This window comes from Rhinoderma darwinii, chromosome 11 (genome assembly GCF_050947455.1).
Source record: "Rhinoderma darwinii isolate aRhiDar2 chromosome 11, aRhiDar2.hap1, whole genome shotgun sequence".
Classification (NCBI taxonomy): domain Eukaryota; kingdom Metazoa; phylum Chordata; class Amphibia; order Anura; family Rhinodermatidae; genus Rhinoderma; species Rhinoderma darwinii.
The window spans coordinates 68,560,688-68,704,866 of record NC_134697.1 but is presented as its reverse complement, the minus strand read 5'-3'; the positions used below and the strand labels follow the sequence as shown (position 1 = coordinate 68,704,866).

Sequence of the window (144,179 nt, the reverse complement as noted above, 5' to 3'; positions counted from 1 at the left end):
GCCACTCCATTACAGATAGAATACCAGCTGCCTGCTTCTTCCCTAAATAGTTCTTGCATAATTTGGAGGTGTGCTTTGGGTCATTGTCCTGTTGTAGGATGAAATTGGCTCCAATCAAGCGCTGTCCACAGGGTATGGCATTGCGTTGCAAAATGGAGTGATAGCCTTCCTTATTCAAAATCCCATTTACCTTGTGCAAATCTCCCACTTTACCAGCACCAAAGCAACCCCAGACCATCACATTACCTCCACCATGCTTGACTGATGGCGTTATGCACTCTTCCAGCATCTTTTCAGTTGTTCTGCATCTCACAAATGTTCTTCTGTGTGATCCAAACACCTCAAACTTTGATTCGTCTGTCCATAACACTTTTTTCCAATCTTCCTCTGTCCAATGTCTGTGTGCTTTTGCCCATATTAATCTTTTCCTTTTATTAGCCAGTCTCAGATATGGCTTTTTCTTTGCCACTCTGCCCTGGAGGCCAGCATCCCGGAGTCGCCTCCTCACTGTAGACGTTGACACTGGCGTTTTGCGGGTACTATTTAATGAAGCTGCCTGTTGAGGACCTGTGAGGCGTGTATTTCTCAAACTAGAGACTCTAATGTACTTGTCTTGTTGCTCAGTTATGCAGTGGAGCCTCCCACTTTTCTTTCTACTCTGGTTAGAGCCTGTTTGTGCTGTCCTCTGAAGGGAGTAGTACACACCGTTGTAGGAAATCTTCACTTTCTTGGCAATTTCTCGCATGGAATAGCCTTCATTTCTAAGAACAAGAATAGACTGTCGAGTTTCACATGAAAGCTCTCTTTTTCTAGCCATTTTGAGAGTTTCATCGAACCCACAAATGTAATGCTCCAGATTCTCAACTAGCTCAAAGGAAGGTCAGTTTTATAGCTCCTCTAAACAGCAAAACAGCAAAAAAACTGCAAAACTGTTTACAGCTGTTTACAGCTGTGCTAACATAATTTCACAAGGGTTTTCAAGTGTTTTCTCATCATCCCTTAGCGTTCTAACACAGTTAGCAAACACAATGTAGCATTAGAACACTGGAGTGATGGTTGGTGGAAATGGGCCTCTATACACCTATGTAGATTTCCCATTAAAAACCAGACATTTGCAGCTAGAATAGTCATTTAGCACATTAACAATGTATAGAGTGTATTTCTGACTAATTTAATGTTATCTTCATTGAAACAAACTGTGCTTTTCTTTCAAAAATAAGGAAATTTCTAAGTGACCCTAAACTTTTGAACGGTAGTGTGTGTATATATATATATATATATATATATATATACACACACACCAACTGTGAAAAACACACAAAAAACACCTCCACATAGATCGTTTAGGGTAGGCAGCTTGTTATAGTTTAGGTAGTCTGTTAGGTAGATAGTTTAGATAGTACTCAGACTAGGAGAATTAATTAGTTAATTAATAATCAATTAGGGCTTATAATAAATGTGTGTGTGTATATATATATATATATATATATATATATATATATATATATATATATATATAGCAGATATAAAAAAATGGCGACAGCACCCTGCAACACTAATGCCACCTAAACCACTAAATATAAATAGATATGCACTAAAGCTAAATCTACCTACAAATAGGGAGGTTCTTAGTGCACATTTTGATCAAAAAGTGTTAGCCCACCTGCCACGACAAGGCGACCTCTGTAAGGTGGGAACCTACGCTGCACATACACCCAGAACTGGGACTAAGCCTACATATATACCTGGGGATGGTAGGATCCAGCATTGAACTGATTAAAATCACCCAGGGCAGAGTGGGAGGAGTGCAAGAACAACAAGTGGAGGCAGTCACTAACCCCACATATATGGATCCCATAAACACAACAAAAATTGAACAGCACATTCCAACTAAATGATACAAAATACGCAGGTGCAAGAACACCTATGACTGCAGATATACAGCAGATATAAAAAAATGGCGACAGCACCCTGCAACACTAATGCCACCTAAACCACTAAATATAAATAGATATGCACTAAAGCTAAATCTACCTACAAATAGGGAGGTTCTTAGTGCACATTTTGATCAAAAAGTGTTAGCCCACCTGCCACGATAAGGCGACCTCTGTAAGGTGGGAACCTACGCTGCACATACACCCAGAACTGGGACTAAGCCTACATATATACCTGGGGATGGTAGGATCCAGCATTGAACTGATTAAAATCACCCAGGGCAGAGTGGGAGGAGTGCAAGAACAACAAGTGGAGGCAGTCACTAACCCCACATATATGGATCACATAAACACAACAAAAATTGAACAGCACATTCCAACTAAATGATACAAAATACGCAGGTGCAAGAACACCTATGACTGCAGATATACAGCAGATATAAAAAAATGGCGACAGCACCCTGCAACACTAATGCCACCTAAACCACTAAATATAAATAGATATGCACTAAAGCTAAATCTACCTACAAATAGGGAGGTTCTTAGTGCACATTTTGATCAAAAAGTGTTAGCCCACCTGCCACGACAAGGCGACCTCTGTAAGGTGGGAACCTACGCTGCACATACACCCAGAACTGGGACTAAGCCTACATATATACCTATATATATAAAATCATATAGATATATACATTTATATACTGTGTATGTTTATATATATATATATATATATATATATATATATACATATACACATACACACACACGTCTATATATATATATATATATATATATATATATATATAGACACACACAAACAAACACACACACGTAATTTATATTATATATAGACATATATTTGAAATTTGTTAATACTAAAAATTTATAATTAGGGATGTTATATATCTATAACATCATATAGATATATAGGTGCATGTAATATATACGTATACACACATTTACTTATATAAATCTCTTCATAGATTTTAAACGTCTGTAAATTCTAAATACATTGATTCATTGTTAGGGTTGTTCATAAATTTATTATTTATTAGGGTTGCCATAATTTTGTCGTGATTTAATTAATTACATATATATCTATAATGTAGTATAGATATACACACACGCAATATATATATATATATATATATATATATATATATATATATATATATATATATATATACCAAAGACAAAGAACAAGTAAGAGCACCAGGACTTCAGCGTTGGGGAGATGTTGGTTTATTCCCCAACGCTGAAGTCCTGGTGCTGTTACTTGTTCTTTGTCTTTGGTATTCTAATCTAAGGAGTTGATTCGTCCTTTTACTGGTAACGTGCACATGGCCTGATGTTCAGTCTGCATTGAGTGCTGTGTTTTCCTCTACTCTACTCTATATATATATATATATATATATATATATATATATATATATATATATATATACATAGAAACATTAATATAAATTATTAATTCTACATATCAAATAATTGATTGTTAGGGTCGTTCATAAAGTTATTCATTATTAGTCGTTCAACAATTGATTAGTTGTAAAGATTCAATTGATTATATATGTATACGTAATATATACATATACACACACATTTAGATAAAATAATTTATTCCTATATTTTACAGTTCTATTAATTCTAGATACTAATTGATTAATTGTTAGGGTCATATATAAATTTATTAAAACTGTTAGAAAAAATAAGTAAAAAAAAAATACGTAAAAAAATGGCACGCAAGTTATATATTACTGAAGAGGCAAATGCGACATGGCACCGAAAACCATTATAGCAAAATTTGAGCTCCAAAAACCAAATGGCGCACCTTCCCTTCTGAGGGCTGTAATGTGTTCAAATATAAGTTTATGACCACATATGGGGTATTGCCGTAATCAGGATTAATTTATTTACAAATGTTGGGGTGCTTTTTCTCCTTTATTCCTTGCAAAAAATTAAAAATGTCTATGTTTCTTCAGATGAAATGTAGATTTTAATTTTCACAGACTAATTCCAATAAATTCAGCAAAAAACCTGTGGGTTTAAAATGCTCACTATATAACTAGATAAATTCCTTGAGGGGTGTAGTTTCCAAAATGCGGTCACTTTTTGGGGGTTTTCACTGTTTAGGCCTGACAAGACCTGTTCAAACCGGACATGGAGCCTAAAATATATTGTAATAAAAAGGAGGCTTCAAAATCCACTAGGTGCTCCTTTGCATCTGAGGCCTGTGTTTCAGTTCATTACCACACTTGGGCCATATGTGGGATATTTCTAAATACTTCAGAATCTGGGCAATAAGTATTGAGTTGCGTTTCTCCTGTAAAACCTTCTGTGTTACTGACATTTTTCTATTACAAATGAATTTCTGCAAAAAAATTACATTTGTAAATTTCCCCTCTACTTTGCTTTAATTCCTGTGAAATGCCTAAAGGATTAAGAAACTTTCTGAATGCTATTTTGAATACTTTGAGGGGAGAAGTTTTTAAAATGGGGTGATTTATGGGAACTTTATCATATATAAGGCCCTCAAAGCCACTTCAGAAATGAACGTGTCCATGAAAAAATAGGTTTTGGAAATATCTTGAAAATTTGAGAAATTGTTGCTAAGTTCTAAGCCTTGTAACGTCCTAGAAAAATAAAAGGACGTTCAAAAAACGATGCAAACATAAAGTAGACATTTGGGAAATGTTAACTAGTAACTATTGTGTGTGGTATTAATATCTGTTTTGCAAGCAGATACATTCAAATTTAGAAAAATGAAATTTTTTGCAAATTTTCTCTAAATTTTGGTGTTTTTCACAAACAAATATTGAATTTATCGACCAAATTTTTTCACAGACATAAAGTACAATATGTCACGAGAAAACATTCTCAGAATCGCTTGGATAGGTTAAAGCATTCCAAAGCTATTACCACATAAACTAACACGTCAGATTTGAAAAAATCGCCTGCGTCCACAAGGCCAAAACAGGCTGTGTCCTGAAGGGGTTAACAACTGCTTAACACAGGGAAAAGTAGGACATTCCAGAAAAAGGTTGGGCAATATTAGTGGCAGACATATCATGTGTGCAACCTGTCTAGTAGTTAAGGAATCAAATGTCACTTTAAAGCGACTTCCTACATCTATTAGACAGTATATAATGGACTGAATTTCATGGTTTAAAATTACAGGTGGATTGTTACAGATACATAAGGGGGGTTCTCTACACTGAGCATTTTAAGAGCAAGGGGCCCATTTAATGTTCTTGTACAGGGGCCCTCTGCTGTCTGTGTCCACCCTTTGGCATTACATTGGTTGAGAAAAGCCCTTGCAGACCAGCAATGAAACTTTGTTGGATATGGATGACTAGGAACTATGCGAGGTTCTAGCGTTTGGATTTGGTGCAGCTGTAAAGAGCATTCACTAAAGTACCTACAATATTCACTTAAATAGGCTCTGTCACCAGATTTTGCAACCCCTATCTGCTATTGCAGCAGATAGGCGCTGCAATGTAGATTACAGTAACGTTTTTATTTTTAAAAAACGAGCATTTTTGGCCAAGCTATGACCATTTTAGTATTTATGCAAATGAGGTTTGCAAAAGTACAACTGGGCGTGTTTAAAAGTAAAAGTACATCGGGGCGTTTTTACTTCTTTTACTAGCTGGGCGTTAGGAATGGGAGTGTATGATGCTGACGAATCAGCATCATCCACTTCTGTTCGTTAACACCCAGCTTCTGGCAGTGCAGACACACAGCGTGTTCTCGAGAGATCACGCTGTGACGTCACTCACATCCTGCCCCAGGTACTGCATCGTGTCGGCCACATCGGCACCAGAGGCTACAGTTGATTCTGCAGCAGCATCAGCGTTTGCAGGTAAGTAGCTACATCGACTTACCTGCAAACGCCGATGCTGCTGCAGAATCAACTGTAGCCTCTGGTGCCGATGTGGCCGACACGATGCAGGACCTGGGGCAGGAAGTGAGTGATGTCACAGCGTGATCTCTCGAGAACACGCTGTGTGTCTGCACTGCCAGAAGCTGGGCGTTCTGAAGAGAAGTGGATGATACTTCTCGTCAGAACGCCCAGCTAGTAAAAGAAGTAAACATGCCCAGATGTAACACACATAATACACGCCCAGTTGTACTTTTACTTTTCAACACACCCAGTTGGACTTTAGAAAGCCTTATTTACATAAATACAAAAATGGTCATAACTTGGCCAAAAATACTCGTTTTTTAAAAATAAAAACGTTACTGTAATCTACATTGCAGCGCTGATCTGCTGCAATAGCAGATAGGGGTTGCAAAATCTGGTGACAGAGCCTCTTTAACCTACAGACTTACTAGTTTATATTAATAGACTTTTTTTTTCTACCATTTTTTGGTTAAATGTCGAAATTCACCTTTTGTGTGCAGATCACAACTGCTAGAGTGGAGGGAGCAGGGCAGGTATCAGCACCAGAGAAGCCTGGACACACGCAGGAGCCCAGTACGATTTAGGTGGGCCTATTGTGATCTGGTAAGCCAAGCAGAGGTTGAGGAAGACAGGGCACCTAGTGCGACACAGGCCCTGGGAGGAGTGAAGCATACAGATTTTCATGCATGGTTATATCTAGGGGTGGTTATGCCTTATGTATATTACCTAAAATTCCATTCCTGCAGTAGTGAGTGTATTAAAAATGTAGAATATATGTAATGTTTCATTTAATTTAGCCATATTTGTCTATTCACATATAACTTTTGAATCATGAGGTATTATATTCTGGCAGAATTTAAAAAAATTCCTTCAGCTTGGCACTTAATGATCTGGTGTTTATAGAGAATATTTAATTTTATTCCAAATTTGTCCTCCTGTAAGTTGCTTCCATGTCGCATATACAGTAAATAAGAATGTTTCCATTTACCCACAGCAAACAGACCTTAGACGGGATTCACACGACCGGGTCCCGCCCGAGCCCGAGTATCGGCCGGTAAAATCGGCCATTTTTCCCGGCCGGTTTGCATTCGTTTTGCATCCGTGCCGGGCCGGGCAGATCTGGACAGTGACATCAGCGGCAACTCCTGAAGGGGAATCCCCATGTGTTCGGGGATTCCGCTTCAGGAGTTTCCCCTGATGTCACTGCCCAGATATGGACAGAGACATCAAGCGCTCTGTCCAGGAGCGGAATCCCCGAACACACGGGGATTCCGCTCTTTCAGGGAGCTAAAATGGAGCTAGCACATAGCAGAGCGGGGAGATACCTCCCTGCTCTGCTATAGTGGCGTCGCTACAGTAGTAGCAGCCGCAGCAGCAGCTGCTAGCGGCGCCATGGAAGGTGTCGCCGGGCCAGGGCGCTTTTAAAACAAGCAGGGGAAGGGAGCCAGCGCAGTGCTCCTTTCCACCTGCTGTACACCCCGGCCCTGCCACACAGTATCTCCAGCGTAGCCATTCATCCGAATGGCATCAACTCCTCCTCCTCACATGCACTCTGCGCTGTGAGGAGGAGGAGATAGAGCGCAAGCCACGGAAAACCCGGCCATCACTCGGGACACATTCCGGTGATGGCTGTGTATTACCCGGCCCCATAGACTTCTATGGGAGCCGGGCGGCCGGGTACCCGGCCGAAAATAGAGCATGTCTTATTTTTTGACGGCCGGTTTTCCCGGCCGTCAACAAATCGGTCGTGTGAATAGCCCCATTAGGGGTCTATTATTCCTAATGCAGCCGGGTGCCGGCCGATTTATGAACGGCCGGCACCCGGTCGGGAAACCCTGTAGTGTGAATGAGGCCTTAAAAGTGGTTACAAATTGAAACCCAAAGATTATTAGCGAACGTCTCATTATACAAGGATTAATCTTTCCTTACATTTAACCAGAAAACTCCCTTGTAATTTTGTCATGGGACCAGTCACTTACCTGTCCTTGTTGCAGTGCCCTCTGAGCTGTGGGGAAACGCCATAGCTCAAGTGCAGGCAAAGATTAGCAAGAAGTTGTATGAAACATTACCAGGGAAACTTTTAGTTCTAATGGTATTGTGTTCTTATTGTTTCTTCATTTTTCAGACAAAATTCCTTTACAATGTAAAAATAAGGAACATATATGAAAAAGGGTTTATGAGAGAAAAACAAAAGCAAGGCACTCGGTCAGAGAGTATTAAAATATAATGAATTAAAATGAACAGGGATATCATCTGGTGATCCTACACATGGAGAGAAAGAAAAAATACATAAAACACCCATAAAACTTAATGATATGGCCATATCAATGGTAATTAAATCCCATAGAACCATTTTGCCCGTCAGCCGGTAAAATGTCAATGACGGTTATGTAACTTCCTCAGTGCGGGTTTAATAGCAAGAACAGGGAGGTGTTGTTTAAATGGGCAGATGTCAACATATGGATGCCTAACAAACATAACAGTTGTCTGTCATATAACAATAGCCATATTTAGGCACAGCCCCTATACGCATATAAAGGAGGTAAAGAAAAACAAAACCAAGAAAACTTAGGGAGTTGGCTTAGCTAATGAACTGAGCCAGGCAGCCATCTTTTTTTATTACGTAACCAACACACACGGAATGGAAGAAAGCTTGCTGCCACTGGGGCCTAGGATGACGCTATAGCAGAAGCACGGAACTTGCAGGACAATTTTGACGGGGACTGAAATCCATTGATCCAAACATTTCTGAGTATAAAAGTGTTTGAGTACATTTTTATTTTATATTTGCTAAGTTTTGACCAGCTTTTTCTTTTGCCGAACAACCCCTTTAACTGAGGAAGAAAGGAAGCATAAAAGCTTGTCAGAATTGAAAGGGGTTGTCCAGGATTAGAAAACAGGGCCTTCTTTTTTCCCCAAAACAACACCACTCTTGCCCATTTAAGTGAGAGCAAGACTCATGGATTATAAATTACACTAACTATAACTTAACATTTTTAAATCAATATCTTAATAAATAAGAGATGCGCATACAGAAATAATGGAAGATCAATCCTACTAATGAAGAAGCAATATCAATACAGTAAAAATAATAAACAGTTCTCCCCAGTGACCAAGGGTTTGGGGAGGGGGGAACGTCACACTAGCAGTCCCTGAGGTTAGGAAAAGACAACTCCCAACCCCTGGGCCTTCCTTATAAAGATGGAACTCGAAGATCAGTGAATTTTGAATAATCCAATGATCCTCTTTTTATTGGGCAAAGAAGACTTTTCCCTCAGCAACACAGTCACATGGGCAAAGGTCCTGACCCATTCAGCTGTTGTTGCTATCCTAAAAGCAAAACTGCCCACCATTAGGCCCTTGTTCCCACTGAGTTTTGTGGCGCTGATTTTGATGTAGAAAACACGTCGGAATGAGCGCAAAAAAAAGTCTGAAATTGCCCCCCCCCCCCCATTAATGGAAGGCAGAGGCGTCTTTTTTCCTGGGCGGCTTTCAGCCGCTTGCGAGAAAAAAAAGCAGCATGTCCTTTCTTGCCGTAATTCCACCTCTTATCTCCTGTTGAAATCAATGGGAGGCAGAAAAAACCTGCGGCGCTCGTTTCCGAGCGTTTTTCATGGCGTATTTTGCAGCAACCTCGGCAAAAAAGCGCGGGCAGGATGAAAATCTGCCTCAAAACTCTTGAAGGAATTCTGAGACAAATTTTTTCTGCCTGCAAAAAACTCTGCGTGAACAGGGCCTTGAGCAGGAAAATAACCTAATCCCGGAGGGAAATCTCCCGCCGAAACTCAGTTTTCATAAGGAAGTGTCCATTTTGTAATGCCATGTTTAAATCTCTCTACTGTTATACAGTTAGTATAATATAGTATAATTTTCACAAAGTTATAGATTTAAGTTATAAATGTATTAAATATATTTTTATCAACATTTTTTTTCAAGAGGGTATATTGGGTACATATCTACGCTACATTTTTTTTAGAGGTTGGCTGTGGAGTACTTTGCCTTTTTATGATGGTCACTGGATGTCGCGATGCTGAATTATTAGGTATCTGCTGTTTTTGTAACTTGGTCATTGCTATGTAAGCAGTATCATAACCGCCTTATGAAAGATTAATTTTTAGGACTGTACTACATGCTATATATGGCTTTGTATAGTGCAAAATAAATCGATGTGGATCCACCATTGCAACTGAATAGCTACAGGAACTGTTGCTGTACACAGCTCAGTATTATTATGTTCGACATGTGGCTATCTATATTTAATGCACAAAGTCAATACATTGAATGTATAATGACTTTGTCGTCACCCATTGTAGCGTGAAAGTGAGTTGTATGGTTATTTTTTGCTATTTTTAGACTGAGTAAATCATCTCAAGTTAATTTTTTTTTAACATACTGTATTTAGGTTGAAACGATCACATGGAAAGTAGTCATGTAAGCAACTGTCAGAAATGAAATGCAAATTTGGTAACTGAGGTTCTTAGAGATGTTGCAAACAAAATGAGAGTTTAGTACAATCTATAACCTTACTTTATATAACTAGACAAGGTAACTAATGTACTTTCCATATCAGAGCAATTGAGATTTAATACTGTGTAATCCAAGCATGTGGATCACAAAGTCATAGCTCTTGATTTGTGTCATCACTCTTAGCTTAAATTATTGTACAATCATGTATTTAAAGAGGCTCTGTCACCAGATTTTGCAGCCCCTATCTGCTATTGCAGCAGATAGGCGCTGCAATGTAGATTACAGTAACGTTTTTATTTTTAAAAAACGAGCATTTTTGGCCAAGTTATGACCATTTTCGTATTTATGCAAATGAGGCTTGCAAAAGTACAACTGGGCGTGTTGAAAAGTAAAAGTACAACTGGGCGTGTATTATGTGCGTACATCGGGGCGTGTTTACTACTTTTACTAGCTGGGCTTTCTGACGAGAAGTATCATCCACTTCTCTTCAGAACGCCCAGCTTCTGCCAGATCACTGCTGTGACGTCACTCACAGGTCATCGTGTCGGCACCAGAGGCTACAGATGATTCTGCAGCAGCATCGGCGTTTGCAGGTAAGTCGATGTAGCTACTTACCTGCAAATGCTGATGCTGCTGCAGAATCAAGTGTAGCCTCTGGTGCCGACACGATGCAGGACCTGTGAGTGACGTCACAGTGCTGCACTGCCAGAAGCTGGGCGTTCTGAAGAGAAGTGGATGACACTTCTATACACAACGCCCAGCTAGTAAAAGTAGTAAACACGCCCCGATGTACGCACATAATACACGCCCAGTTGTACTTTTACTTTTCAACACGCCCAGTTGTACTTTTGCAAGCCTCATTTGCATAAATACGAAAATGGTCATAACTTGGCCATAAATGCTCGTTTTTTAAAAATAAAAACGTTACTGTAATCTACATTGCAGCGCCTATCTGCTGCAATAGCAGATAGGGGCTGCAAAATCTGGTGACAGAGCCTCTTTAAAGGGGTTGTTCTAGTGGGACAAACCCTGTCCCTATGCCTTATTAGGACATATGAATATTATAGAGGACGTTCCCCTGCTCAGGACCCCCCTCTATAAGCCATAGAAGACAGCTGCTGCACTCTGTGATATAGTCCTATGTGGGCTTGATTTTTGCAGGACGAGTTGTAGTTTTTCGTAGCACCATTTATTGTACCATATAATGTACTAAGAAACGGGAAAAAAAAATTTGTAAGGTAGAAAATGAAAAAAAAACAGAGATTCCTCCATTGTTTTTTCCGCTTCGTTTTAGGAGAATTCACTGTGCAATGAAAACAACATGTTAACTATATTCTGTGGGTGAATACGATTACGGCAATAACAAATATATGTAGTTTTTTTTCAATATTTTACTACTTTTACAAGTAAAAACCTAAGAGTAAAAAATGAAATGTATTTTGTGTCGCCAAATTATTTTGTATTTTGAGAGCCATAACTTTTTAATTTTTCCGTCGATTAAGTGGTATGAGGACTTATTTTAAGCTGTAGTCTTTAATGATACCATGTTGGGGTACATGCAACGTTTTGATCACTTTTTTGATTTAATTTTTTGTGGGAGATGAGGTGACCAAAAAATAAAGATTCTGGCGTTTACAATTTCTTTTTTTACGGCGTTCACCGTGCGGGTTAAATAATGATATATTGTAATAGTTCAGACTTTTACGGATGCGGCAATACCAATTATGTTTATTTATTTTTTTACTATGCTCTAGGGGGAAAATGGGAAAAGGGGGGTTTTTTGAACTTTTAATTTAAATTAATTTTTTTACATTAAAAAAAACCCACTTTATTTTACAAATTTTTTTTTTTTTTATTAGTCCCCCTAGGGGAATTCAACCAGTTAGATTACTTGCACTATATACTGCAATACTAATGTATTGCAATATATCGTGATTCTGGCAGGCTTAATAGGAGCACAAACATGGCGGACGTGGGGACCTTCATTAGGCCCCCAGGCAGTCATCACCACCCCGCAATTGCATTGCAGGGGGCGCGATGAGCTGTTAGAGGGGGTCGCCCCCCTCTTTCTACGATTTAAATGCTGCGGTCGCTATTGACCGCAGCATTTAACGAGTTAAACGAGCGGGATCGCACTCGAGCGCGATCCCGCTTGTTACTCTGAAGTGTCAGCTGTAACATACAGCCGACACCGGCATCGTATGGAGCGGGTTCACTCCATGAGCCCGTTCCATACTTCCCCTACCCGACTTTGGCATATGGATACGTCAAATTTTGGGAAGGGGTTAAAGGATGGTATACTGAAAATGTGTTTCCATTGAATTTTATTATAGAATTAGAAACTTATATCTTAAAACACACTGGATCATCCAAGTGCCTTGACTGAGAACAGAAATAAAAGAAACACATTACCAAGACTTTTGCTCTCGATAATTCCTGCTTTATTAAATTGATATTACATTTGGTTAATGAATGAGACAATCCTTCTTATTTAGCTTCTGTGTAATTCAAATAAAGACGTTCTTTATGAACAACAAGCAGCAGTGACCCATATCTGTGTACATGTGATGTCCAGGCTGTCACGAGACAGCTGTCAGAGAAGGGCACTAATTAATGTGAACAGCAATTGTTTCCATTCAACAAAAAGTCTACTTGGAAGCTTTCCAAAAAAAGTAAAAAATAAATAAGGGCTTATTATGTATTATTGTGCGTCATCATCTTTCAATGTAGAAAGAGCATATTGAGCAAGTGCGTGACTATAAATTTTACCCAAGGTGTTACCAGTTGGAATTCAACATTATGATGTTGCCAACAAGATGATATAATATGAATTAGTAATTTGTAATTACAGATTCTGAGAATGTAAGCTTCAATCATTTTTAAGGGATGTTGCTTATCCTTTAGGAATCCCAGGGAATGAAATCAATGGTGACCCGTACAAACATTTTACCAGTGAACACAATAATTGATAAAGCAGTTATTGCATATATATTGCAGTAGGGTAATCCCAACATCCCTATTAGCTTTATACTGTTAAAAGAGCCATATATCAGAGGGCCACTTTAAAGAGGATGGCAAGTCATGTAAAAAAGGCCAGTGGTGTATTAAAGAGGCTCTGTCACCAGATTTTGCAACCCCTATCTGCTATTGCAGCAGATAGGCACTGCAATTTAGATTACAGTAACGTTTTTATTTTTAAAAAACTAGCATTTTTGGCCAAGTTATGACCATTTTTTAATTTATGCAAATGATGCTTGCAAAAGTCCAAGTGGGCGTGTTTAAAGTAAAAGTCCAACTGGGCGTGTATTATGTGTGTTACATCGGGGCGTTTTTACTACTTTTACTAGCTGGGCGTTCTGACGAGAAGTATCATCCACTTCTCTTCAGAACGCCCAGCTTCTGGCAGTGCAGACACACAGCGTGTTCTCGAGAGATCACGCTGTGACGTCACTCACTTCCTGCCCCAGGTCCTGCATCGTGTCGGACGAGCGAGGACACATCGGCACCAGAGGCTACAGTTGATTCTGCAGCAGCATCAACGTTTGCAGGTAAGTCGATGTAGCTACTTACCTGCAAACGCTGATGCTGCTGCAGAATCAACTGTAGCCTCTGGTGCCGATGTGGCCGACACGATGCAGGACCTGGGGCAGGAAGTGAGTGACGACACAGCGTGATCTCTCGAGAACACACTGTGTCTGTGCACTGCCAGAAGCTGGGCGTTCTGAAGAGAAGTGGATGATACTTCTCGTCAGAACGCCCAGCCAGTAAAAGTAGTAAAAACGCCCCGATGTAACACACATAATACACGCCCAGTTGGACTTTTACTTTAAACACGCCCACTTGGACTTTTGCAAGACTCATTTGCATAAATACAAAAATGGTCATAACTTGGCCAAAAATGCTCATTTAAAAAAAATAAAAACGTTAATGTAATCTACATTGCAGCGCCTATCTGCTGCAATAGCAGATAGGGGTTGCAAAATCTGGTGACAGAGCCTCTTTTGATAGACCATGGGGCTGTTCCCCAGACTTGGGCCCCCATTCTCCACCGCCGATCTGATGTGCCGTGTCTATAGTGAAAACCACTTTTCTGTGCAAGCATTGACAAATGGGTGTTATAGTTCCCCTTGTCAAAGGGCTGTGTCCCTACATACTGACAGTCTTTAACCATAGCTGACAGTATAACACTGTGTAGGAGGACACATCCTCCTGACAAGTGGAATGGTAACACCAAGTTGTGTATTAGTCCTGGGCTACACTGAGACTTTTTGTGGAATACAAGTATTTCCTATAACAGACTTGTCAGGAGAGGCAACAAATCCTCTATAAATTCAGTGACTCACAGGTGATGTCTTCTCTGATAGGAGTCATTCTCTTTTCTTTTCTTCTCCATCTGACACAAACCGTTATGGTGACTTCTGACCACTGCAGTTTCCTGCTGAGACCTCTTTTGCCCACTCGCTTCTGCAGCCATTTTCAGCCTTTATAGCAACACAAAAATTCAGACACCAAACCCCCTAAATTCCAGACCACAGACAAGACCCCTAAGCAAATTTGGACCCCAGACCCATACATTAGCTCAGACTAATAAATTCAGACCTTGCATACAGACCCCAGTCCTTCTAAACTATTGCAGTTCCTAGAACAATACAGACTCCGGAAAAAGGACTCTATATAAATACAGACCCTAGACCTGACCCCCTAAATACAGATCTCAGACCAGACTTCTAAATATAGACCCCCAGGCATGAACCTCTAAACTAATAAAGACCCCAGACCTAACCCCCTAAACTACTCAGGACAGACCCCTAAATACAGACAACCTAAACTAATACAGACCCCCTAAATACAGACCCCTATACTAGTACAGAGCCCAAACCAGAGTCCCTAAATGCAGACCCCAGAACAGACTATCTAAATACAGACCCCCCCAACCACCTAAAACTAATACAGACCCCATATACTTACATAGCAGCTCACAGTATTCTCTATGGAGTCTTGCTGCTGTACTCTCTTATTTAAGGACCTGCCTACATGGTCATGTGAACTGCAGGTCTTTCAACAGTAACAAGAACTGCAAACATAAGGCCACTTTTGACCTTTCTGACAGAGCAATTTTTTTCAAATCTGACATGACACCTCAGCAACAGGCTGATCGCCTCCATGCCACGCCGCATTGATGCAGTAATTCATGCCGAGTCGGAGACCCAACCAAGTGTTGAGTGCATATACTGTACATACTTTTCAGTAGGTCAACATTTCGGTATTAAAAATAATTTTTGAAATTGGGCTTATATAATATTCTAATTTTCTGAGACACTAAATTTTGGGTTTAAATTAACTGTTAGCCGTAATCATCAACATTAACCCGTTAGTGACCACCCATAGTGTTTTTACGGCGGCCACTAACGGGCTTTATTCTGCTCCTAATTCTGAGAGAGTGACACGATCTTCTACCAGTCAGGCTGGGAGGCTGAGGAGTGGGAGAGCCTATCACAGCCTGGCCAGACGGAGCTAGCTGTGCTAGCTAAATGTTAAAGTTGCTTGACTCTGAGGCTAGATTCTCACATTGCGGACTTTGCAAAAAATTCATGCAGTTTTCAAATTGATTGTTAATGGCTGCAAGTAAAATATGAGTATTCCTACGTTTTACTAGCAAAACCACGCATCCTTTAACAATCAAATTGAAAATTGCACCGATTTGGAGCAAAACCTGTGACTGTAACATGTGAACACATTCTCAGTATTGCTTTTTTTTTTTTAAATCACTTAAATTGGGCACTCAGTATGCTTAAATGAAGTCTTTTAATTCCAGGTTGTAAAGCTGTCTGCAAGCATGTAAATTATAAGCAGCAGCTGAAATGACTAATACTCCATCTCAGTGGCGTTTTCTGTTACTAAGCTTTTGCCCAAGGACTCCGTGCCCTTCAACTTTAGAATTCAGATGGGTGCATGTTATTGAATTATGTTATGATGTACTTGATATATCAGTTAGCGTTCTGGAGCTCAGGATTTAATTCCTGTATTGTTTGCTCCTTCTTCTAAAGATGACCATACACACTAGATAGCTGTCGGTTGAATGTTCTTCACATCGACCACAATAATAGGAATTATTGTCATTAGAATTTCACAACAATCTATGAGGATTTGTGAGTTATTTACATATACAGCTTCATCCACCAATCTTGGATCCTTTTTCCAACTTTGATTTTTTTATTACACAGTCATAGGTTTTGCTAAAATGAATAAAACCATATAGACTTTTTCGAATATTGTTTTCCACTTTTCCTTAATTTATACTTTGTAGTATGTTATTGTGAAAGTGAGTAAAGTGTGTTTATGTGACTCCATTTTGTATGAAGAATCCATGTTATAGTTTGAAGTATCTGTTCTCTTTAAACCCTTCCTGTTGCAGTCACTTTTGACCTTCCTGACAGAGCCTCATTTTTAAAAATCTGGCAATACACAGTGATAATAGAATTTGAATAAATGCGGGACTCACCCAGATGATATGAAGAAATCCCTTATTTCGGCATAAAACCAAAGGCTTTGAAGGGAAGACAAAGAGACAGCAACAGTAACAGACTGTTTCGCGCTAGAATGCGCTTCTTCTGAGCCCCCTAGGGCACAAACAGCTGTCCATGATAGCAGCATGTATGGTACACCTCCCCAACACCCTGTTAGATGAATTTCCAGAGGAACTAGAGGTTGCCATGAAAAATGATGGGCAAGGAAAAAACGAGATGTATGTAGGCTTCAGTTCTCACCCGTCCAGGTAAAACTTAAAGAGGCTCTGTCACCAGATTTTGCAACCCATATCTGCTATTGCAGCAGATAGGCGCTGCAATGTAGATTACAGTAACGTTTTTATTTTGAAAAAACGAGCATTTTTGGCCAAGTTATGACCATTTTTTTATTTATGCAAATGAGGCTTGCAAAAGTACAACTGGGCGTGTTTACAGTAAAAGTACAACTGGGCGTGTATTATCTGTGTACATCGGGGCGTTTTTACCTCTTTTACTAGCTGGGCGTTAGGAATGGGAGTGTATGATGCTGACGAATCAGCATCATCCACTTCTGTTCGTTAACACCCAGCTTCTGGCAGTGCAGACACACAGCGTGTTCTCGAGAGATCACGCTGTGACGTCACTCACTTCCTGCCCCAGGTCCTGCATCGTGTCGGCCACATCGGCACCAGAGGCTACAGTTGATTCTGCAGCAGCATCAGCGTTTGCAGGTAAGTAGCTACATCGACTTACCTGCAAACGCCGTTGCAGCTGCAGAATCAACTGTAGCCTCTGGTGCCGAAGTGTCCTCGCTCGTCCGACACGATGCAGGACCTGGGGCAGGAAGTGAGTGACGACACAGCGTGATCTCTCGAGAACACGCTGTGTCTGCACTGCCAGAAGCTGGGCGTTGTGTAGAGAAGTGGATGATACTTCTCGTCAGAACGCCAAGCTAGTAAATGAAGTAAACACGCCCAGATGTAACACACACAATACACGCCCAGTTGGACTTTTACTTTAAACATGCCGAGTTGTACTTTAGAAAGCCTCATTTGCATAAATACAAAAATGGTCATAACTTGGCCAAAAATGCTCGTTTTTTAAAAATAAAACCGTTACTGTAATCTAAATTGCAGCGCCTATCTGCTGCAATAGCAGATAGGGGTTGCAAAATCTGGTGACAGAGCCTCTTTAAACCAGGGTGTGTACCCCCCCATGTATAAAGCAGTACCCTCTTAGCCAGGCCCAAGAAAAATACATTAGCTACAGATATCCAAGAGTTTGTAAAAGTGGGGGCCATAAAGAAATGTACCTCAACCTCCAATACACCCCAGTACCCAGTAAAGAAAGAAACTGAAAAGGGGAAACCAGTGACATACCGTATAGTGCATGACTTGTGGGCTTTGAATGCTGTAACTGTGAAAGATGCCGCCATAGTGCCAAACTCACACACCCTGTTGGCACAAATACTGCCCATAGCGCAAAGTTTTACTGTCACAGATCTTGCAAATGCATTCTTTTCCATTCTATTAGCCGAGGACTCTCAGTTATAGTTTGCATTCACACATAAGGAACAACAGTATTGCTGGGTTGTGCTGCCCCAGGGAGCCTCCACCTCACCCACCCAGTTCTCCCAGGCCATGAAGGCAGTTTTAGACATCTGGGCTCCCTCAGATCCAGGTACTGTCCTCATCCAATATGTGGATGACCTCCTACTGTGCTGCAGTGACAATCAAATTTGTCAGACAGAAACTATATCTCTCCTCATATTCCTTTCAGAGAGTGCATGTAAGGTATCCAAAAGTACCGCAAACATTACACCTGGTATGCTGTAGTCACTCAACATGAGGTATTGTGTAGCAGACCACTCCCCTCTAGCAAATCTGCACAGGAGGCTGGGCTGATGGCCCTCTGGGAAGCATGTAGGCTGGTAGAAGGTAAAACTGTTAATATTTCCAGGATAGCCCACGATTATGGCTCCATATGGAAAAGTCACCACTTCTTGAATTCTCAGGGCAAACCCATAGCAAATGCAGAATCAGTAGCAGCTGTAATGTCAGATTCACAACTGCCTTAACAAGTAGCGGTGGTAAAAGTACAAGCTCACACCAAAAGCACGACTCCAGAAGCATTAGGTAATAAACTTGCGGATCAAGCAGCTAAGGCTGCAGTTCTACGAAAGCTTGGTTTGATTATGGTATGCCAACCAACGGTGAGCACGGTCAGCCCCGAAATGCTGACAACCCTCCAGACCCAGGCCTCTCTCACAGAGAAAAAGGTATAGATGGAGAAGGGAGCCACACAAGGAGAAGGAGGTATTTGGTCAGTGGGGAACAAATTGTGCTTACCCAGAAGTCTATATCCTATGATGGTCCAATTGGCCCATGACTCACGCATTCAAGGATGCCATGTGCGCTTTAGTAAACACTGGCATGGGTGGCACCCAAATTCAATAGCATGGCAAAAATAGGAGGGTTCCTCCAGCTCACCTTTACCAGATATGCAGAGTCACTCACGCACGGATCCCCGTGTCGGCACACGTATAGGTATAGGAAAAGACAAAAAATTGGATCCAGCGAAGAGTCTGTGTGATTCTGTTAAAATAAAGGAATCTTCTTCCAAGTTTTATTGAAGCAAAAGATAAAACAAGTGCGGTGAATAAGAATGAAGTTCTCAAATATGGCTGCGCAGCCATGACTAAGGACGCAGCCAGCGTCAGAAACGCGTAGGCACCGCTCCAATAGCTGTTCTATCCCTCCATTGCATATTTGAGAACTTCATTCTTATTCACCGCACTTGTTTTATCTTTTGCTTCAATAAAACTTGGAAGAAGATTCCTTTATTTTAACAGAATCACACAGACTCTTCGCTGGATCCAATTTTTTGTCTTTTTCAATAGCATGGCCTCATGGTTTGTTCAGGGTTGCATGGTATGTGCCCGCCAGATAAGGCAACAAAGGTACCAGGTAAATGCTCCCCGAAGCCAGATTACCTGTTTCAGTGACTGCAGATTGACTACATTCACCTACCAAAGGTAGGCATATATGAATACGTACTTGTGTGTATTGACGTGTTTTCTGGTTGTCCGGAAGCCTGGCCAGTAAAGACAGCTAATACCAAAAATACTAACAAGAAACTGATGAATGAGGTAGTCTGCAGGTATGGGGCACCTGAGGTGATAGAGTCAGACATGGGTACACAGTTCACAGGGGAATTGATGCAGGAAGTAATGGCTAACCTAGGAATGGAACAGGCATTCCACACACCGTATCATCCACAGAGTAGTGGGTGGGTGGAAAGCCTGAATAGCACACTTAAGTTGAAAATCCAAAAAGCTATGGAAGAGACAGGCAAGCCGTGAACAGAATGTCTTCCCAAAGCTGTCTACTGTGTGAGAGTTACCCCTAATAGGAAGAAAGACTCATCCTCTTATCAAATCCTGTTTGGTAGCCACCCCAAGACAGGCTGTTATTTTCCACAACATTTGCAAGCCCAACATAGCAGTTTAACCGCCTATCTCACCCAGCTCTATAAGTGTTTAACCGAGACTCATAAACATGTGTTCTCTTCCATTCCAGATCCTAATTCCAAGGATAGAACTCACCCTCTGCTCCCAGGAGATAGGGTGGTCCTAAAAAGGCATCTGAGGAAAGGCTTTGACGGTCCCTACCCAGGTTTGGCGGTCCCTAACAAATCCAGTTTATAACTTCAACTTCTGTAAAACTAGAGGAGAAACCCACCTGGATACACTCCAGCCACTACAAGAAAGTTCTGAATCATGTTGTGCCTTCTGCTGAGCTGCCTACTAGTGATGTTGCCCCTGTCGGGGACACTAAATGACATTCTGAAGGAACATTGGGTCAATAAGTTCATTAAGCATCACCAAAACATAGTGGAACTTAAATTAAATGAATGACTGACATTTCTAATACAGTGAAAAAAAGTTGTAAAAAATATAATAAAAGTTTCAAGTAATAAAATAAAACACAATCACCCTTTTTCTCTTATCAAGTCATTTATGATTGAAAAAAATAAGTAAACCATACATATTTGGTATCGCTGCATTCGTAACGGCCTGAACTATAAAAAATATTATATTATTTATCCTGTGCGGAGGACGCCGTAAAAAAAAGCCTCTAAAAAAACAATGCCAGAATTGCTGTTTTTTGGTCTCTTTGCCTTCCAAAAATTGGAATAAAAAGTGATCAAAAAGTCGCATGTGTCCAAAAATGGTACCTATAAAATCTTTAGCTCGTCTCGCAAAAAACACGATCCATACAGCTCTGTCAACAAAATAATTAAAAAGTTATGGTTCTCACAACATGGCGACAGAAAAAAATACATTATTTTTACAAAAGTAATTTTATTGTGCAAAAAGTTGTTATGCATAAAAAAGTGTTATAAATTTGGTATCGCCGGAATCGTACTGACCCGCAGAATAAAGTTAATATGTAATTTATAATGCATGGTGAACGCTGTATAAAAGACAAACAACTAAAAAACTATGCCAGAATTGCTGCTTTTTGGTCACTTTGCCTCCCAATAGGATAAAAAGTGATCAAAAACTGGCATGTACCCAAAAATTGTACCAATAATAACTACAGCTCAGCCCGCAAAAAAACAGCCCTCAAACCACTACGTCTAAGAAAAATAAATGAAGTTGAGGCTCCCATAGGTCAAGAAAGAAATAATATGCAGTTATGCGGGCCCGAGGGGAACATTTCTTGTTTCACGAGGCGATTTATCAAGGCCCTAAAATTAGGGAACTAGGAAGGGGAAGGCACAAACATATCTCCTGGAAGTGACGGTACCGTATTATACCAGGACAACACCTTCCAAAGCAAAATTCCCCAAACTGCAAAGGTGCGGAGTGTGGACTAAAAGGGAGATAAGGAAGGACCATTTATCAGTGCGGTACCGGCCTGTGCAGAAAGGATTGCTTCACAGCGTAACACATATTTATGGATTATTTTTATTATTATTATTATTTTACCCCACTATTATACCCTCTCATTAAGCCCAGATGTACTCCGCACAGTTTACATATGCCCCCACATTATAAACTGAAATACCAGTAATACCCCTAACAAGCAAATTCCATGCTCCAAAAGCCAAATGGCCTCCCTTCTGAGCCCTACAGCGTACCGAAACAGCTGTTTACTTCCACATATACGGCATCTCTATACATGGGATAACCCTTTTAAAAAATTTTGGTGCGTGTGTCTCCAGTGGCACAGGCTGTGCACGACATATTTGCCACTAAAATGGTATATCTAGGGGAAAATTGCAATTTTTACTTTGCACCATCCACAGCGCATTCATTTATAGAAAACACTTGTGGGGTGAAAATGCTCACTACATCTCTTAATAAATGCCTTGAGGGGTATAAGTTTCCAAAATAGGGTCAATTCTCAGGGGTTCCTTTTAGGCTCACATCTCGTTTTTACTGTATGTCTGATGTGCATGTATTGACATGAAAAAACAGTATCAAAACGTGTACCACAGCGTGTATATTGATTTCTATGGTCAGGACAGATGCCCTAATGGTGTAGTTTGTGCATACGTTTTGTGTGCTTACGTTGTATCCTTTTTCCTTTCATGTCCTGATCAGCGTAGTCTACTACGCTTTTCAGTACTTCTCCAAAACTTATACAACAAGTATACGTTTTTATTTGCATTGAAGTCAATGGTGACATATGGACGACGTATGCAGTGTTAAACCCTACGTTTGCATACATAAAAAGTATACGTTTTTTTCACCATATATGGTAAATCTTGACTTTACAAAGTTTGATTTAGCTCAAGAACAAAAAAAACCTATACATTTTCAGAAGAACGGACACAAACGTATAAAAACATATACGACGTATACTACAAAAAACATAAGCATATGTTAAAATGCATACGTTTATGTCACTTTAAAAACGTATGCGTCATCGTATACCACAAACGTGTGTGCAAAACGAGATGTGAACTTAGCCATGTTATTTCACATCAGAGCACTGCAATTGTGAAACAATACTTTGTAGGTCACCAAATTAGGCCTCAATTTGACATGGTACTCTTTCACTCCTAAGCCTGGTCGAATGTCCAGGCAAAAGATAAGGAAACACAGTATAGTAATTAGGGAGCTGTCTTTTCATGGTGGCACAAGTTGGGCACCACATATTGGCATATCTATGGAAAAATTGCCATTTTCACTGGAAAACACCTGCGGGTTAACATGCTCACTACACCCCTAGGTGAATACATTGAAGTGTAGTTTCTGAAATTAGGTCAATTCTGGGGGTTTCCACTGTTTTGGTCCCTCAGGGGCTTTGCAAATGCGACATAGCGACCAGAAACCAATCCAGCAAAATCTGAGCTACAAAAGCCAAATGGCGCTCCTTCCCTTCTGAGCCCTACTGTGTGCCCAAACAGCAGTTTATGACCACATATGGGGTATTGCCGTACTTTGGAGAAATTGCTTTAAAAATGTTGGCGTGCTTTTTCTCGTTTTTATTTGTTAGGAAAAATTTTGAGCTAAAGCTACGACTTATTGGGAAAAATGACATTTTTTTTTCACTGTCCAATTCTAATAAAAATGATTAAATACCTGTGGGGTCAAAATGCTCACTACACACCTAGATTAATACCTCAAGGGGTGTAGTTTCCTAAATGCAGTCACTTTTGGGGTGTTTCCACTGTACTAGTACCTTAGGGGCTTTGTAAACGTGACATGGTGCCAAGAAACCAATCAAGCAAAATCTGTGCTCAAAAAGCCAAATGGCGCCCCTTCCTTTCTATGCCCTGCCATGTGCTCAGACATGTTTATAACCACATATGGGTATTTACGTACTCCGTAGTAGTAGCTTTACAAATGTTGGGGAGCTTTTTCTTCTTTATTCCCTGTGGAAATAGTTTTTTTTTTTTTTTAGCTAAAACATCTTATTGGAAAAAAAATTAACATTTCTCATTTCCACGTCCAAATTCTAATAAAATCTATGAAACATCTGTGTGGTCAAAATGCTCACTGCACCCCTACGTGAATTCCTTGTGGGTGTAGTTTCCAAAATGAGGTCTTTTTTGGGGTGTTTCCTTTGTTTTGGCATCACAATACCTCTTCAAACCTGACATGGTGCCTAAAATATATTCTAATAAAATGAAGGCCCCAAAATCCACTAGGTGCTCCATTGCTTCTGATGCCTATGTTTCAGTCCCTTAGCGCACTAGGGCCAACTGCAGAATCTAGGCAACTGCATAATCTAAAACTGCAGAATCTAGCCAATAAATATTGAGTTGCGTTTCTCTGGTAAAACCTTCCTTTATAAATTTCACCTTTACATTGACTTAATTCTTGTGAAACGCCTAAAGGGTTAACAAACTTTCTAAATGCTGTTTTGAATACTTTGAGGGGTGCAGTTTTTAAAATGGGGTGATATATGGGGGTTTGAATTGTGTGGGCCTCTCAAACCTACTTCACAACTGAACTGGCCCCTGTAAAAATAACCTTTTGAAATTTTCTTGAAAATGTGAGAATTCTACTAAAGTTCTAAGCCTTGTAACATCCTACAAAAAAAATCCCTCTAACTGGTTTAAGGGTATTGGGGATTGATAATGGGTTGCTCCAGAGTGTCCTGCAGATTGTGTTATTATGTATTGCACCATATTTGCTTCTGCGTCTCATATTATGAGGCCTGCCAAAACTTTTTAAATGCTTCACAGCAATGCTGAAATAATTACCCACCATCCTAGGTCCTTTGATCGGGCATACCCCATGAATGAAATGGGTATGGGGAGGAATTTTGTAGACATGACTAGGGAATGGGGTAAAAAGGTTAGGTAAGTGCTCAAGGGAGGATAAGCCTCTCTTAAGTACCTGGCTAAGATACAAAATGTCCTCAAAATAGACAAAAGGTGGGAAATGTGAAAGTTAGTAAAGTGTATTTACAGTTAGGTTATTTGGAATTATTTGGACAGTGACACAAGTTTTGGCATTTTAGCTGTTTACCAAAACATATTGAATATACAGTTATATAATCAATATGGGCTTAAAGAGCAGACTCTCAGCTTTAATTTGAGGGTATTCCCATCATAATTTGAGGAAGGGTTTAGGAATTACAGCTCTTTAATATGTAGCTGCCTTTTTTTCAAGGGACCAAAGGTAATTGGACAATTATCTCAAAAGATATTTAATTGGCTGCATGGGCTATTCCATCATTAATCCATCATCAATTAAGCAGGTAAAAGGTCTGGAGTTGTTTCCAGGTGTGGCATTTGCATTTGGAAGCTGTTGCTATGAACCCACAACATGAGTTCAAAGGAGCTCTCAATGCAAGTGAAAGAGACCATCGTTAGGCTGAAAAAAAATTAAGAAATCCATCAAAGAGATAACACAAATGTTAGGAGTGGCCAAATCAACAGTTTGGTACATTCTTGAAAAAAAAAGAGCGCACTGGTGATCTCGTGAACTCCAAAAGGCCTGGACATCCATGGAAGACAACAGTCGTGGATGATCGCAGAATCCTTTCCATGGTGAAGAAAAACCCCTTCACAATATTTACCCAAGTGAAGAACACTCTCCTGGAAGTAGGTGTATCAATATCTAAGTCTACCATAAAGAGAAGACTTCATGAGAGCAAATACAGAGGGTTCACCAAAATGTGCAAACCATTAATCAGCCTCAAAAATAGAAAGGCCAGATTAGACTTTGCCAAACAACATGTAAAGAAGACGCCCAGTTCTGGAACAGCATTCTTTGGATAGATGAAACTAAGATCAACTTGTACCAGAATGATCCGAGGAAGAAAGTATGGAGAAGGCTTGGAATGGCTCATAATCCAAAGCACAGCACATCCTCTGTAAAACATGGTGGAGGCAGTATGATGGCATGGGCATGCATGGCTGCCAAAGGCACTGGGTCACTAGTGTTTATTGATGATGTGATTGAAGACAGAAGCAGCCGGATGAATTGTGAAGTGTTCAGGGATTTACTTTCTGCTCAGATTCAACCAAATGCAGCAAGGTTGATTGGATGTCGCTTCACTGTACAGATGGACAATTACACAAAACATACTGCAAAAGCAACCCAGGAGTTTTTTTTAAGGCAAAGTAGTGGAATGTTCTGCAATGGCCAAGTTATCAGATCTCAACCCGATCGAACTGCATTTCACTTGCTTATGACAAAACTTAAGGCAGAAAGACCCACAAACAAGCAACAACTGAAGACGCTGCAGTAAAGGCCGGACAAAGTCTCACAAAGGAGGAAACCCAGCGTTTGGTGATGACCATGGTTTCCAGACTTCAGGCCGTCATTGCCTGCAAAGGATTCGCTACAAGGTATTAAAAAAAAAAATCTTATTTATGGTAATGTTAATTTGTCCAATTACTTTTGAGCCCCTGAAATGTGGCGGCTCTGTAGAAAAATGGTTGCAATTCCTAAACGTTTCACAGGATATTTTTGTTCAACCCCTTGAATTAAACCTGAAAGTCTACACTTCAATTGAATCTCAGTTGTTTCATTTCAAATCCAATGTGGTGGCAGCGGTGCCCAAATCATGAAGACTGTGTCACTGTCCAAATAATTCTGAACCTAAGTGTATGTGACTCCATTTTGTTTGAAGTATCTGTTGTCTTTAAAGTCAAACTCATGCTGGGACTGTCTGAGAACTCATATGTTTACCTTTGCATATCTAAGTTCCCTATGAGAATGTCGACGTGTTATCATGTGTTTACCTTCTCATGTAGTTTGTTGACTTTGCAGCTGTAGGATTCTTGTGGAAAGCTTTGGTCTTACTTGTGATTTCCCATAAGAGATCTTTCTTGCTTGTGATTGGCTCAGCTCAAGCCTACTCCCTACTTTTGGGTTACAATTGTAACTGAGTACTAACAATAAACCAGATAAGGATTTTTTGGTATACAACGCATGTCTCTGTGTGTTTTACTTCTCTCTGATACATCAATATAACTAATGGATCTGGATCTGTGCAAGTGACTGAAGGGTGTCCATTGACACACCCATCTAAACCTTCAGTCTAATATATTTTGCACAGGATTGTGTCAACAGTTATAAATATAAAGATCTAGTTGATGGAGGAAAATAAATTAAATGTCACCTGATATTCGGGTCTGTGGTATGATAGTCTGCATCGGGCAGGCACGCTGCATTAGACCCAGCATTTTAGCAAATAATACAACAATATGACTAGTCTTCTGCCAACATAAACATGAACAACTAAACCTGCTTAGGTTACAACAAATATACATGTACAACAAATATACAAAGATATGAAATTACCCCCAAAAAAGGGGACAATTTAACAGGTATCTTTATGTGTACTGGGTTATATACAACACCATTAACTGTTTCACTTCAAGTAGATTTACACGAGCCAGCAGAATAATCAAGAAAATGTTATTTACTTTGCATTCAACAAAATTGAAATATAGCATCACATAGAAATGTAAAATCCTACTAAGGGCTCATGCACACTGACACACAGTACAGAGAGCCTGTATATCTCTCCTTAGTATGGACTTCAAACTTCCTTCAGGAGGGAGTACCTCCGTACGTATGGATGGATTATGGCACATTTTTTTTTATATATAGTATGTATACAGTGTATGTGTATATATATATATATATATATATACACATATATATAATATATGTGTGTATGTATATTACATATAATGTATCATGAGCCAGGGCTGTAACAACAACAGCCCTGGTCATGAATACGGTTGGAAGCAGAGCAGGACAATTAGCATGTCCCTGCTTTGTTAGGAAACCATGGAGACAAGGGATAGTTATCCCCTGTCTCCATTTCAAGTCTCCCGCGCGCACGGACTGTCTCGTGCGGGCTCTCATGAGTCGGCTGGTGATACATTATCACCATGCCGACCCATGCAAGCCTGGGGCAAGCGCCACACTCCCCGCTGCGAGCGTACCGACAGGGTTAAATAGCCCTGCATCGGTACGCTCAGGAGCCGAGCTCAGGAGCCGAAGCTGAAGAAGATCAGCTGAGAGCTGCCTTCACACACCACCGACGACGGCTCACCTCTCTCTCTCCTCCAAAGACCTGGGTTCCTGCTGCTGCCTCTGCTGCTCCACAAAGTCACAAGTGTAGCAGCAGCTACACTTAACCCTGTCTCTCCCTGTCTCCTCCTGCTGTAACCCGTGCTTCCCTGAGTTACTGTCCCTACTGTCCCTGAGTTAACCCTTGCTTCCCTGAGTTAACCCCTTGATACTGTCCCTACTGTCCCTGAGTTAACCCTTGCTTCCCTGAGTTAACCCTTGCTTCCCTGAGTTAACCCCTTTCTCTCCCTGAGTAAGTTAACCCCTTGCTCTCCCTAAGTTAACCCTTGCGTCCCTGAGTTAACCCCTTGATACTGTCCTGAGTTAACCCTTGCTTCCCTGAGTTAACCCTTGCTTCCCGGAGTTAACCCCTTGCTCTCCCTGAGTAAGTTAACCCCTTGCTCTCCCTAAGTTAACCCTTGCTTCCCTGAGTCCCTGAGTTAACCCCTTGTTGTCCCAGAGTCCCTGAGTTAACCCTAACGCCTTGCTCTCCCTGAGTCCCTACTGTCCCAGAGTTAACCCTTGCTTCCCTGAGTTAACCTCTTGCTCTCCCTGAGTAAGTTAACCCCTTGCTCTCCCTAAGTTAACCCTTGCTTCCCTGAGTCCCTGAGTTAACCCCTTGCTGTCCCAGAGTCCCTGAGTTAACCCTTGTTGTCCCAGAGTCCCTGAGTTAACCCTTGCTGTCCCAGAGTCCCTGAGTTAACCCTCGCTGTCCTACTGTCCCTGAGTTAACCCTTGCTGTCCCAGAGTCCCTGAGTTAACCCTGGCTGTCTGTTTTACACAGTAACCCATTCCCCTTGTTCCTCCTTATCCCGTATTAACCCTTAGTGTATAGGGAAAGTTATATTAGGAGGGAGTGGGATAAAGATAGAGAGTGTGTGAGAATCATAAGTAACTTATGTTTATTGTGTTGTAACGTAACTGTATTCTGTGTATGTTTATGTAAGTGGGTGGCGGTATAATATCTTGATACCATGTTTATACTGTACGGTGATTAGTTACTGTAATATATATATGAGAGTGATTACTGTATGTTAATAAATATTACCTTTATTTACTATACAGTCTTATTCCCTTGAGTAGCCGCTAAAGCAATTAGATCGACGTTCGTATAAGGAAAAGGTAGAGGAACTAGGCATAACCCTAGTGACCCTGTTTATAAAGGCGGTAGTAATAGTGGGTGTCACTAACCAGTGAATCCTGCTATTACCCCACCCCCTTTAACAGTTACATTTTACCTATACTGTAAAAAAACAAACAGAGGCTGGGAGGGCAAAAACACTTAATTTTAAGAAGGCCAATTTCCCCAGGATGAGGGCTGCAATTCAGGATATAGACTGCGAAGAACTAATGTCAAATAATGGTACAAATGATAAATTGGAGATTTTAAAATCTACTTTGGGTAATTATAGTGCAAAATTTATTCTTACAAGTAACAAATACAAAACACTAAAATCAAACCCCACATGGCTTACACGTTCTGTAAAAAGGGCAATACATGACAAAAAAAGGGCATTTGAAAAATACAAATCTGAGGCTACAGCTGTAGCCTTTGTAAATTATAAAGAGCATAAAAAAAATCTGTAAAAAGGTAATAAAATCAGCAAAAATACAAAATGAAAGGCCGGTGGCCAATGAGAGTGAAACAAATCCCCAAAAATTCTTCAAGTATGGAAATGCAAAAAAGCCAAGGTATAAACATGTAGGACTCCTAAATAGTGGTAGTGGGAAGTCGGTCACAGGGGATCAAGAGAAGGCAGAGTTACTAAATGGATTCTTTAGCTCTTTATATACAACAAAAGAAAGAGCAGCTGATGTAGCCAGTGCCAGTGCTGTTAATATATCAGTTGATATACTGAATTGGATGAATGTAGAGATGGTTCAAGCTAAGTTAAATAAAATAAACGTACACAAGGCCCCGGGACCAGATGGGTTACACCCTAGAGTTCTTAAAGAGCTTAGTTCAGTTATTTCTGTCCCCCTCTTTATAATATTTAGAGATTCTCTAGTGACTGGTATAGTGCCAAATGTGGTGCCTATTTTCAAAAAAGAGTTTAGGTTTTCCCTGGGTAATTATAGACCAGTAAGCTTAACATCCATTGTGGGGAGAATGTTTGAGGGGCTATTGAGGGGCTATATACAGGATTATGTGACAAAAAAAGTATCATAAGTGACGGTCAGCACGGTTTTACTAAGGACAGAAGTTGTCAAACCAACCTGATTTGTTTTTATGAAGAGGTAAGCAGAAGCCTAGACAGAGGGGCTGCTGTGGATATAGTGTTTTTGGACTTTTGCAAAGGCATTTGACACTGTCCCTCAAAGACGTCTAATGGATAAATTAAGGACTATAGGTATAGAAAGTATAGTTTGTAATTGGATTGAAAATTGGCACAAGGACTGCATCCAGAGAGTTGTGGTCAATGATTCCTACTCTAAATGGTCCCCGGTTATAAGTGGTGTACCCCAGGATTAATAGCACTATTTCTATTTTTGCAGATGACACCAAGCTATGTAGTATTGTTCAGTCTATGGAAGAGGTTCGTAAATTGCAAGATGATTTGAACACACTAAGTGTTGGGGCATCCACTTGGCAAATTAAGTTTAATGTAGATAAAAGTAAAGTTAAGCATCTGGGTACCAACCATCTGCATGCATTATATGTCCCAGGGGGAGTTATACTCTGGGAGCCACTTGTTGAGAAGGATCTGGATGTACTTGTAGATCTTAAACTAAATAACAGCTTGCAATGTCAATCAGCTGCTTCAAAGGCCAGCAAGATATTGTCGTGTACTAAAAGAGACATGGACAAACAGGGCTATAATATTACCACTTTATAAAGCATTAGTGAGGCCTCATCTAGAATTTGCAGTTCAGTTCTGGGCTACAGTTCATAGAAAGGATGCCCTGGAGTTGGAAAAAATACAAAGTAGAGCAACAAAGCTAATAAGGGGCATGGAGAATCTAAGTTATGAGGAAAGATTAAAAGAATTAAACCTATTTAGTCTTGAAAAAAGACAACTAAGGGGGATATGATTAACTTATATAAATATATTAATTCCACATACAAAAAATATGGTGAAATGCTGTTCCATGTAAAACCCCCTCAAAAAACAAGGGGGCACTCCCTCCTTCTGGAGAAACAAAGGTTCAACCTGCAGAGATAACAAGTCTTCTTTACTGTGAGAACTGTGAATCTATGGAATAGTCTACCGCAGGAGCTGGTCACAGTAGCTTCAATAGATAGCTTTAAAAAAGGGTTAGATAATTTCCTAGAACAAAAAAATATTAGCTCCTATGTGCAGAAAGTTTTCCCTTCCCTTTTCCCATCCCTTGGTTGAACTTGATGGACATGTGTCTTTTTTTAAACCGTACTAACTATGTCTTCTCATGTAGCAGAGGTCCATTGGGGGAACCTCAGCCACCAGGTCCTGGGTGCGATTTATACCTCTGCACCCATAATTGCTATGCCCAGGGACATTGTTTTTTTTACCCCCCCCCCCAAAAAAATATAAATATATAAAAGCATAGCTATAAAACAACTTTTAGAACACATGCTAGGCTTAGATTAACCACCTTATCAGTACACTGTCTCTGGATATTACTTTATACTAAAAATTTGTGCTGTTGGGCCTGGAACCTGTATTCATAGATAAATCAGCCCTGCCTCTAATAATTTCTTCCATCATTAACACTAATGTACATATAATATTATATCTCTAAATAATACAGTAATGCACTAACCAAATAATACCAAAATACAAGGACCAAATAATACCTTTACATCATGACCATATATTTATTCAATAATATCTACATAATGTCCCTGAATAACACCACTATATCATGAAAAAATAATTATCACTACATAGTGACTGAAAAATAGTCATACAATTATTAAATAATACCACTATACAAGGATCAAATAATACCTTCACACCATAACCACATATATCTACAATAAAGACCAATACAACCAATAATATCCCCATACAGTGCCTACAGCAGGGATCAGTAACCTTCGGCATGACTGCTTTTATGAAACTACAATTACTAGCATGCCTTGACAGTCTTTGGCTGGAATAATAAAGCCTTGGACTGTCGCATGCTGGGAGTAGTAGTTTCACAACAGCTGGAGAGCCAAAGGTTGATGACCCCTGGCCTATACAGTTGTCACATACCAGTTCTACGCTGGCGCTCTATGGAGTATTATCACGCTGCAGACTATATAAGTAATTACAGTACAGTTAGTTCTAGTGACTTACAGGTGACGTCTTCTCTGGTTGGAGTCTTTAACTTTCCATTTTCTTCCTCATCCAGCCCAGACTGCCAAGACAATTTCACCTGGTCTCTACTCTTTACATCTTTCGGTCTTCACTTTTTCAGCGCATCCCCACCCACTGATAGTGCTCCCTTAGTACCCCAAGCAGTAATAGTACCCCCTTAGTATACCCCACAAAGCAATGGTGCCCCCTGTGTGCCCTCCAGACAGTAGAATTGCCTGCCCTCTTTAGTCCTGCGAGAGTAGTAGTGAACCCAAACACACTATGCCCCAATACCCCTGAGGATGCCACCTCTGGCAAAACATAGCGGGGGGGGGCTGTTCAAAAATATAATTTAAATTCAATGTGGGACCTCATAACTGCTGTCCTACCATAAGAGGTCTGCAGCCGCTGTTTCTGTTAGCAAATAGTTGATGTATCCTACAGACTTTGCAACAAAAGATGACACATTGACAGCTGATACAAATGTAATGATTACTTGGACCACCAGACCACATTGGCATTTTAATCATGTGTGGTTGCTTATAATTTACAATTAATACAAGTAAAATTTTATTTCTACACAAATTATCTAGTCGGTATCTGGGAAATAAACGCTACATTTGTTGACTTTTTCAATTTGGTGTTTGTACAAACACAGTAACAGTGCTCTCCCTACAGTATTGGTGCCAACTTCGTTCCCTCCACACAGTAACTGTGCCCCTTAGTGTTGCTTACTCAGTAATTGTGCCCCCTGAATGGCCCCCTATTCAGTTATAGTGCCCCCTACTTATTAATTATGCCCATCCTTAATTGCCCCTACTCAGTTATATTGCCCCTTAGTGACACCCATTCAGTAATAGTGCTCCTGAGTGCATCTCACTCAGTAATTGTGCCCCCTGAACCTATTTTGTTATAGTGCCCCCTACTTATTAATGGTCCACCCTTAATAGCCTTATTACTTAGTAATAGCGCCCCTTAGTGGCCTCATTCAGAAATAGTGCTCCCTAACAAATAATAAAACTTATACCTACCTAGCTCCATTCCCACATTGAATAATGCAGCACAGGCTCAGGCTGCAGGTCTTTTCAGACACATTAGGCCTGCAGACTTTGAGATGCTGAGATGGCAACATTGGAGGGTATTGTATGCATTAATGCTGCACTAAATAGAATGATTGCATCCAGACTGCCATTGGGGTGTTAAGGTTAGCAATGAGTGGTAATATGGAGGGAGAATTCTGTCTCGGGTCTAAGAATGAGGGGAGCCATGCTAGTGTACAGTACTGTATAAGAAATATAGCGGGAGCCATGCTGGGGATTAGGAATAGGAGGGGAGACAGGCTTGGGACTAGGAATAAGATGGAGGCCTATGCTGGGGACCAGGATTGAGAGGGGAGCAATGCTGGGATCAAAGAGAGGAGCTGTGCTGGGGGCTAAGAATGAGAGAGGTTAGTAAACTGACCCGATGAAGGGACCAGTCCGGTCCAGAAATGCGTTGTCCTCTGAATTAAAGATCTCCTTGATCATACTTACCTGACTCCATTCCTTATCCTCCTGAGCATGGCGCCGATGCCCGTTACTAGACTGCAATTTTCTTTTGCCTTCCTATACATATCTTGTCCCAGGTAATAAGAATTTAGTACCGAGGGACCGCATTGGGTGGCAGCCGGCAACCTACACCATTCCACCTCACATATAGTCTCGGAGGAGCGCCGCCATTACCTCACCTTTTTTGCAGCACAACTCAAAAATGGGAGAGGGACCCATACTGAGGACTAAGAATAAGAGTGGAAGCATGCGGGGAACTAGGAATGAGAGGGAGCTATGCTGGGAACAATGAATGAGAGGAGAGCCATGATGGGGACAAGGAATGAGAGGAGGAGCCATGCTGGGGACAAGGAATGAGAGGAGGAGCCATGCTGGGGACCAGGAACAAGAAGGGAGCCATGCTGAGGACTAGTAATGAAATGCAAGCCATGTTGGGGACTAAGAATAACAGGAGAGCCATGATGGGGAATAAGAATGAGAGGGGGAGTTATGCTGGGGACTACGAATGAGAGGGGAGCCATGCTGGGGACTAGGGATGAAAGGGACACCATGCTGGGGATTGGGAATGAGAGGGGGACATGCTGGGGACCGGGAATGTGATGGGGCCATGCCTGGGACCAGGAATGAGAGGTAAGCCATGCTGGGGACCAGGAATGAGATATGAACCATGCTAGGGACTAATAATGAGAGGGAAACCATGCTGAAGACTAGAAATGAAAGGGGGCCATGTTGGGGACCAGGCACGAGAGGGGAGCCATGCTGGGCATAAGAAATGGGAGTGAAGCCATGCTAGGGGCTTACAATGAAAGGGACTAGGACTGGATGTTTATTTGTGTGCTGTACATGTTTGCTGACTGCATTACACACTTTTACCTGCATTCTGTGTATTTTTTTCTTTGAGAGGACCACCCCATAAAATACCACTTTTCTGTGCAATTTTGGGTGGTCGGCTCGAAGAGATTTAATTGTATATTATTTATTATTGGCTCTACAGGTACAGCTAGGGTACATTTCTACTATATATGCGCTTGGCAACAACATGCTCAAATGAATCATCATAAATTACGTCCCTTAGCAGTATAAGAAAAAGGCACAGAGGCAATTATTAAAATACCTTTAAGTGTCTGAGCTGCTTTGGTGCCCTTTATTATTTACTGAACATTGGTGCTAAATACAAATTGGCAGAACAAACTGTGATCACTGGGATTTATCATCAAAACTAATTAAGCACAGTACAAGTTCTAGCAAAACCAGCTCCTAGTGTGATACACCATATGAGACAAGAATTGTAGATTCTGGATACTGGTGAATAGAAAGGAATACACTTGTAAGGCCCTATTCACATCGCGTTTATGCTATCCGCCGAGCGTCCGTTTTTTAAAATAAAAACGTGGACCATTGAAAACGTATACAAACGTATACCATATTCTGTTTGCGTCTGTTTTTTATAGAGTGTACATTTAGCGTATATACTCATACGTCGGTATACGTTTCGGTCTGTTTTTTACCTAAAAAACTTATACGTTTTTTTTTTAAAGTAAACACTTATAGTAAAAACCCAAAACGGATAGATTTACTGTATGCAAACAGATACAAACTTGTAATATTACCTTTGGATACGTCGTCCATTGAGATCAAAGCTAAAAAAGACGTTACGTCGTGTATACTTTTTTTTTAAGTACAGAATAGCGTAGCAGACTATGCTTTTCAGTATATTAAAAAAAACAACGTATCCTAACGTAAACCACAGCAAACCTAGACCAAACGGATGCTATTTTAGTCTACGTTTGATCTATGATAGTCTATGTTTTACGCCGAGCTATACGTTTCAATACTTTTTTAGTGTTTAAAAACATATACGCTCGGCGGACATTACAAACGCGATGTGAATGGGCCTAATCAGGGCTAAATCATGGATGGAGGAGGCCCCATGGAAAAAAGTTTGATAGAGTCCCCCACTACATTAATAGTGGTGTATAATGTGTGGATAACTTAACTGGACATAAACATTAGATAATTGTTGGCAGATCCCTTTGATGTCAACTGGTTACGACCACAAGCTAATGTGTTGTTTAATATGTCTGATCCTTTGTTAAACCAGGAGAATATCGTTTTCAGTGGTATATTTAGTTGCTTATCCCCTATGACAAGAACCATGCATGCCCGATCACTGAATTTCCTCTAGTAAGCAGTGCATTCTATAGAATATGCAGAATGGAACTCTGATAATTAGTAATCAAATATTATTGAAAGCTTCTATAATGGCCATGCCGCTGTCCATCACCTCCCGTCAGCCGCAGACCTCTGGCTTTTTGCCAGCGTCTCCCTCCTTGGCGACGCCAGCACACGTGACCGTTCTTCTCTGAAGTGCCCTCTAGGGTGCGTGCGCACGCTCGTCCCCGCGTGCACACGCAAAGAGTTACCTAATTATCCCCTGATAACCCTGGACTATAAAAAGGGCTCTGCCCTTCCACTGCTTGCCTTAGCATTGTTGTTTTTGTCTACCCATGTTTGTATTGCAAATGGTGCCTTAGTTGTATCCTGCTCCCAGTGTTCTTGTATCCTGCTTCCCTTATCCTGTATCCTGTTGCTGTGTTTGTTCCTGAGCCTAGCCTATTGTTGGAGTCGTGTGTGTGTATCATCTGCCACGTCTGGTGTCATCTGCCATGTCTGGTGTTATCTGCCACGTCAAGCATCATCTGTGCTATGAACCATCTGTGCCAAAGCCTCTGTTACCCCACGTGTCTCAATGAATGAAGAAGGAAATAGGGCCGCACTCAACGTATTCGACGTATTCAGAATGCTTTATTGCTCAAAAAGTGAAGTGGGGGGAGAGACGGAGTACACAGATTACAGGCAACAGCTGTTTCGCGTAGACACGCTTTCTCAAGCCTTCTGGCAGAAACGCGAAACAGCTGTTGCCTGTAATCTGTGTACTCCGTCTCTCCCCCCACTTCACTTTTTGAGCAATAAAGCATTTTGAATACGTCGAATACGGTGAGTGCGGCTCTATTTCCTTCTTCATTCATTGTGTCACAAATGAACTTTTCTTGCTGAGCCAGCACCTCCCTTGACACACAACGGAACAGTGTGTATGCTACCTTGGCAGTGACCTGCCAAACGTCCGGAGGACTATTTATTGCAGCAGTGCCGACTTATTTTCCCTTTTCTTTTTACTACTACACCACGTGTCTGACAGGTACGCTTGTGCTAAAATACTTTTGCATAGACTGTTGGTTGGCCAGCTGCCGCTCCACTTCGGCGGAGCGGCCCAATGGGTCTACATCAGTGGCGTAACTACCGCTATAGCAGCCGTAGCGGCTGCTACGGGGCCCGAGGCATGAGGGGCCCGTGCCACCCGCCGGCACGGCCCCCTCCCATGGACGGAGGCTCCGCTAGCAGCCGCTATGGCTGCATCAGCGCGACGCCACTGAAGGGGTTGTTCCTACAAAAGACATGCATCCCCTATCCACAGGATAGGGGATGCATGTGTGATCGCTGGGACGCTCAGCGATAAGGAGAACGGGGGACCGAAAGTCCCCCGAAGTTCTCCATGACAGACCTCGGACTTCCGGGGTGTGTCTGCAGCTCCATAGAAATTAATTGTGCACTGGTCGCGCTTTTGCGCATGCGTGACCAGCGCACCTTTCATATTTGTTGAACTGTGCAGACTCCGGAAGTCCGAGGTTTGTCATGGAGAACTTGGGGGGACTTTCGGTCCCCCGTTCTCCTTATCGCTGCCAGCGATCATACATGTATCCCCTATCCTGTGGATAGGGCATACATCTCTTTTGTAGGACAAACTATAGGCCGTTTTTTTTTGGGGGTGCTATATGGCGTTATCTACAGGGGGGTCTGTAGGGTGTTATCTACGGGGGGTTCTGTATGGTGTTATCTACAGGGGGGTCTGAATGGTGTTATCTACAGGGGGGGTCTGTATAGCGTTATCTACAGGGGGGCTTCTGTATGGTGTTATCTACAGGGGGGTCTGTATGGCGTTATCTACAGGGGGGGTCTGTGTGGCGTTATCTACAGAGGGCTGTATAGCGTTATCTACAGGGGAGCTGTATGGCGTTATCTACCGGGGGGTTTGGGGCTGTAAGACGTTATCTACAGGGGGCTGTGTATGGTGCTATCTATAGGGGGTGCTGTGTGGTGGAATCTATAGGGAGGCACTATCTACAAGGGTTGTGTTATAGCCAGCGGAGGGGGGGCCCCAGTCAAAAGTTTGCTATGGGGCCCAGTCTTTCAGAGTTACGCCCCTGGTCTACATACACCAGGATCGTGACAGCTTCATTATCATCTCTGTCACATTATGAATACTTAGTGGTGGAAGCCCCTAGTCAATTGTTCCTTTTGTCCTCATCATGCTCCCGCCCTTCTTGTGATTAACACTATTCTGAGGATATCTTGAAAAGCCAAGCCAATACATTTATATTATGTTGATATTAAGTTATTAAATGCACAATGATCAGATCAATACTTCATTTTTATAGGGTACATAGTGCTTCTGAAACAGTGTGATGTCATCCTATGCTGCAACATAAGACATAAATAGCAATTAGGCAGTAAATTTGTTGGAACACGTCTAAGAAACAGTTGACAATGTATGCGTGTATATTGTATACTTGCTTGCATATATGTCAGAATATGGTTTCCTTATGCACTGTACCATTTAAGTGCTGTGATTGTTTTGCTTTTTATCTCCTCTAGGTGGCTTACCTCGAGAAGAGTGGCCCATCCGACCTGTCATGTGTATGTTGTGCTGTTGATTTTTGCACTGTAATGTTATCTTTGTTTATGGCTGGTGTATTAAATTCCTTGGTTCAGGATAAACGGCCCGGACACCATATTGATTGATGCTATGCCATGCCATAACAGCACCAGAACCTTGCAGCGTGGCTTTGCTGTGTCCTGACGCTATTGGAGTGTCACGGCGCGGGGTGTGGACCCACTGGGCCGTACCACGGAATGGGTTAGCAGCTGGCCAACTAGGTACAAAACAATGTCTATAGTCCAGAACGGGTACCTGAGCCAATGTAGACAGTAGCGGAGGCACAACTTGACTTTCACTGTAGAAGGCTAGTAGATGCAGCAGAAGACATGACTTGACTCTCACTGTAGCTGGCACGGCAGATGCAGCAGAAGACACAACTTGACTCTCTCTGTAGATGTGATAGCACGGGATACAGGGTACAGGCAGCAGGAACGGGTAACACTGGGAACTGGAAAACACTGGGAGACCATTTGCAAGACAAACTTAAGGTAGACAACAACGCTCAGGCAAAGATCAAGTGGGCAGAGCCCTTTTTATAGTCCAGCAGCACTCTGGGCTAATTATTGAGTGATGGCAGCTGGACGCGTACTGGCCCTTTTAGACTGTGCACGCGCGGGCGCGCGCTCCCTGCGGGAAACAGTCCCAATACCCGGAAGTTAGTGCCGGCGTATCCCTGGATGGAGATGTCGCCGAAAAGACAGATGTCCATGGCCGGGGCCATCAGAGGGTAAGTCTGAGCGACGGCCCTCGGCCATAGACGTTACATGGAGCAGCGACTCTTGTATAAAACGGCTGCAGTACCTGCCAAGTGTGTTTAGTGATCAGGTCGAAGAGGATTAATCTGGCTGGAGAGAGAACTGCTGTGAGAGTGAGCTGTCAGGCTGCTGAAACTGCATGTGGTGCGACAACACAAGCTGATGGACCAAAAGTTTCCAGGAAACTACACCTGCCAAATCTAGGTTTCAGCTTGTGAGAAGCTCCGTGCAACTCCACAAACCTAATAAATGGACCCTCTCTAGCTTCAGGGCCCCTCCATGATCGCCAGTACTACAACAGCTTCCTGCTGATCCCACGACAGTAGCTCTCCTATCTCTGTCAGTCCCATAGACTTTGAATGGAGCAGCAGCACACATGCTCGATTGCTGCTCCATTGAAATGGGGGAAATGGGACCTCCGTTCTGGTGATCGGTGGGGGTCCAAGTGGTCGGACCACCAGCAATCTAGCAAATATCACCCATACAGTGAATAGGTGAAAACTGATTCAATTTCTTTACAACCAGATTATCCCTTTAAACATTTTCACCTGTCACAAGTCATTTCAATTAAAAAATGTATTTAAGAACTCTATGTGCTTAACAAGATTGTATATTTGTCAAACAAATAATCACAAAATTAAAATTTTACTGAATTGTATTGTGTTCTAAATTTTCCAGATGGCTTAAACTTGCCCAAGGAATCTGTGTCCTTCTGTTCGAGAATTGTTATTCTTAACAAGCACTTGTTTTTCTGGACTAAGTCCAGTTCTTTTAATTAGTCCTTGCCAGTTCTGAGGGATTTCTCATGCTGGTGTTTTTAACTGGGAGCAATTTTCATATTACACTAAATGTTTGGTGTGCTGATCGGGAACACATTTTAATGCAAGAGGTTAAAGACTATGAGAGAAGACTTATTTATCTTACTTAACCCTTGCTAGATCTAAGAGCTTAAAAATATACACTGTACTAATGTGCTTTTAAACGTGTAAAACACCATTTGTTAACCCCTTGCCACTGTAACCATTTTTAATTTAAAAATTTCCTTCTTGCCTTCCAAAACCCATTTGTATTTATTTTTCTGTCAACACAGACATATGAGATCTTTTTTTTGTGGAACGTGTTGTAGTTTTTAATGGCACCATTTAATGTACAGGGTGGGCCATTTATATGGATACACCTAAATAAAATGGGAATGGTTGGTGATATTAACTTCCTGTTTGTGGCACATTAGTATATGGGAGGGGGGAAACTTTTCAAGCTGGGGGTTGACCATGGTGGCCATTTTGAAGTCGGCCATTTTGTATCCAACTTTAGTTTTTTCAATGGGAAGAGGGTCATGTGACACATCAAACTTATCGAGAACTTCACAAGAAAAACAATGGTGTGCTTGGTTTTAACGTTACTTTATTCTTTCATGAGTTATTTATGTCATTATGGGCGTCAGGTCCGAGCATTCCTAGATGAACAGTTTCCTGGAAAGTGGATTGGTCGTCGTGGGCCAGTTGAATGGCCCCCTAGGTCTCCCGATCTGACCCCCTTAGACTTTTATCTTTGGGGTCATCTGAAGGCAATTGTCTATGCTGTGAAGATACGAGATGTGCAGCAACTGAAACTACGGATACTGGAAGCCTGTGCTAGCATTTCTTCTGCGGTGTTGCTATCAGTGTGTGAAGAGTGGGAGAAGAGGGTTGCATTGACAATCCAACACAATGGGCAGCACTTTGAACACATTTTATAAGTGGTCAGAAACTTGTAAATAACTCATGAAAGAATAATGTAACGTTAAAACCAAGCACACCATTGTTTTTCTTGTGAAATTCTCGATAAGTTTGATGTGTCACATGACCCTCTTCCCATTAAAAAAACTAAAGTTGGATACAAAATGGCCGACCTCAAAATGGCCGCCATGGTCAACACCCAGCTTGAAAAGTTTCCCCCCTCCCATATACTAATGTGCCACAAACAGGAAGTTAATATCACCAACCATTCTTATTTTATTTAGGTGTATCCATATAAATGGCCCACCCTTGTATTATAATGTACTGTATAGCTGAAAAAAACATTAATTGTGGGGCGGAGTGGGAAAAAAAAAACTGATTCCTCCATTGTTTTTTTGGTTTGGTTTTTACTGAATGGCGAACGCCACATGTCAACTTCATTCTGCGGGTCAATAGAATGATGCCAATACCAAATTTATTCTTTTTTTTAATGATTTATTATTTAGAAAAAAAAGTTGGTTAAGAAAAAAAATGTGTTTTGTGTCACTATATTTTGAGACCCATAACTTTTCTTTTTTTCTGTCGGAGCGGTGTGAGGGCTTTTTTTTGCGGGATGAGCTGTAGTTTACTTATACCATTTTTGGTTACATACCGTATATGTCGGCGTATAAGACGACTGGGCGTATAAGACGACCCCCAACTTTTACCCTTAAAATATAGAATTTAAGATATACTCACCATTTCGTGCAGGAGCGCTTCACTATGGCCATCGGCGGCAGGACCCAGGACTCTCTGTCTCTTTGAACTTGCGCATGCGCAGATAGGCTGCTTCATTGCGCGAGATCTGAGAGGCAGGGAATGAGAGGAAAGGGCGGGCCCTTTTTACAGCGTACACATCATAAATGATGCAAAAACATTGTTGTGCGCGCCATTACTGAATGTGTGTATTTTATGTATTGAGACTTATTTTAATGTTTATTGTAAAAAAGGTGAAGGTGTATTTTTTTTTACAATTTAACAATACTTTGTTTTTACTTTATTTTTAAACTTTAATGTACTGACATATATCAGATATGTGCCAGTAGATTAGCCTGTGGACGGATAGCACACAGGCAGTTGTTAGGACATACTTGGGTATGTCCTAACAACATGAAATATGGTAAGACAGCCCTGGGGTCCGTCAATAGACCCTGGGCTGTCTGCCCATATATGGTATGGCCCTCGGTCACGTCACAGGAATTCCCTGTGACGCGATCCAGGGGCATCCCCCCTTCTCACTTTCCCCTGAATGCTGCAGTCAGCTGTGATCGCAGCATTCAGGGGAAGAACGGCGGAGATGAGAGGTTTCTCTGATCTCCGCCGTTATAGAGCGGGGCTGCGGCTGTGTAATACAGCCATTGCCCCGCTCCTGACAGGAAGTGCGCGCGCGGTCAGCATGAGGTGATGCGGCCGGCGCTGCACTAATGAGCGGCAGTTCAGGCACTGAAGACAGAACATGGGGGTGTTTTGTAGCGCGCCCGCCATGTTCTGTCTCCAGTGCCGCCGCTCATTAGTGCAGCGCTGGCCGCATTGCATCATCCTGACCCCGCGAACTTATGACTCAGGAGCGGGGCTGTGGCTGAATTACACAGCCGCAGCCGCGCTCCCATACATTCATGTGTATTATACTGAGCTGTGCGGCTGCAATGTGCATCCCTAATTTAGACAATATCCGGCATATAAGACGACCCCACACTTTTGAAATTTTTTTAAGGGTGTAAAAAGTCGTCTTGTACGCCGATATATACTGTACACCTTTTTGATCACTTTAAAATTTTGAGGGCACTTTATTGGGGAGACTCCAATGACAAAAAAATAAAATAGTTATGGCTCTCAGAATATGGTGACACTAAAATATTATTTTATCTAGAAAAAGTGTTTTTATTGTGTAAAAGTAGAAAAACATTTAAAAACTATATAAATTTAATATTATTGTAATCGCATCGAACCGCAGAATAAAGTAAACATGTTGTTTATACTGCACGGCAAATTCTGCAAAAAAAAATAAATAAATAGAAAAAACAATGATGGAATTACTGTTTTTTGGTTCCCTCATCTACCCAAAAATTGAATAAAAACTGCTAAAAAAAAATTGCATGTACCCCAAAATGATACTAATAAAAACTACAGCTCATCTGAAAATAAGCCGTGTGAACATACCCTCACTGTTCTGGTGACCTAGCTAGAATTTATAATGGAAGTGTTCAGATTCAGTCTCTACAAAAAGGACATTTTGATTGATTGTGCTACAAAACTACTGTTGTGGTTCTGTTTTAATTTCCAGGGGCCATTTAAAATATTGTATGTGTAGGTTTAAATAAAAGAAACATGTGTTGTTGGTCCCTCTTGCTATCAGGGCCATTGTGCATCTAAATAGGTTGAACAGGGAGCATGTGGTACCAAGCATTGTTTCAGTTGACTGGCCTAATCTGTTAGCATTATACAGACGAACGTTGTGCTGTCCGTTAAAACAACGGTCAGCACACGGGCCTATGCAATTCAATGGGGCTATTCAGACATGCGTTATTTTTCACTCACTGCATGTCCTATTCTAGTCCGTTTTTGCAGACCACGCGCCCATTGAGGTCTATGGGTGTGTGAAAATTACAGACAGCACATGGGCGTCATCCGTGTAGTGTCCGTGTTTCACGCAACAGTTGTTAAAGAAAGGCTGAGTAAAAAATAAAAAAAAATTAAAAAAGTGTGCACCAACACTGACATGAAAAACTGATGCCACACAGAACTGCAACACATGAAAAACAGTGCGTTTTTTTGCGGACGCAAAACGGACACGTTCATGGGAATAAGGCTTTATACTCTACTTGCATGTGTGACGTTCTGCCACAAGATGTCACTGCAGACCAGTTAATGCTCGATCCCGCTGGTTACCTCTGGTCACTATTTTGTATATACTTATGACTTCACTAAACCTCACAGGAGACAAACTGCATTATTATATCCAATCTCTGTCATGTGAAGTGATGAATAGTTATACAGAGTATTTACTCTCGCAAATAGTAATTATTTCATGGATCAAAAGTTCTGATAAAAATATGCACCAGATTGAGGCAATTCTCGCACAGCAAAATAATAAAACCAGTTTGTTTTTTATTCAATTACATTTTTATTAATCAAAGTGAAATATTCAACTGCAAAAACAAATGTCAGCCACATCATAGAAAAATCAAAGTGGAGCCACATAACACTCCAAAGCAAGATCTTGGATATAAAGTATGTTCACACGGAGTATTTTGCAGGAGGAATATCTGCCTCAAAATTCCGTTTGGAAGTTTGAGGCAGATTTTCCTCTCCCTGCACGCCGATTTTCGCTGAGTTTTTCACCCGCGGCCATTGAGCGCCGCGGGCATAAAACACTGTTAAATACGCTTTCTCTGCCTCCCATTGAAGTCAATGGGAGGTCAGAGGCAGAAACGCCCGAAGATAGGGCATGTCGCTTCTTTTTACCGCGAGGCAGTTTTACTGCTTGCGGGAAAAAGACGCCGACACCTTCCATTGAAATCAATGGGAGGCATTTTCGGGCCGTTTTTGATGCGTTTTGTGACGTGGTTTCCGCGTCAAAAAACTCGTCAAAATACTCTGTGTGAACATAGCCTATAACAATGCTCCAAATACAGTTCCAGACGTCTTACAGAAACCAGTCCCTGAGAGAAAGTCCATATCTAAAGAAAGGAAACAGATTACAACACTGTCAAGTAATTAATATTCTCGTGGGGGAAGAGCTGGTGAGCATTGTAGCCATGATTGCCAATTCAATTGGAGTCTATCTAAATGTGGTCCATGGTAAGCTAATGCGAAACCGAAGGGGAGGGGGGTTAACGTGGCTAGAAAATTGTTTATGTCTGTAGTGGAGGGTTGATAAGTATGTGGGTCTGATTGCAGTTTATACAATTGTACATAATAGTAAGCAAATGAATTCGGATTTTCAATGGGATTAGATTTTCAAAAGATATTCAATTTTAGATTTTTCAGTTTGTTTTTTTACCCTATTCACTATAAGAGCACCCGCACGATCTCCCACGGCACAGTATTTAGTTCTACATTTTCTCATATTACGTTACTATGTATATAGTAATACTGAACGTAGTTTAGTACGTAATTGCATGAGAGGACTGCTTACAGTCTGGGAAGGACATCTTTTATTTTTGAGTTCTTTCTGAGCAATTTGCTGCATTTAGAGTCTAATCTCCTTCTCCCTGTCATGTTTCTGACATGCCGTTATTTTAAGGCACATCCCCGTGTATATACCTTGTGAGTAGCCCACAAGGTTGCATTAGATACCTCCCCATTGTCATTAATCTGTGAGTGGGTAATTTGAGGAAAGAGGGGTTTGGACGCCAGAAATAAGGTGGTTAAAGGAAAACTGCTCTTCTACTGTAAGTATTATCGGAGCGCGGTCAGCCCAAGTTATATCTCCTATAGTACATTCGGATACGCAAGAAGAGTTTACTATGAAAGAGTCTATCCTAGCGTAAGATGTATGTCTAGGAGAAATATATGTAAAATCTCTTTCATTAGGGTGACGATAGCGCCACACATTGTGTAACTGTTCTTCTAAGAAAAGGCGACCTAGCTCTCCCCTCCAGGTAGGCATAGAGGAAGGGTCAAGCTCCCGGTTGACAGGAGCGTTGCAATCCCCACACATAATCAAATGACCCACCTTATGTTCTTTAACATGTTTAAAGAACATTCTGACAAACTTAGTCTGAGCCCTATTAGGAGCATATAATGAGACAATGGTAAACTGGTACAGACTAAAATTATAAGTCTGCCCTGACGGTCAATAAATGTATAATCAACCACCAAAGCTAAGGAATTTTTCCCCATAATACCCACCCCAGCTTTTTTGGTATCAGTTGTCAAGTGCACACTATAAGGAAATTGGCTATAAGCTATTCTGAAACAATCTGTGGACAACAAATGCATTTCCGGAATACATGAACTATTACATTTAGACTGCACAATTTCTTTCCACATTAGACTCCTTTTGAATGGCGACGTCAATCCCCTCACATTGAGGGACAAGATCTTAATCACCACTGTCCTGACACAAGACTACTAAAAGGAAAGGGAGTGTTAGCTCTAAAGACATAACTTTTGATAGTATAAGTAGCTGGCAAGGAACATAGAAACATAACATGATTAATGGCAAACATAATAGCCATAGAAATCAGCAAACTCTAATGATCATCAGTGTAATGGGGAACGCAGCGCGCATGAATGCGAGTACTGAGGAATCCAAATGAAAATCCTGCGACATATCCTCAGAGAAATGTATGTTCTTTCAGGTCGTAGCCGATTCTGCATCCACCTGGTTAAGAATTAGGGACTTAACAGGAGATGACTTGCGTTGTGGCAGTAGTAGTTCCCATGTATGTATGAAATCCTCAGCTTGATCTGGAGTATTGCATGTGAACATGGATCCTTCTGTACGGATAATTAGCTCTACAGGGAATCCCCACTTATAAGGGATAAGGTTTCCCTCAGGATCTTAGTCGAGGAGGAAAATTCCCTTCTACGTGCCAAAATAGCAGCCGACAGGTCTGAATAAACTGAGATGTCTCCATATTCTTCCGGCATAACAGGGTTTCTTCTCAGTTGCTGCAAAAGTGTATCTTTGGTCTTTTAGAAATGAATCCTTGCCAGGGTATCTCTAGGCACTGAGGACCCAGATGTTTAGGTTTGGGAGTCCTGTGAATCCTGTCCACAGTGAGGTCTAACATACTGAGATCAGGTAGAATAGCCTGAATCAATTTCTGGAAGTATGAGCCCAGCTCTGCATCAGGAACAGATTCAGGAATCCCTGTAATACGGACATTGTTCCTTCTAGATCTGTCCTTCAAGTCACATAGCTTATTTCTAAGTTGGTTCACCTCCTCTTCTAGCACAGTATGCACATCAACCAGTTTGGTATGTAAAGTGGCGTAATTCACCATCTTAGTTTCAATATTAGACGTTCTGTCCCCTAACTCTGAAACTTCTCTCTGCATGTCTGCTATCTTAACTCTAAAGTATGAAAGCAATGAATTGTGCAGCGAATTGATCATAGATTGCATGGCGGTTTTAGACAAAGGAGAGTCAGAGAGCTCACCCCTTTCCCCAGGTCCCGACATTTGGGATAGCTGACCTCCAGAGGATGCAGGGGAAACCGCCAATTGAGATGGTGCCACACGGGAGGAGGAAGTCCCAGAATTAGGCCCCTTGGTGAAAAACTCTGTCAGCTTCGCTGGAGAGTTAACACTTCTCCTTTTACCACGAGGCATTATGTAGCCGGGATGTAAGTGGAGGCAGTAGAGCCAAATAGAACTAATAAAGCTGGTTTGTGCCGCTAGCTGAGGATGAAAAGTGGGAGCTCATGCTTCAAGTGACCAGTGCCATCGGCAGTCAGGCCACACCCCCCCCCCCCCCCCAATAAAACCAGCTTGAAAATGATGCATTCTTTATTATTTCTAATATACGACACAACATTAGCTGTCAAGGTCATCAATCTCCCTAATAAAACAGGAACTAATAGCAGCCAATACAGTGCCCTCAGTGGTTGCCCCTAGATAAGAATGGTATATACATCTACATGGTTATGTAAAATTACCCGTTTCCTGTTTGTTTTGTCTGCATGTCAGTCTACACAGTAGTTTAGTCATTCTTTACGTGCAACAGGAAGATCAGGGTGAACTGAGCTAAAGGCCGCTTCCAGAAAGGAGTGTTTGAAATGGTTTTAGTGCATGGAGACAGATAAAAGGGTTTCTGTTATAAAAGCTAAGTACAAGAGGTCCTGTGTTGGCAGGGGATATAAGTTAGTATATAATAACAATGAAAACGTATTCAAATACACTTAATAACGCAGGTGAATATGATCCTTTTATAGCATATCAATAGGGATCCTACTATTGAGACCCCTACCGTGAAGAAATGTATTTCTTTTGTTAGAATACGCCTGTAAAGGATCTGCCAGGCACAGCTTCTGTATCCACGCCCATAGGTAATCAGTCTGCACCTGCTTCTATGTCTGTGAGACTGACTCCATCTTCCACCACTCAGGATGGCAGGCTTAGGAGTGGGAGAGCCTATCACAGCCTGGCCAGACGGAGCTAGCTCCCGCCCTCTGTCTATTTATACCTGCCTTTCCTGTTCCTCCTTGCTTGTGATTCTTCCCGTTTGGTTTCCTGGCCCTGCTGCAGCTTCTTGATCTATTTGACCCTGCTTCATATTGACCCTGGCTTACTGACTACTCTCCTGCTCTGCGTTTGGTACCTCGTACACTCCTGGTTTGACTCGACTTGTTCACTACTCTCCTGCTCTGCGTTTGGTACCTCGTACACTCCTGGTTTGACTCGGCTCGTTCACTACTCTTGTTGATCACGGTGTTGCCGTGGGCAACTGCTCCTTTTCCCTTGCTTCTGTGTACCCTTGTCTGTTTGTCTGTCGTGCACTTATTGAGCGTAGGGACCCTTGCCCAGTTGTACCCCGTCGCGTAGGGCGGATCGTTGCAAGTAGGCAGGGACTGAGTGGCGGGTAGATTAGGGCTCACTTGTCTGTTTCCTTACCCCCATCATTACAACGCCTGTAAGTAAAGAAAATTTACCTTAGCTAAGTATTCAAAATGTAGTACTAAATAGAGACTTATAAAAAAGAGAACAGGTCTGTTAACATTAGCTTGCTGATAGTTTCCAGATAATAGCAGGACATTCTGTTTACACTACAAAGAGTAAAAACTTTAACCGACTAAAAAATAAATGGAAATAGCAGAAATACAGCAATATTGTGAAGATACTACATATTACATTTGTTGACTATATAGTTAATGTTAATCAAAGGTGAAGCTTACATGGCTTGTCTATTTAGGCCAAATCCTGTCCATATGTCCTATAAGGGTATGTTAAGACATAGTGGGTTTGCTGCGGCTGGCCACAGTGGAAATCTGAAGCAGACTTTTTCTTTCTTTGGTTTCTATAGCTTTTTAGTTAACTTAGTGCAGATATTGCGGAAAATAACGGTGCAGAAACTAGTTTATATTCCACGCATGAACATTCTGTGGCGGAGAAGCAGCAGATTTTCATGGCAGACTTCAGCCTCTGCAATGCAAAGACTTAAATCTGCGGCAAGTGCACACCATCTGGACGAACCCTCAAATATGCAGACTTGTTGAATAATAGTTGCCTATTTGCGTGAATGCCATGTGAACGTGTCCTTAAGGTACATAGCACCCTTCTATTGGTCGCCCATTGACTTCATGGAGTGCTGTATAATATTTGTAACATGCACAGAAGATCGCTGAGAGTCCACAATAAGTCAGCCGTTAGCAGAGTTGCCTCAGGAAAGGCAGTATTAGACAACCCCTTCTATTTTAACCCTTTTCCGACATTTGACGTATCCATACATCATAGCCGGGTAGGGGAAGTATGGAACAGGCCCGCGGAGTGAAGGCGCTCCATACGATGCGGGTATCGGCTGTGTGTCACTTCAATAGCGACTGCGGCATTTAAATCGTTAGAAAGAGGGGGCGACCCCCTCTAGCAGCTCATCACGCCCCCCACAATGCAATCGTGGGGTGGCGATGGTTGCTATGGCTGCCAGTTGGCCTAATAAAGGCCCCCAGGTCCGCCATCTTCATGCTCCTACTCTGGCGCCTCTGGCAGGGCCTAATAGAAGCCTGTCAGAAAGACGATATACTGCAATACTTTGGTATTGCAGTATATTGTGCAAGCGATCCAGCGATCGCTGGTTGAAGTCCCCCTAGGAGGACTAATAAAAAAAGTAAAAATTAGTAAAACAAAGTTTGTTTGTTTTTTATGTAAAAAAAAAACAAATAAAAGTTTAAAAAAAAAACATTTTCCCATTTTCCCCCTAGAGCATAGTAAACAAATAAATAAACATAATTGGTGTCGACGCATCCGCAAAACTCGGAACTATTACAATATATCATTATTTAACCCGCACGGTGAACGCCGTAAAAAAAATTACAACTTGTCCCGCAAAAATCAAGCCCTCATAGGACTATATTGACGGAAAAATAAAAAAATGTTGGCTTTTGGAAGGTGGGGAGGAAAAAACAAAAATGTAAATCTGAAAGTGGTTTACTACAGGAAGGAGTTAAAGGAAAAGTGAAGCTGTTGTGAATGAGAGAATATTGACTGTATGGGTATGTGCACACGACCTCTTTTCAGACGTAATGGAGGCGTTTTACGCCTTGAATTACGCCTGAAAAAACGCCCCTAATACGCCTACAAACATCTGCCCATTGCTTTCAATGAGAATTACTATGTTCTGTTCCCACGAGCCTTTATTTTACGCTCCGCTGTCAAAAAACAGAGCGTAAAAAGACGCTCCGTAAAAAGAAGTAGCATGTCACTTCTTGAGGCGTTTTTTGGAGCTGATTTTCCATTGAACACTATGAAAAACGCCTCAAAAAACATCTGAAAAGAAGCCTCAAAAGAAGCTCCAAATTTCATTCTCAGCTTCAAAAACGGCTGAAAATCAAAGGCGGTTTTCTCTGAAATCAGTTCCGTATTTTTCAGTCGTTTTTTGTTAAGTGTGTGAACATACCCTAAGGGTATGTGCACACGATGAGTGGCTTTTACGTCTGAAAAGACAGACTGTTTTCAGGAGAAAACAGCTGTTTCGTTTCAGCCGTAAAAGCTCCTCCTCGCATTATGCGAGGCGTCTTTGACGCTCGTAAATCTGGAGCTGCTCTTCATTGACTTCAATGAAGAACGGCTCAAATTACGTTGCAAAGAAGTGTCCTGCACTTCTTTGCCGAGGCAGTCAATTTACGCGTCGTCGTTTGACAGCTGTCAATCGACGATGCGTAAATGACAGGTCGTCTGCACATTACGTCGGCAAACCCATTCAAATGAATGGGCAGATGTTTGCCGATGTATTGTAGCTCTATTTTCAGACGTAAAACGAGGCATAATACGCCTCGTTTACGTCTGAAAATAGGTTGTGTGAACCCAGCCTAAAGATCACAGAGAACTGGAGTGTGAACAACATGCCTTTCCATTGTTATTTTCCTCAAGCTGGAACTCTGCATTAAATTTCAGAAGAGTAGAACTTGAAATGCTAATAATAGTTATATGGGTATGTTACGATTTGAATAGAGCATGTCACCACATTTACATTTACATTTACCCTTTGGCCCTTTTATTTTCCTCCGGCATTCACTCAGCGTCTAAATACAGAGGTATTTTAAAAGTTTGGACTTTTACGGACGCAGCGATGCCAATTATGCTTATTTATTTATTTATTTTTTACATTACTTTAGGGAAAAAATTTGAAAAGTTTTTCATTTTTACTTTTAATATATTTTATTTTTTTGTATATTATTAAAAATTGTATTTAACTATTTTTCACTTTTTTCTTTAGTCCCCCTAGGAGACTTTGACAAGTGATTATTTTTTATGTTATGTACAATACACTGCAATACCTATGTATTCCAGTGTGTTGTGCTATTTACCAGCTCCTATTAAGTCCTGCCTCTGGCGGGGCTTAATTGGAGCAGCAAGATGGCAGACCTTGGAGCCTTCATTAGTCCCCCAGGTTGCCATAACAACCTTTGGCATCCCGAAATGGCACGGGTGGGATGGGCTGACAGAGTGGGGCCGCCTATCTTTTTACAACGGCTTAGATGCCACGGTCGCTATTGTTGCGAAATTTTAGGGCAAAAGAGGGAAATACACAGATGTATTTTGCTTATAAAGGTCTGCCTAGACTGGATACAATTATAGCTTCAGCTGTGAGAATTAGGGTGCAGTTACACACAGATTTGGCGCAGAAATTTCTGCGACAAAAAATCATTTACATTCAATGTAACTTGCAGAAATCCATGCGCCGACTGCAGAAACAACCCCATTCAGATAAATGGAACTGAATTTCAGTTGCCAAAATTTCTGCAACGGAATCTGCCGCATGTGACTGCACCCTTAGTAGGCTGTACAGTCAACCTCAGAATGTAACCCAGAATGTTTTCATTACAGATTATTCCAACAAACCCTTCGAAGAAACAAGCCACCCCATAGATCAGCTAACAGTTTAGCCTTTCTAACCCCCAGCGATCAGCTGTTAATGCAGGGGAAAGCTTCGTATGAATGCACCAGAGTGGGATAGCCCAATGACCTTCGGGAGTTTCTAGACCGTAGGAGAGCATATACTGTTTGTACAAGAAAGTTTGCTTCAAGTCAGTCAAGTGAACCCTCTTAGACATTTAGAAGAAAGGGATGTTCTGTTTTACAGATCCCATGATCACATACACTCCTCAATAGCACCCACCAACTCTCAAAAATGTTTGTTTTACGTCCAATACAATTTCAGCACTTCCTGCTGCTCATAATGCTTCTGTATTCAAAATCTGAAGATTCCAGACTCTCAAGCAAATTCCAAATTAAAGTGTCCCTCCAATTCCAATTTCCCATGCAGGGGCGTAACTAGGAGAGACTGGGCCCCATAGCAAACTTTTGACTGCCCCCTCCCCAGGTGCCACACACAGCCCCCTTGTAGATAGTGCCCCCTGTAGATTGTGCCATACAGCCCCCTGTAGCCAGTACTATACAGCCCCCCCTGTAGACAGTGTCACACCCCACTTGTAGATAGTGCCACCCTTCTCCCCCTATAGATGCCCCGCTCCCCCTTGTAGACAGTGACATACAGCCCCCTTGTAGATAGTGCCCCCACGTGCCCCTTGTAGATAGTGTCATACAGCCCCCTGTAGATAGTGCCCTCTACCTCGATCTTGTAGATAGTGCACCCACCACCCCTTGTAAATAGTGCCATACAGCCCTCATGTAGATAGCGCCATACAGCCCCCCCTGTAGATAGCGCCATACAGCCCCCTGTAGATATCTCCATACAGCCCACCCTGTAGATAGCGCCATACAGCCCGCCCTGTAGATAGTGTCATGCAGCCCCCCTGTAGATAGCATGATGCCGCCCCTGTAGATAGCGTCATGCAGCCCCCTGTAGATAGCGTCATGCAGCCCCCTGTAGTTAGCGCCATACTGCCACACCCCCCCCCATAGACTGTGTCCTCCAAACAAATAAAACAAAAAAAACGTTATACTCACCTAGGCCCCATTCCCTAATCAACACTGACGGGATCCCTGTGAGGGCCGGCGTCATCCTGTCCCTGCGCATGATAGTAGCCTGTAGCCTAGTAAATGGCAGAGCAGGAAATACCTTCCTGCTTTGCCAAAGTGTTCAACAGTATCTGCGTCCTAAGGACAGATTGTCACGGAGCGGGTTAGTGGACCCACTAGGCCGTACCGCCGTAGCGGGAAGGCAGCTGGCCAAACCACAGGAAACCCCAGAAATACAATGTCCCGCACAAGGGTACCTGAATAGTCCGGATGGTGTCCGCAGCTCTAGCACAGATGAGATGGGTGCAGCGGATGGCGCCAAACGTGGCGGATGACACAGGAGCCGCAAGTTGCGCCAGACGTGGCGGATTCCTCCGGACATGGCAGATGACACAGGACGTGGCGCATTCCTCCGGATGTGGCCGATGACACAGGACGTGGTGCATTCCTCTGGACGTGGCAGATGACACAGGATGTGGTGGATTCCTCCGGACGTGGCAGATGACACAGGACGTGGCAGATTCCTCTGGACGTGGCAGATGACACAGGACGTGGCAGATGACACAGGACGTGGCACGACTTGATACTAAGGCAAAGCACGGGAAACAGGAACGGGGAACAAGGCACGGGTAACAACAGGAACGGGAAACACTAAGGGACCATTTGCAAGACAGACTGGGAAAACTAACAACGCTCAGGCAAGGATTAGAAGGCCAGGGGCCTTTTTATAGACCAGGAAATCGTGGCAGTTGATGATGATGACGATTTCCTTATTGCGCGCACTGGCCCTTTAAGGCCGGGCGCGAGTGTGCGCGCGCACCCTACGGGACACAGGCGAACGGAGCGGAAGTGAGCGCTGGCGTCTCCTAGGAGGGAGACGGGGACCAGCGCTCACAGATCCATGGCTGCGGGCGTCGGGAGGTGAGTGAACCCGACGGCCCGTGGCCATGGACGCTACACAGATACTGTTGAATGTGGCGTTGCTACCGCTGTAGCTGCCATAGTGGCTGCTAGCGGCGCCACAGGGCCACGTAGCAGCTGCTATGGCTGCTACAGTGGTAGTTACGCCACTGCTCCCATGTCACATCGGGCATGGAGAGACGCTAGTGCATGCTGGATAAGACTGTAGTTGACGCAACTGTACGACCAGGGAGTACCATGCACAGGTGCTATTAGGATCCATGCCTGATACTCTAGCACTGTATACTGATGGCTATGAAATGGGTTGGTGATGAAAAAATTGCAGGTGCATAATACAAGTCCAGTGTTCATCACTCCCCTCTCTGCCCATTCTGGGCATCAATGTATTTACCCAAGCGGACATGAAACAAATATGGATAGATATCCTATGAACAGCAGGATACTATATAAAGAGATTTTATGAGTCACTGAATACAATGTGGTGCAAATAGTAAGGCACAAAATGCAGGTACATTAACATTTATTTATTAGATGTTTGTGCATTTCCAGTTCATCATACTGGGACATCTACAGCTATGTTCACAAGTGCATAAATCAAGAACATGGATCTACCGCAGCCCAGGGTAATTGTGATGTAAGGGAAAAGTGAATGCAACCTGTCACCAGCATTTCACATATTTAACTCTATTCACCCATCACTGACCGCTGCTGTCAAAAGTTGACTGCCATTATCCCCTCTCCCAAACTCCTCCTCTGACCGTATGTAACGGTCTGCAAACATTTTGCGCCTTTTATGTTAATAATCCGGCAGTCTCGTTCGTTACATAGTTACATAGTTAGTACGGCTGAAAAAAGACACATGTCCATCAAGTTCAACCAAGGGAAGGGAAAAGGGAAGGAAAAATTTCTACACATAGGAGCTAATATTTTTTTGTTCTAGGAAATTATCTAACCCTTTTTTAAAGCCATCTACTGTCCCTGCTGTGACCAGCTCCTGCGGTAGGCTATTCCATAAATTCACAGTTCTCACTGTAAAGAAGCCTTGTCGCCTCTGCAGCTTGAACCTTTTTTTCTCCAGACGGAGGGAGTGCCCCCTTGTTTTTTGAGGGGGTTTTACAAGGAACAGGATTTCACCATATTTTTTGTATGTGCCATTAATATATTTATATAAGTTAATCATGTCCCCCCTTAGTCTTCTTTTTTCAAGGCTAAATAGGTTTAATTCTTTCAATCTTTCCTCATAACTTAAATTCTCCATGCCCCTTATTAGCTTCGTTGCTCTTCTTTGTATTTTTTCCAACTCCAGGGCATCCTTTCTATGAACTGGAGCCCAGAACTGAACTGCATATTCTAGATGAGGCCTCACTAATGCTTTGTAAAGTGGCATTATTACATCCCTGTCCCGCGAGTCCATGCCTCTTTTAATACACGACAATATCCTGCTGGCCTTTGAAGCAGCTGATTGACACTGCATGCTGTTATTGAGTTTATGATTTACAAGAACACCCAGATCCTTCTCAACAAGTGAATCCGCCAGTGTAGCTCCCCCTAGGACATATGATGCATGCAGGTTGTTGGTACCCAGATGCATAACTTTACATTTATCTACATTAAACTTCATTTGCCAAGTGGACGCCCAAACACTTAGTTTGTTTAAATCTGCCTGTAATTCATGAACATCTTCCATAGTCTGAACTATATTACATAGCTTGGTGTCATCTGCAAAAATAGAAATAGTGCTATTAATCCCTTCCTCTATATCATTAATAAATAAGTTGAATAATAGTGGTCCCAGCACTGAACCCTGGGGTACACCACTTATAACCGGGGACCATTCAGAGAAGGAATCATTGACCACAACCCTCTGGATACGGTCCTTGAGCCAATTCTCAATCCAATTACAAACTATATTTTCTAAACCTATAGTCCTTAATTTACCCATTAGGCGTCTATGGGGGACAGTGTCAAATGCCTTTGCAAAGTCCAAAAACACTAAATCCACAGCGGCCCCTCTGTCTAGACTTCTGCTCACCTCTTCATAAAAACAGATTAGGTTAGTTTGACAACTTCTGTCCTTAGTAAAACCGTGCTGGCTGTCACTTATAATGCTATTTATTGTCACATAATCCTGTATATAGTCCCTCAATAGCCCCTCAAACATTTTCCCCACGATGGATGTTAAGCTTACTGGTCTATAATTACCCGGGGAAGACCTAGAGCCCTTTTTGAAAATAGGCACCACATTTGCCCTGCGCCAGTCCCTTGGCACTATACCAGTCACTAGAGATTCTCTGAATATTATGAAAAGGGGGACAGAAATAACTGAACTAAGCTCTTTAAGAATTCTAGGGTGTAACCCATCTGGTCCCGGAGCCTTGTGCACATTTATTTTATTTAATTTAGCTTGGACCATCTCTACATTCATCCAATTCAGTATATCAACTGATATATTAACAGCACTGGCACCGGCTACATCAGCTGCTCTTTCTTCTGTTGTATATACAGAGCTAAAGAACCCATTTAGTAACTCTGCCTTCTCTTGATCCCCTGTGATCAACTCCCCATTACCATTATCTAGGGGTCCTACATGTTCAGACCTTGGCTTTTTTGCATTTATATGCTTGAAGAATTTTTTAGGATTTGTTTTACTATCCTTGGCCACCTGCCTTTCATTTTGTATTTTTGCTAATTTTATTACATTTTTACAGATTTTATTAAGCTCTTTATATTTTACAAAGGCTACAGCTGTACCCTCAGATTTGTATTTTTTAAATGCCCTTTTTTTGTCATGTATTGCCCCTTTCACAGAAGGTGTAAGCCATGTGGGGTTTAATTTGAGTCGTTTATACTTATTACCTGTAGGAATAAATTTTGCACTATAATAACTCAAAGTAGATTTGAAAATCTCCCATTTATCATTTGTTCCATTATTTGACATTAGTTCTTCCCAGTCTATATCCTGAATTGCAGCCCTCATCCTGGGGAAATTGGCTTTCTTAAAATTAAATGTTTTTGCCCTCCCAGCCTGCGTTTGTTTTTTACAGTATAGGTAAAATGTAACTATATTGTGATCACTGTTACCGAGGTTTTCACGAACATTGACATTCCCAACAAGATCTGCATTATTAGAAATGACCAGATCCAACAGAGCTTCACCTCTAGTCGGGTCTTCCACAAACTGGCCCATAAAATTTTCCTGCAACAGGTTGAGGAAATGTCTCCCCTTTGCAGTTGAAGCCGAACCATGACACCAATTAATATCCCGGAAATTAAAATCTCCCATTATCACTACAGTACCCGCCTGTGCAGCCCGCTCCATCTGTTTATATATCTGACCTTCCATCTCCTCAGTTATATTGGGGGGTCTATAGATTACACCAAAAGTAATTTTTTCAGTGTTTACCTCCCTTTCTAGTTCCACCCACAAGGTTTCAACCTCCTCACAGTCTTCACCCACTATTGTCTCTTTCACACTCGCCTTCATATCACTTCTCACATACAGACATACACCACCACCTTTCCTATTTGTCCTGTCTTTACGAAAAAGTGTAAAACCCTGTAGATTTACAGCCCAGTCATGTGAAGAGTCCAGCCATGTTTCAGCAACACCAACTATATCTATATTTTCTTCCAGTATCAAGGCCTCCAGCTCCCCCATTTTGCTTGCTAGACTTCTGGCATTTGTGAACATACACTTTAACTTGCCTGTCAGTTTTTCACTTTTATTATCAGAAATGTGATTTGACATTAATCGGTCCTTTTTATTTACACTGATGTTTTGTAACGAAAGGATCTCCTTATCTTGTTGTCTAGTCCTCTCCCCACATTCTGTTTCTCCCCCCACCAATATAGTCTGACCCCTCTCTAACCTGGCTACCCCTTTTTTTTCTACATTGACCTCCCTCCTCAGCCCTAGTTTAAATACTCCGCCACCCCAGCTAGAATTCTCTCCCCCAGCACAGCGGACCCCCTTCCATTTAGGTGCAAATCATCTGCAGAATACAGTTTGTACCCCAATGAAAAGTCAGCCCAGTGCTCTAGGAACCCAAATCCTTCTCCTCTACACCAAGACTTCAGCCATGCATTTAACTCCCTAAGCTCCCGCAGTCTTTCCTGTGATGCGCATGGCACAGGCAGTATTCCTGAGAATACAACCTTGGAGGTCCTTCCCTTCAGCTTGTAGCCTAGTTCTTTAAAATTATTCTTAAGGCTCCTCCACCTACCATTTATTCTGTCGTTGGTACCGACATGGACCACGACAGCTGGATCATCACCAGCCCCTCCCAGCAATTTGTCCACCCGTTCCACCACATGCCGAACCCTGGCACCAGGGAGACAGCAAACCATTCGGTTGAGGCGGTCATGGCGACAAATTATTCTATCCGTCTTCCTGATTATAGAATCCCCAACAACTATCAATTGTCTTGGCTTGCCTGCATTACCATCCCACCGACTACTAGCTGGGCTGTTCTCCCGGCTGTTAGGGAGATCAGTATCCACTAGGGCTGCCTTTTCTGAGACTGACACCCTCGCATCATCACCCAACCTGGCAATTTTGCTTGGAATGCCAGAAACCGGATCGGCCTTCCTTGTCTTTGACCCCTTTCTACTGCCCCTAACTACATTAACCCAGCTACTTACCTGATCCTGCTCACCCATGTCTTCACCCTCCAGTTCTAACCCACTAACTGCATGCTCCGTGAGCAGCAAGCTCAGCTCAAGATTGTCTATCCTCCTCAGTGTTGCATTCTGCTCCTCCAGATCTCTAATACGAGCTTCCAGGTGAACAACATGCTCACATCTGCCACAGAGATATTCACCCTGGAACTCCGGCTCCAGTCGTGTATACATATGACAAACTGTGCACTGAAGAAAACCTCCAATCTTGCTATCCATTATCCAAGTTACACCAAAACAGCGAACAATTGTCAAAGAAAAAGAAGAGTACTTACTGGGGCTTCAACTCCTCTTTTCCACTCCGGTTTTAGAACTCCACTTAGTTCACAAGCCACTTAAACCACCAAGCTCAGAAAGAGCAAGCTCAAAATGAGGTCTGCTGACTAATTTATACCACCTGTGTCCAGTTAACCCCTTCCCCCTCGTCAGCTGTTCAGCTGGAACGAATCTGCAAGGGAAAAAAAAAAAAATAAATTTACAAATTTTTTTTTTTTAAATTGTGTGAGTTTCTGCTATCTTCTATTTGCTAGCAATCAAAACAGATTCACAAACACAGAAATACAGCAACACAATACAGAAGTACAGCAACACAATCCGGTTTTAGAACTCCACTTAGTTCACAAGCCACTTAAACCACCAAGCTCAGAAAGAGCAAGCCCTCTGCCAAAAACTCACCTGCCTTGAATGCCAAAGCACGCATGCGCCCATCATGTATGGTGAGACACCCTTCCCTGCTTTGTCTGGGCCTCCAATCTAGTTAATGTGCAAGCGCCGCTCTGGATTCCCATTGTGCGCACGCACCAGAACAGGACATCGATGCATGTGATTTTGTGTGTGCTAGGCGGAGGCGAGGAGTTGTCAATCAAAAGTAAGGAGGTGGGGTAAACTCGTAAGAGCTTGAGGAATGAAGATATGACTCTTTCAGAGTACAGGATACAGAGTTTACTTAGAAGATAATTATAGGTTACATAAAAATTATATTTCACCCACTTCCACCAGGTATTGCTGGTTTAATATGTGAAATGCTAGTGACAGGTTCCCTTTAAAGAGCAAGTTGCACAAACTGAATCATTGCTATGGGTTACCGGTCTACCTTATGCCTCTGTAGTACCACGGTCTCTCTAAACGAGAAATCTGAAGTGTTACAGACACTCTTATTTCTCCGAAAAATAAAAACACATTTAGAATAGAAACACAGTAACAACAATGTCCGACTTTATGAGCATGGTAAATATATCTGCGGAGAAATAAGAGTGTCTGTGTAACGTCTATGGCCGCGGCCAGTCGTTCTGACTTACCCCTCGACGGCCGCGGCCATGGACATGTGAGTTCCCTGCAGCGTCGTCCCCCTGTGAGGCGCCGGCACTCATTTCCTGGTACCGAGACTGTCTCCCGGAGGGCCCGCACTGTCTTAAAAGGCCAGTGCGTGTATAATTGCAGGAAGTCAGCAATCAAGCCCAGAATGCTACTGGACTATAAAAAGGGCTCTGCCCTGTTGTTCTTTGCCTGAGCATTGTTTGTTACCCAAAGTTTGTCTTGCAAATGGTCTCCTAGTGCTTTCCAGTTCCCAAGTGTTCCTTGTTCCTGTATCCTGTATCCCGTGCTATCCTGGTCAAGTGCCGTGCTGAGCTGTTGTCATGTTGTGCTGTATTCCATGCCTGTTCTGCTACTCCACGCCTGACGTGTACCTGCTGCCTGGTCCCAGACGAGCCTGCCTTGCTACTGTCCGAGCTGCCACAGGTACCCTTTCAGGACTATAGACTCTGTACTATAGCTGTTTGGCCAGTGGGTCCACACCCCGCATCGTGGCAGTCTGTAATACCTCGCCATAGGAGGCCGGCATTTCCATTTCTTATTTAGGGTATGTGCACACGGTAGCAGGCTTTTACGGCTGAAATGACAGACTGTTTTCAGGAGAAAACAGCTGCCTCGTTTCAGCCGTAATTCCTCCTCCTCGCATTTTGCGAGGCTTCTCTGACAGCCGTAAATTTTGAGCTGTGCTTCATTGAGTTCAATGAAGTACGGCTCAAATTACGCCTGAAAGAAGTGTCCTGCATATAATGTATATAAGTGTCCTGCATATAATGTATATAAGTGTCCTGCATATAATGTATATAAGTGTCCCGCATATAATGTATATGTGTCCTGCATATAATGTATATAAGTGTCCTGCATATAATGTATATAAGTGTCCCGCATATAATGTATATAAGTGTCCTGCATATAATGTATATAAGTGTCCTGCATATAATGTATATAAGTGTCCTGCATATAATGTATATAAGTGTCCTGCATATAATGTATATAAGTGTCCTGCATATAATGTATATAAGTGTCCTGCATATAATGTATATAAGTGTCCTGCACTTCTTTGACGAGGCTGTATTTTTACGCGTCGTCGTTTGACAGCTGTCAAACGACGACGCGTAAATGACAGGTTGTCTGCACAGTACATCGGAAAACCCATTCAAATGAATGGGCAGATGTTTGCCGACGTATTGTAGCCCTATTTTCAGACGTAAAACGAGGCATAATACGCCTCGTTTACGCCTGAAAATAGGTTGTGTGAACCCAGCCTTAGAGATCGTGATACTACAGAGCCATGAAGAAGAGCGATAACCCATAGTAGCCGTACTTCATGTTGTGCAACTTGTTCCTTATGGCGAAATTAAAAGTGATATCGGAGGAGTTGAATATTGAAGTTGAATCAGCTAGAGTGAGTCCCAATGGAGATATCTACTTGTGTGTGTGTGTCACTATCTATAGGGGGTGTGTTTGTCGCTCTCTAAAGAGCTTATAAAAAATAAATAGAAAAAGACCCTAGTAGTTGGCGGGTAAAAAACTTAGAATATATAGAAATATGGCCAGAGGCAATAGAAACACATTTTTCCCCAACTACTTGCTACCTAGTAGAATAGTTGAATTGTAAGAAATACCTTTATTTAAAGAGGCTCTGTCACCAGATTTTGCAGCCCCTATCTGCTATTGCAGCAGATAGGCGCTGCAATGTAGATTACAGTAACGTTTTTATTTTTAAAAAACGAGCATTTTTGGCCAAGTTATGACCATTTTCGTATTTATGCAAATGAGGCTTGCAAAAGTACAACTGGGCGTGTTGAAAAGTAAAAGTACAACTGGGCGTGTATTATGTGTGTGCATCGGGGCGTGTTTACTACTTTTACTAGCTGGGCGTTCTGATGAGAAGTATCATCCACTTCTCTTCAGAACGCCCAGCTTCTGGCAGTGCAGATCTGTGACGTCACTCACAGGTCCTGCATCGTGTCGGCACCAGAGGCTACAGTTGATTCTGCAGCAGCATCAGCATTTGCAGGTAAGTAGCTACATCGACTTACCTGCAAACGCCGATGCTGCTGCAGAATCATCTGTAGCCTCTGGTGCCGACATGATGCAGGACCTGTGAGTGACGTCACAGTGCTGCACTGCCAGAAGCTGGGCGTTGTGAAGAGAAGTGGATGACACTTCTATACACAACGCCCAGCTAGTAAAAGTAGTAAACACGCCCCGATGTACGCACATAATACACGCCCAGTTGTACTTTTACTTTTCAATACGCCCAGTTGTACTTTTGCAAGCCTCATTTGCATAAATACGAAAATGGTTATAACTTGTCCAAAAATGCTCGTTTTTTAAAAATAAAAACGTTACTGTAATCTACATTGCAGCGCCGATCTGCTGCAATAGCAGATAGGGGCTGCAAAATCTGGTGACAGAGCCTCTTTAAATCAAGTCGGGACAAACCACATAGAATTTAAAACTACAATGTGTGCCGACCAGCAATAGTATCAAAGTTCCTATGCCATACAAGAGATAAGAATAACCCAAGGCAAATCATAAGCACGGAGTAAAGGTGCTTGCTGTAGTCAATAGTAAAGGTCAGCTATTAACATTGCTCTAAAATTGGATTAATATAGCCCCCCCGACATGTTTCGCTGAAACGTCACGGAAAACGGCTGAAAAATCAGAAGCAGAACGCCTCCAAACATCTGCCCATTGATTTCAATGGGAAAAACGGCGTTGTGTTCCGACAGGGCCGCGAAAAAGTGGTGCATGTCCATTCTTCAGCCGTTTTTCATTGACTCTATAGAAAAACAGCTCCAAAAACAGTCGTTAAAAACGCTGCGAAAAACGCGACTTTGAATAACAAAACGTCTGAAAATCAGGAGCTGTTTTCCCTTGAAAACAGCTGTGTATTTTTAGAAGGTTTTTTTATTTTGTGTGCAAACGCGCCAAAAATGCTAGCGTTTTTGAAAAGCGCTTTTTAAATTTCAGGTGTTTTTGACGCATTTTCGGTGCGTAATTAAGACTCCTATTGACTATTGGAATTAGGCGCGTTTTTGGCGTGTTTTATTCTTCAAGAATTGACCGGACGCTTCTTTTTTCACACGACGCGTTTTTTAACGCAAGTCTAAAAAACAGCGGCAAAACGCGGCAAAAACGCTTCAAATACACTGTTTGAACAAGGCTTTACTTTACAGATGTCGGAAGCCTGTGGATATTAATCTATAATTGAAAAGCAAATCTCTCCATAAACATTGACCAGTCTCAGTATAATACATAGAAAAACAGAAAACAAACCACAAAATGAGTGAATAAGTAAATATAGCATAACTGCTAAGCTGGACAGAAAACTACCAGTCCCAGAATGCTCTGCAACTTCCGCATTTGTGAACAGCCTATTAATTTCGTGTACAGTTTAGCGTCACTAGCTGCTCCCCGCCCTTTGAGGCGCATGCTCAGAACTTCGTGCTGGCTAATGGCTGAGTAAGGCGCTCGCTGATTGGCCGGCTGGGCGCTGTGTGAGCGTAGTGACGGAAGGGGGGCAAATGGCGGAGGGATGTTCCCGGGCCCTGTTTAAATAATAACAGCCGGATATTTCCTCTCGGTTTTATTTTTATTATTCTTGTCGTGCTGTGCCGCGCCTATCTGTCGGGAAGAGGAGGAGGAGTTGGAGACGGCGCTGCGGACACCGGCCGCCGGTGGAGTGTGAGACACCGAGCTCTGCCAGGAGCCCAGGGGATTAAAGCGTGTGAGTTCTCCCCTGGAGGGTTAGAGGTGGGAGAGACCGCATGCCTGACGCCCGGGGGACACGGCTTTCCTGCTGCCCTGTCACTCTCACCCGAGCCGTGCGGCCTAGCGCTCCTGGCCTGTGTATGGCCGAGTTTTGGGGAAGTTTCCTATGGCCGAGTGTGGCCTGCGGGAGGGAGTAGGAAACTTTCCAGCCGCCTTGGGATCAACTTCAGGGTCCTCGTAGATTGTAGAGCTCCCGTCGCTGTGTGTGGGGCAGTAGCTAGGGGTGGACGGAGACGGCTCCCGGCACGGCCGTGTATCTAGTGCTCTCGGCTGACTTGACAGGTCTGTTTGGATTGCGCTGTGTTTGCGGTTGTTTACAGGCCGTAGATGTCGTATTCTTATTGACACTGGTATATCGGGCGATGATGGAAGTTGGATATAATATTTGTTTACATCTGTGTGATATAATATTTGTTTACATCTGTGTGATATATTATTTGTTTACATCTGTGTGATACTCCTTGCCTGGTGTCAATAACCCCGTGTTTTTCTAAATATTATCATTCCCACAGCTGATCTGCAGTGACAGTTCTCCCGGGTGGCTGACATATTGGAAATGGTCACGATGGCGAATAATTGTTGTTGCCAGAGACATTTTACAGGGCTATTCCCATTTAAGACAGCAAATGCTATAAGAACATTCATAGGTGGAGCCTCATCTACTGGTAAAATGGGGGCCCCTTATGGGAGATGATACGCTGGTGTACGTGTGCTCGCTCTCATCATTGAAGACTGCGTTATGGAACCGTACAAATAAGTGGCTCAACATTGTGCCTTTTTTGTTCGTCTTAAAGGGCTTATGTGGGGGACCAAAAATTATTGTCCTTGTAGTCCCTGCCGTATGTGAGTACTTTCTCTAATATACATTCCAGTCCCCCGTCGTGCTGATTCTGAGATTTTTATCAGCGTGATGGGGTCCGGATTGTATATTGGCGAGGGTATTCACATTCTGCAGTGATTACACGGCTAATAATTTTTTGTCCACACATAAGGCTTCGTTCACGTCTGCGTCAGGGTTCCGTCAGAGGAACAGATGAACGGAAATCATAATTTTCCGTTACGATTGATTTCAATGTTAACGCTTCCATTGCTAATGGTTTCCGTTTCATAAGGTAGACTACGCTATTGATTCCGCCGAAAAAAACGAAACCTTACAGAACGGAGACAAACGGAAACCGTTCGCAACGGAAGTGTTACCATTGAAATCAATAGTAATCCAAACCGAAATCTATGGTTTCCGTTCATGGGGCCCCTGACGGAAAGGCCTGATGGAACCCATCAACGGGACCCTGACGCAGATGTGAACGAAGCCTAACCCCCTATAATTCTCCAGTAGGCTGGTACCACAATGGAGTGGCATCCAACTTTTCGTATGGGTTCACCCAGTCAGATTTTTAGTGGCTTTCAGACTAAGTTTTTCTTTGAGTGGAGGACTGCTTTGAAATAATAGAAGATTCAACATTAATTCTAGACTTAAAAAAAAACAAACAAGATTACATTCTGAAAGATCCTGCATTGTGGTGCCAGCATCTTCTCTCTGGGAGCTGGACTTGTAGTCAGTGGTGAATGACAACACTGGATCTAGAGCGTAACAAGCAGCCCACCTAAGGCTGGGTTCATACGAGAATGTTACGTTCGTAAAGGACTCAACTTATTTCGGCCGCAAGTACCGGACCGAACACAGTGCAGGGAGCCGGGCTCCTAGCATCATAGTGATGTACGACATTAGGAGTCCCTGCCTCTCCGTGGAACTACTGTCCCGTACTGAAAACATGATTACAGTACGGGACAGTTGTCCTGCAGCGAGGCAGGGACTCCTAGCGTCATACATAACTATGATGTTAGGAGCCCGGCTCCCTGCAGTGTGTTCGGCTCCGGGACTTGCGGCCGAAATACGTTCCGTCCTTCACGGACGTAACATGCTCGTGTGAACCCAGCTTCAGAGAAACCAGAGTAGTGTCTGAAATGACACTGCATCCAGTGCAGGTTTTTTTATGTGCATGCAGCTGGCCGTACGTGTAAGATGCTGACCTGCTAGAAATACATGCTATTTTCAGCAATGCAAGCATCTTTATTGTCAGGGGGCATGGGTGACCATCCTTTCTGACAATGTTCCCATATTGGATCATCTTTCTGGGAAACGTGTTAATAAACAGGGCTCATGGACACGACCGTTGTTCTTCGTTGTCCTACTAATTTTTCTTTTTTTTTCGCATAGCATACTGAACTATTCATTTCTATGGGCTCATGCACATTCTGTGTGTTTTTGTTTTTTTCTTTATTTGCGAGTCCATGTATCCGTTCTGCAAAATTAAAGAACAGGTCCTGTTCTTGTCCGTGTTTTCGGTCTGTCTCACCCATTCTAGTATATGGGTCTGCAAAAAAAACAGACCGCGCACAGAAGTCACTAGGATCCGTGTTTTGCAGTCGCAGAACGAAAACGGTCGTGTGCATGATGCCGTAATATGAAGCAAGATGACAACGTTAAAGAGAACATGTCCGCTCCTATTTGCTTACTTAACTGGTCCCAGTGTTTTGTAGGTCTTGAATGCGCCCACATACGTTTTGATTGCTTTTTATTACCTTCTTTTTCAAAGTAAGCGACTTTATTGCAATATGTGATGACTGCCACTAGGGCGGTCTGTTTTCTTGCAGCTGCTCCTGTTCTCGCCATATTCGCCCGCTTATCTCTGCCCCCTTGCACAGGATTGATGTTGGCCATAGCTGGGCATGAGTAGTATACACACTTATCTCAAAGGATCGGGCATGTCGTTCATGAAATTCCTAGTTGTCTTGGCCAAGTTCCTTTTGCACAATAATAGTTTCTGTCCCGTTTCTCTTGGTTATGACCACCGCCGGTGCAGTGTCTGTGCTCGCTCATTCAGTCACTCATCATCATACTGTAGTCTGTGGCATTGTGAAGGCGCTCCCTGCCCGGGCACATGATTTCCATAGAGCAGAACCAGCTGGCTCCTGGGCATGCCCAGTACCCAATGAGCTGTCCTATTTAGATGTTCTTGGAGCAGAGGTGCAGGTCCACGTGAAGCAGGTCCACGTGAAGTTGAGCCTTTCTTGAAGCGCACGCATGTATATTGAAATCTTAAAAGTACGTGGCCAATGACAGGACAGACAAATACTTGGTGGGACATTTTGTCATGAAAAGGGATATTTAGGGAGTATTTATTACAGTTCTTATATGTTTACCATATCCTGGATCGATACTAGTCAGGGGTGTGCATTAAGGGCCAGTGCTTCTGGGATACAATATCACAGTGCCATTGCTAGCAGTCACAGCAGGACTCTACTGCCCTCATAGCGGAACGACCGCTACATAGATTTATCGACATTTACTATGCTTTAGCATAATAATTCCTAATTCTGGGAACATGTGAGATGGAAATACCCCCAAGTAACGCTTTCTCAATGTGTGATTTTTTTTTTTTTAGTCTGGGTTCTTTCTTTTTTTAATGATTGACTGTCCCAATACAAGGCTTTTGGTCGGCATTCAATATTTGCTGGCATGATCATTCATTACACTGTGCCCTGAATGTCCTATTGAAAAATATCTCTCGATGTACATGAGTCATTTCCATTACGGCCCATTCACACGAACGTGAATAACGTCCGTGTGCTGCGCATGGAAATCACGCTGGCTGGGCACACATGCGTGAATTTTCACGTGGTGAGAGTCCGCTGCATCAAACTAACTGCATGTCCTCTATTGGTGCGTTTTCATGCACCTACGTGCCCTTTGAAGTCAATGGGTGCGTGAAAACCACGCTCCGCGTGATTTTCCCATCAACTCGATTGAAAATAAAAGTGAACAAAAAGGTGCTTTGCCCTCGCAAATCACACTGATGCTTAACGCAATACACGCGGACCAGATTCACGCGCGGTTTTCACGCGTGTGAATCTGATCCGCTCGTGTGAATGTAGCCTTAGAACAATCGGGGTTGAGTTTCTTCTAGGTCTAGCAGGAAGCATCGTCATGGTCTTGTTTTAGGCAGGCATAGAATGTCGCTACAAATAAAATTGACAAATTATGCTGATGAATTTTATGAATGCACGATCAATGTTGATAAGCGTTAAGCAATTATCTTTTTAGCGTTTTATCTATTTGTGCTTGGATTTCTAAATAAATCGGAGCCATAATTGCTTAGTGTGAATTTACTTTAACGTCTGTCGTTCCACTTGACCGCACTTGTCTCTAAAACGGGGTCCTCCCATCCAAGTCCTACCTTGTCCCACTGCTCTCCGGCCACTGACTAACTAGGTGGTCGGGAGTTACAGAAACAGCATAGCTCGCTGTGCCGCACTATTTCTGGAACTCCCATTTACTTTGATGGGAGTTACCAAAACAGTCTAACTCAACAAGCTCGGCTGTTTCTGTGCTTCTGACCACTTCGTCAGACAATGGCCGGGGAGCAGCTGTAGTAGGCTGGGGGGGGTGGTGTTCTACAGATGTGTGGGTCTCAGAGGTGGGATCTGCAATTATTGGACATTTATGACAGATCCTGTCACCTTAAATCGCCTTTTTATGGAGGCACTACATAAACTATTACTAAGAGCAGTTGCCGTTTATGCATGGGGAGGTGAGCATGTGTGAAGATGCAGGAACTGTGCCCCTGTTACTGTGGAAGAATGTGACCAGCTCTTCTGTTTGTACAGTCCTCCTTTGTGCAAAGGTCTCTATCGCTTACCGGGCTCCTGTTCTTCTCTGGTGTGAGGCGAGTCTAGCAGAAGTGCCCAGGCTATACCCTGCGTATGGAATTTATTTAAGTGGTGGCAGGGCTAGTCTCAAATGGCAACAACACTAACAATTCTTGTCGCCATTTGCACGTTTTAGGGCGCATTTGCGACTACTTATGTTACCGGCTGGAGCCCTGCTAATCCTGGCAAGGATGTATCCTATCTGCTGTCTAAGCAATCCTATGGCACTCATATGATCATCAGTCCCAGTATAGAGCTGGAAACCACGTTTTTCAATTAATGCAAAATAGAGGGCTCTCGTCCCACCAAACCCATAACATCAAATAATTGCTCGGTAGACTTTCTTTATTTCCATATTTTTTTCTTTATATATTCTGTTAAATAGACCAAAAGACGTAATAAAAAATACTAATCTCGTTGTCCCCCTTCTTTAAGAATGTCTTAGTGTAATAAAACATTGATCCGCGGTTCCATATAAATAATTTTCCTGCGGAGATGCTGCTAGGATATAATTAGGTGTAGCATCAGACCTGTGCAACTATTCGGGTCACCTCCCCTTTCTCAAGCATGTGTACTTCTAAATCTAGGCGGCTAAAATACCCGCCACGATGTAATAGTTACAACCTATCACGTATAGGTAAAAACAAACAAAGAAGTTTTGCTTTAGAGAAGAGGTTACAATAGTAGCAATCTGCTCGCAAGACATATATCAATATTTTCAGTATTCATATATAGTTTTTATTTTGTTCACATTCTGCATATCGATTAGGCTATGTTCACATCCGCGTTACTATTTAAGTTGTTCTGTTCCGTCATAGGAGCAGAACAAAGAAAATAACGGCAGTGAATGATCCGTTGCTTGACTAACACCGAAGGAAACCAATTGACTTCAATGAGATCCGCCGGGTTTCTGTCATTCTACAAAATAAATAAATAAATAGCACAGCCCCTCCAAAAAAGTTAGAAAAATTCTATATACCCCAAAACGGTGCCATTGAAAAATACAACTCACCCCGCTAAAAAACAAGTCCTCATACAGCCGTGCCCAAGTGAAAATAAAAGTTATAGCTCTTTAAATGCGACGATGGAAAAAAACAAAAAAAAATTGCTTGGTCATTTGGGCCCCGAATGTATGCAGGGGCAAGGGGTTAATGAATTTGGGCTCATTTTTGTGTTGTGTGTTTTTAAATGGCCACTGACACTTTTCTACCATTTTATTTCTTGTATTTTACTTGTTGCTAGCAGAAATGCGAACACCATTTGAATGTACTCGCTGTAGTAACTCTGCTGCCTGTGTGTATGGGTAGGTGGCGGCCCCATCATGACGTCAGATGTGCACGCCCCCATACTGACGTCGGGAATGTCTCCCTGCCTCTATGTACTATACAGTTCTCTGTAGAGCAGCAGTCAGCAGCAGAGCGCAGGGAAGAGCATGTGATGAGCTCCCCATGCTGTCCGGTTTATAGTGTGTGACCGGCACTTCACTAGAAGAAGCGCAGGTCTGGTGGCGGCGGCTCCCTGTACCCCCATTCCCCCCTCTATACAATGGTGAAACCGGCAGCAGCAGGGATAGCAGTATATGAAAGGCACTTCACTAGGAGAAGCGCAGGTCTAGCGAGGGTGCAGCGAGCCGCCGCCAGACCTGCACTTCTAGTGAAGCGCCTTTCACACACTATAGATCGGACAGCAGCAGAGCTCCTCGCATTCTCTTCCCTGCGCTCTGCTGCTGACTGCTTCTCTATAGAGAACTGTATAGTAGATACAGGCAGAGAGACCTTTCTATGGGCAGACGGAATATTGCATACAGTACTGGCAAACATCACAAGCGGTAAGACACGCAACTGGCAAAAATAAGCAAGTGTGAGAAAATAGATGTGGACTGTTTCACAAGAAAACATCTGCAAATAAGGCACTTTGAAGTGAAAAAAAATTGCTAGGAGTAATGCATTCACATATAGTGACATAATAACCGTTCTTGTTTTTTTTGTAAGAGTTTAGTTACACTTTAAAGTGGTATTCCCATCTTAGGCCTCATGCACACGAACGTAGCCATGTGCACAACCATGATTTTCAGGTCGTACGGCCGCGCAGTATCACCCGCGGGTCACCCGCAAATTGCAGGCCATGCACATGGCCGTGTGCATTAATTTCTATGAGCCTGGGCCATGCACGGACCGTGGAAACCATGGTCGTGTGCATGGGCCCATTGAAATGAATGGGGCCGCAATTCACCTGCAGATTTGCAGGTGAATTGTGGCCACAAAAATACGTTCTTGTGCATGGCGCCTTAGACGTTGTTAAAATATTTAAATGTCTGCCAAAATTGGCGTGGGGCCAGTTAATGCTCGGCTATTTCTGTAACCGTCCATATAATTTTAGCAGGTCAAGTTGACCATTCTAGAACACTTCAAACCCTCTAAAATTCTCTTCAGATCCACACCATAACACGAGTATATTATCCACGTGTTATTCCACAATTTATTTTTTATTTTTTTCCATATCTGACGTGTCACTTTATGTGGTAATGACTTGGGAATGCTTTCACCTATCCAAGCGATTCTAAGATTTTCTCGTGGCACATTGTACTTTATGTTAGTGGAAAACTTTGATCAATAAATTCAGTATTTGTTTGTGAAAGACACCAAACGTTAGAGAAAATTTGCAAAAATTAGCATTTTTCTAGTTTAAGTTAAGTTTAAATGTATCTGCTTGTAAAACAGATAGCAATACTACACAAAATAGTTACTAGTTAACATTTCCCCCATGTCGTCTTTATGTTTGCATGGTTTTTTTGAACAGCCTTTTTTTTTTTTTCTCTAGGACGTTACAAGGCTTAGAACTTTAGCAGCAATTTCTCACTTTTTAAAGAAAACTTCCAAGACCTATTTGTATAGGTACCAGTTCACTTCTGAAGTGGCTTTGAGGGCCTTGTATATTAGAAACCCCCATAAGTCACCCAATTTTAAAAACTGCACCCCTCAAAGTTTTCGAACAGCTTTTAGAAAGTTTCTTAACCCTTTAGACGTTTCACAGGAATTAAAGAAAAGTAGAGGTGAAATGTACAAATTTCTTTTTTTTTTTTGTCTGAAAATCCATTTGAATCCATTTTTTTTTTTTTCTGTAACACAAAAGGTTTTACCAGAGAAACACAACTCCATTTTTATTGCCCAGATTCTGCAGTTTTTACAAATGTGCTACTGGACTGAAACACAGGCCTCAGAAGCAAAGGAGCACCTGGAGGATTTTGGGGCCTCCTTTTTATTAGAATATATTTTAGGCACCATGTCAGGTTTGAAGAGGTCTTGTCAGGCCTAAACAGTGGAAACCCCCCAAAAAGACACCATTTGGCAAACTACACCCTCAAGGATTTTATCAAGGGGAATAGTGAGCATTTTAACCCCACAAGTTTTTTGCTGAATTTACTGGAATTTGTCCGTAAAAATGAAAGTTTACAGTTTTACAAGGAATAAAGAAGAAAAAGCACCCCAAGATTTTTAAAGCAATTTCTCCTGATTACGGCAATTCCGGTTTTCGGGTGTCATGTCGCATTTGCAAAGCACCTGAGGGACCAAAACAGCGGTCACCCCCCAGAAGTAACCCCATTTGGGAAACTACAGCCCTAAAAATAATTTATATAGGGGTATAGTGAGCATTTTGATCCCATTGGTTTTTTGCTGAATTTTGTGTAATTAGGCCATGAAAATGTTTTTTTTTTACGGTGTTCACCGTGTGCTATAAATGACATGTTTAATTATGTGGGTCATGCGATTACGGTGATACCATTTGTATATAGGTTTTTATGTTTTACGGTGTTTGCACGATAAAATCATGGTTTAAAAAAATTTTGTTTTTGTCGCCATTTTCTAAGAGCCACAACTTTTTTTTTTTCTATTTTACCATCAAGAGTTGTGTGAGTGCTTATTTTTTTGCGGAAGAAACTGTCGTTTTTATTGGTATCAATTTTGAGTTCATGCGACTTTTTGATCCCTATTTATTTTTTTGGGAGCTGAAGTGTCCAAAAATAGCGATTCTGGTATCGTTTTTTTTATGGCGTCACCGGGCGGGTTAGATTACATTATATTTTTATAGTTCAGGCCGTTATGGACGTGGAGATACCAATTATGCATTTTTTTTTTTTATTTTTTTTTTCTAATAATAAAGGACTTTATTATAGAACATGGGTGTGTTTTGCAGTGTCCGCCATGTTCAGTCTTCAGTGCCGCCGCTCATTAGTGCAGCGCTGGCCGCATCGCATCATCCTGACGGCGTGCACTTGTCCGGGCTCAGGAGCGGGGCAATGGCTGTATTACACAGCCGCAGCCCCGCTCTCATACATTCATGTGTTACTATACTGAGCTGTGTGGCCACACAGATAAGTATCGAAATACATGAAATAACGGTATCGAACCGTTTTGGGATGCACAGTATCGAAACAGTATTGAAGTTTCGAAGCATCGTGCATCCCTATTTCATTTGCGTCAAGGCAATTATACATTAATAAATTAGTGTGACCTCTATCTTGGACTCTAAGATGGCTTAAACGTGCGTCACATCAACACACGTCGCACAGGTGCACACAGTGCCTTCCTGACTCATATTTAAGCCAAAAATGACTATGGTAGAGTCGAAACTTTGCCTGTCCACTTTGGGTGAATAAACGTAATATTTGGATTAAGCCAACATCCGGAGTGCCACTGTTATTATATAGCGGGTAGATCAGCGCTTGTCAGCTCCATTCACAAGGACCGATCGTCAATGTTGTTGTATGGGGATTATCTTTCCTCCTTTACACAGGGATATGTGCTGCTGACTTGTGATAATTTTTTGGGTTCACAGAAAATGTTTTCAGCCGACGAATGAGCGTTTGCTCGTTTATAGGCTTATCGCTGCCCTATATGCACAGGGCAATGATCCGGAGCGAGCGCGTGTTTTTTTTTTTTTTTGATAAGTGCCTAAAGGGGTGGGGAGAGCAGGAGGAGAACAGAGTGAGACAGACACACACAGATGTCCTGCAGCTTCTGCTAAGAGTTGTCACCCTAGCGCTTGATTCTCGACTACACTGATCATTACTGCAGTATGATGTCCATGTTGTGGCAGCTACTATATATGTCTGATAGAGATAAGTGAACATCCTGCTCTCCTGTATTGCGTATGGCAGACCTCCATAGCAGTTATGCTCTACCCACTAGCTTCGGGAAAACCAATAATTTGGCCTCTTAAATGCGGCAGTATTTGGGATCATTATTTGGATGCCAAAACCAAGAGTGGAACCTACACAGAGAAAGTATAATGGAAAGATTCGCACCTCCTCTGTTTTGGACCCACTCCTGGTTTTGGCTTACAAATACTGAAGAAAATACAGAACTAAAAATACTGCTGTGTGGAAGAGACCTTAGAAAAACTGAACCTGCAGAGGGGAAACTGCCATAATAACATCCCCCACACTCCTTCCACCGTAATTCCCTTCATATCTATCATACTGTAGTGTCTCTGTGATTTACATCATAGCAGGCGTAGTCTCGTGAGATTACGCTGTAAACTGTCATTCACAGCAAGATCTCGCTGTGCTGTAAATCAGAGATGTTACAGAAGTGTCAGGATTCTGAATAGACGTCACGTTCTGGCTGGAGGTAATGTATATTCATTGTCAGGACACTTGAGTAATGTTAATGTGTTTATGTAGCTGCACATAGTGATATAGCTATATCGCTATCTGCAGAGTAAATGAATGGAGAGAAGTGTATGACGCTGATAGGTCAGCGTCATACACTCCTCTGTACAACGCCCACTTGGTCATATAGTAAAACACGCCCAGTTGTCCATTAAGAAACTCATTAGCATAAAGCGAAAATAGGTCACAAATTCGTCAAAAATGATAGTTTTTCTAAATAAAAAAAACTGCTGTTCTCTACATTTCAGCGCCGATCACATCATGTAGGAGATAGGCCACTTATAATGTGGTGACAGAGCCCCTTTAAGCCGTACAGTCTGATTAAGAGTTGATAATCTTTCAGATCTAATATTAGTATTGTTAGTCAATGGGGCAATTCAAAAATCCTTATTTGTCAAGGATCCTATAAAACATTATTGTTTCGGCTCTGTTCAGTCGTCAAAGCTAAAGAGCATTCTGACTTTCCCGTACACAATAGTCGACCAAAGCCCACTTACGCCTTATTCACACGAGCGTATTTCACATCGGTGTTACGCACGTGAAAGCAACGCACGTCACACGGACCTATGCAAGTGAATGGGGCCATTCAGAAATTCAGTGTTTTCCACGCAGCGTGTGTCCGTTGTGTAAAACTGACTGCATGTCCTATACTTGTGCGTTTTTTGCGCATCACGCACCCATTGAAGTCAATGGGTGCGTGAAAATCACGGACAGCACACGAACGCACATCCGTGTGACATGCGTTTTTCACGCACCAGTTGCTAAAGAAATGATAAGGAAAACCCCCTCCTTCAGTTTATTCTGCTGATGTAATAAACGCATGAGATACGGATGACGTACACGCGTAAAAAAACGCAGACGCGCACCATACACTGATGTCACACGGAACTGCAACGCAAGAAAAACGCTGCGTTTTTTACACTCGCAAAACAGACATGTATGTGTGAATAAAGACTAAGGGTATGTGCACACGTAGTGACCAAGGGAAAACAGCCCCTGAGTTTCAGAAGTTTTTTGAGCAACTCGCGTTTTTTACGTCCGTTTTTGGAGCGGTTTTCATTGGAGTCTGAAAAAACGGCTCCAAAAACGTCCAAAGAAGTGTCCTGCGCTTCTTTGACGAGGCAGTCATTTTACGCGTCATTTGACAGCTGTCAAACGACGACGCGTAAATGACAGGTTGTCTGCACAGTACGTCGGCAAACCCATTCAAATGAATGGGCAGATGTTTGCCGACGTATTGGAGCCCTATTTTCAGGCATAAATCGAGGCATAATACGCCTCGTTTACGCCTGAAAATAGGTCGTGTGAACCCAGCCTAAAACTGTTTGGGTAGATTACAGCAACTATGTTTTTAAGCAGGGCTGTGGCATAGGTAAGCTAAGCTTTCGACTAGATTTTTCTATTGTAAGATCCTGATTCCTTCATAAATGGCTCATGTATAATAAGTAATAATACATTTGCTGTAGTGAATAGTAACTTCAGGATTTTCATCATGTAAATTATCAGACTACTTAAACAAAATATATTAATACAACTTCTGAACGAAAAACTTTACTAAATTCCTGTTAAATACGCAACACACCATGCAATTAATACAAAATTAATATTTTACGTTTTTAAGTATGCGTTGGTATATTTCTACTGACTCCACCCTAAACTGACTTACTCCACAGCCCTTTTTTAAGGTTGCCATAGATATTGCACATCGGTTCCTGGATTTGATTGTTGGTTTGACATTTCATGCACATATGCTTTTAAAGTTTCTAGAGATTCTATCCAGGGACAATAGGCTGTAGTTTGATGTGATCTGTAAATCTGATGCTGTGCTTACTGTCCACTGTCATCTGAAGGCTTCCCATGGAGTATTTAAAGTTCCTTGGCAACACTCCCGAACTTCTGGATAATTTCGGCCACTTCTGTAGTAACAATACATTAGAGAATTGCAATTTCTCACACTCCTTGTTAGGGCTTGTCCACATGTAACGGAATTGCTGCAGAAAACTAGCAGAAATTCCGCTGCAGAAAAAAACCACACCATATCCTGTGCCTTTGACTGCAGAAAATGGCGCAGATTTTGCTGCATTTTTCACAATGTTGGGAGATGGCGATATCTCCTCAGAAAAAAACGCAGCAATTTAGTCCACTTTCCGCAGCAGAAATCGGCACGGTACGAGAAATACGCACCACAGGTGAATTTCTGCTTGGAAATTTTACGCACCGTGCGGATGAGATTTGTTAAGTCTCACCCACTTTGCTGCTACTGTATTCTGCTGCGTGTTTTCCGTCCGCAATTCGGGACGGAAAATACCCAGCAATTCCGTTACGTATGGACGAGCTCCTTAAGCTTTTCGCAAAAATATAGGCTTAAAGTTTCAAGCAATTATCTGCTTGAGCCATTTTTTGGCATTATTCTTTAGATTTCTTCCCTTCAAGGTGTAAGCAGCCTGGAGACCTCCTCTGTCACTTAGACAGCTGTACATAAACGTCATATTTGGGGCCCGTTTACTTATATAACATTAGCTGGGCTGTATTCAAAGTTTTAATGTCAGCATTTGTGTTTTTGTCACAGAGAATATGAAACAGGCTTCAACATGACATCCAGATTTGGGAAAACGTACAGCCGCAAGAGTGGAAATGGAAGCTCAAAATTTGATGAAGTGTTCTCTAATAAACGAACCACTCTTAGTACAAAGTGGGGAGAGACCACATTTGTGGCCAAAGTAGGGCAGAAGAGACAGAATTACAAACCAGATGTGGCAGACCTCCCAAAGCGAACCAAAGTTGATGATGATGAGGACACGGCAGAGGATCCATTTGGATTTGATAGTGATGAAGAGTCAAAGCCAGTGTCATCGAAAAATATCTCTCAACCGAAGAGTGTCACCCCACAATCCTCAGAGCGTCTAGGTGCAGCAGGATCAGAGAATGTCACCCCAATGTTAGATGCAAATAGCAGAATGGATCACTTGGTCTCTTCAGAATCCACAGTGTCGTACAAGTGTGTTTCTTTTGACAGCACATTATATGGATTGAAAGAAAAAAATGCAAACAAGATCACCGAAGATAATAAAAAACATCAAAGCTCCCCTAAGAAAACCATCACAGGTATTAAACCGTATATTCTTATGTTCATAGTCTTCAGTTATAGAATATTTGTCATCAGATTTCACAATACAAACTGCTTACATTATTAAATGTATCTCTTAGGTGTACTTACTTTCAAAATCTGTAATAATGGCTGTATAATTTCTCAAAGTTTTCCTGTTTAATATTAAAATTAGCTTTTTAAGATGTGTATTCATGAATCCAAGTATAATCATGATGTATTCTCAATAGCCACCCACCTAGAGCTGACACGCCTATTGGTGTTTCTCCTTTTCGGCACCATGGCCACATCTCTCACCTGCTCAGTACAATCTGCAGTGTTCCTGGCTCTGCAGTAATAAAGCGGCAGATTAAGTTAGAAGCCCTAATTCTACACTTAAACTTCTTCTTTAAGACCTATTCTTTCATGTCAGAGCCAGGGAGAAGAGACCTGGTCATAGCAGCTCCTGCTTCTACAGTAATCCCAGTAAGCCCCCTGTCCTTTTTAGTGACCGTAGCCGGGCCACCTCTCCCTTTTCTGGAGCATCAAGTCTGCAACCCAGAATTGGCACCCCTCCCACCACCAGTAGTCATGGAAAGGTCTTTCCCAGCCTCTCTCTTTATATTCATATCCCATGATGTACCCTTTGCTCACATACAAGCAATCTATTGCATACTACCTGCAGCCATACTGTTAACCATAACAAATGCAGTCGGAACAGCCGCTACTCTCCTATAACGTTCACTGCCCATCTTTTTTTCCAGAAAATAATGGAGTCTAAAAGGAAACTTTTCACTAGGTTGGAACCACTAAACCACCAGCATGCGGTTATGCAGCTTGGCTTAGTATTTCAAACATGGCCCTGTCGAAAAAAGGCGTTTCAGCAATAGTTGGAAAAAGTTAGTGCGATGAGTCCAGCGGCACCCGCGCATGCGCATTGTGTACATGGTCTAGGACGGTACACCTGGCTAAACTTCACATGTGCAGTATACTTTCCTCAGCTTCATATGTGCAATACACACGCGCCCCATGCTGCTCTCCCATTTATCTCTCTAGTTACTTTACTAACTATTGTTAAAAAGGCTGTTTTTGATGCGGGAAGGTTTGGAATATGAAACCCCGGCTGCATAACGACATGCCGGTGGTTTAGTGGCTCCAGACAAAGTGACAGATTCCCTTTTAATGCTGTCCGTAACAGCATTCCTCTCCGTGCATTTGTCGCCAGGTGGTTTTATAATCCTGGTGCTTTCCTGTTAACATATTTTTTTTTAAAAAGCATCGCAAACTTCGAGTATTCTGCTTCCATTAAGAACCGAGTTTGGTGATTTGATTGAAACGCTTACTCCTATACTGAGTAGTCTTAAAACCCCATGCAAAATAAGACCACAATTTATTTGAAGAGATTTATTGGGCAACGACCGCACAATCCTCCAACAAACGGCAAGGGTCTCCGACAGAGATGGGTAGGAAAAAAAAATCCCTGAATCCTTTCAAGACAAAATATACAATTTTCATTGTTTGGCTGTTAGTCAAAGAATGGATAGTGTGTAGACATAGGGAGGTGGTCTTCCGTGTACAGCGGAGGGGGGCTCAAGAGCAGGCTTTTTGTTAAGTGTGGGACTGGACAGAATAACCATCCATTATCCTCTTCACAGCAATAAGCTTATTATATGCCAACATGTTCTTATCATTGCCAAGATGGATAGCAGGTTTTAGGGTTCCCTACAACTAGTGACTCCTTATATCTCTGCATACATTTTTTATAATTGGCTGTGAAGGTGCAATCCATCTGATGTTGTCCAGTTTAGGTGGAGTATTAATTTCCATGTAATCGTACATAAATGTTGTTAATCTTCGGTGTATGAAGACCTTTGCATTGAGTCCTATATGTGTTTCTTAATGTCCCCCTTCTGTTCCATTAGGTAATGCACAGAGTTTCATAGAAGACAAAAATAGCTGCACTGCTTTAAAGAAGAGTAACTACGACAGCAAGAAAGCTTTTGATGCATTACATTTAGGGGTTTCCACAAAATCTTGTAACAGTAGCAAAAAACCTTTGGAAGCCATCTTCTCCAGTTTCACCACTGACACAGAAGACTGGGATATGGAACCTGTAACGATATCCGATTCTCCTGAACAGACTACAGACCCACAGAAATTTGGACTGTTTGACTGGGAGGATCTTACTCAAGACAATTCAGAAACTCTGGACTTTGAGTTAGATTTGGATGCAAATAGTCCTATGGTTGAAGAGGACTACATCCAGACTAAAGAACAACCAACTGATGCGAATGAGCAACTGAGTGAGGATGTTCAAGGTGGCGTTAAACTTGGTAACTGTAGGACATACTGTAGGTCTAACAAAGCAAAATCTACACCGGGTTCATCAAACTTCGATAAACTGTTAGATGGTTCAAGTTATAACACAGGCAGACCTAACAATGCGACAGACAAGACTAATGCTGTGAGTAAGAACAGTGGTACTAGACCCACTGGACGGACTAGAGATTACACCGTTCTCCACCCATCATGTTTATCTGTATGTAATGTTACCATACAGGATAGCATGGACCGAAGTATGGAGGAGTTTACTACAAGCCCTTCTACAGATTTAGGGGAGGCAGGGCGTCTTAGAAAAAAAGCTGATCTGGCAACCGCTAAAACCACCACAAGATTTCGCCCCGGTAATACTAAATCTAAGAAGGATGCCAAATTAGAATTTTTTGGGTTTGATGACCAAGACGATGGAGCTGGTGGTGGTTTTGGGTCTAAACCTTCTGGGCAATCAAGCTATAGAATTAAATATTTTGGATTTGATGATTTGAGTGAAAGTGATGATGAGGATGAAGATGAATGGCAGCAGAAAGAAAGAAAAGCAAAAAAGAAGGCAAAAAGTACAATGATGGCATCAGAGTCCAGTTCATCTAGCTTAGGAATCAGTGCGAATATGCAGTGTTTACAGTCTACAAATAATATCGGTAAGTATTATGGGATCGTGGTGTTTTTTAAATATATGATGTAAAATTGCACTATTTTTTTGATGTGTAGATTTAATAAGCAGAAAATGCACGTTTTGCACCACATTTTACAGAGCAGCCAATCACCACTCAAACCTGCAGCAGTAGTAGCCCACTCCCCAGCAAATACCAAGGTAAGTGACTTATAAGTAGCTATACACACCCATATATAGGTGTTGGACTCCAGTAATTGGTATTGTCTACTGAAGTTTCCTTCTAATCTCCTTATGTAGGTCACATAATCTGCCATGACTTTTATTTTTGGCTTCATGTTGATGGGTAGATGTGAATTCTGGGGTAACATAAAATGGGAAGAATAATTATAACATCTGCTTTGTGTGCGATTGCTCTAGATATTCAGAGACCTTTTGTATGCTCTTGATAAATGGTCTGGTTTTTGATGTTACCTGTTTATTACAAAATCTACAGTTACATGGCCATATGAGTAGAAATTAGTGATTTTACTTATCGGCATCCTTGGGTCCACCTTGAATACGCATTTGCCTTTACATTAAACAGTGGTTTAATAGTAGATAATAGTCGGGTTGTACAAGTGTGCATATTTAGACTGGATAGATAAGTTTTCACCATCAGTAAAGCTGGCCGTACATAATCATTTGGCTGTCTCTGTCACCAGATTATAAGTGTCCTATCTCCTACATAATCTGATCGGCGCTGTAATGTAGAGAACAGTGGTTTTTATTTTGAAAAACGATCATTTTTGACCAAGTTATGAGCAATTTTAGATTTATGCTAATTTGTTAATAGACAACTGGGCGTTTTTTTAACTTTTTGACCAACTGGGCGTTATACAGAGGAGTGTATGACGTTGACCATTCAGTGACCAATCAGTGTACTACACTACTCATTGTTCCAGCCCATCTTCTTTCACTGCACTATCAAGCTAGAACAATGAGAAGTGTATGTCGCTGATTGGTCACTGATTGGTCAGCGTCATACACTCCTGTACAACGTCCAGTTGGTCAAAAAGTAAACACGCCCAGTTGTCTATTAAGAAACAAATTGGCATAAATCTAAAATGGTTTATAACTTGGGCAAAAATGATCGTTTTTCTAAATAAAAACAACTTCTCTACATTACAGCGCCGATCACAATATATAGGAGATATGGCACTTATAATGTGGTGACAGAGACTCTTCAAACATTCACACTCTAATCAACTTGATCATGAACATTTACTGCCTCTGGCCGTGCTCATGTCCATGCGGGACAAAGAATCAGGCATGTTGAATCAAAACCTGTTCTTGTTTCTCTGCTGTCAGAAGACCGGCTTCACAAGTACATTAGATTGTCCGGATGTTGCTGATTTCTGTCGCCATTTATCTTTTAAATGTATCGCCAGCTTAAAACATAAGGCAGACCCTTTAAATTGAGGGCAGCATAATGTTTGAATAGACAAGCAATTTTCATTGGCCTGTCACCTATTTGCTTAAAGAAGATCTGTCACTAGTTTATTAATCCCCTATCTCCTAACTAATCTACTAGGCACTATGATGCTGATAACTACAGTGTGATTTGTTTTTAAAAACTTATTTGCGAAGTTATGACCATTTTTCTAAATATGCCAATTTGGCTATACTTTCCAAATAGGAGGTGACTTTCTCCACTCTGGACACAGTCATACAGTAAACATTACACCGCCCAATCAGCATACAGCTCCTCCCCCTTCCCTGCCCAGTAACACAGCCTGATCTTATAGTATACAGCTTCCATTCCCGATTGTATTCAACTGGTGATATCTCTGGTTGTGTCACATCTAGAACTGCGATCCTGGTGTCATGTGAAAGATTAGAATCTCCTCTTTCATAAGCCAGAACCGCTTTTCTAGGTGGTCCGTAGCCCGAGATATGGCTGTTCGAAGTGATCCCCCCTTCCCTCCAGCCTCAGTCTCTCACACTGTGTGAAGCAGCTTCATTCTGATAGGACAAGAGTCAGAGGCTGTGAGGTAGCGCCAGCTCAGGAAGATCGCTGGTGTTGACGCCCATTTGTCAAGTATAGGCTAACTTGCATATTTAGAAAAAAAAGCTCTAACTTTTAAAATAGTTTTGGGTCACGATTTTCACTAGCATTCATTGTGACAGTCTATTAGATTAGCTAGGAGATAGGACATTACTAAACTAGTTACAGATATTTTTTAAGTGAAGCCGTTTTGGAGAACTTACATGCATAGCACAGTCAGTGCCGCCAGAGGTGAGTCCGGTGTATTCGTGAGCTGCCCCTTTTCTCTGCTGATTTACTGTGCATAAGGGTATGTGCACACGATGAGAGGCTTTTACGTCTGAAAAGACACTGTTTTCAGGAGAAAACAGCTGCCTCGTTTCAGACGTAAATGCTGCTCCTCGCATTATGCGCCTCGTCTTTGACGCTCGTAAATCTTGAGCTGGTCTTCGTTGACTTCAATGAAGAACGGCTCAAATTACGTGGCAAAGAAGTGTCCTGCACTTCTTTGCCGAGGCAGTCAATTTACGCGTCGTCGTTTGACAGCTGTCAAACGACGGCGCGTAAATTACAGGTCGTCTGCACAATACGTCGGCAAACCCATTCAAATGAATGGGCAGATGTTTGCCGTCGTATTGTAGCCCTATTTTCAAACTTAAAACGAGGCATAATACGCCTCGTTTACGTCTGAAAATAGGTAGTGTGAACCCAGCCTAAGAAGACATCTGTCAATCGGGAGAGAGTGGGCGGTGCTAACAGAAGCTCATGGTAATTCCGCTCTCCTCTTTGGCGGAGCTGCCTGGGTTCTAAATGTAAGTTAACAGAAGAGGATTAACGTCAGCACATAAGTGACAGTCCGCTGAAATCAGCGAGGGCACAATAATATGGATGGCAGGTTTCCTTTAATCGGCATGGTGCCCTAATATACTAGTGAGTGTAATTTAGAATGGCAAAATAGCCCATTGAAATCTATGTACACCTTAGAAAGGCAATCCTTTTTTTTTTTTTCAATAAATGATTTTTGAAAACTACAGCTTGTCCCGCAAAATATAAGCCCTCATACCACTTAATCGATGGAAAAATAAGTTCTGGCTCCCAGAAATTGGCGACACAAAATAAATAAAAAACATGTACACTTAGTTTTTTACTTGTAAAATATAGAAAAAAATATATATTTGGTATCGCTGTAATTGTATTGACCCGCAGAATAAAGGTAACCTGTTTTAATTGCACAGTGAATTCTGTAAAAACTGAGCGCAAAAAACAATGGAGGAAAAGCAGGGGTTTTTGTTTTTTTCCATTTTCTACCCCACAAATAGTTTTTTCCCAGGAAAAAATGAAAAAGTTATGACTTTTGGAATGTGGGGAGGAAAAATGAAAATCTGAAAGCTGTTTTGATGGAAGGGGTTAAAGGGTATCGTTGTACCCCCTAGTATAAATCTATTACTGGATCATACTATGCTAGGTTCTCTTTAATACATCTGCCCAGGAGGAGTAACTATATATACTTTTGTAACAGTTATCAAATCTAGGGCAGTGAACATGCAGTGAAGGTCCTGAGTTTTTATATATAACTATTGACGACGTATGAGAGAGAAAATATTACAAGAAGGACCAGGAGGAAATGTCCAAGGTTGAAAAAAATAAAGTAGCTGGTAATCTGCTAGTTTTATTCTCTGCCAGTTCTAGAAGTTAAAGTAAAGAATAAACCGAGCAGAGGCAAAAATGTGACGTAATTGTTCCAAATTATTTTATGCCAAACCATTAAGTTCAAAGGCTTAAGTGCGATATTTCCAACAAAAGCGAAGCCACAACTATTCTATTAATACATTGATTTTGCTTTTCCTTCCATTGTGATTTTTTGATTAGTGTTTTGTTTTTTTTGTTGAATAAATTAGACTTTGTAGGAGATCCGTATGCTGTACCTGAAGTATTTAAAAAACCTGCTAGCAGGCAAGGGGACAAAAATAAGGATGGCACCCGGAAAATATTTAGTGGACCAAAACGGGTAAATATTTTGGATTTTTTTGTGTTTGGTATTTATAATAAAAAAAATTACAAAAAAGTTAGCAAATATGTAAAGTAAGGCTTCCTTCACATCTGCGTCTACTAAGTTATTCATCCCGTCAAAACGACGGAACCCTTGCACAACGGAGACAAACTGAAACCATTGGCACCGGATCCGTCGCCATTTAAATCAATGGTAATGGAAACGGAAACCTTTTTGTTTTCAGTTGGTCAGTCAGGGCTCCGTTCCGACGGATGTGAACGAAGCCTAAACTATTTATGTAGAAAGAAAAACACAGGTTTGTCTGAAGTTAGAAAAATAGTGATAAGTACAGTTTCCGGGGGAAAAACAAAGCAGTACTTAAGTTCACATCTCGTTTTTACTGTACGTCTGATGTGCTAATTTTGACGTGAGAAAACCGTGTCAAAACGAGTTACACAGCGTGCACATGGGTTTCTATGGCCCGGACGAATTCCCTAACGGTGTAGTTTGTGCATACGTTTTGTTTGCCTACGTTATATTTTTTATTTTTTCCATGTCCTGAAAAGCGTAGTCTCCTACATTTTTCACTACTTTTCCTAAACGAATACATTCTTATTTGTATTGGTCAGTCACGACGTATGCAATCTTAAACTCTACGTTTGCATATGTAAAACGCATACGTTTTGTAACCATATATGAAAAATCTTGAGTTTACAAAGTTTAGTTTAGCTAAAGAACAAAACAAAAAAATATACGTTTTTATAAGTAAGAACGGACCCGAACGTGTACGACGTATACCACAAAAAAAGCTAAGCCCATGTTACAAATGTATGGTTTTTGTAGCTTTAATAACTTCTACGTCGTCGTATACCACAAACGTGTGCACAAAACGAGATGTGAACTTGGCCTAACAATGTCGTAAACGCAGCCACGCCTCATATGCATTACGTAGACTATTCCTATATAATTGTAGAAGCCATGAAACATACAAAAATAAAGACAACTAGAGAACTGTAACAACCTAGTGGAAGCTTTTATGTAGCATTGTACAGAGCCAGCAACTATTACAACAAGGGCATATTTGCTTGAGATTTTATTTTAAGCTTGTCAAAATTTGGTCTTGAACTGATCTTGAGATTTATTTTTTTTGCACGTTTTAAAGTATAAGGGTCTATTCACATTGTGCAGTTTATTTTGGCAATTACTGCGAAATGCTGCAGTATTGTCGTGATTTTGTAAACCAATTTAAAAGCATTTTTGGATCCATGCCTGTGAATAGTGCCCATCAGTCAGCCATCATTTATAGCCCCCATGAACAGAAATGATCTTTGTTGTGGTCATGTGATCAGCTATTTCATACCTTGGGTGGCCACTCAGCAGGTGACACATTTATTTTATAGGTGTTGTGTGTAAATAAAGGTCCATTTTTGCTTTCCTGAGCAGCACTCTACTCCATGCAGGGAGCTGATGTTGAGCCATATACTGTGTATAGCCAGTTTTTAGCTCTTGGCAAGTGCTGCTGAGAAATGCAATGCCTCTGCTTTTATTAGAAGATCCAGATCAGCTTTGCCAGTGACGGTCATCACGGGTCTGTTTTTAACTGGAGCTCTTATTGATTCTACAGTTAGGCTATGTTCACACGGGGTATTTTGCAGAGTTTTTTGACGCGGAAACCGCGTCGCAAAACTCGGCAGAAACGGCCCGAGAACGCCTCCCATTGATTTCAATGGGAGGCGTCGGCGTCTTTTTCCCGCGAGCAGTAAAACTGCCTCGCAGGAAAAAGAAGCGACATGCCCTATCTTCGGGCGCTTCCGTCTCCGACCTCCCATTGACTTCAATGGGAGGCAGGAGAAAGCGTATATCTCGCTGTTTTATGCCCGCGGCGCTCAATGGCCGCGGGCGAAAAACGGCGCGATAATTGCCGCGAAAATCGGCGTGCAGGGAGAGGAATATCTGCCTCAAAGTTCCAAACTGAATTTTGAGGCAGATATTCCTCCCCCAAAATACTCCGTGTGAACATAGCCTTACAGTAGATACTACATAATAAAAACATGAATATATAAAGTATGAATGTTCCACAGAGGTCTTGAAAGAACAAAAAATCCCCTGCACAGGCTGCAGACTCATTCAGACACATGGAACCTGCACCCTTTAGGCCCCATTCACCTGACGGTAGAATTTATCCGTAATTGCGGACCGTAATTAAAACACCCGCAGTTATGGACCAATTCACTTTTGGGTGGCTTTCCGTGGCCGTGCCCGTAACCGCAGACCATGATTATGGGCGTGGCTGTGTGCATGGGGCCCTAGTAAGCCTGTCTCTTAAAGGTTAGAATGATGAGATGAAGTATAAATGGTATTTGAGAAATGTATCCATAATTCATTACTTTAATATTGTCTTGTTCTAGTCTCCAACAAAAGCCGTCTATAATGCACGACACTGGAACCAGCCTGAGGTGGAGGAGCTTCCTTCCTTACCTGCACTCAAAGCTCAGTCAGCACCTGTAAGTAAAAGTAGATTTGGGAAAGCATGTGCAATATATTGGGATGACTGGTCACTATTTTTCCTTTTTTTAGAAGATGATTTTGGTAGCCTGCAGCAAGTCAAAATGAAAGTGTGTTTTTTGCGTTTTTCGTTAGTTAACTGTGCTATTATCCAATTCTGTAAGCTTTCCATATCTGCATGCATTAAACCCTGCTACCGTTCTGATCTGATGCGGCATGTTTAGTAAGACAGCTTTTCTGGGGGGTTTTCAGCACTCCTCAGTGAAAGGTTTGCAAGTCTAAAACCACTTGGCAGCTTTTGTTTATCAAAACTTAGACAATTCGCTTCTCTGCCTGACCATTGAAGCAGTTCTGTCATTCCCCTTATGCAGAGTTCCAAAAACTGCAGATCAGTTGATAGACTTCAGTCTGATTAATATTCTCTCTTATATAACTGGTCCCCCACTGCCCGTGTACTACTTTTCTGCTTCTCCTCGTGCCCTTACTTTTTGTGCTGAACTGTCATTCATAGTAATCACATATCAGTTAATGTGTTGACTGTAGTGACATCACGGCTGCTGCCAATATGGGTAAGTTGTTAGCATGCAAGGAAGCCGTATACTAGCAGCGGTGCAGTCTGCTGCTACACAATAGTGTGAGAACAGACTACATTTGTTTAGTTTCGCACTTTTGTCACCTATATTTTGTTTACTTTCAGTGGTTTTCCAGGTTGGGGGCTGTTTTTTTAGGCTTCGTTCACATTTGCGTCAGGGCTCTGTTCATGGGTTCCGTCTGAGCTTTCCGTCAGGGGAACCTATGAACGGAACCCCGACTGAAACAAATGGAAACCACAGGTTTCTATTTGCATCACCATTGAAGTAGTAGTCGACTATGTTATTCATTCCGTCAAACGACTGAGCCCTTGCACAACTGAGACAAATGGAAACTATTTGCACCGGATCCATTACGTTGAAATCAATGGTCATGCAAATGTGGAAACCTATAGTATGTCAGGGTTCCTTCCTGACGGAGAGCTCAGACGGAACGCCAGTACAGAGGCCTGACGCAGATGTGAATGAAGCCTTGTACTGCTAAACTAATGGGATAGGTTATCAGTATATGTTCTGTGAGGGTCCGACCCTCACTGATCAGCTGTTCTGGCTGATTCTCTGTGCCGACAACTATGCAGGGGTTAATGCCGGAAGCAGATGGCTCTGACCACTGTATAGCAGTCGTGCTGCAGCTCTGCTCCTATTCACTTGAATAAGAGCAGAGCTGCAGCACGACTGCTATACAGTGGTCTGAGCCATTTGCTTCCAGCACCGACCCCTGCATAGCTTCCGGTAGCTGCAACAGCTGATTGGTGCGTGGCTTGAGCGTTGGACCCCCACGGATCATATACTGCTGACCTATCCTGTGGAAAGATCATCATAAAAAAAAGACCTCAACCTGGACAACCACTTTAATTACTTATGTAATTATTCTTTGACTATAGGCAAAGCCATCGGAGACTTCAACTCCAAAAGATGACGGTGTTTTCAAGGCACCAGCTCCTCCACCTAAAGTTATCAAAACCGTGACTATCCCAACACAGCCGTATCAAGACATAGTAACCGCACTGAAATGCAGGAAGGAGCACAAAGAAGTGAGTGTTTTTTTTTTTTTCCTGTCTACAATGTTTCTCTGCATTCTGTACCCAAAGTAGTTTGTTTTCATATTGAAGTACTTAAAGAGGCTCTGTCACCAGATTTTGCAACCCCTATCTCCTATTGCAGCAGATAGGCGCTGCAATGTAGATTACAGTAACGTTTTTATTTTTAAAAAACGAGCATTTTTGGCCAAGTTATGACCATTTTCGTATTTATGCAAATGAGGCTTGCAAAAGTACAACTGGGCGTGTTGAAAAGTAAAAGTACAACTGGGCGTGTATTATGTGCGTACATCGGGGCGTGTTTACAACTTTTACTAGCTGGGCGTTCTGATGAGAAGTATCATCCACTTCTCTTCACAACGCCCAGCTTCTGGCAGTGCAGATCTGTGACGTCACTCACAGGTCCTGCATCGTGTCGGCACCAGAGGCTACAGATGATTCTGCAGCAGCATCGGCGTTTGCAGGTAAGTCGATGTAGCTACTTACCTGCAAATGCTGATGCTGCTGCAGAATCAACTGTAGCCTCTGGTGCCGACACGATGTAGGACCTGTGAGTGACGTCACAGATCTGCACTGCCAGAAGCTGGGCGTTGTGAAGAGAAGTGGATGATACTTCTCATCAGAAAGCCCAGCTAGTAAAAGTAGTAAACACGCCCCGATGTACGCACATAATACACGCCCAGTTGTACTTTTACTTTAAACACTCCCAGTTGTACTTTTGCAAGCCTAATTTGCATAAATACGAAAATGGTCATAACTTGGCCAAAAATGCTCGTTTTTAAAAAATAAAAACGTTACTGTAATCTACATTGCAGCGCCGATCTGCTGCAATAGCAGATAGGGGTTGCAAAATCTGGTGACAGAGCCTCTTTAAGATAGAAACTGATCCAGTGTAGCAAGTAAACCTATTTATGACATTTCCAGTATCTTAAATAGGCAGCACTGTATAAGTCATGCACACATTTTGTGACCTAAGTGGCAGTAGTGAGCAGTTAACATTAGTTTTCTCTTAAATATGTAATCTATGGTGTGCCAAGTTTTCATTCAAAGCATTCAAAACTAGTAATAACTAATAAAAATAAACAGGAGCCGGAGCATATTCCAGTTTTATGTTGTGGTTTGTCAGCAGACAAGGTTTTATGCCAGTCTATTTGCTCTATTACAGAAACACAGGGCACTGGCATGAAGTGAGTTTTGTCAAAGGAATAATATTCAAATATACTGTTTACTGCTGTTTTTATTGCAAAGTAGCAGATGCCTCAGCACTGGGATGTAGTACATGTAATACTTGTGTTTTGCCTTTTAGCTGTACACCGTTGTTCAACATGTGAAGCACTTCAATGATGTGGTCGAGTTTGGTGAAAATCAGGAGTTTACGGATGATATTGAGTACTTGCTGAGTGGATTAAAGAGTAATCAGCCCATAAACACAAGATGCCTTAGGTGAGCTTAAACCAACAAACAACGTACAGTGGGTATTATTTTATCTGGTTATTTATAAAAATGTTACCATTAAGAAGTCTCTCATAAATGTATATAGCAGCTGGTCAGAAAATGGCTTCAGTGTATGTCAGGGTCATTGTTCTATATTACCAGAACGTAGTATACAAAATATGGAAGTGCAGTTATTTGATTTCAAGCTTATGGTGTTATAGCAGCTCAATTTACTGATGTATTAGTTCAAACTAATAGATGTACGCTGATCAGCCATAAAATTAAAACTACCTGCCTACTATTGTGTAGGTCCCCATCATGCCACTAAGTTTTTTTGTTTTTTTTGTTTTGTTTTTTCGAAATTCTTTATTTCACAAAGCTTTTCAAATTTTAAAACAAACAAGACTAGGTAAATAAACATGCATATGTGCACCGCAAAGCATAGAAGAATATTGCATTTTGAAAATACACAGAAGTGCAAGGTTAATGAAGTGTACAATAGATCAGACCGCAGTGGTCAATAGCCATACAGATTACAGAAAAAAAACTTCATAAGATCCTTGTGCTCGTCTAGAAGGATTAAAAAAAATATACGCCAACAGTCTACTACAATATCACACCTAGCTTCTCTCGAAGGGCCAAAAATTCTGCTAATTCTGGAATGATTCCTATCCTCCAAACCGACGCACTCCTCCATCCTACATAGGTTGACCATTTTATCTACCCACATCCGAATCGAAGGTGGTTCAGTGAACTTCCATTTTACTGGAATGGGCAGTTTTGCAGCCGTTATCATAAGGTTGCGAGATTGTTTTTGGAAGGCTTATAGTCCAAGGTCGGTCTCCATAAGAGAACCAGAGAAACAGCATCAAGGTCTATGGTAACTTTGTTTGCAAATGGACGAGGTGGAGATCGCCAGCCAGAAGGGCCGAACACTCGGGCAATATCACCAGATATTAGATAATGAGCCAGTATGCCCATTGCAGCGCCAACATAAGTCATTAGGGGTGAGGCCTATTTTGCAGAGGAATCCTGGAGTTCTATACCACCGGGTACACTAAAACCGTTTTGACCAGTCGAGGCATGGACTCCACAAGACCTCTGAAGGTGTCCTGTGGTATCTGGCACAGAGAAGTTAGCTGCAAATATTTTAAGTCCTAGAAGTTTCATATTGGATCTTTTACTTGGATCAAACTTTTTTTTCCTGCACATCCCACAGATGAAAATGGGATTCCTCAGACCAGGCCACCCTCTATTGCTCCATGGTCCAGTTCTGATGGTCATGTTCCCATTGTAGGTGCTTCTGGCAGTGGATGGGTGTCAGCATGGGCATGGCGACCAGTCTGCAGCTACACAGTCCCAAACACTGCAATCTGCGAGTCATTGTTTCTTCTGACACCTTTTCTATCATAGCCATCAATTATGTTTTCAGCAATTTACACTAAAGTAGTTATGGGATCGGACCAGATGGGTTAGACTTTGCTCTCCACATGCATCAATAAGCCTTGCGCAGCCATGACCCTGTTGCGAGTTAACCTGTTGTCCCTCCTTGGGTCACTTTTGGTAGTTCCTAACCATTGCATACCACGAACACCCCACAAGACCTGCCGTTTCTGGAATGCTCTGACTCTGTAATCTAGCCATCACAATTTAGCCCTTGTCAGGGTTGCCCAGATCCTTACGCTTGCCCTTTTTTCTTTGCTTACAACACAAACTTCATAAACTGTTTTTTTTTTTTTTTTTTTTTTTTTGTCACCAGATTTTGCAACCCCTATCTGCTATTGCAGCAGATAGGCGCTGCAATGTAGATAAGAGTAACGTTTTTATTTTTAAAAAACGAGCATTTTTGGCCAAGTTATGACCATTTTCGTATTTATGCAAATGAGGCTTGCAAAAGTACAACTGGGCGTGTTTAAAGTAAAAGTCCAACTGGGCGTGTATTATGTGCGTACATCGGGGCGTGTTTACTACTTTTACTAGCTGGGCGTTGTGTATAGAAGTATCATCCACTTCTCTTCAGAACGCCCAGCTTCTGGCAGTGCAGACACAGAGCGTGTTCTCAAGAGATCACGTTGTGTCGTCACTCACAGGTCCTGCATCGTGTCAGACGAGCGAGGACACATCGGCACCAGAGGCTACAGATGATTCTGCAGCAGCATCGGCGTTTGCAGGTAAGTTGATGTAGCTACTTACCTACAAATGCTGATGCTGCTGCAGAATCAACTGTAGCCTCTGGTGCCGACACGATGCAGGACCTGTGAGTGACGTCACAGATCTGCACTGCCAGAAGCTGGGCGTTCTGAAGAGAAGTGGATGATACTTCTAATCAAGCCCGCCCAGCTAGTAAAAAGTAAACACGCCCAGATGTAACACACATAATACACGCCCAGTTGGACTTTTACTTTTCAACACGCCCAGTTGTACTTTTGCAAGCCTCATTTGCATAAATACGAAAATGGTCATAACTTGGCCAAAAATGCTCGTTTTTTAAAAATAAAAACGTTACTGTAATCTACATTGCAGCGCCTATCTGCTGCAATAGCAGATAGGGGTTGCAAAATCTGGTGACAGAGCCTCTTTAAGTGCCGATGGCTGACCCACACCAGCAGGGCCTTCCTATTTTAGCCCCTCGCCAAGGCTGCAACCCTTTCCCCGCCCTCCTCTTTAGTGGTTGCTCTACCACTTTTACACTCTGATTGGGGTAAACACCTTCTACTCTTAATGACTTGGTCTTTTAAGGGAGCAGACCAATTCCCTAGCCTGGGATTTCCAGGGGGTGGGCCTGCCATCTCACGGGAATGCTCAGACCGTCGCTGTATCCACCAGCTCCAGTCTGTCTTCTCAGACAGCATTCCAGGGTCTGTCAGCTTGGTCTCCTCAGTCTGCACGCTAGAGCCTTCTGACTGACCGCTCAGCAGGAAACAGCACCAAGTGGACGGGTAGGCTAGTTCTGAGGGCAGTTTTGTTTTTAGGTGGCTATTTTTTTTCTACTGAACTTTGACCAGTCCCCCTCCCCACTTCCTTTCCCACATCATGTCTTCTACCCGAGAAGATTCCTATAGACATCCGGTTCTATTTCGATGACTACATAATATGCTTGCGGTCACTGCAATAAAAAGATTTATCCTGCAGCTTGTCTAACTTTGCTCTCGGTGCCTAATCCCTTGAGCCTCCCAGGATTCATCTGAGACACCCTATCAGTATATTACCCCCTACGAGGCCAGATCCTTAAAAGGGTTGTTTAGGATTAGAAAAAGAGTGCGTTTTTTCCCAACTACAATGACACACCTGTCCACAGGTTGCGTGTGGTATTGCAGCTCGGCCCAATTTGCTTCAATGGAGCTGAATTACAGTAAGACACAAGCCATGGACCAGTATGGCTCGATTCCTCGAGGAACGTAGCTATGTTTTTCTATTCCTGGATAACCTCTTTAATCCAGCCAAGGGGAACCTTTCCAGACTCTCTCCGACGATGGTTGAGACCCTGGAGTGCCTGCCATCACAAATAGCAGCCTGGACGAGCTCTCCCTTTAGCAAAAATGCAGCCCTTTCCTCGTGGTAGGGCACACAAGAGGCCCAGAAGCACTAGGAACAGATCCTGCTCATCGGTTTTTCACAACATTTCCCTAAAGAACTAGCGCTTGAGGCTGCTTACCTGTTGGATCAGTCTGTCTCCTTTTGAATCATCTGACTTTGATTCAGAGTCTAAAAAAAAATTAGCAGCAATGCAAGTTTTTTTTTATAAGTGCTGTAATGGACGCGTTACACATTAAGGATGACTCCGGCACTCCCTTTGGTGATGAATTGTTGTTCCGATGTTAAACACTTTTTTTTTTTTTTTTTCTGAACCATGACAAATTCCAGAAGACCTTCTCTAATGAATCAAAGCTCCCTGACAGGCTCTCTAATGGGAGGCTATGCTTTTCCTATTTCCAGAGGATTTGGTTAATAAATGGGCAGTCTCTTCACCTGTGGATCCACCTGTGTCATGACTTTCCAAGAGTACCACCCACCAAGAGATTGGGTTCACTTTTTAAGGTTTTGCCTCTCCCTCAACCAACCTTTGCTTCTTTTTTGGTTCTGAAATTCTGCTCTATTTGGGCCAAATGACTTCACCTAGGAAATCTCAGGAGTATCACAGGAAGACTTAACTGATCTAGCCTCTCAACTTCTTCATGCCTCAGTTTTTATGTCAGGCCTGTTTTGCTTGGTTGAGAAAATCTTTGAAACCACTGGTGGTTAAAGTTCTCGTCTCCTTCAGTCGTCCTCAACAGCGAACGCTCAGAGAATTTGTTCATTTAGCAAATTTTCCTCACAGAGGACTTAAAGCTTTTCTGCTGATTTCTGGCATCCATCCTTTAAGCCCTCCTGGCCTATTCGCACTAGGCCCCAGAGGCCATCCACCTCCAAAACATTCTCCACCTGAAGGTGTCTCATGGCGCGTTTGCTCTTCTTGGTGCACAACTTCTTTTCTTTTAGGCGATTGTCTTGCACACATGGACAAAGGTTGGCTTTGAGATGTGGTATCGATAGAATACACAATAGACTTTAGGATCCCTTTTCCCTCCAGATTGGTTCTTACTGTTGGCCCTTGCCTTGGTTAAATGTCTTTTGTACACACTCAAAGGGTCTGGGTAAATTTTCTGCAGTCAGTCAGTACCCTTCCACCATAGACTTGCGCAGTGCCTACCTCCACGTCCCTAATCCATGGCTTACCAGCTTTTCCTTTGATTCGCTGTTGGTTCTCAACGTTTCCAATTTGTCTCCCTCCCCTTTGGGCTTGCTACCACCACCTAGGGTCTTCACTAGTGGGCTCATAACATTCTCTTTTTTTTAATCAAATAGTTTTTGACGCAGTTTTCACAATATACAATCAATACATGAGACACGAACAACCCCTCCCCCAACATATCCCACCCTCTTGCAAAGAGTGCAATGGGCTCATAACACTAAACAGTGTCAGTGGTGTCAGTGTCACCCCTTACCTGGACAACCTTTTTGTGAAGGCTTCTTACAGAGAGGACAGTCTTTCCAGGTCATACCTTGCAGAGACTTTGTTGGATAATCAACTTGTAGAAGTCATCCCTTGTTCCAGCTCAGCTGGGTGCCTCTGCGCGTGAATACTCCTTATACCATCGGCTTTTGCATGTGGGTGCTGGGCAAGATGGTGTCAGCCTTCGAGACCACCCCCCTAAGACCAATTTCACATGTGACCTCTCCAGCGGGCAATTCTCACGTGCTGGGACAAATCTCAGGTTTGCTTGGACAAGTAGATTCTCTGACCCCCACGAATTTGCAGAGCATTGTTTTGGTGATCTCCCCAGCAGTCTCTCAGGGCCTGTCCTTTTTGCCTCTACATTGGCTTTTCGTCTCGACTAATGTCAGCCATAAGGGTTGTGTTCGGCCTTCACACGGTCCAGCAATAGTGGTTGAAGAAGAAAGCTTTACTACAGATCAATATTCTGGAGCGGAGGTCTACCTTTCTGCCCTTCACGGTGGTCCCCTATCTGATCCATCAGGGAGGTTGCATTTTCGTATTATGCATTTGTGCGAACAAAGACGTCTGCTATCATTGGCCCAGGGGGTAGGCAACTGGACTGAAGAGTAGCTAGATCCAGGGAGTGGTTTTTCCACCTCTGTCTTCCACATCTACAGTGCCTAATCCTGGCAGATCTGGAGGAAGTCTTTGCATACCATCTGAACCCCAAAGTTTCAAACTGTGGCCAGGGCTATGGAAGGGTTGCCTCTTCTTAATCTCCCCCCTCCTCTTACGCTCATGTCCCGGGTTCTCAAGAGAGTAATGGCGCTGGGCATCCCTGCAGTTCTAGTAGCTTTATACTAGCCTTGCAGGGCTTGGTATGCCGAACTAGTCAATCTGCTTGCGGATTCGCTGTGGCCTCTAATTCTCTGACTTGACCTAATTTCCCAATGTCTGCTTTTTTTAAAGCAGAGTTTGAGTGCTTGCGGTCTTGCCAAGTCTTTTAATCCAGACAATTTCTCAAAGCCTGAAAACCCTCATTGGGTGTGTCCCACCCCTAGGATCCTATCCTTCCTCAAATCTGGTTTGGACCAAGGAATTGGCCTTTTCTCTAAAGGGTCAAGTCTTCTCTCCCTAAATCTTTCAGCGCACTCCCAGGTGAAAGCTTTTTTGACTGGTTTTGGCCCATTATGCTCCTTTCCACCATCAGACTTTGAACTTTAACCTTGTCCTGGAAGAGCCCTTCAGGTTTCCTCCGAGCCATTGTGTGACATCTCGCTTAGATTCCTTTCCTGTAAGATGTCATGCCTTTTTATCCATCAACTCCATTCGACAGGAACTTTTCTCCCGAAGGTAGTTAATGCTCTCAACATTGCCCTCCCCTCACTTTGATCCCTCTACCTCCCATCTGTGAGCAGGCCCCCTGCACTGTTTTGACGTAGGTTGGGCTATGCGCATCTACCTGTCGGTAAGTCATCCAGACACTTTGATTCTTTGTTTGTGATCCCTGAAGAGCCGCGTCGGCCTCCCTTGCTACTTTTTGCTCGCTGGTATTGGTCTGTGATAATGGAATCCTAAGGGTCCAAGGGTAAAGCTCCTCCCTTTTGGGGTACTCTCCATTCGACACAGGCTGCTGGGGCATCCTGAGACGACAGTACCACATGACTTTTTATTAACTCTGCAAGGCTGCTACTTGGGCTGTTGTCCATATGTTAATGTTCCACCTGATTCATACTATTGCATCCTCTGATGCCAGCCTGGGATGCACAACAATATAGTCTGCCGTGCATTAGGTGGGTGGCAATGCAGGTATTGTTCTCTTTGCTCTGGGACTTCTTTGGGTTGTCACATGGTATTTTGACAATGACCTAAGGCAAGAAAAATGGAAATCCTTCTCATTAAAATTCATACCCGCCCTATTTTTTATTTTTTTTTCTGCTCCTGGAACACTGTTGTTTTTTTATTTATTTTTTATTCTCCCAGGACCAAATATGTTGCTGCTCTTCTGTTCTCCTAATTTCTGCACAAAACTTACTAGCCTAGTGTCTGTGGGAAGGGTATAGCTTTCTTTTCTTACCTAGTGGCAGGGGCCTATTCTTGTGGTGCTCTGTCCCACAATGAACTCAAGGAAAATATAGATATGCACGTACATACAATTATTGGAACACTTACACATTGCACCTACAGGTCACATCATATCCACTCTCTTGGGAAGGCTTTCTTCAAGAATTTCGAGTGTGGGAATTGTCACCCGTTCATCCAGAAGAGCATTTGTGAGGTCAGACACTGATCTAGTTCATCCCACAGTTGTTTTGATGGGGTTAAGGTTAGGGCTCTGTGTGGGCCTGTCAAAGTCTTCCAGACCAAACTCTCCCAACTACGTCTTTTATGGGCCTTGCTGTTTGCACTTTGTATAGTCACGCTGGAACAGAAAAGGGCCTTCCCCAAGCTGTTCCCACAAAGTTATAAACATACAATTGTCCAAAATACCGTTGTATGCTGAAGCATTAAGATTTCCTTTCACTGGAACAGTTTTTGTGCAAATATTATTGCCAGAGGAGGTTTGGCATTCTTCAACAGAGAATTGGGGATTTTTTTTGCTTTATGTGCCCCCGCACCCAGCGACCCAGCTCTGTATTTTTACAGGGTCCGCCACTTTATTGTTAAGTTGCTATGGTTCCTAAACGCTTCTAGTTTGCAATAATGCCACTGACCGTGTATTGTGTAATATCGAGGAGGGAAGAAATTTCACGAACTCACTTGTTGCATTGGTGGCGTCCTAATACAGTACCACGCTGGAATTCAGTGACCTCTTTACAACCACAGATTCTTTAACAAATGGCTGGGTGCTGGATTTTATACAGCTGTGGCAGTGGGACTGAATGAAACGCCTGAATTCAATGATTAAGAGTTGTTTCCCAATACTCTGTCCATGTTGTGTATGTCTATGTATGTAGAAAGCAGTGCAAATGTGCCCTGGCGGTATGCTTATAGGCCTCTTCTATCAGATACTATTTCCAGCATGCTTTGACGTTAATTCAATCCGTTTTTCTGTATATTTGATTTGCAGATTGTCCGTGCTCTGCTCATGATGTCCTGAAAGGGCATATGACATTTTCTTTGTCTGTTAATGTCCTTTTTTAGCAGATGGCTTTGGCTGTGTTTATGGAGTTTGATTTACAATGGCAAAGATGTAATAAAGAACATATTGAAATAAGTTTTTGTTTTTCTTAGTGTACGGCATAATACATTCTTTGTGTATTCCTATTTTAGCTTATTCTTGGTTATTGCCTATACAATATATATATATATATATATATATATATACATTGGCTAAGGAGTGATTTTATTCAAAATACCTGTTTTTTTTTTCCCCACAGTGTTATCAGCTTGGCAACAAAGTGTGCAATGCCAAGTTTCCGAATGCACTTGCGAGCACATGGAATGGTAGCCATGGTTTTTAAAACACTGGATGACAGTCAGCATCACACGGTATATCTTCATTTTGTGAAAACTGCATAGTTTAATAAGGCGGTTAATCAGAACGTGTAACGACCGTCTGTGTGATTGAAGCACAGTACACCAACTAGAGTGGCCGGCTACTTATTACCATTCGTGTTTGGCACATAGTTTTTATATTTAATTTATTTTCATAGGTTAATGTATCTAACATGGGGGATTGCTTTGTATAGTTTGAAGTTCTTACTGATAAATGTATTATTGTCTGTAGTATTAGGTGCTAATTGGTATTGTCTCTTTTTAGAATCTAGCACTTTGTACTGCGGCACTCATGTACATACTAAGCAGAGACCGCTTAAACATGGACCTTGACCGAGCTAGTCTAGACCTTATGATCAGACTTCTAGAAATGGAGCAAGACACCACCTCCAGACATATGAATGAGAAAGATATGAACAAAATAAAAGAGAAAATTAGAAAGCTCTGTGAAACCGTCCACAACAAACATCTGGACTTCGAAAATATCACGGTAAGTCCTGTCTGTGAGCTTGTTTGTATAGAGGATCAGTCGATCGTGCACATTTTGGCTCCATACGAACGCTACTGGCATTACAGCAACAGCTGAGTGCGATCAATCTAGCTGGAATTACTCAGAAAATAGTATGTGTGAGGCTGTGATTCCATGTAGGGATGATGGATCACACGGGCGCTTTAAAATATTCCACCTCTAGGTGCAAGAGTTTGCATTAATTGCTTTGACTAGAAAGACCGGTTCTAATTTGATAAAGTAAAAATAAATGTTTTGCTCATAAGTCTGTTTGCATTTATGCTGCTCACCGTTTTTCAAGTACTTTTTGTCAGGTTACGTAGCATTCTAGTTTACTCTTCGTGGCAGAAAAAAAAATCTGTATAGACCTAAAGGTTATGTATGCAAACTGAAAAATGTGGCATTGCTGTGTTAACATGCCCAATAATTTCACACAGATGAGTTTGCTAAAGTTGTATGTGCTTCGTAAACTCTGTAGGTGGACTTCTTGGTGAGGAGCCAATCACTATTTGGTGAGGTGCTGATGGGGCGACTGTCTTGTCAGGAATGTGCGGCACAGGCCTTTTTTTTTTTTGATACACCGATCTTTCCATGTTGTTGAGGCCTCGTTGAGAGCCACAATCGTCTAGACTTTAGGTAGCCAACCAATAGATTAAGATCTACTGGTAGATCTTTCACCATTCCGGAGTGTATAACGGATTCCTCAGCTCACAGTAGGGGAGCTACTAAAAAAAAAAATATCCAGCGCTTTCTAGTGTAAAATCCATTTCTTTATTGGCAACTCATTAAAAAGTGTTAGACCATACCCTCGCACCCTGTTTTTAAAGAGGCTCTGTCACCAGATTTTGCAACCCCTATCTGCTATTGCAGCAGATCGGCGCTGCAATGTAGATTACAGTAACGTTTTTATTTTTAAAAAACGAGCATTTTTGGCCAAGTTATGACCATTTTTGTATTTATGCAAATAGGCTTGCGAAAGTCCAAGTGGGCGTGTATTATGTGCGTACATCGGGGCGTGTTTACTACTTTTACTAGCTGGGCGTTCTGACGAGAAGTACCATCCACTTCTCTTCAGAACGCCCAGCTTCTGGCAGTGCAGACACAGCCGTGTTCTCGAGAGATCACGCTGTGACGTCACTCACAGGTCCTGCATCGTGTCGGACGAGCGAGGACACATCGGCACCAGAGGCTACAGTTGATTCTGCAGCAGCATCGGCGTTTGCAGTTAAGTCGATGTAGCTACTTACCTGCAAACGCTGATGCTGCTGCAGAATCAACTGTAGCCTCTGGTGCCGATGTGTCCTCGCTCGTCCGACACGATGCAGGACCTGTGAGTGACGTCACAGCGTGATCTCTCGAGAACACGCTGTGTCTGCACTGCCAGAAGCTGGGCGTTGTGAAGAGAAGTGGATGATACTTCTCGTCAGAACGCCCAGCTAGTAAAAGAAGTAAAAACGCCCCGATGTACGCACATAATACACGCCCAGTTGTACTTTTGCAAGCCTCATTTGCATAAATACAAAAATGGTCATAACTTGGCCAAAAATGCTCGTTTTTTTAAAAATAAAAACGTTACTGTAATCTACATTGCAGCGCCGATCTGCTACAATAGCAGATAGGGGTTGCAAAATCTGGTGACAGAGCCTCTTTAATGAGTTGCCAATAAAAAAAAGAAATTGTACACAAGGAGGTGCTGCGCAAATTTTTTTTTTTCATCATTGCGGTTTACCCCTGGAGGCTTAAAGTTTTTTTCCGTGCACTCCAAATATCGATGGACTAAATCGAAATCGCAACAAGGGACATGTGGTGAGACAGTTTTTTTTTTTTTTCTAATTTTTTTTACTCCTCATGTAGACAATCCTATGTGAGTTGAACAGCCTGGACTAAAGCCTAATACATTTCACATTTGATACATTTTAGCAGACTTCAAGGACAGGGTTGAAATTTGTGCTGCTGATCAATTTATCTCGCAGTGGATTGACTAGACTAAATATAATTTTTGTATGGGTCCTATCAACGAGGGCCGTGTTAACAAACGCCAATCAATGAGACAGCTCGTTGATTGATGCTGGTTTTGGTCCATTCAAAAGGACGGGCGCTCATTACTACAATTGCTCGTCCCCATACAGTTCTATCATGTCGGTAACGCATCTTAATGTTTATACAGGGAAATGTGCTTCCGATAACAATATTTTAGACCGCTAAACTATACGACCAGCTGAACGAGCATTTGCTCGTTCATCGGCTGATCACTGCCCTGTTTACACAGGGCAATTATTGGGAACCAGTGTTTTTCGTGAACGCTCATTTGCCTCATAATTGACCGGTGTAAAAGTGCCCCTAACTCTAAGCATAGACCTGTATAAAATTTTCAGCCTCTAAATGAGAACCGGAAGGTTGCCATTTAGTGGCAACAAACAATGATCATGATAATAGTTAGACCCTGTTCTCAGTTTTTTCCAGGTAGAAAAAACTCTGCCTCAGAATTCCTTCTGGAATTTTAAATGCAGATTTTGACTTGTCTGTGCTCTTTTGCTGTGTCTTTGGCCTGCAGCCATTGAAGCTAATGCAAGGACCGTTGGCGTAAAACGCTCGGATATGAGCGCTGCAGGTTTTTTCTGCTTCCAATTTATTTTAATGGGAGGTCGGAGGCGGAAACCTCAACAAGAAAAGACATGCCGCTTTTTTTACCCACGAGCGGCTAAAAGCTGGTTGGGAAAAAATAACGCATTCCATTGGAATCAATGGGGACGATTTTTGGATGGTTTTTGGAGCAGATTCAGACAAGGTTTTTTTTTGCATCAAAATCCGTGACACAATTTTTTTATGAAAAGGGCCTAAGGCTCACAAGTATATTAAAAATTTGTGTAATTTTAAATTTTAGATTTATATAGCTTTATAATACTTGCATGTCAAATAGGACACCAAGCCATCTTTCTATAACAGCACCCAGGGCCAATTCAAGCTCATGAGGTATTGTAATGATACTGATTGTTGCCTGCCATACACACGATTTAACACAAAAGATCCTATAATATTCCCTTGTAGAATGCTGCCTGAGGTGCATATTGAAATGACGGACCCCAAATTTTGATTGACATCCCTCCCCTGGCTGTTCTAACATCACTACCAGCCTCCTCCAACTCTTGCGAATGCGCCCTTGCTTTGTATTCCTCTGGCATGTGTGGTGCAGCGATGAAGCCGGGCAGAGTACACCTCGCTGCATGGTGCGTGCCCAAGTAGTACAAGGCAATGGCTCATCCGAGAAAGTTGGAGGAGATTGAAATCCCCCCTGGCTGTTCTACATCACTATCAATCAAACAAGGAGAAGTGGGTTTGGAGGCAGGACTATGTGACTCTACAGGATAGCGGCACTGCCCCGTGACCCTTTTAATGAGTAATTGGCATATAGTGTGCACTGTTTTAAATGTTAATTTTATAGATTTTGCTTCAATTGAAAAAAAACCATACAGGGGAATGTTTGGAAATATTGTCAGGTCATGTATTCCTGCATGGTGGCGGTTTAAGGAGTTAAAACTACCTGACAGGTTCCCATTTAAATATACAATGAGTTGAAAACCATTTCATCTGCCCTGCAATTTGATTATTGCTAAATATATCCTATATAATTACAGCTTCAGAACCAAGCTTGGTGCATGTATAAATAGCACCAGAGCCAAGCTCAGTGAGCATATGTACAGCACCAGAGCAAAGCTCGGTGCGCATATGTGCAACTCCATTTAGTGCAACCCCTGCCATATGGGTTTTTACGGCGTAAAACTACAGCTCCCAGCATGGCCTGAACAATGGTAAGGATATGCTGGGAGTTGATGTTTATAAAAAAAAAAAAATCATACCACCCATAATCCTGCTACAGATCATACGCGGACGACAGTACGGATTAGAGGCTGAATAAATATTTACATTAAGTGACTCACAGGTGATGTCTTCTCAGACAAGTTCGTTTTTCTTTTCTTTTTCTCCATCCGGTCCAGACCTCTATGATGACTTCTCCCGGCCACAGCCCACTTCTGCAGTTTTCCGCTTAGATGTCTTCAGCTTATCGCTTTTCAAACATTTCTGCTCCTATAAACGAAGATAAAATTCTCATGTTGCCATACACTGTCCCTGATTATAATACACACAGACAACTTTGCTTACTTACCTGATCCCGTTCCCACGCCTCCCTCTTGCAATGCAGGCCTGCTCTCTTCCGAGCAGGTCTGCTGGGGCTGAACGACGCAAGAAGCGGGATGTTGTCATCGCGCCACTTGCGTTGTTGAAAGGCGCTGAATCGCAGGGCATGGAACGTTCCCTGACATTCAGCACATATTCATGTAATTGTATCTGTCTTATAGACGCAGGTATAGTTATAGTGCAGGAAGGGGTGGCGGCGGCTGGTTTCAGTGGCGCCGCCTGAGGCGAGAGACTTCTCTCGCCTCATGGACGTTGTGTCCCTGACTGCACCACGAAAAGTCTTTGTCTCTTCATTGCTATATTTGCTTAATATTACCATTTACATCTATTACTTGGTGTGCTAGATCTGTTTGCTTATGAATGTATTGTTAAAATTTGCGTATGCACTAAAACTTTTTTGTTTTCCAGGCTGGCCATTTAGCTATGGAGACTTTGTTATCTTTGACTTCCAAGCGTGCAGGAGATTGGTTTAAAGAGGAACTAAGGCTTTTAGGTGGACTCGACCATATTGTAGATAAAGGTATTTTTAATAGAATATATAATTGTATTGATTTACAGAAACCCAAGAACAATGACACGAAACAGAATTCACTCTTTACGGCTTTTCATTTAAAATCATAGAAATGTATTAATTATAGATGTAGCAGTATTATTTAAAATAAAGTCCTTCCATATATCCTACTATTCAGAATATATATTTTTAACACAAATTTGATACTGCTGAATTAGATCTGCACCATGGTTAGTACAAATGAAGTCCTCGGGTAAATTTTCACCCATAACTTTTTTTTTTTTTTTTTTATTAAAAATGTAACATTTTTCAGATGCAGATTCTAACTCAGAAGCTGCATCTGAAAAACAAATAAAAAAATCAAATCTGTATTCAATATGTGTTCAAGTGATTAACAACAGTGGAGCAGGTGAAAGTATAGAAGCTAAAGGTTGCTTCTTATGAACACAAAACAGCATATATAGTACTTCACTGCTCAGGATTAGTCATGTTAATCTTGCTGTCAATGGTAACACCCTCCAGTCTCTCCCCACACGGAGTAGTTTCAATGGTAAATGGCATCCAATGTTAAGCTGGGATCTGTAGTTTAAAACAAGGAGCCTGCTGCCTGTACACTGCGGGCAAATGCTCTAGGAAACTCCTGGTGCACAGATCCTAATAAGTGAATAAACAAATCCCACATTAGTGTAACATTTCTACACTTAGGCGAAATGAAAGAGGTGGTTTGTTATACTCCTAAATTAAAAGCAGTTTAGAAGCAGGTTTTGACTTCTTCCGTGGCATATATGGAGCGTGAACCAATTTGTGAACTTTGACATGCCTTGTATCACTCTGAAGAAGCAGAGTCCGCTGAATATGGTAAAACGTGCGTGTGTGTGTATATATATGTGTGTGTGTGTGTATGTATATATATATATATATATATATATATATATATGTGTATATGTATATATATATATATATATATAATTTCATTCATTCAAATTATCTCATACATGATATGGATTCATTACACACAGTGACCTATTTCCAGCATTTTTTTTCTTTTAATGTTGATGATTATGGCTAACAGTTACTGAAAACCCCAAATTGTCTCTGAAAATGTGAATATTATGTTAGCCCAATTTCAAAAATATTTAATACCGAAATGTTGTCCTACTGAGAAGCATGTCCAGTATCTGCCCTCAATACTTGGTCGGGGCTCCTTTTGCATGAATTACTGCATCAATGCGGCGTGGCATGGGGGTGATCAGCCTGTGGCACTGCTGAGGTGTTCTCAATGCAGCGTGGCATGGGGGCGATCAGCCTGTGGCACTGCTAAGGTGTTATGGAAGCCCAGGTTGCTTCATCACTGACTGTGGAAACTTAACAAAGTAAATTCTGCATTTAATTTGTATTAATCATAATCCTCAACATTAAAAGAAAAAATGTGTTTTTTGTTTTTTTTTAAATTAATTTATATATTTTTTTTGTGCAGTTAAAGAATGTGCAAATCATCTTGACGGTGATGAAGATGAGGAAAAATTAGTCGCATTTTTGTGGGGAGCTGAAAGATGTTTAAGAGTATTGGAGAGTGTGAGTAATGTTTTTTTATCAAGTCATTACTATCATTGTGTCAATGATGAAAATGCACAATTTTTAAAGCTGGTTTCTTTGTTTCAAATATGTCAAAATATTAATAATACTTTTATATTAATATTATATTACGTTTATTTTTGGCAAATTCAAATCTTTAAAATTTAAATGTGTTCATTTCTTTCTAATTATTGATTGGCAAACAGCTAAAGGGGGTTTTACTAAGGAATGGGGTTCTGCATGTCTTTTTTATATCGGACAAAGCAGAACCAGGTCTAATGTTGGGCTGGGTGATTTTTTCAAAAAATTAAAATCCAGATTTTTGTCAACCCTATGAACGATTTCTGATTTGAAGCACTTTTTTCTCATTTTTAGGAGTAATTAAGGAATTACTGTGCATGCATGTCGCTTATGTAAAATAATTGTGTCTCGGTAGTTTTTTTTAGACAAAGGAAATGCATGCACAGTAAGTAATTCCTTAATTACTTCTAAACAGGCTAAAAAAAGTATCTACTCTTTGTATATGATAGTCTCTTTCATCTCTGTATATCCGAATGCAAATAGAGTAGAGAGAAACTCTTACATTAGACAGCTTCTATCTGTCTCCCGGGTGTGGGGTCTTCCTCCTTGTCCTTCATACTTGACTGACGGCAGTGTCGTCTCCTCCTTCCTGGGTCTCTCCTTTTCCCTTGAGAGCCCGCAGGATCCAGTGTGTGTCCTTGGGTTCCTTATACTCTCGTCTTCCCCTCAGTACATAGGTGCAGGGCCAGGCAGCAACAGTTGTGCTGTGTGGTGAGTTGGCCTGGCAGGTGTGCGGAGGAAGGTGAAGGTCTCAGGGGAAACTGATACTAAACAGGTCAGAGCTCAAGAGGGTTTTACCCGTTAGTGACCGCCAATACGCCTTTTCACGACGGTCACTAACGGGCTTTTTTCTGATGCATGTGCCTTTTTACGGCACTGCATTAGAATAAATCTGCGCCGCTGGGAGCAGTAAAAGCTCCCTGCTGTCAGCTACCGGAGGTAGCTAAGGACTGGGAGCGGACCTGCTCGAGCGGGATCTAAATAAACTTAGATCCCGCCTGTTTAACCCCTCGGATGCGGCGGTCAATAGTGACCCCATGCAGTTACAGTATTGCTTCTGTCAAAACGATGGAACTCTTGCACATTAGAGACAAATAGAAATCATTTGCACAGGGTCAATCACCGTGCAAGGTGATGCAAATGGAAACCTATGATTTCCGTTTGTTTCAGTCAGGGCTCTGTTCATGGGTTCCCCTGACGGGAAGCTCCAACGAATGCCTGAACAGAGCCCTGACGCAGATGTGAATGAAGCCAAAGGCCCCATTCACACGACAGGGTCCGATTGTCAGCCGATTAAAAATCTCAGTTTTGGTCAGTTTTTCTCGGCCAGTTTGCACCTGTATCAGGCCATGTTTCAGTTTTTTGACCGGTTTTGCAGCAGTTTTTTTTTTTCCCTGTCCATTTTAAAAACTGATGAATTTAATGCCACACACTGCCTCCTGTAGGAGCGGAATCCCTCTGGCCGGGTATTCTACTTCAGGAGTTGCCCCTGATTTCACGGTATATATATGGATCGTGAAATCAGGGGCTCTATCTAGGAGTGGAAGCCCCGGCCAGAGAGACTCCGCTCCTACAGGGAGCTACATGGGAGATACCCATCTATAGGGGGTGATATCTACAAGGGGGTTTCTGCACTACCTACAGCAATAAAATCTTCTCCTCTTTACATGCACTTTGCACCATGAGGAAGAGGAAAAGAGCGCGAGCAGCAGAAAGCACGGCCGTCGCTCTGATCACATCCAAGTAACAGCCTTGTTTTACACAACCAGTTAGACTTCTATGGGGGCCGTGAGAGCAGCCAAAAAGAAAGCATGTTCTATTTTTTTTTTTTTTTTTTTGAGATGGCCTGTCATACAGCCATCAGTGTAAATAGCCCCATTTTGGGTCTATTGTTTTTACTGTGGCCGAGTGATGTCCGTTACATAAACGGCTGTCGCACAGCCGACTATCCCTGCCGTGTGAACAGAGCCTAAAAGGGCCTTTACACTGACAGATAACACCTCTATATAGATAACACCGGATTAACCATTGTAGAGGCAATGGACTAAGCTCCCCTCCCAGTCCTTTCTGCACAATGATCTCTGCACTGGTGACAGAGCATGCCTAGAAAACTCTCCCATAGAAGTCAATGGGTGCCCTCCTGTTTAGACTCCTATGAATGCTGTCAGCAGCTCGTGTAAGATGGCTGCCCCCATAATCATGTACAGAAAATAAAATTACAAAAATCCACAATGAAAGATTTTCACGCAACAAGCAAAACACTCGGCTATATAGATACGCCACATATCCAGTGTGCTGCCCCATGCCCACGACAGTGTTTTCATCTATCTGTAAATACGGATCCGTAGTCATCTGTATTTCATCCATATATAATATCCGTATAAATTATTTAAGTATATAAATGCAAAAAAAACAATGTCTGAACATGTAGGACCCCTAAATATTGGTAATGGGGAGTTGGTCACAGGGGGTCAAGAGAAGGCAGAGTTACTAAATGGGTTCTTTAGCTCTGTATATACAACAGAAGAAAGAGCAGCTGATGTAGCCTGTGCCAGTGCTGTTAATATATCAGTTGATATACTGAATTTGATGAATACAGATACGGTCCAAGCTAAGTTAAATAAAATAAATGTACACAAGGCCCCGGGACCAGATGGGATACATCCTAGAATTCTTAACCCCTTCCCGACATTTGCCGTACATGTACGTCATGGAAAGTACTGACTTCCCGCATCTTGCCGTACATGTACGCCAAATGTTTGGGACCGGCTCAGAAGCTGAGCCGGTCCCATCATCACCGGATCTCAGCTGTATCTTACAGCTGACATCCGGCTGTAACGGCGGGGACCGAAATTAGCTTCGATCCCCGCCATTAACCCCTTAAGTGCAGCGCTCAAACGCGATCGCTGCACTTAAGGTGTTTGCAGCTCATCGGAACCCCAGTAATGAAATTGCCGGGGTTCCGGTGGCTGCAATGGCAACCGGAGGCCTAATACTGGCCTCCCGGTCTGCCTAGCACCGAAGCCGGTCAAGATCCGCCCGGCGGCGGAGCCTGATCGGCTTCCGTAGCTGTCGGCAAGATGGCGCCGGGTCAGGAGCTGATCCGGCGTCATCAGCGGTGGAAGTCAGCTGTACTGTACAGCTGACATCCACCTGTAACGGCAGGAACCGGAGCTAGCTCCGATCCCTGCCATTAACCCCTTCGATGCAGCAATCGAAAGCGATTGCTGCATCGTAGCGGTTACTAGCAGATCGCCAGCCCTGACAGGCAATCGGGACTGGCGACTGCTGTTATGGCAACAGGAGACACAATGGTCTCCTGCTCTGCCATTACGGAAGCCGATTTAGGCCCCGCCGGGAGGCGAAGCCTAATCGGCTTGCTGTCAGTGAATGACTGACAGATCTAATACATTGCACTACATAGGTAGTGCAATCTATTAGAAAAAAATAATCTGACCGTTGGACCTTCAAGTCCCCTAGTGGGACTTGAGAAAAAGTGTAAAAAAAGTATAAAAAAGTGTAAAAAAAAGTGCACAAAATAAAAGTTTGAAAACAGTAAAAGTTTCAAGTAATCAAATAAAACACAATCCCCCTTTTACTCTTATCAAGTCCTTTATTATTGAAAAATAATAAACCATATGTATTTGGTATCGCCACGACCGTAACGACCGGAGGTATCAAAATATTATATTATTTATTGCACGCGGTGAACAGCGTAAAAAAAACCGTAAAAAACGTTACCAGAGTTTCTGTTTTTTGGTCACTTTGCCCTACAAATATTAGAATAAAAAGTGATCAAAAAGTCGCACGTATCCAAAAATGGTACCTATAAAAACTATAGCTCGTCCCGCAAAAAACAAGCCCTCATACACCTCCGTCGACAAAAAAATTAAAAAGTTATGGTTCTCACAACTTGGCGACAGAAAAAATACATTCTTTTTACAAAAGTAATTTTATTGTGCAAAAAGTTGTAAAACATGAAAAAGTTCTATAAATTAGGTATCGCCGGAATCGGACTGACCCGCAGAATAAAGTTAACATGTAATTTATAACGCATGGTGAACGCTGTATAAAAAAAAAACGAAAAAAGCTGTGCCAGAATTGCGTTTTTTTGTTTACCTGGCATCCCAAAAAATAGGATAAAAGGTGATCAAAAAGTCGCATGTACCCCAAAATGGTACCAATAATAACTACAGCTCGTCCCGCAACAAACCAGCCCTCATAGCTACGTCTATGAAAAATAAAATTAGTTATGGCTCCAATAAGTCAGGAAATAAAAAAATATGCAGTTGTGCCCGAGGGGAACATTTCTTCTGTTTGAAGAGGCGATTTTTCAAGGACCTAAAATTAGGGAACCAGGAAAGGGAGGGCCCAAACATATCCGCTGGAAGCGACGGTGCCCGTATTATACCAGGACAACACTTTCCCAGCAAAATTCCCCAAACTGCAAAGGTGCGGAGTGTGGACCAAAAGGGGGATAAGAAAGGACGCCATATATCAGTGCGACACCGGCCTGTGCAGAAAGGATTGCTTCACAGCGTAACACACATCTATGGATCATTTTGTTTTTTTTTACTCCGTTATTATACCACCTGACTATGCCCCTTATATACTCCGCCCGGCTTACAGATGCCCTACATTATAAACGGAAACACCAGTAAGACTCCAAACAAAACTACTACCAAGCAAAATCCACGCTCCAAAAGCCAAATGGCATTTCCTCCCATCTGAACCCTACAGCGTGCCCAAACAGCAGTTTCCTTCCACATATATGGCATAGTCATACCCGGGAGAACCCTTTTAGCAATTTTTGGGGTGTGTGTCTCCAGTGGCATAAGCTGGGCACGACATATTTGCCACTGAATGGCATATCTAGGGAAAAATATAAATTTTTAATTTGCACCATCCACAGCGCATTCATTTATGGAAAAGATCTGTGGGGTGAAAATGCTCACTACACCCCTTAATAAATGCCTTGAGGGGTGCAGTTTCCATAGTGGGGTCACTTCCCAGGGGTTTATTTTTATTATTTCACATCTGAGCCTCTGCAGTTGTGAACCAATACTTTGTAAATCGCCAAATTAGGCCTCAATTTTACATGGTACCCTTTCACTCCTGAGCCTGGTCGACTGTCCAGGCAAGAGATTAGGGCCACATGTAGGGTGTTTCTAAAACCAGGAAACCCAGCATAATAATTAGAGAGCTGTCTCGTTATGGTGGCACAAGCTGGGCACCACATATTGTCCACATATCTGTGGAAAAAATCCCATTTTCACTCTGCAACATCGAGTTCACACTAATTTCTACAAAACACCTGCAGGGTTAACATGCTCACTACACCCGTAGGTAAAAGCATTGAGGGGTGTAGTTTCCAAAATGGGGTCACTTCTGGGGGGTTTCCACTGTTTTGGGCCCACAGGCGCCCAGAAACCAATCCAGAAACATCTGCACTCCAAATGGCGGTCCTTCCCTTCTGAGCCCTGCCGTGTGCCCAAACAGCAGTTTATGACCACATATGGGGTATTGCCGTACTCGGTAGAAATTGCTTTACAAATGTTGGGTTCTTTTTTTCCTTTATTTGTTGCGAAAATGAAAAAATTTGCGCTAAAGCTACGTCTTATTGAAGAAAAAGGATTGTTTTTATTTTCACTGCCCAATTCTAATAAATTCTATGAAACATCTGTGGGGTCAAAATGCTCACTACGCCCCTAGATGAATTCCTCAAGAGGTGTAGTTTCCTAAATGGTGTCACTTTTTGGGCATTTTCATTGTTTTTTCCCCTCAGGGGCTTTGCAAATGTGACATGGCCGCCGCAAACCATTCCTGCTCAATGTGATCTCCAAAAGCCAAATAGCGCTCTTTCCCTTCTAAGCCAAGCCGTGTCTCCAAACAGCCGTTTATTACCACATGTGGGGCATTGTTTTACTCGGGAGAAATTGCTTTACAAATTTTGTGGTGCTTTTTCTCCTTCAGTCCTTGTGGAAATGAGTAAAAATAAGCTAAACCTACATTTTCTTTGAAAAAATGTTGATTTTTATTTTCAGGGCCTACTTCCAATAATTTCTGCAAAAAACCTGTGGGGTCAAAGAGCTCACTATACCCCTAGATAATTTCCTCAATGGGTGTAGTCTCCAAAATGGGGTCACTTGTGGGGGGTTTCCACTGTTTTGTCTCCTCAGGGACTTCGTAAATGTGACCTGGCCTCCGCAAACCATTCCTGCTAAACTTGAGCTCCAAAAGCCAAATAGCGCTCTTTCCCTTCTCAGCCCTGCCGTGTCTACAAACAACCGTTTATTACCACATGTGGGGCATTGTTTTACTCGGGAGAGATTGGTTTACAAATTTTACGGTGCTTTTTCTCCTTCAGTCCTTGTGGAAATGAGAAAAAATTAGCTAAACCTACATTTTCTTTGAAAAAATTTAGATTGTCATTTTCAGGGCCTATTTCCAATAATTTATGCAAAAAACCTGTTGGGTCAAAACGCTCACTATACCCCTAGATAATTTCCTCAATGGGCGTAGTTTCCGAAATGGGGTCACTTGTGGGGGGTTTCCACTGTTTTGTCTCCTCAGGGACTTCGTAAATGTGACCTGGCCTCCACAAACCATTCCTGCTAAACTTGAGCTCCAAAAGCCAAATAGCGCTCTTTCCCTTCTCAGCCTCGCCGTGTCTCCAAACAACCGGTTATTACCACATGTGGGGTATTGTTTTACTCGGGAGAAATTGCTTTACAAATTTTACGGTGCTTTTTCTCCTTTAGTCTTTGTGAAAATGAGAAAAAAAATCGCTAAACCTACATTTTCTTTGAAGAAATGTTGATTTTAATTTTCACGGCCTACTTCTAATAATTTCTGTAAAAAAGCTGTGCAGTCAAAATGCTCACTGTACCCCTAGATAATTTCCTTGAGGTGTGTAGTTTCCCAGATGGGGTCACTTTTGGGGGATTTTGACTGTTTTGGCACCGCAAGAGCCCTTCAAACCTGACATGGTGCCTAAAATATATTCTAACAAAAATAAGGCCCCAAAATCCACTAGGTGCTCCTTTGCTTCTGAGGCCGGTGCTTCATTCCAGTAGCACGCTACGGCCACATGTGGGATATTTCCTAAAACTGCAGAAACTGGGCAACAAATATTGAGTTGCATTTCTCTGGTAAAACCTTCTGTGTTATAAAAAAAATTGTACTAAAAATTTATTTCTGCAAAAAAATATGAAATTTGTAAAATTCACCTCTACATTGCTTTAATTCCTGTGACATGTGTAAAGGGTTAAGACATTTTCTAAATGCTGTTTTGAATACTTTGAGGGGTGAAGTTTTTAAAATGGGGTGACTTTTTGGGGGTTTCTAATATATAAGGCCCTCAAAGTCACTTCACAACTGAACTGGCCCCTGTAAAAATGGCCTTTTGAAATTTTCTTGAAAATGTGAGAAATTGCTGCTAAAGTTCTAAGCCTTGTGAGGTCATAGAAAAATAAAAGGATGTTCAAAAAACGATGCCAATCTAAAGTAGACATATGGGGGATGTTAATTAGAAACAATTTTGGGTGGTATAACTGCCTGTCTTACAAGCAGATACATTTAAATTGAGAAAAATGCTAATTTTTGCAATTTTTCGCTAAATTTTGGTTGTTTTTCACAATTAAATACGGAACATATCGAGCAAATTTTGCCAGTAACATAAAGTCCAATGTGTCACGAGAAAACAATCTCAGAATCGCTTGGATAGGTGAAAGCATTCCGGAGTTATTACCACATAAAGTGACACATGTCAGATTTGAAAAATGAGGCTCGGTCAGGAAGGTCAAAAGTGGCTAAAGAGGGAAGGGGTTAAAGAGCTTAGTTGTTGTTTCTGTCCCCTCTTCATAATAATCAGAGATTCTCTAGTGACTGGTATAGTGCCAAGGGACTGGCGCAGGGCAAATGTGGTGCCTATTTTCAAAAAGGGCTCTAGGTCTTCCCCGGGTAATTATAGACCAGTAAGCTTAACATCCATCGTGAGGAAAATGTTTGAGGGGCTATTGAGGGACTATATACAGAATTATGTGACAAATAGTATTATAAGTAACAGTCAGCACGGTTTTACTAAGGACAGAAGTTGTCATACCAACCTAATCTGTTTTTATGAAGAGGTGAGCAGAAGCCTAGACAGAGGGGCCGCTGTGGATATAGTGTTTTTGGACTTTGCAAAGTCATTTGACACTGTCCCCCACAGACGTCTATTGGGTAAATTAAGGACTATAGGTTTAGAAAATATAGTTTGTAATTGGATTGAGAATTGGCTCAAGAACCGTATCCAGAGAGTTGTGGTCAATGATTCCTACTCTGAATGATCATCGGTTATAAGTGGTGTACCCCAGGGTTCAGTGCTGGGACCACTATTATTCAACTTATTTATTAATGATAGAGGATGGGATTTATAGCACTATTTCTATTTTTGCAGATGACACCAAGCTATGTAGTATTGTTCAGACTATGGAAGATGTTCGTGAATTGCAACCGGATTTAAACAAACTAAGTGTTTGGGCGTCCACTTGGCAGATGATGTTTAATGTAGATAAATGTAAAGTTATGCATCTGGGTACCAACAACCTGCAGGCATCATATCTCCTAGTGGGAGATACACTGGGGGATTCACTTGTTGAGAAGGATCTGGGTGTACTTGTAAATCATAAACTAAATAACAGCATGCAATGTCAATCGGCTGCTTCAAAGGCCAGCAAAATATTGTCGTGTATCAAAAGAGGCATGGACTCGCAGGACAGGGATATAATATTACCACTTTACAATGCATTAGTGAGGCCTCATCTAGAATATGCAGTTCAGTTCTGGGCTCCAGTTCATAGAAAGGAGGCCCTGGAGTTGGAAAAAATACAAAGAAGAGCAACGAAGCTAATAAGGGGCATGGAGAATCTAAGTTATGAGGAGAGATTAAAAGAACAATCTATTTAGCCTTGAAATGAGACGACTAAGGGGGGACATGATTAACTTATATAAATATATACAAAAAATATGGTGAAATCCTGTTCCATGTAAAACCCCAGTAGATGGCTGTAAATAAATAATAGTGGACAGTAGATGGCTGTAAATAAGGCTTAGATAATTTCCTACAACGAAAAAATATAAACTCTTATGTGCCTTTTTCCCGTCCCTTGGTTTAACTGGATGGACATGTGTTTTTTTCAACTGTACTAACCTACTATGTAACTATATACGGATCTGTAAAAAAGAGGTACGCCGCTTATGATGTCACAAACATGTTGCGTAGCAACGATTCCGTAAATACAGACTGTTTACAGATGCACATTCGTAGCTGTCCGTAATTACGGAAGCGCCCAGAGGCTTCTATGGGAGAGTCTGTGCTGTAATTAGACAAGAATAGGACAAGTTCTATAATTTTTTCCAGCACTGACACCGATCAGTAAAAATACTGAAAGGTTTCCGTGGCCAATAGAATTGAATGGGTCCGTAATTACGGATGAAATATACGGCCGTGTGCATGGGGCCTGATTATTTTATTTTATGCAATTTTCAGGTCACCGTGCACAATCCTGAAAACCAGAGCTACTTAATTGCATACAAAGATTCCCAGCTCATTGTGTCTTCAGCAAAGTAAGTTGACCTATCCACCCTGATAATTGACATGTGGACTATATTAGGAAAATGAAGGCTTATGTTGTGGGATGTTTGCATTAATATTTTTGTTTTTGATCAGAGCTCTTAGACACTGTGAGGAGTTCATTCAGAGATATAACCGAGCTGAAGAGAGCATCTGCATTCCTTACAATAAGCCACTTATACACCACAGTGCGGGCGGCCATGTTGGAAAAGCTGTAGAGGACTGTATGAGAGCCATAATTGGCGTGCTGCTCAATTTAACAAATGACAATGGTAGGAACTTCTGATTTTATTTTGATTTAACAAATATTCATTGCCTTCAGTGCATTAAATATCACACCGCACCACCATTAAAATGCGTCCATTCAAGAAAATTGTATTTCTGCTTTAGCTCAATACTGTGCCACTCCCAACTAGCCATTGTAGGGAAATTAAACTACAAAGGAACTTGGTTGCAGTTCACAACACGATTAGGACTGGTGCTGTAGCCATTTTTATAGAGGTACTGCCTGCACTTTTTAGAAGCTTGGTCTGATTTGAAGAAAAAATGACTTCTAGTAGAATTAATTCATGTAATTTTGTTTTATGCAGAATGGGGCAGTACGAAGACTGGTGAGCAGGACAATCTGATCAGCACTGCAATGAACTGTGTTCTTCTAGTTCCTAAGTACCTACCTCAAGAACAGAGATTTGATATTAGAGTTTTGGTAAGTTTGTGCGCTTTGATTTAACCCTTTAATGACCGGCCTATTTTGAACCTTACTGACAGCTATTTTTTACGTTTTTCCATCGTCGCATTCCAAGAGCTATAACTTTTTATTTTTATTTTTGCAAGGACATAGCTGTATAAGGTCTTGTTTTTTGCGGGAGAAGTTGTATTTTTTAATGGCACCATTTTAGGGTACATATAATTTATTGATTAACTTTTTTGGGGCGAATAGAAAAAAATCAAATTTACCTACTTTTTTTCTTTGCATCCTAAATCTACGCCGTTTACCGTGTGGTATAAATAACACGAACTTTATTCAGCGGGTTGTTACAATTGCAACATTATCAAATTTTTATAGAATAGGAAGTTTGCCCTTTCATCAACTTTTCATAAAGTTTTCATCAGGCACCCTGACACATACTTACATTAAGTTTAGCACAGTTTTGCTTATATTTTTTTTAAACAAAATCCAGGAGTGGATCCTGAAGGGAGATCTAATTGAAAAATGCAGACTTCACTTTTGGATCCCAGCCAATGATTTGCTTTAGAAAAAAAACATTAAAAGAAACTAAAACACTTGACCAAAGCTACAGGTGGACAAGGTTTTGTCAGAACAGAGATATAACGTTATCGTTTATAGCATTGGAAAACCTAGCAATGTGTGTATAGGCCTTGGCTACGCAAGGAGATATCCGGTCTGATATTTTTATTTTATTTTATTTTTTTCTCCTTAGCTGAAGGTGTGTTGTCAGCCTTTTTACCTGCCTAGTCAACCCCCTGTCAGTGCCCGGAAACCAGGCAGTTCTCTTCACTGAATTTGCCTCACCATCAGTCACCAGATGTAATTTTCTGCAGACAGAGTGCAAAGTACACTACATGTGTGAAGAGACCCCTCGCACACACGAAGACTACGGATCGTGATTGAGTCTGCTATTTTTTCAAGGCCTCAATGTGTCTCTTTCCCTCATTAACACCCCCCCCCCCCCCCCATACCAACCTACTGGAAGCCCCATCTAGACAAGGGGCAAACTTTATATTAGGGAAGGGGTCATCTGCCTAGGTAACGCCTGGTACCTTTTTTCTGTGATGGGGAAGCGTCTCCATTAACGTTGGAGTGATATGTTGCCTTCTCGAAGTAATGCTCTGTCAGCAACGCGAGTCCAAGTTTTCAAATGAAGTCTCTTGATAGCTATAGGTCTAGACCGCAAGCTCCATGGCGGTTCGCGCTGCTTTATTATTTTTTTTGCTAATGACGTTTTCAGCCTGTCGGAAAGCTCCTGATGCGTTGGCTGTCAGAAAGGAGGGCTCTGATGGCGTTGGGTCGTATGAGCTATGTGGCTACTCCAGTTAGCGGCCAAAATGACGTTTGTTTCTTGAGGTGTTTTTCTCCTTGCCTCTGCAGATTTTTGTCCCAGCTTGTTGGTGCCAACGCCATTTTAACAATGCGCTGCCTGTCCTTTTCTTCCCATCTAGTGGCTGGTAATCTTTTAACAGATACCAGTCTTTACCCTTCACACAGTTCAGAGCATTTGCTTGACGGAGCAGTCGTCCTTGCAATTCCATCTTGTGGTATTGCGGAAAATCTTCTAGCCCATTCCCATTGGCCTCTACTTCTTCAGTGTTACCTGGTAAGGATCCAGACCGACTGCTCCACCTGAACAACCAAGGCAGTACCAGGAGTTTATGGGCTCTTTGGGAGTCCTTTTGAATTCTTCGATGGGCAGAGTGCAACGTACCAGTGCGGTTAGCAGTCCACATGCCAGGAGTGGACAACTGGCCCCACAAACGGATAGGCTGGATTAAGAATGTTTCCTCTACCCAAACCAGGATAGTTTTGTGTCCCGTCTCAACTACAAGTTTCCCACCCACATTGTTGATTGCTTGGTCACACTGGGATGAGTTCTCCGTCCATTATCTCTTCCCACTCCTTCTGCCCTTGCACAGGGTGCTCAAGAGAGAAGATGTTGGCGTATTCCTGGCGGCACCAGACTGGCTTTGCAAGTCCTTGTACGCCGATCTAGTCAATCTACTTTCTAGCGTACCATGACGCTTGCTGTTGCCGCACAACCTGCTTTCCCAAGGTCAGCGTCTAACAAGAAGCCTCAGTCAGCCAAGGTGTAACACCGTATGCCCTATTTCTGTTAGTGTGAGCAACGCAGTCTCCATCCCTTGGTCCTCCACACCTAGGATTCTGTCTTTCCTACAGTCTAGTCTGGATCAGGGCCTGGCTTCTCTAAAAGACCAGGTCTCCACTCTCTCATCTTTCATGGAACGTTTTGTTCCCAGGTGAAGGCCTTATTGCAGGGTGTGTCTCATGCTGCATCTTTCTGAATCCTGGGATCTTATCCTGGTTCTGGAAGCTCTAGGCTTTCTAGCTTCCACTTTTTTTTTCCTGGGGACATTCCTTGTGGCAGTTTCTTCCATCAGACGGGTTTTGCAACTATCTCTGCTATTTTGTAAGTTTCCCTTCCTGGTGATTCACCGGAATAAAGTGGTAGTGTTCAGACTTGTCCGATCTTTTCTCTCGAAAGGTGGTCTCTGCTTTCCACATCAATGAGGACATTTTCCTCCCGTGAGCGCATGCTCTTCATTGTTTTGATGTGGTTAGGCCCGATGCACACAGCCGTGCCCGTAATCACAGCCCACGATTGCGGGCACTGACGGCCGCCCGCATTTTCGGGCCGTGCTCCCGTACATAGTAGAGGAGCACGGCCCGTAAAATACGAGAAATAGGACATGCTCCATAATTCCCGACACTGTTCTATGGCACGGACACCTATCCGTAGCGCCACGGAAAGGTGTCCACGGCCAATAGAACCGAATGGGTCCGTAAAACCGGTTTTACAGTCGTGTGCATGGGGCCTTAGAGAGCATGTACCTTTTGGCGGCTAAAACCTACAGACACTTTGAATTGTGGTCTCCAAGGTGCTGTTCAAGGGTCTGCGACACTTCAGGCTTCCAAGGCCACTATTGCTCATTGGATTAGGTCTGTGATCCTGAAATCCTGTCAGTCCGAGGGCAAGGCTACTCCCTATCAGGTTGTAGCCCAATAAATGAGGGCTATAGGTGAATATTGTGCAGACGACACCAAGCTTCAGTTTGCAAAGCTGCTATTTGGGTTTTGGTGCATACCTTGACTGAGTTCTACCAAATGCATTCTCTGGCTTGCTCTGATGCCAGCCTGGGCTGTAAGGTACTTACTCCAAGCTGCTGTGCATTAGGCAGGAGACATAGTAGACTCCCTTTTTGCCCACCCTCTGGGGCTGCATTAGGATGTCACATGGTGCTGTGTCCCCCAGTGATCTTAACGAGAAAATTGGATCTTTGTGCTTTAACCCCTTCCCGCTGCAGCTCTTTTTCAGATTGTCATTTTTGTTTTTTCTTCCCTACCTACCAAAAACCATAACGTTTTTAATTTTTCGTCGATATAGTTCTATGAGGGCTTGATTTTTTGCGGGACAAGTTGTAGTTTTTCTTAGCACCATTTATTGTGCTATATAATGTACTAGGAAATGTGAAAAAAAATTATTTGTGGGGTAGAAAAATGTAAAAAAAAAAAAAAAAAAGATTCCTTCATTTGTTTTTTGCGCGACGTTTTTACGGAATTCACTGTGCAATTAAAATGTGAACTTTATTCTGTGGGTCAATACGATTATGGTGATGCCAAATATATATTTTTTTCTATATTTTACTACTTTACAAGTAAAAACCGAAGTGTAAAAATTTTTATTTATTTTGTGTCGTCAAATTCCGAGAGCCGTAACTTTTTTTATTTTTCCTTCGATTTAAGTGGCTTATTTTTTGCGGGATAAGCTGTAGTTTTTAAAGATACCATTTTGGGGTACATGCAACGTTTTGATCACCTTTTTTATTTAATTTTGTGACCAAAAAATAGAGATTCTGGCGTTTACAATTTTTTTTATGGCGTTCACTGTGCGGGTTAAATAATGATATATTGTAATGGTTGGCTTTTACGGATGCGGCGATACCAATTATGCTTATTTTTTTACTATGCTCTAGGGGAAAATGGAAAAGGTTTTTTTTTTAAATTTGAAATAAAAAAAAATTTTTACATTTAAAAAAATAACTTTTTTTATTCATTTTTACTTTTATTTTTTAGACCCCTAAGGGACTTCAACCAGGGATTGTTCGATCGCTTGCACGATATACTGCAATACTAATGTATTGCAGTATATCGTGATTCTGACAGGCTTCTATTAAGCCCTGCCGGAGGCCGGGCTTAATAGGAGCACAAAGAAGGCGGACCTGGGGGCCTTCATTAGGGCCCCAATTCAGTCATAGCAACCATCACCCCGCGATTGCATTGCAGGGGGCGTGATGAGCTGTTAGAGGGGGTCGCCACCCTCTTTCTAACTACTTAAATGTTGCGGTCGCTATTGACCGCGGCATTTAACGAGATAAACGAGCGGGATCGAGCGCAATGCCGCTCGTTACTCTGAAGTGTCGTCTGTAACATACAGCCGACATCGGCATCGTATGGAGCGGGTTCACTCCATGAGCCCGTTCCATACTTCCCCCTACCCGACTTAGGCGTATGGATACGTCAAATATCGGGAAGTGGTAAAAGTAGAATCCCTTGGTCAGAAGAGACCTTTGTGGGACTTTCTTTTTTTTCTTTTTTTTTACACCATGTTTTTCCACTTCAACTGGGGCACAGTAGCCCCATTTACAGAGGAGATCAGCCCACTCATAGTGACTATTGTCACTAATTGGGCTCTGCTGGGTCTAGTAAGATCCAGCAGCATCCTACCACTAACACCATGCAATCATATGACCAGTCACACAATCACCGGGACCAATAGAGGCAGTGGCGCTGCTGCTGCCGCTGCCTCTATTCCTATACACAGCGCTCATTAAGTGCTGTGTATAAGAGATCCGAGAAGCTGCAAAAGCTGCTTCTAACATCCCCTCAGGGTCCCCGACACTAACTGACTGTCGGAGACCCGACATTCAGCTGCCCGATCGCTCGAGCAGCAAGCTAAAACCTGCGCCGTAAATACTCTAGGGTGCAGGTTTTAAGGACCCCGACCGCCGCATGTATATACACAGCCAGCAGTCTGGAACCGGTTGCGTGAATTTGTATACTTGTTCTGTTTTTTTATTTTTTTATTTAGGTTCTTAAAATAATAACCTTGTCTTTTTTTGTTTCCTTTCCTTTTTAATCTTCAGGGATTGGGTTTGTTGATCAATTTGGTTGAGTACAGTGCTAGAAACCGGCACTGCCTTGTGAACATGCAAACAATACAGTCGTATGATTCCTTTAGTGAGGAAGGAGAAGCATTTACAGTGGAAACTATGCACATTGGTGCAGTGCATGCATTGGTTCAGGTAAGATATTTTGATTTCAGCATTACCACATTGCCTTATGTATATTTTAAAATCCTTGCATCTGAATTCTCTCCTCTATGGGACATGGAAAAGTCAGCAAGCTCTTACTGTTATAGTTATGGAAAAGCATACATGGTGGCTGACAAAATAATCAGCTGATGAGCTTCCTACCACCTCTATTGGAATTAGGAAGGAATGGTACCCAAAATTTTTGGCCAATATACAGCTATTGTGACAAGACTGTTTTTTTTTTTGTTTTTTTTTCTCGTTCGTTACATTGGGCAACACAGAATGTGAGTATATGTTGTTGCCTCTAGGAGGCTTGACACCTATGAACATTCTGCCTCAAAACTCTGTGTGAACAGGGCCTAAGAATTTGAAATAATCCCTGTAGCCAAAGATTAAAAGAGTACTTGCCAACCCCAGAACATACTAAAACGGGCTGTCCCTGCCAAGAAAAAAGGTCCTTGTTTTTGGTCCTCTCATGGATTCTCCAGCACGAAGTCTACCAGACAGCCATCCCACCAGAACTGAGGCCAAGCCTTCATTCAAGGCCCATCCCTTCTGGCACCCTCTGCCTCAGATCGCCAATGCTAGGGCTAGGAAGCCCAGCTCTGCCTGAAAGTGTGCCCCTGCTTGATTCAAAGAAAATAAAGAAGACCCTAGTAGCTGGCAGGGATGAATTATATAAAGGAGCAAATTGGTGTGCAAAAGTACAAAAATCCCAATTTCCCAGCTGCTATTTGAATTGAGTGCGTTAAACTATAACTTTTATTATTTAGTTTAGAAATAAAGCATAACATAGAGTAAACGTACAACATTGAGATGGGTTAAAATTGTACAGAGTCGGTTAGCGTGGCGTTTGAGATGAGGTGTGTGTTAACATCTCATGGACATGGTGTGGCTGGCACGGTCAGCAGCTGCAGACTGCTTTGAGAGCCTCTATTTCACACTTAGGTAAGGTGCGATAGCTAACGACGACTGTGGTGATTAAAAGAGCACTAGCCCCCCCGACATGTTTCGCTGCTTCAGCAGCGTCCTCAGGGTATAGATTCGGGGCTACTACCCGCGCGTGTGATTTCCGCTTCCTATTATGGTAGGGGGACACAACTCCAGGGGTGCGTCATCCCCTGTAATGGCCAATGGAGCTTGCAAAGAGGGACAGGCCCTCGTATTGTGAGATTGACATATTGACTGACCTATGTGGTGAGGCAGCCGTTCGTACAATCGCGTGTCGATCTATGCGCATGCGCACCATGGTCAGATCGGCTAGATCGACACGCGATTGTTCCCTGCTTAATCTCTCGAGCCTGAAATCCTGAGGCCTACGCAGTGGACACTGTCGTGGCTCCTTGTACTTGCTTAAATCTCCTGTATGTATCCCCCCCCCCCCCCCCCCCCCCCGTGCCTCTTCTGCCTCAGCCTCAAGGCCGAAGGGATGTCCTGCCATCCTGATAGTGCCAGATTCACGGCGTCATTCTTGGTATGCGCATTTTGTCGCTGCTGGCTGACGCCCCATTACCTCTCTGTCCTGACTGCCTCTCTTCCACCAGAATTTAGGGTCGCTGCGTTGAACGGCGTGGCATTCGAGGCTGCACGGTTTGTTGGAGATGGTTATTCTCGCTATTCTCAAAGCTCTTTTTTTATTATTTTCAGTTTCCAGAGTTCCTGCCCCTCCTCCAAGGCAGTCTGGATCAGGGTTTGGCCCTTGACTCTCAAGGGCCAGGTTTCATTACTTTACATCATGTTCAGTCGTCCAGGAGCCTGACGTCTGGACCCTTTTATAAAGGGTTGCTCACGCGGCTCCCCCTTATCACCCTCTGGCTCCTTCATAGAATCTCAACTTGGTTTTGTTAATTCTGCAATCTGCTCTATACGAACCTTTGCGAGAAGTCTCTCCACTTTTCTCCTGTGTAAGGTGGTTATCTTGTTTGCAGTGACTTCCATCTGGAGGGTCTCCGCACTAGTCTGAACTATTGTCCGTGCCTTGTGGAGTTACATTTCTCTCCATGCTTCGTTTGCAGTCCTTGTTCATCCTCTCTGAGGGTCCCAGGAACATTACCTTGTTTCTGCTTCTCCTACTGCTTTCAGCCAGACTGATTTTAGCTCAGTCTGTAGGTTGGCTATATTCTGTAGGGGGCTATCATTTTTGACTGTCAACCCTGCTAGTGGCAACATCATATAACCACAGTCTGTTTTGCCAATGATTTTAAAGCGAGTACTCAAAAATAGTGTTATTTTACTTTTGCTCTGATTTTCAAACTTTTTCCATTCTTAAGCTTTTCTTAGAGCGGGAGAGAGCTGCCCTGTTAGCTGAAAGTCAAACAGATGAGCTGATCAAAGAAGTCCCTGCAGCACCGCAAGACAAGAGTGGTCAATGGCAGGAAACCGGAGGAGAGATCCAGTGGGTCACAGCAGAAGAGAATCCAAACGCAGAACCTGAACCAGAACCTGAAAAGAAGGAAGAAGAAGATGAAGAACTTGACCTTAATAAAGGTAATTTCTTCCACTAATATGAAGGTGGGGTATGAAGTGGTGTATCACAGAAGAAATTGTTAGAAAGTTCACTTCTGTTTATAAAGAAGGTAGATGTAAAGACATCATTTACAATTTTTCCTTATTAACTGTTTGGTTTTTCTGTGATTTTAATTCTTTATGCTGTGGTAATGTTTTAACTAGCTGGCTTTCCTGCTCGATAAGTGTTATCTACGTTTAATTGCATGAATTGTCCTATGAAAGACACGAGATAGCAGTTTTTCTTTCTCCTTTCTTTCTTTCTCCTTTCTTCTTTCTCCTTTCTTTCTCCTTTCTTTCCTCTCTCGCTCTCTCTCTTTTTTTTTTTTCGCGCTCTCTCTCTCTTTTTCGCTCTCTCTCTCTTTTTCGCTCTCTGGGCAGCAAATAACCTGATCCCTCACTGAGCTGATGTAGATGGTAAAAGTGGTAAATTCAGAGTGAGTGAACAGTTAGGAGGGGGGGCGAATCAATGTGTCATTGCAAACCGCTTTCAAATTTACTTTTTTTTTTTATTTTTTAAATTAAACTGCTTCTATGCATCCTTTATACATAGAAGCTGTATCGTTCCATCAAATAAAAATAGTAATGGCTCTCAGAAAATGGCAACTCCAAAAAAAAGAATTTTATTTTGCAAATTTTTTACTTTGTAAAAGAAATTAATCCCTAAAATAAACTTTGTATTGTCATAATCCTATTGCCCTGCAGAACAGTTAAAATGCCAAAATTCCACTCCACAGATTTTTTTTATTTTTACTTTTTTCATTTATAGTTTTTAAGAGCATCATTTAACATACTCTAACTCCTTATTGGGTTAAAACCCTGCATAGAAGCAGCTCTCCCTCTGTGTAATAAATAAATATATATATATAATTTTATCCGTTATAATTTAGCAACTTAAGGATTTAATTTAACTATGAATTTCTTTGCAGCCCTCCAACATGCAGGCAAGCACATGGAAGATTGCATCGTTGCCTCTTACACAGCTTTGCTTTTGGGCTGCCTCTGTCAGGAAAGTCCGGTCAGTGTGTATATATACTTTTACAGTTTTTTGTTGTATTTAATGGTAAATGTTTTCACTAGGATTACTATCCATTTGCTAGTTGTGGTTCACTAAAACCTTAGAAGTGGGGAACTAAAGGTCTTGCTTGAACACTTTCCCGTACACTTTTTGAGATCCGAGCATATAATTGGTCATTAATTATATAAATGAAGAACAAAAAAAATTTGCTTTACAAATACAATGTTTAGTACGACTGCATCGTGTAACAAAATGAGTGTCTTTTAGATCAACGTGACTACTGTACGGAGTCATTTACCTGATGGAGACTTCTCAATAATGACTGAAATGCTGAAAAAGTTCCTCAGTTTCATGAATCTTACAGTAAGTAACCATTTTTCTAAATCAGGATTTTGTAGACTATTGGGAATTAACCAATTACTAATCATTTGGTAACCTTGAAGCCTTGGTAGTGAACCTTAGTCACCGTTCGCTTAACAGCACGGTAAACATCGTTGTTCCTAACTTAGAGTTCAGTTTTACAGTAACAATGTATTAAATTTGTATGCTCATGTGTCTTTAAAATTAATCTCCTTTGAAATCTGGAGTTATCTGTAGTCGTACATTTCCATTTTGCAGTCATTTGTGTTTTTTGATGTTTTTTTTTTAGTCTAGTAACGATATGCATGCATTATTGAAAGAATTGGACAGCCAGTACCCTTTTCACGACACAGGGCGTTTCTGGGCCTTGACATCCAGAGCCAAAAGTTGACCTTTTGGAAAGCTGCGTTCTAAGGATACTGACACAAGTAAAACATTTGTTGCAGATTTTCCTCAGCATATTCGCAGCATTTCTGCAGCAATATATGCAAATGTTGCGTCCGGATTTTGCTGTTGATTTTACCCCTCATACATTGTAAAGTGTGAAACTGAACATCTAGAAGAGAATGAGCATACTGCAAATTTGAAAATCGAAAAAGCATTCAGCACATGTGAGATTTTTTTTAAATCTCATCCACTTCTGATGTCATCAGATCTGGTTGGATTTTTTGGCAACCAATCCCTGCTACATGTGTGGGGCTGGGGGGAGCTAAAGGTAAACTCTACCTCACCCTTTTATTTTTTATTTTTGTGCGGCACAAAGGTCTATTTTAGTGTTCGAACAGATTATCCTTTTAATCATTCATATCGTTGGGGTACACGGCACTATGGGTGTAGGCCCTTGCCACTAGAAGTCTGACACATTGTAGGAAAAGTCTTTGCTCTGCCCAGACATACCCTTCCCACAGACACTGGCTAATTAGTTATAGCTTAGTGTCCGTAGGAGGCGGACATGAACCGATATCAAGGTCTGCTACTATTTTTTTTATTCTCTTTTGTCCTCCTAGCTGCAGGTGGTTTGTTGGCCAGGTCACCAGCCAACCTGTGGGTGCCAGGTAACCAGGCAGTTCTCTTCACTGAATTTCCCTCAGTCAGTCACCTAACCCAATTTTCTGCATCAACAGTTTGTGCTGGTAACCCCACTATATGTGCAAGGTTACTGAGGAGGTAACCCTGTGTACACCCGAAGACTACAGAGGGTGCGTATGACCATTTACCCTGCGGAAGGGTGTAATAAGTCTACATGCTACCAGCCTTCCCCATTCTGCTCGGTGTCTGCCATCCTGAACCCCTAGGATACTACCCCACTCCAGGATGTGCACCTTCTGAATGGTCGGAGTCCTTTACTCAGGCCTTAGGGGACATTTCGAGGGTCTCCCATACCCTGGTTGTCTTACGCAGCACTTCCCTTCCTAGATAATAGCCGAACTGAATGCGCCTCCTTCGCCTACCATGGATAATTCAGTCTATCTCCTCATAGTAGATCCCATAAGTGGCGCAGAAGTGCCAGGGGCACGTTTCGATCATAGTCAGGGGATCATTGTAGGGAACCTATCAGGGACCTCAATTGTGAAGCTGCTACTCATCAGAATCAGTATATCTCCTCCAGGGCACCCTCCCATTCGGAGTCAGAACATGACTCACAATTGACAGCTGCCTTGCTGGCAATGATACGTTCTGCCAGGGACACGTTTTCTTTAAAGGGTGACCCCAAAACACCTTCTCTGGAGGAGGCGACATTACAGTTCCAAAGGCTATGCTTTTCAAGCCATAGCAAGTTTGAGGACATTATATGCAAAGAATCACTAAATGGTCTGTTCTCCTGTGGACTTGCCCATCTCACAGCTGTCTAAGAGCACCACCATGCCACACTCAGATGCAGCATCACTCAGTGACCCTCTTGACCAGAAGCATAGTCACCACTGTAACCAAGGACCGTATTTTTCAAAAACGTTTTTCAAAATAAAAATAGTGTTGTCTACTTTACAGCGCCGATCTCATTATGTAGGCACTTATGTGGTGACAGAGCCTCTTTTTTCTGGCCCCAGTTTGTCTAACTAGAGACAGAAAAACCTGACGACGGGGGATCGACAGCAAATATCTCAGAAGTGAGACACCTAGTAGCGGTGTGTTTAGGGTGATTTTTCAACTGGAAAAGAGATTTGGTAATAAGAATATATTACACTTTTGATGGCGGTAACACTGCCTGTATAATTAACAGAAGTTAGTTGAAACGAGTGTGACCATTTAATCCCTTATTCCCATTCGCGACCAACATGGTTTAAATATTTGAGATTAATCCTTAAATAACTTAAAAATCATCCCAAATCTTTTTTTCGTTTAAACCATTGGGGGATACATTTCCCACCCTCTATGGTTTTTGTTCCAGGCCCTGGACCTGTTCTGGCAGTTTTTGTTTTTTTTTTTGTTTTTTTTCCCTAGTGACCGGAAGTGTTTTGGGTTTTTTGTTTTCTACTGCTTCTGGTTCAAGCTGATTTAGCTAGTGTGGGTGAGGATATGGTCTGCCTGGTCACGGTATGGTCACACGCTTAGCAAAAAAAAAGGCTGAAAATACGGAGCTGTTTTCAAAGGAAAACCGCTCCTGATTTTCAGCCGATTTTTTTTTTTTTTTTTTTTTTTTTTTTTTTTTTTTTTTTTTTTTAGCAAACTCGCGTTTTTTACGGCTGTTTTTGGAGTTGTTTTTCTATCGTGTCAATGAAAAACTGCTCCACAAACGTATCAAGAAGTGACATGCACTTCTTTTTATGGGGCGTCTTTTACGCGCTGTTTTTAAAAAATGGCCGCTTTAAAAAATTGGCCCCTCGGAACAGAACGCCACTTTTCCCTTTGAAAGCAATAGGCAGATGTTTGGAGGCGTTCTGCTTCCGATTTTTCCTCCGTTTAAGGCTCAAAAAACATCTGGAATTAAGGCTGCTATAGCGCAGAGAACAAAGACCCTATTTTGGTTTTACATGTATCATCCTCTTAGATTTCATGTACAGAAGCGGTGTCTAAATCTAAGACGTTTTTGGTAGAGACGTTTTTGGTAGAGACGTTTTTGGGTGAAGCACAAGAGCAGATAGGGCCGTTTTATAACCTACATTCTGCGGGACGAGAACATATTGAGGTTTGACACACACTCACGCAGGATGTTTTAATACTTTAATGCTAGTGCGGGTACGGAGTGATGTGCTTTTTGGTGCGGGCCTATTTATCATCTTTCAGTAATAATGATCGCTATAGAGCGCCAACATATTTCGCAGCTCTTTACAATTCAGAGGGAACGTGTACCGACTATATCCGACATTACATAGTGATAAAACTCACAATTCAAACGAGAGGCGTGAGGACCCTGCTCACAAGACAGCCCTATCTTGCTGACGGCACTAATGTTCAGAGGCCTTCAGTGCCTTCAAATGTAGCAAGTAAATTAACATGCTAATTAGCCTGTTTATTAACATAGGCTTGTGGCTATTTAACCCCTTAACAACCGCCATATAGTGTTTTTACAATGCCGATGGTTTCTATGGCAGTCGGGGGCCTAACAGACCCCCCAGGTCTGCCTTTAGTAAATTCATGTTTGGCCATGCACGAGGCATGGCCTAAAAGATGCCTGTCCGTTTTGCACGTACAGGCAGTAATGCACTGCAATACAGAAATATTGTAGTGTATTATATAAGCGATCAAATGATTGCGTAGTGAAGTCCCCTAGAGGGACTAAAAAAAAAACGTATATAGTTTATAATAAATAAAAATCCCAAGTAAAAAAATAAATTCAAAAGCCACTGTCGAAAATAAAATAAAAAACAATGGCAGAATTGCTGTTTTCTTTTTTTTTTTTTATCCTGCCTTAAAAAAAAGTTTTTATAAAAAGTGATCAAAAAGTCGCATGTACTCCAAAATGGTACCTATAAAATTTATGGCTCTTAACCCCTTCCCCCTGCATGCATTTTGGGCCCGAATGACCAAGCAATTTTTTTAGTTTTTCCATCTTCAAATTCAAAGAGCTAGAACTTCTTTTTTTTCACATGGACACGGCTGTATGAGGACTTTTTTTTTCAATGGCACCGTTTAGGGGTATATAGAATTTTTATTAACTTTTATTAGCTTTTTTGTTTTAGGGGTTGATTATATAAAATCAGCATTTTAACAATTATTCTCTGCATTTACGCAGTTTATTGTGCGGTGTAAATAACAATCTATCTTTATTCTATGGGTCGGTACGATTACGTCGATACCAAACATGTAGTTTTGCAGAATAATAACACTTGAACTAAAATAATTTTATTTTGCATCACAGCATTCCAAGAGGCATAACTTTTTTACTTTTCTGTCAATGTCTCCTTATGAGGGCTTGTTTTTTGTGGGACTTCATTGCTACAATTTTGTGGTACATGGGACTTATTTATTAACCTTTTTTTATTACTTTTTGAGGGGGATGGAAAAAATAGCAATTTTGCAGGTTTGTTTTTTTTACGGCGGTGAGTTTGGGGTTTAAATAATATGCTAACTTTATTTTTTGTGTCATTATAATTGCGGGGATACTTTTTATGGGAAAAAAAGTTGTTGTTTTTTTGTCATTTTTATTTAAAATTATTTTTTAAGTCCCACTAGGGACTTCACTATGCAATATTCGGATCGCAGATGTTTTGGTGTATTTAGTTTTATACTGTTAGGCAGTAATACTTTGGTATACTGACAGGCATCTATTAGGCTATGCCTTTGTTAGGCCCCCGGCTGCCATGGCACACCATCGGATGCCCACAATTGGGGTGACAGGGAGCTTCCTCCCTCTGTAAACTACTCAAATGCAGTGGTCGCTATTGACTGCGACATTTGAGGGGCTAAACGGCCGTGATGGAAGTAAACTTCAAACTCTGCAGTTGAAGCAAGAGCCCAGCTGTCAGACAACAGAGCCCCTGCTCCAGCCTGCATGGGACACCCGTGCATGACGTTGATTAGGCCACCGTGACACTGCGATGGCCTAGAATAAAGCCCCTAAATGACGCAGTGAAAAGGCGTATCGGCTGTTAAAATATGGCAAAACAAAAACTAATTTCGGTAAAAAAAAAAATCTGTGTAAAAGTAGTAAAACACTATATAAATATGGTATCGGCGCAGTCGTAACGATCCGCTGAACAAAGTTATATTATTTATACCACATGGTAAACAGCATAAATTTAAGACACAAAAGAATGCTGACATTTCCGGGGTTATTTCTATTACCCCACCAAAAAAGTTAATAAATTTTATATGTACCCCAAAATTATACTATTAAAAAATATAACTTGTCAAGCAAAAAACAATTAGTTAGTACTGCTATGTCGACGGAAAAATAAGTTCTAGCTCATTGAATGAGACTATGCAATTACTTGAAAAAATTGCTTGATCATTAAGGTTTAAAATATCTTCGGTATTAAGGGGTTAATGGCTGTGTAAACCTTTTAAAAAAAAAAATTAAAAAAAAATTCTTTCAATCTGTTTTGTGCAACTTTCAAATTAGTTTTTATTAAAAATGTTTCTTTTTGGGATACAGCTGCTCTGAATTCCGCATACGGAGCAGCTGTATCTAGCGTTGAATCCTGTACCAGGACTGCGGATCCACCTGTTATCTATCGCATCTAAATTTATAACTTCGATGTGATCGTTTACGGATGGACGCTGAACCAGTCAGCCCGCGGACCTGACGTGTGCAGGATTTAGTGTAAGATACAGCTGCACTGTATGCAGAATACAGAGAAGCTGTATCTAAAAAAAGAAAATGATATTTTAGTTGCACAAAAACCACTGACCACTTTTTTTTAAATTGCTTTCGAGGGTTTACATAGCCTTTTAAGAGTGCCTTAAAGAAAAACAACTCCACTTTTAATTAGGTGTTTTTCTGGCGCTTTTGCTGCAGCCAAATGTTTGCTGTAAGTCAATAGGCAAATATGGCAGTTTTTTTTTTTTGTTTAAGCAGATACAGTTTTGATATATACTTCAGATTGTATAGTGTCCTGACAATGAATATATGAATTAATTTGTTTTTGTTTTTTTTTCCTCTTGTGTTTTCTAGTGTGCAGTGGGAACAACCGGGCAGAAGTCTATCTCCAGAGTCATTGAATATTTGGAACACTGCTAGGTATCTACATTGACTTACTAATGCTGGATAAACTCCTTTTACAAAAGGAACAAGTCATGTTAGAGTCCATGAAGATGCACTGAGCGCAATTTTCTGTGCCACTTACCTTGAGAAGGCAAACAGGACTCCATCTTAGCTGTTGAATTTGCCACGTCAACCAGGTTACAGCCGAAAACACATCATATTTTAAATAGAAGGACCAGAGGTTCTGTAGATGAATGAGACCCGGCTATTTTAATCATCACAGTATTTGAGTTGTTCTGTGTAACATGGAATTGGGTTTTCTATTTATTTCCTCTGGATAAGTTTGGTTATGGCCAGTTAAAAGAGAAATGTTAACGTGCAAAGAATTATTTGCTGCTGATCGTGCAACTGCTGTTTTACTATTGAAGTACTACATTACATGTCAGCCGGGTACAATGACCTCTCAGCTGGTGGGAGTCCAAACAACACTTGGGCTGTTTATTTCTGGACAAAAGGCTGCTTTTCTTTTTTTTATTTTGTTTCCTTTTTGGCTTTGTAATAGGCTTTCAATGCTTCCAAAATGTTAAGAGTTGTGTAAAACTTTTTAGGATACTGTTAACAGATTTTGTTCCTTGGCTATTTTGCTTACTCTTTTGTACTAGATGCTTCCGATCATAACACTTTGTTCCAGAAATGTATTTTCTGTATATATTCACCTTTTTTCCCTCCCCACCTCACTTATTCTTAATTTAAGATTTATGGATACTTTTAAAGCAGTTCTGTTTTTCTGTCAAATTTGTAAAGCTGTGCCGCACCATCTTTTACTGTAGGTGGGCCAGAAGGCAAGGGTTGGCTGGAGTGTGTCAGAGCATTGGTTAGGGTATGCTGTGGTCAACGGCTCACCTGTACAGTATGAACCCAGTTAGTAAGTGGGGATCTATTTTTATATTTCAGGTGGTCCATCTCAGGTGTCATCTTGGACTAATATAAATGAGAAGGCATGTGCCCTTACTTTACTTTCAGGGAGTATTTTTATCCTTGTTCCTCTTTATCTACCAGAAGAACTTGCAAAGCTTTGCGTGGCAAGGAAACAAAATGCCTTCAGCTGTGCGAAGAGGGTCCTTGATGCATTTTCAGACTCTTAAAATTTCTTCTGAAATGCACAAGTTTGCCGCACCTTTTTATACCGGTCATAAACTTTTTTTTTTTTTTTTGGTCAACATGCTGCCGCTTGGCACTTTACATGGACACTCAACCCTAAGTGTCGGACGTATTCATGCCACCACTTCGAAAGGTCCCTTGGAAAGCTGAAAGCAAGAGTTCTTTGACCTGTTTAAGAGGAGTGAGGATCATGTATGGTTGAACATTGGGAAGAGCTAGGAGAAATGTTCTGCTGTTGTAGATCTGTACACGTAACAAGAATATATTTCAGACTCTTCTTTCTCTACCCGGGTACAGCTGATCATAACCGAATGACTCTGTAACAAGGAAACCTTACTTAAGCCATATAGTTAACAGCCACATTGCATCTCTGCCTTTGTCTAAAAAAATAAAAAATAAAAAATCAACTGAGGTAGAGGAGCATTGTAGTTTAAGTCTTTGTGTATAAAATTCATATTAGTTGAGTTTCTTAGCAATATTTATGTGAAAATGTTAATAAGATATATTGATTTTTAGAATATTTCTAGAATCAACTAATATTGCACTCTTTCCCATGATTTGTGCTCTTTACAGCAGAAGAGTAAATGAAGGTTGTATATGTTTCTCATTCTTTCGGGAATGTAAAAAGGCAATTTTAACTTTCCAAAGAGTGGCTTTATATATGTGCTGGAATATCCCCTCCCCCCACCCCCGTTTTATTTACAAGTAATAGCTTGGTTCAATTTGGCATAAACAGGTCCACAATGTGAGTTAGCCCAATCTAAAGTCATGATTGGTTTGCATGATCGAAACATTTTAAAACGTGGTGAAACCTTTTTTCTTTATGGTCAAATGTGGGTAACATACACAATTCTCAAACGTCACTGGTTTTTTTTGTTTTCTAACTGAACAGTCTTCTGAAGTTTCATTAGTGTAGTATACAAGACAATACTCCACATTTTGCTATTGACTGCCTTTTTAGCATGTCTCCAGCAGTGTAGTAAACAGAATCTCCTTGGCCCTTATGGTTGCCATAAACATTAGATGACCAACGTTTCAACTCATTCTTCACAATTAACATGAATGTTTGACTCGTCAGTTTGTTAAATTTTATACAGCAGGTAAGAGTTGGCTGCCAGACATCCCTGTAACTGCTTATCTCAAGCGGATACAAAGGATCAGAAGAGGGCATCTCCCAATAAATTGAGATTGCCGGTGTATCCCTCCTGAATTGTTAACTTATAAGCAAGATTTCAATGTGTCTGGCCAACTTTCAAGACCGCCTAGCCTTGGTAAGAAACTATTTCAGAAGGCCGTAATATGGCTGTCTATTAGTCTATTTTATGGCTGGATCACCCAGTCCAGTAGATTCATGCAGCATCCACGTCTAACCGCTGTCTGAAATAGGCTTTACATGGGCTTTCAATTGATGGGTCATCCTTGGGATAGGCCTTAAATGTATGATTGGTGGGTGCCCTGTTCACTTGAAGCATAGGCCATCAATTTTAAAGTTCTGTAAAAACCCCTTTAAATGGACTAATTTTTTTCAATTTTAGCAAATGCTTTTGGTTAAGTTACCGGAGTATTTAATGATGCTATTTAATCTCCTAAAAGGGATGTGGCTGCGTATATTTTGGTAGCTTTAGGGCCGAACGTACTTTTGTTTTAAAAGATTTGATTTGCACCCAAGAACATGTGGTTTAAAGGGAACCTGTCAGTAGTTTTGGGGTCTCAAAACAACTGTCAATGTGATATAGGGGAGGGCATTGTAAACTTACCTTTTTTTCTCGGTCTTGCAAGACCAAAAGAGGGTCATTATATTCCCACGGCGTGCTGATCGCAAGTGCCATTGAGATGGTACTTTGTGTGCACATTCTCCTGCACGCTGCCCGCCCCCGCTCTATATTACAGCTCTAGTGGTCTTCTCTTTTTTTTTTTTTTTTTTAAGGGTTTATATTTTAGGCCACCATATTCACACGAGTGTTTTTTTTACGCGCATAACACGGATGGGAAATACAGACGTCACACGGACCTATGCAATTTAATGGGGCCATTCAGTATTTTTCAGGCAGCGCGTGTCCACTGTGTGAAACTGACCATGTCCTATTCTTGTGCATTTTTTGCGCATTGAAGTCAATGGGTGCGTGAAAAATCACGGTCAGCACATGGACGTCATCCATGTTCTGTCAGTGTTTTTCACGCACGAGTTACTAATGAAATGATGAAAAATATAACACCTTCAGTTTTTTTGCTGACAGAAAAAACTTTTTGAGTTGACTGTCATTCTCCACTTTGAATTATTTGACACCCTCTGTCATGAGTAAGAAACAACTGTAAGTTCATATACAAAATCCGTAGTTGCGTGTGTTCCAAAAAATTAAGTAGACTCTGTACACACTAGTATCATGGATTCCGTTCATAACAAAGTATGCCATGTCTGTTTCCAATTGGATACTAGTGACTCCTTATGTACCCCATTGACTAATGCATTTTTTTAGGGTTCTGGTATTTTTTGTGTACAAAGCCTAAATATTATAAAACTTCAGACCTGTTTGGCTTTATTCGTTCTGCAAAACATCCATAGGCCACAGGCTGACGGGGACGTCCTGAGAGTTATAGCCTTTAAATATTAAGACATGCAATGTTAGGAGACGACTGTTGTAGGTTATAGTTGATAGATTTAAAAAAATAACAGTACATTTACCCTTATTTCAGGAAAGGGTTATAATGCATTTAAAGAAACCCTTTGGGAAAAACTGACATTGTTATGCCGAGGGCAAGGCCAGAAGGGGCGGTGTATGACTTCTTTTGGTGTTGAGTCGTGCACCGCCCCAAGTTCCTGCACTAGGGCGTAATAAGTCTCTGCTTTTACTAGTCTTTTAAAGAAACTACATAATATTAGGAGATGCAATCATGAAATCATATTTTTCAAAAGAATTCTCCTCGTAATAGGTTCTGTTCACAATTATTACTCCTAGATGAAATCCCTCTTTGCTGTGGACTTTAACTTGAGATGATGTAACATGTGAATTACATATGTTCCCGAATATGTTCAGGTACCAATGTACAGGCGTAGATACTTTAGCATGGCAGAAGAGCTTGAATTCTCAATGCAATTATAATTACGCCTTCACCTGGACCTCTCGAAAGGGGCTGAGCTGCAATACCAGACATGGCTCATTTACAGGAAAAAATAAGCAGACGTTATATTTTTTTCTCCTTTTTGCCTACAAGAGTAGAAACAATCTAAGGAGAACTTACGAATGACTTTCAGTTCAAATGCGTAGTTCTTGTACCCCCTTTTTATACCATGGTAACTATTTATTTTGTGTTCTATCTTTTAAGCTTCACTCCTGCACGAGAATGTTAAGGGTTTTTTTTGTTTTGTTGTTTCTAAGATTTCTGCATTCCTTTGATCAAGAAACCAGTTCCACACCTAATTGTAGAGTCATGCCTGTGTTTAAGCTAGTCTTGTGTGGATTTACCCTCTATTTCCATGCAGTCGGTGTAGACTTGAAGAGCCTTTATAATATGCAACGTTTAAATGCCCTTTACCACTGAATATTATTTGGGGTTTTGTCAGGTTAATCCCTTTATAGAATTTGGAACGCTGCAGCACAGATGTCTGACACGAGATAAATATTTCTTTCACTTTAGGTTAAAAATTGTGTACATTTTGTAAATTAAATTTTTCCATATTATACAATTTTTGTCTTAATTTTTCCCTTTTTTTCATCTCCTTTTAATGTTTTTTGTTGGAAAGGGGGCAAATGAATATCTCATCAGAGGTACATTGTCTTCACATTGAGCATGGTTGTTGGAGGTTTTTGGGTTTTTTAACAGGTTTTGATTCAGACCAAATAAAATCTTTATTCCATGGTTTTTATTGTAGAGAAACAAAAGCTAACTGGCCTGTAGGTTCACCTGATATGGCTGTAAACAGGCAAAGCCCCTTATATTAACCATGCATTTTAAAATGTTGAGCTGGGTTTTTTTTTTTTTTTTTTAAAGCAAGTCAGTAGTGTATTTGTTCACTTTTTGCCTGTTTTTTTTTTTTTTTTTATTATACCTGATCCTTAGGATGTGCTCTGGCATGTTGGCGACTGATGTTGGAGTTTTTGAACTGGGCACCATTTTTTTTAATCGCAGTACATTTTTTGCTGAAAATCCCCATCAAAGATTTTGCTTTAAGGGTACTTGGAACCTACTTTCAAATTAAAGTTTTAAAGTAATTTTTTTTCCAATGTATATATTTATGTAAATACAAGCCATTGGAGACTAGAATGGTAGAGTACTTTTCTGAATCCAATCCTATTTTTATTTTATACAGTATTTCTCAGCTGTGATCTTTGGAGCAAAAGCCAACGGCAGGAAAATAAAAATCAAGTTTGTACCAGTTTCATGAAGTATGTCTTTGGGTTTTTGTAAATAATTTTAACTCAAATAAAAATTGCTACTTTCAGTACTTCATCTTTTTGTGTTTATTTTAAACATTGTTCTTCCTTAAAACCTAAAAACAGTGGATCCTTTTCAAAGCCGCCACTTTAAGAATACCATCCGAACGCATTTTGTTTAGTGGTGATAAACTACAATTTTAATGCACCATGTTCACATACCCTTGGAGAGCTGTCCCTCTAGAACAGTTGAATATCTGCCAATCATGACCTGTTGGCTTGAGAAACAAAGGGTGAATTCACACGTAGTGCGGATCAGCAGCATAATACAGTAACAGCAGAGTGGATAAGATTTAAACAAATCTCATCCACACGCTGCATAAATAATAAGCAGAAAAAAAACTCAAATTGACCTGCGGTTTATTTATCTGCAGCAGGTTTTCCCCCATTGAATTGGAAGGGGAGGTAAAACCTGCAACAAATAGCAGATGTAAAATTGCAAGTAGGATAATAAATAATATACCTATTAATGGCTGTCATGTCTGTGGCATGTCTTTAACCCCTTCCTGACATTTGCCATATAGATACGGCATGGAAAGCTAATGCTTCCCGCATTTTGCCGTATCCATACGACAAATGCATGGCACCGACTCAGAAGCGGAGTCGGTGCCATCATCGCCAAATGTCAGCGGTGTACTCCAGCTGACATCCGACTGTAATGGCGGGGACCGAAATTTGCTTGGATCACCGCCATTAACCCCTTAAAGGGAATGTGTTGCCAGCAAAACATGAGTTTTTTTTTTTTTTTTTTGGGTTAAACAATTAGTGTATAGGTGATTAAACATTGTTCTAATTTTTTTTTTTTTTTTCACGAGTCAGGAAATATTATAAATTAGAATCCAATTTATAATATTTCCCATTGCTGGTCACTAGATGGAGCCATTCCCAAAATTGCAGCATTGCATGTGGTAAAGCAACCACATTGCTTTATGCTGCAAAATTGGGTAAAAAGCCCTCGCTCTAGTGAGCTCTCAGCATCCCCCCTACTTTATCCTGGCTAGTGCCGGGATAAACGAGGCGATTGAACGGTCTAACCTCCTACACTGTGTCGCCATTTTTTGAGCTAACACACAGTGTAGTAGGTTTACATACAGTAGTAAACAAACACGAACATACATAGAAATCTCTTACCTGCTCCTGCCGCCGCGACCGGAAGTAGTAATCTTACTGTCCGGCTGCGACTTCCGGTCCACAGGAAAATGGCGCCGGACGGCACGCATTTCAAATTGGACTGTGTGGGAGCGGCGCATGCGCCGTTCCCACACAGACGGCGTACATTGAAGTGGATGGAACGGGCCCCGTTCGCAGTCCCTATGGGACTGTGGCTGCCGTATTCCATGTCTATGTGTCGTTAATCGACACATACAGAAATGGAAAAAAAAATGGCAGCCCCCATAGGGAAGAAAAAGTGTAAAAATAAGAAAAAGTAACACACAAACACACAAATTAATCCAAACGTTTTTAATAAAGCACTAACATCTTTAACATATTAAAAAAAAAATTGTGGTAACACTGTTCCTTTAAATGCAGCGGTCAAAAGCGATCGCTGCATTTAAGTTGTTTGCCGCTCATCTGCACCCCAGCAATGAAATTGCAGTGGTTCCGGTGGCTACAATGGCAACCGGAGGCCTAATACTGGCCTCCCGGTCTGCCTAGCACGGAAACCTTCCAGGCCCTGCCCGGAGGCGGTGCCTGAAAGTCTTCCGTAGCCGACAGCAAGATCGCGCCAGCTCAGGAGCTGAGCCGGTGTCGTCAGCGGTATGTTACAGCTGACATCCACCTGTAACGGCAGGAACCGGAGCTAGCTCCGATGACTGCCATTAACCCCTTAGATGCAGCGATCGAAAGTGATAGCTGCATCTTAGAGGTTGCTAGCAGATCAGCAGCCCTGCCATGCAATCAAGGTTGCTGGCTGCTGCTATGGCAACAGGAGGCCTAACAATGGCCTCCTGCTCTACCATTACGGAACCAGATTAGGCAAAGCCTAATCGGCTTGCTGTCAGTGAATGACTGACAGATCTAATAACATAGGTATTGCAATATATTAGAGAAAAAAAATGTCACCGTTGGACCTTCAAGTCCCCTAGTGGGACTTGGAAAAAAAGTGTAAAGAAAAAAAAAAGTTTTAAAACATACGTTTTTAAGTAATAAAATCAAACACAATCGCCCTTTTTAACTTATCAAGTACTTTATTATTGAAAAAAATAAATCCTAAATATTTGGTATCGCCGTGACCGTAATGGCCTGAGCTATAAAAATATGATGTTTTATTTCACAATAAATGCCTAAGGGGTGCAGTTTACAAAATGTGGTCACTTATCAGGGGTTTCTTTTATTTCAGAGCAGAGCCCAGCAATTGTGAACCAATACTTTGTAAATCACAAAATTACACCTCAATTTTACATGGTACTCTTTCACTCCTGAGCCCTGTCAAATGTCCAGGCAAAGGATTAGGGCCACATGTAGGGTGTTTCTAAAACCGGGAAACACAGCATAATTAGAGAGCTGCCTTGTTATGGTAGCACAAGCTGGGCACCACATATTGGCATATCTATGGAAAAAAAAAAATCATATTCACTCCATCGAGTGCACACTAATTTCTGCAAAACACCTATGGGGTTAACATAATCACTACAGCCCTAGGTGAATACCTCGAGGGGTGTAGTTTCCAAAATGTGGTCACTTCTGGGGGCTTTCCACTGTTTTGGTCCCACACGGGCTTTGAAAATGCGACCAGAAACCAATCCAGCAAGATCTGCACTCCAAATGCCACTCGAGCCCTGCCGTGTGCCCAAACAGCCGTTTATGACCACATGTGGGGTATTGCCGTACTCTGAAGAAATTGCTTTACAAATGTAATTTTTTTCCTTTATTTGTTGAGAAAATGAATTTTTTTTTTAGCTAAAGCTACGTCTAATTGAAGAAAAGGGATTGATTTTATTTTCACTGCCAAATTCTATGAAACACCTGTGGGGTCAAAATGCTCACTGCACCCCTAGATGAATCCCTCGAGGGCTGTAGTTTCCTAAATGGAGTCACTTTTTGGCAATTTTCATTGTTTTGTCCCCTCAGGGGATTTGCAAATGTGACATGGCCTCTGCAAACCATTCCTGCTAAATGTGATCTCCAAAAGCCAAATAGCACTCTTTCCCTTCTAAGCCCTGCCGTGTGTCCAAACAGCCATTTATGACCACATGTGGGGTATTGTTTTACTCTGGAGAGATTGTATTACAAATTTTGCGGTGCTTTTTCCCCTTTAGTCCTTGTGAAAACGAGAAAAAAAAATTAGCTAAACCAACGTTTTCTTTGAAAAAAATTAGATTTTAACTTTTATGGGCTAATTCCAATAATTTCTGCAATAAACCTGTGGGGTCAAAATGCTCACTATACCCCTAAATTTCCTTGAGGGGTGTAGTTTCTCAAATGGGGTCACTTTTGTTGGATTTCTCCTGTTTTGGCACTGCAAGAGCTCTTCAAACCGGACATGGTGCCTAAAATATATTCTAACAAAAAGAATGCCCCAAAATCCACTATGCACTCCTTTGCTTCTGAGGCCGGCGCTTCCATACATTAACACACTAGGGCCACATGTGGGTTATTCCCCAAATCTGCAGAATCTGGGCAATAAATATTGAGTTGCATTTCTACTTTGCTTTAATTACTGCGAAACGGTTTTGAATACTTTGAGGGGTGGAGTTTTTAAAATAGGGTGACTTATTGGGGGTTTCTAATTTATAAGTCCCTCAAAGCCACTTCACAACTAAACTGGCCCCTGCAAAAATAGCATTTTGAAATTTTCATGAAAATGTGAGAAATTTCTGCTAAAGTTCTAAGCCTTGTAACGTCCTAGAAAAATAAGAGTGTACAAAAAACAATGCCAATCTAAAGTAGCCACATGGGGATGTTAATTAGCAACAATTTGGAGTGGTATAACTGCCTGTCTTACAAGCAGATAGCATTTCTCTAAATTTAAATGTAATATTTTTTGCTAAATTTTGGTGTTTTTCAAAGTTAAATACTGAATGTATCGAGCAAATTTTGCCAGTAACAAAGTCTGATGTGTCACGAGAAAATCTCAGAATTGCTTGGATAGGTAAAAGCATTCCGAAGTTATTACCACATAAAGTGAAACATAACATGTCCGATTTGAAAAATGAGGCTCTGTCAGGAAGGTCAAAAGTGGCCTAAAAGGGAAGGGGTTAAGGGGTGAAGGTCCCCTCACAAAAGAAGGAAATGCTGAGTATTTTCTGTGCGAAAGATCTGCAGCGGACTCGAGTACCAGCCATGTAGATGAGATTTGAACAATTCACATGTTACGTCACGTTTTCCGCAACTAATATCAGCATTTTCATTCTTATTGCAGATATTTATAATGGATTTCGCCCTTTTTAATGTCGAAGGGGTGAAATCTGCACATAATTCACTGCAGAAAAATACACAACAAATCCTCTACATGTGTGGGTACCTGTAAAAGGGGGTGGAGTAAGAGCGGGGTTCATCTGTTAGGCTTGCCTACTACTACTACTACCTCCTTCATATCAGGGTCACTAGGGTTATGCCTAGTTCGCCTACCTTTTTCTTATACTAACGTCAATCTAATTGCTTTTGCTACTAAGGAAATACGATATCTTTATTAATACAAACCGTACTCACACTTAGATCAAATACACCACACAGTTCACTGTAAATCACAGTATAGTATCAGTGTATCCCAATACACATAAATAACTTTATGTATTGAATACACTAACACTACACGTTGTAAATTATAAACCAAGTATAATCTATACCACCACCCACTTATATAAACATACATATAAGTTACGTTACACTCCTTTCTGTCCCACTCCCTTCTAAATATACCTGTCCCTGTGTTAGGGAAGTTTTACTTTAAATTTATGTATCCAAAACTAAAATGTGTATTGAGCTATACAAGTTTTTCTGCTGACAACGTGTAGTCATGGACTTTGGCTGTATGGATTACGGCTATGACCGGCTATGGATATTTTGCCAGTAATCCTTCTTTAAATGAAAGGTTAATTATTATTAAGAAACCTACACCTCCCTGTACAAATTCCACCAAATGTAACTAGTTATTTTTGATACGATGTTTCAGGTACGGACATAGGGCATTTTATTGATGTTAAGGAAAAGGATGCAATTGAAAGTCCTTTAGCCCCGAAGATAATCTATCTAGCCAACTTCGCTTATGAAGATAAATTGGCATTAGAAACAGGTTACAGTGATAAAAATGAATGGTTAGCCTTGATAGGATACACTGCAATCCAAAATAAAAGAACTAACTGTATCGCTTGTGCAAAAGCTTAGCTACATCTGGCTACTATACCTTTCAGGCTATCAGAGAGAACCCACAAGGTCTGCAATGCGTGTTATCTTTATATAATGCATCATATAATCCAGGTGATAAATTATGTAAAATATTCTCTTTATTGTACCCACCTCTGGGGAGAGATGAAATCCCTCCCTTAGTAGTTGCTTACCCAGGCAACTACACCTGCTTTCTGAGGAATGGGCAAGGTAAGAAAGTAGAGTTTTGTGAAACCACCATAGATATTGGTACCGATTATGGTAATTGCTCCTCTAATTGGTTTACCGACCAGACAAGGGCAAGGACTGATCTCTGATGGCTATGTGGAGACAGGAAGCTGAGACCTAGACTACTGGCCAACTGGCAGGGAAGCTGTAATCTAGTTCAGCTTCTGATGACATCCACTTGTTTTTAGCCCCTGAGTTTCAGAGAATGAGAAAATAGCCCTGGAGACTATCTGAATCGCTATAAGCGGTCTATCCCTGGAGGGTCCTTGGACCATAGAATATACATAGATGAAGTAGGAGTACCCCGAGGGGGGCCAAAATGAGTTTAAGGCCCGAAACCAGATTGCATCAGGCTTCGAGTCTGTATTTTTCTGGTGGCCTACGATAAATAAGAATGTCAACTGGATTAATTATATTTATTACAATCAGAGAGTTGTTAATTATACCAGAGATGCAATAAAGAGCATTGCAGATCAGTTGGGACCTATATCTTTAAGGACATGTCAAAATAGAATGGCCCTGGATATGATACGAACAGAAACAGGGGGTGTTTGCCAAATGTTTGATACCTTCTGTTGTACTTTTAGTTCCAATAATACAGCTCCTGATGGTAGTATTACCAAGGCATTAGAAGGACTCCATTCCCTGTCTAAAGAGCTTGTGGGAAAACTCTGGAATAAATGAAATCTTCACTAATTGGCTTGAAGGATGGTTTGGAAAACAGAGTAACCCACATATCCAGTCTATTGATTTCCTTAGCAACAGTGGCAGCCATACTTGTAACTTGTGGATGTTGTTGCATTTCTTGCATAAGAAGACTAATTGAGAGGCTCATTGACACTTCAATTACTAAAACAATGTACCAAATGATTCAAAATGAGGACTAATGCGATGGCTTGGAAACACCCCATGATGACGGTCAAGATTCAGAAGGACTTGTGAAAACTTAAGGAGAAAATCTGTTTTGGATGTCACAGAACATTTCTTAATAAATTTACAACAGGGGGGAATGTTAGGGAAGTTTTATTTTAAATTTATGTATCGGAAACTAAAATGTGTATAGATCTATACAAGTTTCTCTGCAAAGGATTTTATGCTGACAAAGTGTTTAATATGTTATCAAGTAGAGGGGGGGGGTGGGCAGCTGAATTCCTTTAGCGAGAAGTGAAGTATTTACATAAGTGTGAGGTCGAATAAAGAGATAACAAAGCTGTCTAAGGACTAGTTTGAACTAGGTTCATCCCATGTATAAAAGCCATGATAATGAAGGTAGCAGGAGACATTTTGCTATATCTGACTCCTTATCAATAAGAATAAAAGAAGCACATTTTTATTCAGGTGACTATTCGAATCTATTTGATAAGAACATAAATTCTTCTAACACCCTGTACACAAAGGGTTAATGGGAACAGGGGTGTAGGTAATGTGAAGGCAGGTTGGAATGGGTTAACTCGGGGGCAATGCAGGTAATGTGTCAGGAGGGAAAGGGTTTAATAGGGACTGAACTCTGGGGCAACAAGGGGAGACGGAGTGAGAAGTTTAAGTGTAGCTGTGGCTGCACTTGATACTTAGTGTGTCGTTGAGAAAGGAGGCAGGTCGTTGGTGGAGTGGTACCCAGCTGGAGAGGTGAGCTGGCATTGGTAGAGAGAGCCAGGCAGGTCCCAGCTGGAGGTAACAGTGGTGTGGTGGCAGGACCCAGCTACTCTTCTCATCGGTGGATTGGTGAGGGAGGTAGGCTGCTCCTGAGTGTACCGACACAGGGCTATATAAACCCTGTCGGTACATCACAGGCCGACTCATAATCCCACGCGGAGAGTTTAAAATGGAGACAGGAGAACAAAGCAATATCTCCTGTCTCCATCGCTTCCAAACAAAGCAGGACAATAACTAATTCCCTTTACGATCCCCCTGTTGGGGATTTGACAATGCAATTTTGGGGAAGTGTTTGTTGGGTTGTATTAACCCCCCCCCCCTCAACCTCCCTGGTTACTGGTAATGGTCTGAGATGGAAGGAAGTATACTTTTGGACTCAGGAGTCTAGTGTCTAAAGGAAAAAAAACACATAGCCCATAGTATGAAGTTGAATTGAAATCTCCTAGTCCATAGAACGAAGCCTCAATGTCTATAGAACGAAGCGGAAATGAAACCTCCTAGTCCATAGAACGAAGCCTCATACAAAACCTCAATGTCCATTGAATGAAGTTGAAATGAAATCTCATAGTCCATAGAAACTCAAAGTCTGTAACAAAACTCAAAGTCCTGGATCTTCTTCTTTATGGATCTTTTCCTGTTT

The 144,179-nt window shown here is 41.8% G+C and overlaps 1 protein-coding gene across 5 annotated transcripts; it reads left to right on the top strand.

The window, feature by feature from the left end:
- The first annotated feature begins 63,434 nt into the window (after positions 1 to 63,434).
- WAPL (WAPL cohesin release factor) lies at positions 63,435 to 136,341 on the top strand. 5 transcript variants are annotated; one of them, XM_075841711.1, is made up of 21 exons: positions 63,435 to 63,693; positions 76,688 to 77,223; positions 79,126 to 80,181; positions 80,295 to 80,354; positions 84,078 to 84,187; positions 86,578 to 86,673; positions 88,149 to 88,298; positions 89,611 to 89,747; positions 98,097 to 98,208; positions 98,480 to 98,704; positions 103,328 to 103,439; positions 104,908 to 105,005; positions 114,619 to 114,695; positions 114,799 to 114,974; positions 115,293 to 115,408; positions 120,601 to 120,759; positions 123,039 to 123,255; positions 124,203 to 124,291; positions 124,559 to 124,654; positions 130,707 to 130,772; positions 136,207 to 136,341. In XM_075841711.1, exons 2-20 carry the CDS (start codon positions 76,710 to 76,712, stop codon positions 130,770 to 130,772), a joined length of 3,666 nt encoding a protein of 1,221 aa, XP_075697826.1. In that variant the 5' UTR covers positions 63,435 to 63,693; positions 76,688 to 76,709; the 3' UTR covers positions 136,207 to 136,341. The 5 variants fall into 5 exon arrangements, with proteins under 5 accessions (XP_075697826.1, XP_075697823.1, XP_075697824.1 ...); XM_075841708.1 differs by having other exon boundaries at positions 63,435 to 63,691; positions 130,707 to 136,341; XM_075841709.1 differs by having other exon boundaries at positions 63,435 to 63,719; positions 130,707 to 136,341.
- Positions 136,342 to 144,179: the final 7,838 nt, after the last annotated feature.

What these genes read in the sequence shown, in the direction of transcription:
- WAPL (XM_075841708.1), top strand. Translation starts at nt 76,710, where the DNA reads ATGACATCCAGATTTGGGAAAACGTACAGCCGCAAGAGTGGAAATGGA. An exon ending in CGACCATATTGTAGATAAAG is followed by an intron (nt 103,440 to 104,907) that starts GTATTTTTAATA and finishes TTTTTTGTGCAG; the next exon opens with TTAAAGAATGTGCAAATCAT. An exon ending in CTCATTGTGTCTTCAGCAAA is followed by an intron (nt 114,696 to 114,798) that starts GTAAGTTGACCT and finishes GTTTTTGATCAG; the next exon opens with AGCTCTTAGACACTGTGAGG.